Source organism: Euleptes europaea, chromosome 18 (assembly GCF_029931775.1).
Source record: "Euleptes europaea isolate rEulEur1 chromosome 18, rEulEur1.hap1, whole genome shotgun sequence".
NCBI classification, from domain to species: domain Eukaryota; kingdom Metazoa; phylum Chordata; class Lepidosauria; order Squamata; family Sphaerodactylidae; genus Euleptes; species Euleptes europaea.
Window position 1 is genome coordinate 35778139 of NC_079329.1, and position 143261 is coordinate 35921399.

Here is a 143261-nt window from a genome sequence, read left to right on the forward strand (position 1 = left end):
ATCCCATTGATCTGTGATATTATTAAAAGTACCAAGTAGCTTACCCTCACATTTCCCCTTTTTTTTCTTTGCTGATCTATCCAACTTTGGTTCTATTACCCCATTAAAATCCCTTATCCATATCATTTTGTCTGTAACATATTCAGCTAATATTGACACCAGATTATTATAAAACATTTTTTGATTCAAATTTGGAGCATAAATACCCACCAACAATATTTTTTGGTACTCACTTGTGATTTCTATCAACAGAATTCTACCCTCTTTATCTTTATATATAATCTTTGGCTCCATTACCAAAGGAACATACATAGCTACCCCATTAATTTTTTTTTCTCATTACATGATGTAAAGAGTTTTCCTAGTTTTGGCTGCTCTAATCGTGAGATGTCTTTTGGTAAGATATGTGTTTCCTGTAAACAAAAAATATTAGCTTTAGCTTTTTGTAAATGATAAAATACCTTTCTCCTCATATTGGGAGAATTTAACCCGTTAAAATTCCATGACAGTACTTGCAACATATTAATTTTCAATTTTCTCCATTATTATTTCCCCCCATTTTTTAATCAAATCACTTTTAAACCCACCCTCCCCCTTTTATTCCTTTAATTCTAGTTGAAACAGTTCAACAGTTCGCTCTAGTAGAGACTCCTCTTCTAATGTTTCTTTTGGTTGTACCCCTCCACTTGCTTCATCTGCTTTGGCCTCTTCTGGTAGATTCTTTGATGGTAGTTGTCTTGATGGTTTAAGAAGATCCTTATTGTATCTTCTTAAAAATTGTTCAGCCTTAAGAGTGTCTGTAAATTTGTATCTTTTGGCCCTGAAGAAAAACAAAATGCCTTGTGGGTACTCCCATCTATGTTGAATGCCATTGAACTTCAGCCTTTCCACAATCTCTGAGAAGTCTTTCCTTTTTCTGAGTAGACTGACAGGAATCTCCTTCATTAATCTCAAAGGAATGCCTTCTATTGTAAGTTGATTTTTGTAATGTTGGTTCAGAATAAGATCTCGATTACTTCTAGAAAAAAGTTGAATCAAACAATCTCTTGGTACATTGTTTTTACTGGCAAAAACTGAATTAACCCTATAGGCTGTCCGATGACTTCTTCCTCCTCCTGCAAAAACTCTGCCAGATGTACCTTTAAAAAACTTTTTAGATCTCTTCCTTCAGCTTTCTCTTTAAGGCCACGTATATGAATGAAGTTCTCTTTAACTTTAAGCTCCAACATAGCAATATGATCTCCTCTTTTTTCTTCTTTCTTGGATTGATTCCAGTGAAAGCACCAGAGAGTCTACTTTCTTTTTAGTTTCTTTGTTGTCCTGTGAGCATTTTTGCAGTTTACTTTCAACCTTGTCTTGTCTTACAGTTAAAGAGGTAATTGAGTCTTTTAAGGCAGAGATGGCAACTGTATTTTGACTCAATTCCCCTTTAATAGCTGTTACCTCTTGAAGGGTTTTTGTCATCATCTCATGAAGAGAGTTGAGAGTGTCCTCCATTTTTGGCTTAGGTCCCATCTTGGTTGTAACAGGAGTAGTTGTGAGTGCTGGAGTCACTGGTGTTAAATTTATATTGGAAACTGATGCTCTCCTTAGTTGTTGAGTAGTCTGCTGCGCTTGCAATTGTTTGGAGTCCTTAAGAAACTCTTTAGGATGCTTTTCTTTCTTTTCTTTATCCCCTATTAGACCTGAATTGGCTACAATTTGTAATCCACAAAGAGAGGGGTGGTGGTGGTTATAACAGTTCAGTATATCAACATGGGATTCTGCTTGAAAACCTGGAATTTATTACTTGTTTTGTAATCCAGACCTTAGAGAATAGATCAGAATAGTTGCCTTCTTTTAAGTCTATATCATGCCAACATTATTCCACCCTACGGATCTGTTTATGAATAGTTTCAGTGGTTAGCTCTGCTGGATTTTAAACTGCGCAACAGCTGGCAAAAAGCCAAGTTTCACTTCAGCTCTCGTTAGTAGAGTTATAGTAAAAAAGGAATAGTTTTTTCCCAGAAAATAACTGCTAGACACCTCAGTTGTGCAGTTTTGTAAGTTTCATTAAAGATTGTACTTGCTTCGTTTCAAATGGTGGAAGTCTCCGCCGCTCATCCTGGCTGCCAAAAGGGAAGACAATAGCGCCCGCTTCACAGCTGTGACCCGTCCGAGCTCTCTTCTCCGATTCCTCGGCAAAGAGAGCTTCTAGGACGGCGTGCTCGCCTGCGCCGATTCTGAACCCCCTCTTTCACTGAGGGGTGCCACTCGCTTTGAGGGGGGCAGTTCTTTTCGCCCCCCCAGCAGCCCTAGCCGGCGCGCGGTTTGTCACACATCCCGTGGCGATTCTCCTCCGACCTGGAAGTCAGGAAAGTTTTTCTAACAGAGCGGTTCCTTCGTGGAACAGGCTTCCTCTGGAGGTATTGAGTTCTCCTTCCCTGGAGGTTTTTAAGCAGAGGCTAGATGGCCACCTGTCAGCAATGCTGATTCTATGACCTTAGGCAGATCATGAGAGGCAGATCATAAGAGAGATATTGGCCATCTTCTGGGCACAGAGTAGGAGGTCACGGTGTGTGTGTGGGGGAGGTAGTTGCGAATTTCCTGAATTGTGCAGGAGGTTGGACTAGATGACCCTGGTGGTACCTTCCAACTCTATGATTCTATTCTATGATTCTATGGTACAAGTCCACAATGGCAGCTGGGATGCCAGCCTCCAGGATCCCCCAGAATTGCAGCTCATCTCCAGACTACAGAGATGAGTTCCCCCGGAGAAAATGGAAGCTTTGGAGGCATTATACCACTCTGAGGTTTCTGTTCTCCCCATGCTTCCCCCCCTCCAATCTCCAGGAGTTTACCAACCTGGAGCTGGCAAGACTACCCCCAACTCCCCACCGGTGGCCAAGGGGGACCTGGCAACCCTAGTGGTGACAGTCCCAAGAGCCCCAAAATATAATCAGTCCCCCCTGAACCCAGGAAACCAAACCAGTATCATCCACAGATGTTTTGGTGCTTGAAACACAATTCAAAAGACCCTCCTCCTTGGGTTGCCAACTCCAGCTTGGGAAATTCTTGGAGATTTGGGGGCAGATACTAGCAAGGGTGGAGTTTGGGGAGGGGAGCAAATGCAGCAGGGATGTGAGTTCAACCTTTGAAACTGCTATTTCCTCCAGGAGAACTGATCTCTGTAGTGTGGAGATGAGTGGTAATTGTGGGAGAACGCTGAGTTCCATCTGGAGTGTGGTAACACCGCCTCCTCCCTTGCACCTAGGGTTGCCAACCTCCAGGTGAGGGCTGGAAATCTCCTAGAATTACAACTGAACTCCAGTCTACATAAATCACCTATTTATTTATTGCTTATTGATTTAAAACATTTATTCCATTTCTCCTGGAGGAAACCGCTGCTTTGGAAAGTGGACTGCATGGCATTATACCCTACCAAGTTCCCTCCCCTCTAGGGTTGCCAGGTCTGGGTTGGGAAATACCTGGAGATTTTGGGGGTAGAGTCTGAGGAGGGCAAAGTTTAAGGAGGGGAGGACCTCATCAGGGTATAGTGCCATAGAGTCCAAAGCAGGTATTTTCTCCAGGGTTAACTGATCTTGGTCATGAGGAGATCAATTGTAATAGCAGGAGATCTCCAGGTGCCACCTGGAGGTTGGCAACCCTCCCCCCTCCCTAAACCCCACTCTCCCAGGCTCCACCCTCAAATCCCCAGGTATTTCTGAACCTGGAGTTGGCAACCCTACTTTCACCTGGTGGCCAGGCACACTGTTATTGTGACTGAATGGAAAGCTGTCACTTCAACAGTCATTTTAGATCAGGGGTGGGGAACCTTTTTCCTGCCCAGGGCCATTTGCGCATTTATAACATTATTTGGGGGCCATAACCAGGTGTAGATCTCCCGGGGGGGAGACTATGGTTTCCAGGTCTCCAGCCACCACCTGGAGGTTGGCAACCCCAGGGGAGACCACTCAGAGAAGGCCAGGAGGGCGCCCCTGCTCCCTCGTCCCCCCCTCCCAGGCAGGAGTGCAGCCAGCTGTAGGCCTGAGCAAACGCGCCAGGAGGCAGCCGATCCACAGGGAAGGAAGGTAGGAAGGAAAGAAAACAGAGAAAGAGGAAAAGGGAGGAAGGGGAAAAGAGAGAAAGGGAGAAAGAAATGGAGGGAGGGGGAGAAAGAAAGAAAAGGACGAAGGGAGACAGACAAAGAGACAGAAAAAGAGGGAGAGAGGGAGAGAAAGGAGAGTGACAGAAAAAGAAGAAGAAAAGAAAGAAAAGCCTTCCCCCCCACACACACACCTGTGCACGCCGGCCCCACGCGACCAGGCCCCAACCTCCATGCCTCCCCCCCACACCCCCGGCCCCGGAGCTCCCAAGGGCAGCAGAAAATGTCCTCGGGGGCCGCATATGGCCCCCGGGCCTGAGGTTCCCCATCCCTGTTTTAGATGATTGAACAGAAGGACTGCAGGTCAGGGCAAATGTTTTGCATCAGTCCCAGGTTCACTTTTGCATCAGTCCCAGGTTCAGTTTTTGGCATATCCAGTAAAGATCGCAGGCAGCAGGGCTAGGAAAGACCAGTTCTCAGACCAGATACTATGTTCCTGATATTATAGATATTATATTATAGACAGACCAAGAATTGAACTTACTTAGTACATTATTTTTTTTTTGGCAGTTCTGTTTTATTGTTTTACTAACAGGTAGTGTTGTGTTCACATGAACACATGAAGCTGCCTTCTACTGAATCAGACCCTTGGTCCATCAAAGTCAGCATTGTCTACTCAGACCAGCAGCAGCTCTCCAGGGTCTCAGGCAGAGGTCTTCCACACCACCTACTGCCCGGTCCCTTGAACTGGAGATGCCAGAGATTGAACCTGGGTCCTTCTGCATGCCAAGCAGAGGCTCTACCACTGAGCCACAGCCCCTCTGTTTTTCTACCCTTGTCCCAATCACATTCTGGTGTATGCGCTGGAGCAGAGAGGGGAAGGAAGAAAAAGGGTGGAAAAGCCTAGTCAAGGACTTGGTGACTGCTGCAAAACTGGGGTGTTTCATGTTCTCCCCTTTCATATCTGCAGGAGAACCGAATTCAGGAGTGGATCTATGGGGGCTCACAGTGCTTCGGAGCCCAGAATGCAGGTAAAGGTAAGAGATGTTTCATCGCTCCTTTTTCAGCCTCAAAGGTCCCTGATCGACAGACTCAGCTCTTGCCATACCTCTCCATCCTTAGGCTCCACCCGCAGTTGTGAACTTCAAACATATACACACACACAGCCACCAAACCTTTACATTGTAAAGAATGATATAGTTACATTGCTTATATATATTTGGGCCTTCAAGTCACAGCTGACTTTCACTTTTATTTATTTTTCAAATTTATAGCCCACCCTTGTCCCCAGTGAGCCAGGCTCAGGGTGGGTAACAATGATTAAAAAACATAAAATCGTCAACTTCATTAAAACAATAATCTCAATAAAACAGTTATATGCAGATGACCATAAATTTACCAGGGTGCCACCGTGTAATAGGATATCAGCAGTTCAGCCCCCCCCCCCCCAGATTTCAAGAGTGAGGGGTGGGTGGGATGGGGAGGTCAGTAATGATGGATCCTCTCGGAGCTGTCCTCAGTTATAGGCCTGGCGGAATAGCTCCTTGTGGAACTCCTTAAGATCCAGCAGGGCCCTGATGACTCCAGGCCGGGGCGACCCTGTAGGGTTTCCAAGGCAGGGGACATTTGGAGGTGTTTTGCCATTGCCTGCCTCCATGTCACAACTCTGGTGTTCCTTGGAGGTTGCCGTCCAAATACTACCCAGGGCCAACCCTGCTTACCTTCTGTGATCTGATGAGATCAGGCTAGCCTGGGGCTGTCCAGGTCAGGGTTTACATTCCTCAAACCAACGATTTAGAGCAGGGGTGCTGGATATGACATAAATGTCACTTGGTTGGGCCGGGCCATGCCTCGCCAGCCCAGATCGAGAGTGGAGGGGTGGCTGCCTCAGCTGGCTCGCAGGCCAGATAAGAACTCTCAAGGGGCCGGATCCGGCCCACGGGCCTTATGTTTGACCCCTGATTTAGGCAAGAGATATTCAGAGGTAGTTTGCCATTGCCTGCCTCTGCATAGTGACCCTGGACTTTCTTGATAGTCTCTCATCCAAATATTAGCCAGGACATACCCTGTTTAGCTTCTGAGATCTGATGCAATCAGGTGAGCCTGTTCCATCCAGGTCAGGGCAAAAGACATACAGAGGTGGTTTGCCGTTGCCTGTCTCTGCACAGAGACCCTGGACTTCCTTGGTGATCTCCAAGTACTAACCAGGGCCAATGCTGCTTAGCTTCACCAGATCTGATGAGATCAGGCTAGCCTGGGCCATCTGGGTCAGGGTGCTTCAAGTGTGCTGTGGCTGAGATCTTTCAAAAAAGATTGTCCTGAAGTAGGTTTAGGAAAGATCAAAGCAACGCATGGGGAAAGCTCCAAGATGCATAAATGCATAGTGATGTCATGAAAATGCTAGGGAAAAGACCTGTCTGGGAGCCACGGTGAATCAAAACAACCACAAGGAAGCAGTATGCCACTGCGGGCACATAGGTCATCTGAACTGATCACTTGTGAGCACAAACTACAATTTTACCTGCTTCTTTGAATAGCCTGGAAATATACCATATCACACTTAGGCCATCCGCGCAAATGGTTTACAACGTTTCATGCTGTCAAAAGCTACATTTTATTTATTTTTATTTCTGCATGTTTTTTCCTTCGTTTGGTGTCAGAAACGTTTTCCAATCATTTTTCCTCTGGTGTCTTCCTGAACACTTTTACCACAATGTTCCCCCCCTCCGTTTCCGAGACAGCTTCCCTTGAGCATGCAGACATCTTCAAATGTTCTTTATTTCTCCACCCCACCAAACACCCTTCCCTTGTCCATGCCCACTGTTTTGCTCGCCTCCCATCCCTTCCCCTTCCTCCACCCATTTCACCCCCTGATTTTTTTTTTGGACAGGAGATTAGCAATAAAAAGATGGATCACTGGTTAGAATGAATGCCTTTGTCAATTTCTCTGCCCTGGCTCTTCGAGCCCTGTCCATTTCAGTCCTGCTGGATCTAACTCTCCCCATTTCTGCATTCCCCTAGGCTATAATTTTGCTACTCTGAGCTTTTTGTTACATGCTGGGAGAGCCAGACTATTAATTCTGGGAAGTTCATAATGTTGCTCAGTGAAACCCTTTGAGCAGGGAAAAAATTGAATACATTGGAGTGTGTTGTAAACTTTGCAATAGTTCGACAGTACAATAGTTCGATAGTGCCTGAGTACAAAGCAAATTAGACAAATGCACCGGGCTTCTTGTTGCTTTTTGCTTGGGGGAAACGGTCTTATGGTGGATTAAATCTCGGTTTGGGGAACCCATTTTTAGTGCAAACTTTTCCAACTCCATAATAGCAGATGAGACAAATGTGTGCCAATTCCCTGGTTGCAACAGTGTTTCCCGTCTAATGGTAGGTTGCGTCTGTGCTAGAGCGCATGTGCAGAAACACACCAAACACACATTGCTAAATGTGTCTTGAAAAAATTAGTCCACCATATCGTCTGTATCTGTGTCTCACGGAGTAGGGAAGCCCCGGTCGGAATTCATCCATCGCTTTCTATGCCAATATATGAGAAAGGGCTGTGACCTGGATGGCCCAGGCTAGCCATCTCTTTAGATCTCGGAAGCTAAGCAAGGTAGGCCCTGGTTGGTGTATAGATGGGAGAAGACCTAGGAAGTCCAGGGTTGCTATGCAGAGGCAGGCAATGGCAAACCACCTCTGAACGTCTCTTTGCCTTGAAAACCTTACAGGGCCATAGGGTTGCCAACCTCCAGGTACTAGCTGGAGATCTCCTGCTATTACAACTGATCTTCAGCCGACAGAGATCAGTTCACCTGGAGAAAACGGCTGCTTTGGCAATTGGACTCTATGGCATTGAAGTCCCTCCCCTCCCCAAACCCTGTCCTCCTCAGTCTGCGCCCCAAAAACCTCCCGCCAGTGGTGAAGAGGGACTTGGCAACCCTACAAGGGCTGCCATAAGCTAGCTGCAACTTGACGGCACTTTACACACACACACTCACGAGCAAGGACATCAGTGCTTCAAGGAGGCAGTAAAAATATACCGTATTGTTCTGGGATCTGCTCAAGGAAACACAGATATATGGTTCGGTATGCAGATTTTGGAGGTGGAGCCTGAGGAGGGTGGGGTTTGGTGGAGGGGAGGGACCTCAGTGGGGGCACAATGCCATAGAGTCCACCCTCCAGAGCAGCCATTTGGTCCAGGTATACTATGGTCGTTTATGCATGGGAGTTTTGCCTGAGGTTCGTTGCTGGCTGGACCCACACTTTCCTGTTGGGAATCTATGCACCAGCAGTCTCCAAGCTCAGATCAAGTTCTGCCCCTTTAAATGCTGCTTTGTAATTGGCTTACTTGTAGTGCTCACTATCAGAGAAAATCCCCCCCCCCAAAAAAAACCAATTGGCACATTAAAAAGCATTTTAAGAACAACAACTAAAATGGAGCAATCTGAAAGGAGAAGGCAGGGGGAGAAATCCAACCCTCGGTTTTAAAAAGATTTCCTTCTGCTCACAAAGAGCTCCAAGGAAGCAGGAAGTATTTCAATCCCCACCTTTGAATATGCTACTTTGTAATTGGCTGTGAGAGAAACCAAGCTTGCATGCCCCACACTTTGTCTTCTACATGGGGATTTCACCCGGGCTTTTCAGGGAAGATGGAAGAGTTGGGCTAACAGAGGAATGGGAAGATCTGGACATTGTGAGGGCTGGGCATGAGGTCATCTCTAATGGACGGAAAACTCATGCATAACTCCATGGAACAGACCGGGGGTGAATGTGAGTGAAAGTACCCATGCATAAATGACCTGTCTCCTGAAGATCAGTTGTAATCCAAGGTCTCGCAAAATGCAGTCAAAACACAGGGAAACGCAGGGGGAAAGCGAGGCAATCCCTGATGGTCGGAAACGATGGTGCCGGCGAGTGAAACAGCCATGCATAAAAGACCAAAATGTCAGGGAGTGAGGTTATGCATAACTCTGATTGTCGCTCTTCAGCATTTAAGGTAGAAGCTCTGCTTAAAAGGATGCTTTTTAAAATTAACATCTTGTTTAAAATATTTTCTTGCATGCATGCAAGTATACATACTGGGGCAGCTAAGGAACACTCATCTGGCAGTATCTGTAAGATTTCCACTGGCCCATCAGAAGCTCTGTTGGCCCCACCCACTTTATAGAGTCATAGAATTGACTTGGGACAGGCCATCTAGAACAACTTCTTCTTGCTGCATTTTCCCTGATAGAAATTTCCCCCTGAAGCGAGGGATACCAGCCTGCAGGTGGGACCTGGGGATCCCCTGGAATTACAGCTCACCTCCAGACTAGATATCAGTTCCTTAGGAGAAAAATTGATGCTTTGGAGGGTGGACTCTGTGGCCATTTATGCAGGGTCGATTCTGCTCCTCGCTCAATGCTGATTTTTTTAATTCGACCTTTAAAATGGCTATTCATGGTCCCGAGGCAAGAGGAGAAAGTCAAACAAATTCCACCCCCCACTCACCTGCTGCTTCGTTCTTTCGTTTGCATAGCCATTAGCAATAGTCGTTTGCATAGCTAAGCCACGGCTGGGATTCTGCATGCTTCTTTCAGTGAATGCTTCAATGTGGGGGCGGAGCAAATACAAAAGGTCACATTAAAGGGGCTCTTAAGAAATGCGAAGCAGGTATGTGCAGGCTTCGCAGTGACTGGAATGACTGTTCAGTGTGAAGAAATAAAAAAAAATGCGGGGCATTTCAGCCTGGAATGCGCTGCTAATTACCAAGCATAAACGGCCTGTGGCATTGTGCCCCACTGAGGTCCCTGTCCTCCCCAGGCTCCATCCCCCAAACTCCAGGAGTTTCCCAACCTGGCAACCCTCCCCAACCACCTTGCCGGTAGCCAGGAGTTACCTGGTGACCCTACTTGAAGCTGTTTATCTTCTTAGGGAATAAAATCAGGATTGATGGAGAACTCCTGGAGAATCAGCGCAGTATGTGTGCGTGCGTTGTATATACACACGTACACAGATACCAAGTAATGCTAGCAGCTATCACTAGAGGGCGCAGGTTGCAGCACAGGATATTTGTTTAGGGCAGGGGTTCCCAAACCTTTTGAGTCATGGAGCACTTTTCAGGAGAGAAATTCGTCACGGAGCACTAGTTTTCACCTGGCACCTATATGCGAAACTGAACGACAGTAGTATTTTTCTTTGCAATCTCTTCACGGAGCACTAGGAGATGTTTCGCAGAGCACCAAGTGCTCCGTGGAGCACAGTTTGGGAACCTCTGGTTTAGGGAATGGGTAGCTTGCATGCTAAAGGGCGTCTTGGGGTGGGTCTGTGATACCAGTACTATGCAAGAACCTCACAGCTGAAGGCAGCATTGCTTTTGAGGAAACTTCCACACGGTGGTCTTCACATTTAATCAGGAAAAAGCCTCATATCCTAGAAAAGAGCAAGAGTCCAGTAGCACTTTAAAAAGAGAAAGGTAGTCCCCTGGGCAAGCACCAGGTGACATCACATCTCGACGTTTACTAGGCAGATTTTGTTTGCAGGGGGGTTTGCCCCAGTCATCTTCGCTTTACTCCCAGCAAGCTGGGTACTCAGAAGGATGGAAGGCTGAGTCGGCCTTGAGCCGGCTACCCGAAACCGACTTCTGTTGAAGCTGGAGATCTCCTGCTATTACAACTGATCTCCAGCCGGTAGAGATCAGTTCACCTGGAGAAAATGGCCACTTTGGCAATTGGGCTCTACAACGCGCAATTGCTGTATGGTATTCCGGTCTGGATTAGTGCACTAGGTTATCCACTGGAACGCACCCAAGCCAAATTCCTCAGAAAAATAATGGGTATGCCCTGTTGTGTCCGCATGCCGCATTGTGCTTGGAAACTGGCCAGATGCTACTGGAAACAAGAGCATGGCTCATGACTGTAAAATTCTGGTTACGCCTCCACTTTAAGGCAGATTCCTCTTCCCTTATCTATTATATGCTCATGGAGTCATATGCTGCTAAGTGGGTTCAACATATTGAGAGCAAAATTATTTGATGTAACTGTCTTTTAACTATGCCATGAAGGGCACTTTTTAATATCACCATTCCTTTTGTACCCCTTGTGTACCATGTTTTTCTGCCAATAAAGGGATGATGCTGATGCTGGTGAATTGGGATCTATGGCAGTGAAGTCCCTCCACTCCCTAAACCCCACCCTCCTCAGGCGTTGCCCCAGCCACCTCCCGCTGGTTGCGAAGAGGGACCTGGCAACCCTGTTGAGGCGGAAAAATGATCATTCACTCTTCCCCCTCCAATCTCCACTCTTCCAAAGCTGTGAAGTCTGGTTTTATCCGGCTGGCACGCAGCACCAAGTACCCTTTCCTTCCTAGCTGGCAGAATGTGAGTACTCAAGAATGTTATCATGACCTGATTTTTAAAAAAACAACCAGAAAAGTATTTTAAAGAGACAGGAAGCTTTGAGGAAAGTTAAGACATCAAACTGTGTGGGGTAGGGGGACACAAGAGAAGGGAGCTGGCTGGTGTAATGGTTAAGAGTGGTGGACTCTCATCTGGAGAACCGGGTTCGATAACCCAGCCCTCCACATGAAGCCAGCTGGGTGACTTTGGACTAGTCACAGCGCTCTTTGAGCTCTCTCAGCCTTGCCTACCTCACAGGGTGTCTGTTGTGGGGAGAGGGAAGAAGACTGTAAGCCAGTTTGACTCTCCTTAAAAAGTAGAGAAAATCGGCATATAAAAACCAGCACTACTACTACTACTACTACTTCTTCTTCCTCTTCCTCTTCTTCCTCCTCCTCTTCTTCTTCTTCTTCCTCTTCTTCTTCTTCCTCCTCTTCTTCTTCTTCCTCTTCTTCTTCTTCTTCTTCCTCATCTTCCTCTTCTTCTTCCTCCTCTTCCTCTTCTTCTTCCTCTTCTTCTTCTTCTTCCTCCTCCTCCTCTTCTTCTTCCTCCTCCTCCTGCTCACACCTGCCGGAGCACCTTTGGCTGATCCTGCTCTGTGAGTGTGTGTGTTTTGCTCAGTGTGATGTCAGGAGGAGAAGGCGTGGCTGCTTTACAGGCAGGTAGATAAAGGATTCAAACTAAACAGGATCCCCCAGTTCTGGGAGTCAGGGCAGCAGCGGAAGGCCGGATCACCAGGGCCAGGTAAGTCAACTCGCTCCGGCTTTGCTTCTCTCCTTCCTCTGCAGACAGAGGAGCCGGGAAGACTGGGGCTGGGAGGCTTTTCGGGGAGATCTGCAACCCAAGCCTCTCTGGGTTTACCTGGACGGAAGTCCTGCTGGGTTCGGTGGCGCTTTGCCGCCCCAATGTTGCCAGGGCAGGAATTCAGATGTTCCCAAATCTTCATAGGCTCATTTGTCTGTCTTGCAACCTGTTGGCTCTGGAATCCCCACCTCCTTCTCTGCATTTTCTCTTTGGTGTGTTTCAAAATTGGATTATCTTTTTCTTTCTTTCTGTTTTTCTGGTAACTTCTCGCATTGTAGTTTGGGCCTGCCTTTGTTTGATTTACCTGTTTTGAGTTCCTGAACGACCTTTCTTTCTCTGTTCTTGGCTGTTTGTGTGCCCTCTCCTTTCTTTGTCTTTTAAACTGCTCTTCTCTTTTGCTTCCTTCGCAAGAGTTGGATTCCCCCCCCCTCTTCCTCCCCCCACTATGTCCAGCTTTCTTTTTCCTGTCCTTACAGCAAAAGTAGAAAGGGGACGCTTTTGAAAAACCTCACTGAATAAAAACCCTTAATGAATGAAACAACTGGGGATAACTGAGGTCCAGGATACCCCATTTCTAGTGTGTTGACTTTAAAATATATATATCTGGGGGGCAGGAGGGGGGTTAGGTAACATCAGAAGAGGAAGCATCGTATTGTTATTAAAACATTGGCATAACTTCCTGATTTTACTAGAGGGCCACTTTGGAAAGGGGATGGTTGGTGCAAAATCTATAGGATAGTTTAATCAAAGTAAAGTATATCCCTAAAGTGTGATTGGGGCTTTTCTATGTCAATCTGCGTGTCAATAGACATGGGCCTGCCCCATGCAAAGGCATAAATGATACTGACTTTCCTTTGTCTTGCTGGTGAGTACCCTGCATCTTAATTGTGGGCTATTTCACCCCAGCTCTGTTGTTTAGCTAAATAAAAAACCAATTGTAACCTCCTCCTAATTGTCTTTATTGGACTCTATGAGACAATTAGGCATTTCAGTACCAGGGACTCGATCGCACTTCAGTCCCCCCCCCCCTTCAAGGGACATCTGGCCATTTCCATGCTGCTCCTGATGTACCCATGTGCCTGGGTCAACTGCCAGCGACCAGATTTGGCCTCAAGGCCGCCAGTCTCTCCTTCTGAACTCAACGGAGACATTTTTTTTCCCTTTGTGCGTGCACATGTTTTTGTATCTTCTGGGCTACGGGGTGTGTCTCAGTTGGACACATCCTCAAGAATGCATAAAGCTGAAAAAAAATCACTTTTGAAAACTCTGCACAGCACTCGCACCTGAAATAGATAACAGAGTGTGCTTATAGATAAATAGATAATGGCGTGCTTATGGGTGAAACTGGGACTTCAGTCGCCTGAATGACTGGGAGCTCGGGTTTGGGAATAGGGTGGCCAACCTTCAAGGAGCACCTGGAGATCTATCGCTATTACAACTGATCTCCAGATGACCAAGATCAGTTCCCCTGGAGAAAACGGCTGCTTTGGAGGGTGGACTCTGTGGCATTGTACCCTGCTGAGGTCCCTCCCTTCTCTAAACCCCACCCTCTCCAGGCTCCACCCTCAAAATCTCCAGGTATTTCCCAACTCAGAGTTGGCAACCCTCTTCACCACCAGTGGGAAGTTTTTGGGGTGGGGTTTGGGGAGGGACTTCAACGCCATAGAGTCCAATTGCCAAAGCAGCCATTTTCTCCAGGCGAACTCATCTCTATTGGCTGGAGATCAGTTGTAATAGCAGGAGATCTCCAGCTAGTACCTGGAGGCTGGCAACCCTACCTATTTGGAAATTCCTGGAGATTTTGGGGTAGAGCCCAGGGAGCAAGATTTGGGAAAGGGAGGGACCTCAGCAGGGTATAATGTCGTAGAGTCCACCCTCCAAATCTGCTGTTTTCTCCAGGGGAACAGATCTCTGTAGTCTGGAGATCAGTTGTTATTCTGGGTGACCTCCAGGCCTCTCCTGGAGGTTAGCAACCCTACTGGGAGCATGGACCCCAAGGGGATAGCTGAGATCTGGGTTTTTCTCTACCCAGATACATGGCGCAATTCAGAAACAAGACGTGGGAAAGGGGAATAGGCTGCTGGAGCTGGGCTTTCCTTGTTTATCGCAGTGGGTGGTAGGGCACGGGACCAGCTGGCAAGGAGTCGTAGAGGGTGTGATTTGTTTCAGAGTTGGCATAACAAATTTGTTGTGGCTCGGGGTTGACTGCAGATTGTACCTCGTGATCCGGGAATCCTGCTGCTCCCAGCCTGAAGATAGGCGTGCCAACTTCCAGGTACTAGCTAGCTGGAGATCTCCTGCTATTACAACTGATCTCCAGCCAATAGAGATCAGTTCACCTAGAGAAAATGGCCGCTTTGGCCATTGGACTCTATGGCATTGAAGTCCTTCCCCTCCCCAAACCTTGCCCTTCTCAGGCTCCGCCAAAACAACCTCCTGCTGGTGGCGAAGAGGGACTTGGCGACCCTACCTGAAGACTAAAGCCAGTGTGAGAGCCAGGGTGGCGTAGTAGTTAGTACTGGGAAGACCCAGATTCGAATTCCCACTCATGGCATGGAAGCTCACTGGGTGATCTTGGGCCAGTCCCAACCTCTCAGCCTTGCCTACCTCACCGGGTTGTTGCGAGGATAAAATGGAGGAGAGGAGAACGATGTAAGCCGCTTTGGGTCCCCATTGGGGAGAAAGGCGGGTTATCAACGAAGCAAATGAATAAGTAATTAAATAAATAAAACAAAGCATCCATGACAGGATGGATCTCCCATAATTAAAATTAAAAAAACCCCAAACTTTAAAGCTGCCACATAATGTTGCCTTGCCTACCTCACAGGGTTGTTGCAAGGATAAAATGGAGGAGAGGAGAACGATGTAAGCCGCTTTGGGTCCCCATTGGGGAGAAAGGCGGTTATCAACGAAGCAAATGAATAAGTAATTAAATAAATAAAACAAAGCATCCATGACAGGATGGATCTCCCATAATTAAAATTAAAAAAACCCAAACTTTAAAGCTGCCACATAATGTTGCCTTGCCTACCTCACAGGGTTGTTGCAAGGATAAAATGGAGGAGAGGAGAACGATGCAAGCCGCTTTGGGTCCCCATTGGGGAGAAAGGCGGGTTATCAACGAAGCAAATGAATAAGTAATTAAATAAATAAAACAAAGCATCCATGACAGGATGGATCTCCCATAATTAAAATTAAGAAAAAACACACACTTTAAAGCTGCCACGTAATGTTGCTAATTGGCAGGGAAGAGATCCGAGGAAGGGGGTATTGCTGTTCCTCTGATATAAATCTATCCCCCCAAAATCTGTTAGCTGTGGGGTGAGACAGAGAAGGATAAGATGGGAAAAGGCAAAGTGCCAGCGACCGTGGACCTCTTTGATACAGATCATGGGGCAGGTGGGAGATTTAGGCCCAGACTGGCAGTGGCAAAGGGGAGCTTGTGAAGGGGTCTCCTTGAAACACAGGTGAGCAGCGTCCCTGGGGAAAGGCCTCGCTTGATCTGGAGTCACAACAAGGGGCCGGGCGTGTGTGTTGCCCCCAGGCAACCACTGTATTGTTATAGCGTTGTAACATTATAACAATCTGTCCGTTAGAACCTTTGAATCACATCCTTTTTACTTTCCCCTTATATCCACAAGGGAAGGAGTTGGGAGACTTACTTCAAGACAAGAAAGCTGGGGATTTAGAGGACCTGATAAAAAGATAGGGTTGCCAACCTCCAGGTACTCCAGCGTCCTCCTTGAACGTTACACCCACCTATTTTGGAATTGCTTCTTGCGATCTTCTTGATCTCACGGACATTGCCACAGTGAAGAGACTTTTTTGTACATTTGTACATGTGGACTTTCAATGCTTCTCCTGCCATTACAACTGATCTCCAGCTGATAGAGATCAGTGCACCTGGAGAAAATGGCCTCTTGGGCAATTGGACTCTACGGCATTGAAGTCCCGCTCCAAACCCTCCCCTCTTCAGGCTCCGCCCTCCTCAGGAGATCAATTGTAACAGCAGGAGATCTCCAGCTAGTACCTGGCAGTTGGCAACCCTACATATCCCTCACATGCCTGGACAAAATGCATGTTTGGAGGGTGGTCTCTGTGGCATGGTACCCCACCGAGGTCCCTGCCCTCCTCCCCAGGCGCCAGCCCCAAATCTCCAGGGGTTTCCCCACTTGGAACTGGCATCCGTAGATTCATGGGATCGGTTGCTTTAGCTCAGCGGTGTGGGAAGTGCATCCTCCGAGAGGCATTCCCATCTAGTGAAAGTTTGCTGGCAGGGTCCCAGCCTGCAGGGTGCCAGTTGGCCCCAGGCCAGTTCTGGAGGGACACGACTTGGTGGTTCAGGAGAGGGACAGAGTGTTCAGTTAATAAAAAACCAGGTGGGACTCAACTCCCCGCCGCCAAGTGTAATTAGTTCGGGCCGAGGAGGGGGCAGACAGCTCTCATGTCACCCAGGGCTGCCTGATAAAAGAGGCCGTTCTCTCAGCAGCCTTCCTGAGTGGCCCGCTCTCTGCTGCGGCCTCCGTCATCTCCGGAGCCATGGCCAGGTAGGGTTAAACTTTAAGCACATTAACCAGACCAATGAGTTGGAGGTGCATCTGGGTTCTTCTCTGCAGGCAGCCAAATGCACACCCTGTGGAAGGGCGTTCGGAGGGGTTTGTCATCAACCCTGTGGATTTTTTTTCTGTGCTGGGTTTGGACCCTCTTGTGGAACAGACCAAAGCCGATACGAAACTTACTCCACCCGCTTAGAGACTGGGTGTTTAAAGCCGATGGATCAATTATTAATTTTAAAACTACAAATTAATTAAAAATGACCCCTTTAGAACTCCCCATTTAGCCAACATCGCAAAATCTAATCTTAAAGCGTTCTTTACATCATTATGCTTTCAAACTGTGCCAATGGCTTTATTGGTGGGGCGTTACTCTCAAACCCCAAGGGATCAATGTGTCTGTATCTGTGGATCCTCAACTCTGGAGGACTTGCCTCACTCCATCCTGTTTTGCCCATTGTATGCTGGCCCCAAGGATAAATCTTTGGCAGAAATATTATCCGGTATTAATATACACTCGGATGCGGAGAAAATTACATTTCTGTTATCTGATATTAATTCAGCTGTTAGGATCCGTAAAGAACTCAAGAAGGAAGAAGATTAATGGGTTCTAGGTTTTCTGGGTCTGTTTTTATGTATTCTGCCATATAGGGGTGTTTTTTAGGTATATAGTGCAAAGTATTTTTTTGTATTGACGGCTGTGTATTTTGCGTGTGGGGCTATAATGGTCTCACTTGACTTATGCTGGTTATGTACCGCAATAAAGCTTGACTGACTGACTGATATTAGTGCATATGCATCATCTAAAGTCTCTTTGTTTGCTCTTGCAGCAAAGAAAATAATGCGGTATTGGAAGGAGTAGCTACCTAACTTTTAAATTGAAATGTTTTAATATATTCCATTATCTATTTTAATATTTTATTTGCTAATCCACTGTTTCTGTGTTATTATTTATTTGCTTTAGTAAATTGTGATGGCCATTGGATAAATACAATAACATTTTCACATGTACAAAACTTACGAGTCTTAATACATGCAAGGTTCAAGCCCCGGGCCCTTCAATTAGAGGGTTTACGACAGGAGTGCTGGGAAAGGCCTTGGAGCAGGATTAGGCAATGCAGGGGTCGATGAACGTGTGGTCCAAGGCTACATAAGGCAGTTTCCTGGATTCATAAGGAGAAGGGTTACTGCCTAGAGAAGGTGGAGTTTTTATTTTAGGTCCGACTCTGCACAGACAGATAGGGGGGAAAGCCAAAGGAATCAAAACTCTGTACCTAGAAACATTGAATTCTGCAACCTGTATACATCAAGGCTGCTAGCTCTCCAGTCCTTGTACCTGTCAGATCAGCCTGTAGGCGGGAGCCTGGTGGTACCTGGTGAGTGCAGAAAGTAGCTCCTTGCTAGGCCCGGTGGCTCTAGGGTTGTCAGGTCTCCCCAGCCACCGGCAGGGGATGGGGTGGGGTGGGTAGGGTTGCCAGCTCCAGGTTAGGTAACTCCTGGAGATTTGGGGGTGGAGCCTGGGGGAGGACAGGTCACAGTTACTCTGTCCCACAAGGGATTGTTGTAAGGATATCATGGGAAGAAGGGGGGTATTAGCATACATGTAAAATCTGTGTACCTTTCCCTGAGTTCTTGGGAAGATGGTTGGGATTCAATAAAAACAAATAGTAAACAGTTAGGAATGTTGCTAGGCTTAAAAGAGGCTAGAGAATGAAGGAATGGATTTTGCAATGCAGAATTTTTGTTAATTTCTGGGAATTAAGGTTTGGACAAGGTTAAATCCAGATGCCTTCTGTATGTTTTAATTCAGTGGGCAATGTAGATATTTGGATGGCTTTGCCCCCCCCCCTCTCCGACATCATACATGACCCTTATTCAGTTTATGAATGAGTGAGTCCAGGCAGTCTGCACGTTTTTCTGGACTGCATCCAGATTAACCCAGGTTTATATTACGCTCTCTGGTATAAGGAGGGTGTGACTTTCTAATAACAGGCTTTGAAGATCTGGTGGCATACTACAAATCTGGTGGGTTAGACATTGGTCTTTTATGCATGGCTGTTTCACTTGCTGTCTCCCCTCCGATGACTTTGGGTCTTTGCTTTGTTTAATATGCTTGTTGTTTCTGACCGTCAGAAGTCGCCTCGCTCTCCCACTGCTTTTCCCTGCATTTTGTCCATGTTTTCAAATTAGAGATAAAACAGGTTTCTCAAAACGCAGGCAAAACACAAAGTTGTCAGAGGGGTGACGGTGAGTGGAACAGCTGTGCATAAAAGACCATTGAGAGCAATCCTAAGCAGCTCTTCTCAGAATCCTACTCCGATCTATTCAATTGGGCTTACTCCCGAGGAAGTGTCTTTAGGATTGCACTGTTCTGTGCTCATCCGCTTTTACACTTATTGTAAAAAAATTCTTCGACTCCGGCAGCACATGCGAACTTTCTGCCTGGGTTATTAGCTAAGCCTTCGAACTTTAGCATGGGGCAGACTGTTGGGGAGGCAGCTGCCCAGAGATTGACCCAAAATGTGCTGGAAAATAAAATGTGCCCGCATGCATCCATACACTGAGAAAAGATCACTAGTAATGGTTGAAAACAGCAAGCATCCAGCAGCACCTTAAAGACTAAGGCCTTTCATGCAGGGACGTTTCCCCGCAGTCACCCCCGCCGACTGTTTCCGGGCTTCCTTTTGATTATGTCTGCCTTTCCCAGCTGTTAGGGGTCACCTTGCTCTCCCCGTGTGTTTTGCCCATGTTTTCCAGATGGTGTATTAACCCGATTTTCCAGATTAGAGTCCGCCGCTCACGTGCAGGAGTAGGGTATTGAACCCAATTCTTCAGATTAGAGCCTGTTGTTCATGTGGAGGAGTGGGGAATTAAACCCGGTTCACCAGATTAGCCTCTACCACTCCTAACCACTATACGGCTCTGGTTACCCAAAGAGAGAGGAAGGGCTGGGAAGATTGTGTTGGAGCCTCGGGGCTCCATAATCTACATAGTGAGCTAAGAAGCCATTTTTGCCTTATTTCATTCCTAGGTGTGCTACCCGGGCAGGATTTCCAAGTGGGTGGCAGTTCCCAGTGATAATTATGTGGTAAAGCAGATGGAAATGTGCTGCTTGGTCCTAAACATTTGTAGTGGCAAATTCCACTGATTTCAGTGATATGAAGCATGCCAGGGTTGTAATGTTTGACTTGGGCCTTTTATGCATGGTTGTTTCCCTCGCCGTCACCCTTCCAATGACTTTGGGTCTTTGTGTTGATTATGCATGCCGTTTCTGACTGTCAGAGGTCGCCTTGCTCTCCCCCTGCATTTCCCCGTGTTTTGTCCGTGTTTTCAAATTTGAGATAAAACAGGTCTCACAAAAAAGTGGAGAAAGGCAGGAGGAGAGCGAGGAGACCTCTGACAGTTGGAAACAGCATGCATAATCAAAACAAAGACCAGAAGTCGACGGACGGCGAGGGAAATGGCCATGCACAAAAGACCTTGGGCTGCTTCCGCACAGGGACGATTCCCCCATTGTGTTCTCATTGCGGCGGCATTCGCATTGGAGGCACCACATGATGGTCGTCTCCACGGTATCCTCTCCTGCTTGCCATTTCCCCCTCTACTGGAGTGCTTTTTGTCACTTTTTTAAAAACCTAGCAAAAAGCCTGCCAGGGAAGGGAAATAGTGGGTGCAAAAGGAAATAGTGCTGGACATTACACGGATCCCAGAACTGCTTTGAGTACCATCTTTCTCGATTTCTAGAAAGATGGTCCCACAGCAGGTTTGGGAAAACATATGCAAAGGCAGGGGAGACTCAGAAGATGAGTGACTATGCTATGGTGAAGTGCAGAAGCAAAAAAGAAAACAATTCTCTGTTGGAGAATGTGGAGCAGATCTCCATTCAGGAGCAACTTGCGCCTTGGACCAAAGTTCATCCTGTAATAAATTAATTAGTGTTTGATGTGCCCAAGGACCCTACCCTTTGGGTATTATGCACACATAACAAATTCCTTGTATGCCAGCTGCTCCCAAAGGAGGCTGGGTGTTTTAGTTTGGTGACAGTACTGAATATCAGAGGTCCCTGGCATGCACACCTCGATTATAGTTACTGTTTAAGTCTGTAGTGTAAGCTTAAGTGGTCAGAGCAAATCAACTAGGTTTGCCAACCTCCAGGTGGGACCTGAAGATCTCCTGCTATAACAGTTGATCTCCAGGCAATAGAGATCAATTTTGGGGAGGGACTTCAGCATAGCTATACAGTCCACCTTCCAAAGCAGAAGTCCCTCCCCAAAATCTGCCCTACCCAGGCTCTACCCCCTGCCCTGCAAATCTCCAGGTATTTCCCCACCCAGTGCTGGCAACCCTAAAATCACTACCGGCGGAAGGTTTTTGGGGCGGAGCCTGAGTATGGAGAGGTTTGGGGAGGGGTGGGACTTCAATGCCATAGAACCCAATGGCCAAAGCAGCCATTTTCTCCAGGTGGACTGATCTCTGTCAGCTGGAGATCATTTGTAATAGCGAGAGATCTCCAGCTAGTACCTGGTGGTTGGCAACCCTATTTGTGCCGCTAGTTTGTTGTTTATCTAGCAACATCAATTGCCTTTCAGACAAAGAAATCGGAAGTGGTCTTAATTAGATTACTGGTGGTTAGATGAGTGCTGATAGGAGTCAAGTGACAGAAGTTCCTCTGGGAACGAAGCTGGCCTTGAGAAATGCATGATACCTTCGGAAATATTAATTACTCGGAACAAGGCATAACTGCAGCCTAGATACTGCATCACTGGAAAGAAGGAGTTCATCTAAGAAGCCAGCATTTTCTTGGAGTCTCTGCAACTTCGTGAGACTGAATCTAGAGACTCACCTACATTCGAAGGTGACTTCCACACCAAGTGTTTCATTCAGCACCAATCCTAATAGGAAGGCCACCCCACCTTGTTTCACATCATCATAGTGTTTTCATGCACCTTCTAGATTTTTCCTGGCTGTTCTTCAATCTTTCCAAAAACCTGTTTTATTACGCTGTTTTGGGGGAAATTGCAGGAAAGCCAGAACGGCTGCTGTGTGGATGTGACAGTTCAGATTGGTGCCATTTTTCCTGCCTCACTAGAACACGACAGTGATTTGTCAATTACCGATTTACAAAATACCCCCCCCACCACCACCAAGTCCTGCATTGGTAGAGCAGTGGTGTTGCCAGCTCTGGGTTGGGAAATACCTGGAGATTTTGGGGGTGGATCCTGGGGAGAGTGAGGTTTGGAGAGGGGAGGGAGCTCAGCAGGGTACAATGGCATAGAGTCCACCCTCCAAAGCAGCCATTTTCTCCAGAGGAACTGATCTTGGTTGTCTGGTGGGCAGTTGTATCAGTGGGAGATGTCCAGATGCCACCAGGTGGTTGGCAACCCTATGATGGACTCAGATTTCAGTCCTCACAGTTCTTCCCTTTTTTTTGCTTCTTTTCATATCTTGTGGACTTCATGGCAGTGGAGCAACCTGCTTTTGTTTAAAGTTCCAAGTTGTTTCTGTCTTCGACGATATTTCAATGCATGTATTGTGTAAAGGCAAGGGCCTTTTTATTGGATAATGGGCTTCTTTCCTCTTCAGACGGCAAATATAGTGGCTGTTTAGTAGGGTTGCCAACCTCCAGGTGAAGGCTGGAGATCTCCCGGAATTACAATTAATCTCTAGACTACAGAGATTGCTAGTTTATTATTTATGTAAAACATTTATTCCACTTTCCCTGGAGAAAACAGCTGCTTTGGAAGGTGGATGGCATGGCCTTGTACCCCACCAAGTCCCATCCCAGCCCTAAACCCCACCCTCCCAGCCTCCACTTTCAAATCTCCACATATTTCCAAACTCGGATGTAGCAACCCTACTTTTTGGACAAACGTCCTTGACAATTCAACAGCCAGTTGTGATATTTGGAACAAAAAGCTGAATGAACATAGATTTTAAAGTACCTGCTGTGGATATCCTGGCACATTTAGTGAGGTCTGGGGAAGGAGGTAGTTCTCAAGGCTGTGCAGAGGAGTCTGGCGAAACGAGAGTTCCTGTCCTGGGGATTTTGCAGCCTAACTTTCGGCAGAGGGGAAAGCAATAGCGGGAGAGGAGGGAAGTTGGACATGAGGGTAACAGAGGGATCCAAGTGAACAGGGTTACTTTATATATATGTTGCACCACATTATCAGAAAACTCAGGCCTTTTATGCACAGGTTGTTTCAGTTGCTTCGGGGCTTCGTTTTCATTATGCATGTATTTCCCAACCTTTAGAAGTCGCCTCACTCTCTTTTCCCTGCGTTTTGTGGATGCTCTTTTACCCCGGGTTTACTGTCTGCCTCGGTCTCAAATCGAAAGCTGGTCCTGTGCATACTTGTCAATTCGTGGTTTTCTCCCCACGCCCATTCTTGCTTCTCCCTCCCACTGGTCTTTCCCCCTCATCCAATCCATCCTCTCCGAGCTGGAATACAAGGAGGCTGCTTATTTGGTCAGTTTCACAGGGAGTGTAGGTCAGTTTCAGACCTCAGCCTGATAGAACAGGTTGTTTTGTTTGCAACTAGTGAGAACTCTGAAACAATCACAAACGACCTCTGAGGCTGCGTATTTGGTCAGTTTCACAGCCCGTGTTGGTCAGTTTCAAACCCCTGTGCACAGGGATTTGAGAATTTGACTGAAAATACCGTGCGTTGAGAGAGCAGCGTATCCAACGGAAACAACCTGGGCATAAAAGGCCTCAGAAAAACGATCAGCCGTTGGCAAAAATCCAGATGGTAACAAGCGCTGCTCTGTTTCACCTGACATGCCAGTTATGCTGTGTTTGCAGCCTTTGTCTAATCACAGAACTTTGACCTCCTATTACTTGCTCTCTGCAGGCCTGGCCACAGTCCCCAGGGATGTTTCTCCTTTGGCAAAAGGGGGGGGGGGCGATGCAAAGGCAGCTGGTGCACAAGTTCAGCTTAGTTGCCAGGCTTGGAGCCAGCACCAGAGTCCGGGTGCAGATCGGACGGGGTGACTCCTTCCTTCGTGTCAGTGCTCTGCCCGAGGTGCTGACTGCAGCACTGCCCTACTGCCACTGGCCACATTCAAGCAGAGTTCTGTTAGCAATAGTGTTGCCAGGTCCCCCCTAGGCCACCAGCAGGGAATGGGGGGTAGGCTCGCCAGATCCAGCCTGGGAAACCCCTGGAGATTTGGGGGTGGCTCCTGGGGAGGACAGGATCCTCAGTGGGGTACAGTGCTTTGGAGGGAGGGCCCTATGGCATCAATTTTCTCCAGGCGAATGACGAAGAAGTTGGTTTTTATATGCTGACTTTCTCTGCCACTTAAGTGAGACTCAAACTGGCTTACTGTGCCAGCGTGGTTGTAGTGGTTAAGAGCAGTGGTTTGGAGCAGTGTAGTCTGATCTGGAGAACCGGGTTTGATTCCCCCACTCCTCCTTCACATGAGCGGTGGAGGCTAATCTGGTGAACTGGATTTGTTTCCCCACTCCTACACACGAAGCCAGCTGGGTGACCTTGGGCAAGTCACTCTCTCTCAGCCCCACCTACCTCACAGGGTGCCTGTTGTGGGGAGGGGAAGGGAAGGTGATTGTAAGACGGTTTGAGTCTCCCTTAAGTGGTAGAGAAAGTTGGCATATAAAAACCAACTCTACTTCTTCTTCTTACCTTCCCCTCCCCACAACAGACACCATTTTGTGGCAACCATTTTGCCCACCATGCCGTGTCAGAATTCCAAATGTGCCCACATGCTCAAAAAGGTGGAGGACCCCTGGACTATACAGCCCTTCCAACACTATGACAAGTGCTATTGAGATTTCTCTGAGCTATTTTCCTTTTAAATATCCCTTTTATCTTCCCTCTGATCTCTTGCAGCTGGCTCTCTTGCTGTAAATAATCAGTTTTCATTGTGGGGTGGGGAGGAGGGAGATGACTAACTACTTTTTTTTGTTGGTTCTTGTAGGTTATCCGGGCTGTGTAACCTTGGTCATGGTATTTTCTTTCCTGACGTTTCGCCAGCAGCTATGGCAGGCATCTTCAGAGGAGTCACACTGAAGGACAGTGAAGGACACTGAAGGACAGAAGAGACACTGTCCTTCAGTGTGACTCCTCTGAAGATGCCGGCCACAGCTGCTGGCGAAACGGTCAGGAAAGAAAACACCAAGACCACGGTCACACAGCCCGGATAACCTACAAGGACCAATGAACTCTGACCGTGAAAGCCTTCGACAATATATACGGTTCTTTTTACTTTGCAGCCATCCAAAGCTGCTGCTGCTCTTTATTGTTATTTGTTATTGCTGGTTTGTAATCATGAAATTAAGATTATAAACAGTAAATCTTTTAAAAAAAAACACGAGCAGTGGCTTTGGTTGACTGTGAAACAAGAAGCAATACTTGACGTCACCTTCACATGCAAGAAGTGATAATTTGCAGTTGATCCGTGAATGCCGGGAGAGGACAGGCTGGCCCCAAGAAAACAGGAAGTGATTAATTAATTGTGAAGCAAAGGAAACTTACCGGAAGAAATGGACTCGTCGTCTGCCTGGGGCGTACTTACAAGTAGGCATACAGTAATAGCTTGCTCATAAGGGCAGATTTTTTCATGGTGAACATATTGTCATGAGAAAACACAGTTTCAATTCAGCTTTCAGCTGACCGTAGTAGAGGATGGGTATAGGGTTGCCAGCTGGGTTGGGAAATACCTAGAGATTTTGGGGGTGGGGAGTGAGGAGGGCATGGTTTGGGGAGGGGAGGGACTGCAGCATGGTACAATGCTATCACAACTCCTCGTCTCTGTAGAGCTTTTTGCTTGGCTAGATTGAATGCAAGCCCTTCTATGGTAATGCAGGGCAGAATTCTGAATATACCATACTCAGACAGGATCTGCCCTTGCTCTTCTGGCTCTATCGACTCATTAGCCCATGCCCTTTGGGAATGCCGCTTTTACGAGGAACTTCGATCGCACTATATTTCCCCCCTTTTAACATACAAATCCAATGCCTCTGTGACTGACATAATGCCTTTTTTACTAAGCGACAGGGACCCCAAGGCTACATTGTCAGTGGCAAGATTTGTTTCAGTCCTTATATCCCTCCAACACTAGATATATGCTGCTCAAGATCAATTGATCAAGGAGCTTCTAAGGGATAAAAGGAAAGGAAAGGTACAATGCTATCGAGCCCACCCTCCAAAGCAGCCCTATTGTCCAGGGAAACTGTTGACTGAAGATTAACTATAATATTGGAAGATCTCCAGGCCCCACCTGGAGGTTGAAAATCCTAGGTTACAAAGGCCTTGTTTGTTGTTATATCTATTACCTTATGTAGAAAACAAATTTTAAAAATTCTTGATGGGAAACAAAACATTGCAAAACATCACTTATGTGCACAGTCCTGTAGTTCAAATCCTGATCAAGAAATCACATCGGGTGGATTTAAGCAAGCTGCAGTCTCTCGCTGTAGCATCAAGATGGGTCATTATTCTTCGCAAAGGCCAGAGGGCCATATTATTTCTTTGTCAAAGATGTCTTCTGAAATAGGTGTTTACTGTGGGGTAATTAGGGTTGCCAACTTCCAGGTGGTGGCTGGGGATCTCCTGCTATTACAACTGATATCCAGGCAACAATCAGTTCCCCTGGAGAAAATGGCCACTGTGGCAATTGGGCTCTATGGCATTGAAGTCCCTTCCCTGTCCAAACCCTGCCCTCCTCAGGCTCCTCCCCTGCAGCTGGCAACCTTATGAGTAATGCTAATGAAGGGGGTAGGGCTTGCAATGTGGATAGGTGTTCTGAATGTTTCTCTGCCCACAGTTATGGCTCTTCTCCATAGGCTGGTGTGATGGTGGCAGGGTTGCCAGCTCTGGATTGGGAAATTCCTGGAGACTTGGGGGGGGGGGCTGAGGTTGGGGAAGCTGGGGTTTGGGGAGGGGAGGGACCTAAGCAGGGTATAATGCCATAGAATCAACCATCCAACGCAACCATTTTCTCCAGGGGAACTAATCTTGGTCATCCGGAGACCAGCAGTAATTCCAGGAGATCTCCAGCCATCACCTGAGTAGGGCTGCCATGTCCCCCCTCCCAATCGGCAGGAGGTTTTAGGGGATGGGGATGGGGTGGTTGGGCATGTGCACGGGTGCATGCATGTGATGATGTCACTTCCGGTTTTACTTCCGGAAGTGCCGCATCACTGCGGCCGATTTAACTCTTGAGTGTTTAATTGGCCGCGGCACAATCCTCTAATTTGCATTATATTTTTTATTTCTCCATTTCAACCAGCAACTGCTTATGGATTCCTCTTCTGAACCCTGATCTCTGTGGATCTTTGGAAGGGAATTGCTGGAAGAGTAGCATTGCCAGTCTTGAGGTGGTGGCTGGAGATCTCCCGGGATTACAACTGGCCTCCAGTTTATAGAGATCAGTTCCCCTGGAGAAAATGGCTGCTTTGGAGGGTGGAATCTATGGCATTGTACCCTGCTGAGGTCCCCTCCCCAGGCTCCCCCCCCAAAAAATCTCCAGGAATTTTCCAACCCAGAGCTTCAAACCCTATGGAAGAGTCTCTCCTTCTTGCAGGGAAACGTAAGGCCTTTTCACACAGAGGATGTTGAACTTGGGTGCCAAACTGCGTTTTCCGCCCCCACCCCACTTCCTCATGACATCGTTGTCCATTTGCTGTCTTTCTGCGGTTTCCTCGTTGTGCTTTCCCCAAATTGAATCAAAGTGGGTTTGAGAAACCAGAGAAAGGCAGACATGATGGGTGACAAATGTACAACGATGGTGCGAGGAAGCCAAAAGAACACCTGCTGCAGGCAAACTCTGTGTGAAGAAGCCTAGAGGCCATTCACTTGACTGTGGTTGACTTGAATATTGGGCTGTAGAAACCCATACACGTTACAAAACGTTGGGAGTCATCTGAAAGGTCATACGGTATGTTGACTGTTTGCTTTTAGTTTAGGAAGTCTGTTGATATTAGCTCACTTGCCTTTGGGCTCACGCCAAGAGAGTGTTGTGTGTTCTACCAACACATATGCAGCTTGGGAAATTGTCCGAGTGTATCGTAGGAGCAGAATGAGGAAATAAGAAGTGAAAATAGGAATAAGTTGGCTTGGCAGTAAAGCAAGTGCTGGGGGGGAAATGCTAAGATTGGAGACAGTATTATTCTAAACAGAGGTCTTTTATGCCTGGCTGTTTCACTCGCCGTCACCCCTCCGACGACTTTGGGTCTTTGCTTTGATTATGCATCCAGTTTCTGACTGTCAGAGGTTGCCTCGCTCTCCCCTTGCATTTCCCCACGTTTTGCCCGCGTTTTCAAATTCAAGATAAAGCAGGTCTCTCAAAACGCGGGCAAATCGTGGGGAAAGGCAGGGGGAGAGCGAGGCGACCTCAGACGGTCGGAAATGGCCTGCATAATCCAAACAAAGACCCGAAGTCATCGGAGCCGGGAAACAGCCATGCATAAAAGGCTGGCGTTACATGCTTCTGAGCTCATTGACTTCGATGGACCAAGAAGGATGGAACTGTTCTAAGGATGACACAGAAGACAGAGAACAACCTCTTACTAAGTTTATACCATTCCCTTATAATACTAGAAGGTGGGGTCATCTTCTGAAGCTGGAGGGTGTGAGATTCAAAACTGATAAAATGAAGTGTTTCTTCTCACAACGCAGTTAAATTGTGGAACTCCCTGCCCCAAAATGTGGTGATGGCTGCCACTTTGGAAAGCTTTAAGAGGGGAGTGGACATGTTCATGGAGGAGAGGGCTATTCATGGCTACTAGTATAAAATGGATACTAGTCATAATGCATACCTGTTCTCTCTAGGATCAGATGAGCATGCCTGTTATATTAGGTGCTGTGGAACACAAGGTAGGACAATGCTGCTGCAGCCGTCTTGTTTGTGGGCTTCCTAGAGGCACCCAGTTGGCCACTGTGTGAACAGACTGCTGCATTTTCTCCAGGATCAGAGCATGCCGAATATATTAGGTGCAGTGAAACACAGGCAGGATAATGCTGCCGCAGTTGTCTTGTTTGTGGGTGACACCACGGCCGACCCAGTGTGGTTCTGTTTATCAGAGATGGATAGAATGTCTTAAATAAAGAAATAACAATCCTGGCTCATCTAACCCAGAATGGGCTATTCAGACTAGCAGCAGCTCTCCAAAGTATCAGACAGAGGTTTTTCTGGGGACTGAGCCAGGGATTTTCTGCAGGCAATGAAGACTCCCTCCCTCTGCTCTTCCATATAAATCCTGCTCCACGAACACAGAGCAGGTGCATTGAGGAAAGTGCTTCAGGTGGCACGAGAGTGGGGCCATGCCTCGAGGTGTGGGTAGGGTTGCCAGTGCCCTCCTGGCCACCGGCAGCGGATGGGGGAGAAGGGTTGCCAGATCCAGGTTGGGAAACTCCTTGAGATTTGGGGATGGAGCCTGAGGAGGACAGACACCTCATTGGGGTGCAATGCCACAGAGTCCACCCTCCAAAGCATCCCTTTTCTCCAGGGGAATTGATCTCTGTAGTCTGGAGATGAGTTGTGATTCCAGGGGATCCCTAGGTCCCACCTGGAGACTGGCATCCGTAGATGTAGGGGAGGACACACACACACACAACACCAGTAAACAGCACAAAATCACAAACCAATCTGACGGGGGACATTCTCAATGAATTGGAAGGGTTCTTCCAGGTAGCCAAGACATTTGAGGGACCCCTAACTGGAGAGGGAGGAAGCAATGAAGAAGAAGAAGAGTTGGTTTGTATATGCCGACTTTCTCTGCCACTTAAGGGAGACTCAAACTGTCTTACAATCACCTTCCCTTCCCCTCCCCACAACAGACACCCTGAGAGGTAGGTGGGGCTGAGAGAGCTGTGACTAGCCCAAGGTCACCCAGCAGTCTTTGTGTGGAGGAGTGGGGAATCAAAACCCGGTTCTCCAGATCAAAGTCCACCGTTCCAAACCACCACTCTTAACCACTACACCACGCTGGCTCTCTTTCATGGGACGAGTCTGTGGTCAAGTCTGGCTTTTTCTTTCTTTCTTTCTTTCTTTCTTTCTTTCTTTCTTTCTTTCTTTCTTTCTTTCTTTCTTTCTTTCTTTCTTTCTTTCTTTCTTTCTTTCTTTCTTTCTTTCTTTCTTTCTTTCTTTCTTTCTTTCTTTCTTAAAAAAACTCTTCCCTTGCAGTTTATAATTAGCTGTGCTTCCTTCGATCTATTTGATATGAAACCTTCTTTGAGGCATCAGCTTTCTGGTCTGGATTATGGAAGAGGATTTGTGGAGAGCTGGTTGTGGGCAAGACTGTGGGCAAGATCCCCCGAGATCACAGCTCAAATCCAGACTACAGTTCCCCTGGAGAAAATGGATGCTTTGGATGCTAGGAGGCTGGCACCCCTAGAAGAGGAGGAAGCTGCCTGACCAGTGATTTGGGGGAAGGAAGGAAGGGGTGCCCCCTCTCCCCAAGTGCTTTCTTCAGGCTGCAACGCCTTAACTGATTCTCATTTGTAATGTTCTGCATTTTGCCAAAAACGGGCCAGTTTGGATCCGATCCTGGTGAAAAGGGGTGGGAGGCGTGACTGGATGGCGCAAACTTTCCTCAAGTCTGTCCCTCTCACATATGTACCCCCCCGCACCCCCACTGCATGACCTTGAGACTATTGGGAAATAGCTGGGCCGAGGCGCCGAGCCAAAAAGCCGAGCCAGCTCAATGTGTTTGTGTTGCTCCCGCTCCAAGGCCAGGGGGGCTGGCTGCTCGTCCAAGCGCCTCGTCTCTTGATGCTCTGGGAGCGTTTCCTGTGTGGTGCTCAGCTCGCGCGTGCATGCCCCATGCAGCAGCGCATGACCTGAAAAAGACACCTGGGAGCCCGTTTGGCTTGGGGCTCCATCCCACGAGCTGCAAGTAGTTTGCTAGGGTGGGCCGGGGAGGCCTTTGGGAGAGGAGTCGCTGGGTAGCATTCATTGGACTGTTGCCACTCGGCTTCGTTTTGCGTCCGCTCGCCTTCCCGACTCGCCCTCCAGGCCAGGCGAAACCACCACCACCACCAAGCAAGCCACCTGGCGTCACTAAGGGCTGTCCCGCACGCCCAAATGACTCCTGCTTTTCCTGGCAGTCGCTCTGCAAGCATTGCAACCCGCTTGGGAAAACCGTTCTGCAGGAGCGCCCTTTCCTCGCAACCCCTTCTGCTGTGGAGTCGGTGGGTGGTGTGGTGGTTAAGAGCATGGACTCTAAGCTGGAGAGCCGGCTTTGATTCCCCACTGCAACACATGAACAGCGGACTCTAACCTGGTGAACCGGGTTGGTTTCCCCGCTCCTCCACACGAAGCCCACTGGGTGCCCCTGGGCTAGTCGCAGCTCTCTCTGAACTCTCTCAGCCTCACCTGCCTCACAAGGTGTCTGTTGCAGGGAGGGGAAGGGAAGTCGACTGTAAGCCGGTTTGAGTCTCCCTTAAGTGGTAGAGAAAGTCGGCATGTCAAAACCAGCTCTTCTTCTTTCGCACATGGCCAAATAAACAGGGATGTCCAGCAAGGGTGCTGGACGTAGCCGGGGGCATCAATTTGGGGGGTTTAGCGCTACTGGGCAGAAACGCTGCAGACATTTCCTCCTCCACCAAAACTGTTGTCACTGGCGATTCTCTGTTTACTGACTGGACGATCAGCACCCATGGGGAAGAAGGGTCAGAGAAGGTGCAACTGGAGCCTTTTTAAATAATATGCTAGGCAAAACTCCTTCAACAAGTACTAGCAGTTAACTGAAGCAGCCGGTGCACCTAGCTCCCCCCCCCCCATTTTCTTTTTTTGTAAAGGAACTCTGCAGGGAAGGCGCAAACACATGTGGAAGAGTTGGGGAACAGAACTTGAAAGAAAATAGCTACTGAGCCAGCATTTATAGCAGTGGTTCCCAACCTTTTTTTGACCAGGGACCACTAGGACTTTTTTGTTCGGTGCAGGGACCCCCAAGGTTCAAAATAAAAATTCAGAGAATTTGAAAATAAACTTTAATCATAACTGTTAGTTAAACATTAAACTTAGAATAATATTTGAATATATATATTTTTATAATAGAGAACTTTTAATTGAAAATATTAATTTATTATGGGTTTAGAACTTTGTTTTGCGGACCTTAATTTAGTTCTCGCGGACCCCTGGGGGTCCGTGGACCCCCAGTTGGGAACCAGTGATTTATAGGGTTGCTAACCTCCAAGTGGTGGCTGGAGATCTCCTGCTATTACAAGTAATCTCCAGCCTATAGAGATCAGTTCTCCTGGAGAAAATGGCCGCTTTGGCAATTGGACTCTATGGCATTGAAGCCCCTCCCCAAACCCCGCCCTCCTCAGGCTCCGCCCCAAAAACCTCCCACCGATGGCAAAGAGGGACCCGGCAACCCTAAGCATTAACTGGTACCATTTTAAATAGAACTTGAAGGATCGGTCTCTTCCACCCTTCCCACTGAAGACGAGTGTTTTCATTTAAAAAGGCAATAAAATATTTATTGATCACTGGAGCACTGAAGCAATAGCCTTAGCAGGTTCTCTGAAATCCCAGCTTTTTTTTTTTTTAAGGAAGTCTCTAGCCTTTCTCTTGTGGAGATATGCCTTTTCCCTTATAGCTCGTGGAGAGAAGGGGTTGGAGACTTACTCTCTTTTTTTTAATGAAAGCTGGGCATCCAGAGGACGTGCTAAAACTCTTGCTTTAACGCTCCAGTGATCTAGTGATATTTTATTGCTGTTTAAAAATAACCCTGAAACAGAAAGCCATGCAGCCATGAAACTGATCAGATCTCAGGGGAGATAGTGGCAAAATACAGTGCTATGCGCTTCTGGTCAGTTTCATGATTGCATGGCTTTCTGGTCAGTTTCCTAGCAGCCAGGCATCCCAGAAGAGCCGCACTGCTTGCAGGCAGATTGCTAATCTTGCACATTTAAATTTTTTTTTTATAAAATTTTTTTTTATAAAAGGAGTGAAGAAGCCTTGGGTTGAGGAGAGGGGGCAGGAGAGGGGTGTGGAATCAATTGGGGAGGTTGGATATGGGTGTAGGTGGTCATCAGTGGATGGTGGGGGGAAAAACCCGAACAGAGCATTTCCGCATATGGAGTGAAGCTGACTCAGAATCGGCTTGAGAAAAAATCTTGCAGTAAAAGTGCTCGTAAAAAAGCCGGAGAAAAGCTAAGGAGAAATTGAAGCTACATCTTTAGGGGGCAAAAAACACGTGCAGAAAAACTCAAAGTAGTTTGGGCCAAGCGTGACAAAAAAACCACACGTGTGGCCCCAGGTTTAATTCCTGCATCACTTGAGATACAATGCTGTACGGAATCACATTGTCCTGGAAGGGGATGCGGTTGCTAATACTGTAGGTAGGGTTGACAGCTCAGTTTTGGAAAATTCCTGGAGAATTTGGGGTGGAGCCTGGTTTGGGGAGGGGAGGGTATGATCCCATAGAGTCCATCTTCCAAAACAGCCATTTTCTCCAGAACTGATCTCTGTAGTCTGGGAGTCGGTTGTAATTCCAGATCTCCAGCTACCACCTGGAGGTTGGCAAACCTAAATAGGGAAGGCAGAAAGAACAGTCAAGATGAATTCATCTCTGCGTTGGGGGAGGGGGCAGTGGAGATGCCAGTTTCGTTGGGGTTGGATTTGTGCTATATTGATGCAGGTGGCATATTGCAGAACAGCCTGGATCAGAGTGGCCAGGCTGGGCCCTATGGCATGGAACGGTAGAGTCAGCAGATCCCAGAGTGCTTTGGCAGTGAGAGATAGTTGTCTTATGGATCAGTGTGAGAGATCAACACATGAGGTTGCCTTATACTGAGTCAGACCCTTGGTGTATCACTGTCAGTATTGCCTGCTCAGACTGGCAGAGGCTTTCCAGGGTCTCAGGCAGAGGTCTTTCACATCACCTACTGCCAGATCATTTAGCTGGAGATGACAGGGATTGAACCTGGGACCTTCTGCATGCAAAACAGAGGCTGTACCACTAAGCCAAGGTGTGTGTGTGTGTGTGTGTGTGTAAGTATATGTTAGGAAGGAAAGTGTGGGTCATCATGGACAGCCCTCTCCCCATGCAAGCTGAGGCATAGAAAATGGCACTGATGAAGGTGGAACTTGGGGGGAAAAATGCACCTTCCTGTCTGCATGTGCTTTGTCTGCAGTGTTCTCAGAAACATTGTACTGAACAAGTTTGGGAACAATCGCAGAAGAGCAGGGGTGGGGGTAGAACTAGGCTTGTCAATTGCCTGGTATTGGCGGGCAAATGCCCTCCAATCCACCAGGCTGCTTGCCGGGTGTCAGCTGGTCGGCGGTGAAAGAGGGCCAGCTGAAGGGGTGGAGCGATCGTCACTTCCAGGTAAACCTGGAAGTAGCATGGATGCTCTAGCACTCCCCCCCCCAAAAAAAAACTCTGGTTTCTCAAAACCATAGGGGTTTTGCGGAAGAATTTGGGTTTTCAGATCTTGAAGAAGAACTTCAGTCGCTACTACAATGAACTACGGGATGAACTCTTACAGGTAGAGAAAATCTACAGAATAAATTCTGCAGTTGCACATAGGAAGAACATCCCGAGAGATATACTTGTGAAGTTCACACATCAAAGAACCAGAGATGAAATTCTCCATTTGCAAAGGGACACTCCTTTAACATACAAGGGAACAAAAATACAAGTGTTTCCAAAACTATGGTTTCTATAGAGCTTTCAGATGAGATTGCTAGAGCATCCCCATCACAGGGTTTACCCAGAAGTGATGCAGATGCTCTAGCACCCCCCAAAAAATTCTATGAAAACCAGAGTTTTCAGAGGCGATTGCTAAAGTGCCCACATCCCTTCCGGGCCACGTCACCCCAGCCCCAGAAAGTTCCCGCTGGTTGCTAGGTGAGACAAGCAAGATAAGACTGCAAACGACAACCTTTGAGTGCATTTTCCTCCTCCATTTGTGATGTGGTCTGAATTGTTGAAATGTGAACCATAGACCCCAGGTTTATCTGGGCTATCGGGCTGAAGGGGCTCTGACCATGGAAAGAGAGCTTCCAGGCTGGGTGAGCGCTTCCCTTTGCCTGGATCATGGAAGCTTGAGCTAAACGGGCCTCGGTGCAGACCTCCTGGGATTACAACTGACTGGAGATCTCTTGGGATTACAACTGATCTCCAGGTGAAAGAAATCAGTTCCCCCGGAGAAAATGGCCACTTTGGAAGGTGGACTCTATGTAGGGTTGCCATAGGGTTGCCAGCTCCAAGTTGGGAAATACTTGGAGATTTTGGGGGCAGATCCTGGGGAGGGCGGGGTTTGGGGAGGGGAGGGATTTCCATGCCATAGAGTCCAATTGCCGAAGCGGACATTTTCTCCAGGGGAACTGATCTCTGCAGCCTGGAGATCAGTTGTAATAGCAGGGGATCTCCAGCTAGTATCTGGAGGTTGGCAATCCTATTTCCAGGTGACAGAGCTCAGTTGGCCTGGAGAAAAATGTCTGTTTCACAGGGTAAACTCTATGGCATTATTCCTCTCCGAGGTCCCTCCCTTCCCCTCCCCAGAGTCTACCCTCCATATCTCCAGGTACTTCCTAACCTGGATCTGGCAACCACACATGCAGGGGTGGGGGCACTTCTAATCTGATGGAAAATGAACATCACAATCCACAGCCAGGCTCAGTCGGCTCATCTGTCTTCAGCCAGGTGTGTGTGTTTTTTTCTTAATTCCTCTGTGTTGTGGTGGAGCAGGCCAGCCAACTGGCTTCATGGAGCCATCTCCTCCCCATCTCCTTGCCCGGGCCAGCGCCTCCTCTGTCTCTCTTCCTTCTCCCCAGCCACCCACCCACCCTGCCAATGTTGGCAGATCTGCAGATCGTTCCTTGTGGCATCCAAAACAAACCCTCCCTCCTTCCAGCGTGGTGTGCCAGATACCAAGGCAATGAGGTATGCACAAGGGAGAGGCCGTCTGTGCATCCTGCTTGCAGATCTGGATGCCCAAACTGGTTGAACCAGAAGCAAAGAGGAATCAGGCCTGCGAGGCGAGGGTTGACCGGGTGAGTGGTGAGGAGGGGGGGCATGAGTAGGGTTGCCAGGTCCCTCTTTGCAACCGGTGGGAGGTTTTTTGGGGGGAACCCCGAGGAGGGCGGGGTTTGGGGAGGGGAGGGACTTCAATGCCGTAGAGTCCAATTGCCAAAGTGGCCATTTCCTCCAGCCGAACTGATCTCTGTCGGCTGGAGAGCAGTTGTAATAGCAGGAGATCTCCAGCCACCACCTGGAGGTTGGGAGAACGAAATAGACACCACTGTACAAGTATCAAGGAATCTGGAAATCAGTACAGGAGCGAAGACAATTTAATCAAAGTGCAAAAATTCTTTATAAGCTACTACATGTAATTCAAGACAACACAAAACAAAATGTACATCAAAGACCTACAAAAGACCATATATACAAATGCATATGTACAAAATTATTGTTCAAAGTTGTCTCAATTATGTGTGTGTGTGTGTGTGTGAGAGAGAGGCCTGTCACAACTAGGTTTGCCAGCTAGGGCTGCCAACCTCCAGGTGGTGGCTGGAGATCTCCCGCTATTACAACTGATCTCCAGCCGATGGAGATCAGTTCCCTGGAGAAAATGGCCACTTTGGCAATTGGACTCTGTGGCAGTGAAGTCCCTCCTCTCCCCAAACCCTGCCCTCCTCAGGCTCTGCCTCAAAAACCTGGCAACTCTAGCTATTACAGTTGTTGTCCAGATGTCAGAGATTTGTTGCCCTGGAGAAAACAGCTGCTTTGGAGGGTGGACTTTATGGCATTATACCCTGCTGAGTTCACTCCCCTCCCCAAACCCCGCCCTCCTCAGGGTCCACCCCCAAAATCACCAGGTATTTCCCCACCCAGAGCTGGCAACCCTGGTCACAACCATCTCCAGCTTTTCAGAGACCTACTTATAAAATTTATTTTAAGTGTTCAATTAGCAATAATCGCGCCTCGGATTAACCTCATTGGCTACAATACTGCCTCTCCTCTTCTTCAAATCATCCTTCCAGAATCATCAACTTTTATTATTTTATTTTATTATTTTAACCTAACTTTGATTTTTACCTAGAGCTGATATTGTATCGAAATAAAACTTGACTTGACTTGAAATTTATTTTATTACACTTTACTTTATGGCTCTTATTGAGTCTCATTGTTCGGTTTACTTTTTTTTTTTACCCCCGCCCCATTCTTTCTCACCATTATTTCCCTCCTTCACTTAAGACCCCCCCCCTCACCCGAGAGGAAAAAAATTGATGATGATGATGCTCCTGATAGGACCCATCTGAGGTGATGGTTTGGGTTGCCAACCTCCAGGTACTTTGGCAAACAAAAAACAGCAACGATATGCGAAAGATACAAGTGGTATTAATTTATCATATCCACTGTTGCATAAGAAAATAGTTAATTCTGTAGAAAGGAAAACTTGCCCATTACAAAAATAATGCAAAAATTAATATAATTATGATTATTCAAGGAATACACTGTGCATAGTAGCATGTGTAGCTCATCACTTTGTCCAACGCGCAAGCAAGTTACTAACAGCAAGCGTTGGTCCCTGAGGAAGGCTTTGATATAAGCCGAAACAGATGATTACCGGACACCTGTCGAAAGAACCTGCAACACTCCTCTTGGACAAAGTGATGAGCTACACATGCTACTATGCACAGTGTATTCCTTGAATAATCATAATTGTATTAATTTTTGCATTATTTTTGTAATGGGAAGTTTGCCTTTCTACAGAATTAACTATTTTCTTATGCAACAGTGGATATGATAAATTAATACCACTTGTATCTTTCGCATATCGTTGCTGTTTTTTGTTTGCCAAATTATTGTCAGCACGCTAACTTTAGTTTGCTAAACCTCCAGGTACTAGCTGGACATCTCCTACCATTACAACTGATCTCCAGGTTACAGAGATCAGTTCCCCTGGGAAAAAAACGGCCGCTTTGGCAATTGGACTCTATAGCATTGAACTCCCTCCCCTCCCCAAACCCCGCCCTCCCCAGGCTCCACCTCAAAAATCTCCAGGTATTTCCCAACCTGGAGCTGGCAACCCTAGTGATGGTGCACCCCAGTGGTGGATTGTGACCCACCAGATAAGGACCACTTACTGGCTCAGAGCATGAGAAATTGTGTGCAGCGAATATACTTTGATCCAGTCACACACTTTCGGCCTAACTTTAATGTAGGGTTGCCAGTGCTGGGTGGGAAAATACTTGGAGATTTTGGGGGTAGAGCCTGGGAAGGGAGGGATTTGGGGAGGGACCTCAGCAGGGTACAATGCCATAATGTCCACCCTTCAAAGCAGCTGTTTTCTCCAGGGGAACTGATCTTGGTTGACTGGAGATGAATTGTAATAGCGGGGGATCTCCAGGTACCACCTGGAGGTTGAACATGTCTTGATCTGATGTTCATTCTCCCCAAAAGTCCGCACAAGGGTTCTTTCCCCTTTGCTTAACACTTTCCCTGACCAACCAGATGAGTTTCTGGCTAAGAAGCTCCTAACGGATGAAAAGTCACAGTTTACACTCTTGACTGCTAAATTCTACACTGCAGCCATCAAAATATGTCGTACCCTGACAGGATAAGAGTAACAGAAATACTTTATTACTCAAAATATTAAGGGGGTCGCACCAAGTTATACAATGTTTATGTAAATGTTATTCAGACATGTAATATGTAATTTTTAGGCTTAGATTATTTGTAGACCGTATTAATACATTTGATAAATTTGAGACGTTCACAAGCAGGGCTCTGGCTCAGCCTCTGCTTTCGTGCAGAAATCTCAAATTCAGTCCTCAGCATCTCCATCTGAAAGGATCAGGTAGTCTGTGACCTCTGCCTGGGACCCTGGATGAGCCTCTGCCAGTCAGAGTAGACCATACTGGTCTGCCTAGACCACTGGTTCCCAACCGGGGGTCCGTGGACCCCCAGGGGTCCGCGAGAACCAAATTAAGGTCCGCGAAACAAAGTTATAAACCCATAATAAATTAATATTTTCAATTAAAAGTTCTCTATTATAAAAATATATATTCAAATATTATTCTAAGTTTAATGTTTAACTAACAGTTATGATTAAAGTTTATTTTCAAATTCTCAGAATTTTTATTTTGAACCTTGGGGTCCCTGCACCGAACAAAAAAGTCCTAGTGGTCCCTGGTCAAAAAAAAAGGTTGGGAACCACTGGCCTAGACCAATAGTTTGGCTTGGTATAAGGCAGCATCACGTGTCCTTGTGCTTGTTCAATGGGCCTCACAACCATCAGCTGAATTTGAAGTGTGATACCTATGTACTGTCTGCCATGTTTTTAAGGGCCTGGGAGTTGGGATGCCAACCTCCAGGTGAGACCTGAGGATCCCCTGGAATTACAGCTCATATCCAGACTACAGAGATCAGTTCCCCTGGAGAAAAGAGTACTCTATGGCATTGTACCCCACTGAGATTCCTGGCCTTCCCAGGCTTCACTTTCAAATCTCCAGGAGTTTCCCAACCTGGAGCTTGCAACCCTATCCCCCACTGGTGGCAAGGAGGGCCTTGGCAACCCTACCTGGGAGAGAAATTGAGACCTGGGGATTTTATCTGCAGGGCTGGGCTGAACAGTAGAAAACAACATGCCGCTGCTAACTCGTTGAAGCCATTGAAAGTGGGGAGAAGGGGCTACCTGAACCCCCCAATGCTCTTCCTCCAGTTTGCTCCTTAAAGATCTGAATGGCCAACAAGATCTGTAGATCAGCCCTCAGGGGTCCCTATGGAATCTGTAGCCTATTCTGACTGGTTGTGCCAGTCCAGGTTTTTGCTTACCCCCACGGCCTGAGATCCTCATAACTAGAGACACTGGGCATTGAAAATGGGACCTTTGCCATGCAAAACATATACTGTACTATAGAGCAATAGTAGATTTTGAATGACTGTGACACAAAATCAGGAACAATTAGACTGGGCGGGCTTGAACCTGGCCACACATGTATTCCTCAGACGCCACTCACGGAAACAGATGTTTGCAAAACCAGGGTTAGGGAAATTGCTGAGAAGGAAACCAGCAAAAGGCAACCCTCCGGGTTGTTAGACTGATATCCCCAGTGTGTTTATCTCTTGGGATGTGGCACCGTGCTTCTGCAAGATACATCTGTCTTCATTATGCCATCTGTCTCTTTCCCTCCAAGGCTTGAGAGCCGCCATCCTTAATCACACCTTCTCTGTTTTACAAAAGCACTTCCCGATTGTGACGTCTTAATTATTTCACACCCATCTCCAGGGCAGTAGGTAGGTCAGTGGGCTCCTCATTGCCGGAGATCTGCCAGTGGAGAATTAGGTCGCCAGTAAAAGGAAGCCGACTTATGGCAACCCCTTTTTGGGGTTTTCATGGCAAGAGACTAACAGAGGTGGTTTGCCAGTGCCTTCCTCTGCACAGCAACCCTGGTATTCCTTGATGGTCTCCCATCCAAATACTAACCAGGGCTGACCCTGCTTAGCTTCCGAGATCTGACGAAATCAGGTTAGCCTGGGCCATCCAGGTCAGGGCCCACCAAGTATATAGAAGATCCTAAATAACGACTCTGTAATGCAATCCCAAAATATCAACACAACTCTATACAATTACTACTAAGAATAACATTGCCGACACCATTCAGAATTCAAGTCCAATGTGCATGAAGCTGCTAATTTACGCTGTGAATTCCAGGGAAGATGTTTCATGCATACACATCTCCTTTCTAGCGGATACAGGAAGCTATGCGAAACGACTGAATACCGGGGTGTCGTCGTCAGCTTGCCTTCAGCCTGTGACCTTCATCTACAATTCTATCTCCAATTTTCAATCATGCACATTGGACTTGAATTGTGAAGTCCAGGGTTGCTGTGCAGAGGAAGGTACTGGCAAACCACCTCTGTTAGTCTTTTGCCATGAAACCCCCCCAAAAGGGGGTCACCATAAGTCAGCTGCGACTTGACGGCACTTTACACACACACAAAAGGAAGCGAGTCATATCCCTTTTTGATTTTATATGCCGAGGATCTGGCAGATGATTGAGGATTATATGGCAAGGTCTGCTGTGGAGTGGGCAGTCTAATAGGATATGTTCCAAAGAGTCGGGGACTCCTGTGTCACAGTCGCATAGTCGGGCATTGTGAGGTGTACAAAGAAACCTGCCATGAGTCACTGCCGATGGAAAGGCGTTTAATCCTGCCAACATGAAAGCTCTTCTCTGGAATGGTAGAGCTAGATTATATAGGTAGTTGGCGCATGATCCATAGGTTGTAGTAATGCCTAAGTGCCTGGAGAACAAATTCTTGGGGAGTGTGGAAGAAGGAGCTGTCTTTCATGGTCATATAATCGCCATTGGATAGTTTGAAAGATGTAGCGTTCATCACTTAATAGAAGATCTTCTAAGTCGATGCCCAAGCTGCGGATTTTCCCTTGGATTGCTCTAGACCAGCTAGGTTGCTTACTATCCTCCGGCATATAAGCAAGATATGAGTCAGACCTTGCTCTGAAGTTGACTTTTTGCCAGACCTTGATGGTAGCTAGCCAAGCTTTGGTTTCCACTAGACGTTGACCAGTTTCAGCACATAGGGTTAGGTAACTTATGCATTTTGGTGCGCCAAGGATCTTACGAAGGAAGGTAGCTTGAATTTGCTCAACTTCTTTGCTGAATGCTTGTATCGAAATTAGTATACCATATAAAAGTTGGGAGAGAACTTTGGCATTGAAAATGCGGATCGCAGCTGGTACCATCTGATTGCCTTTGTGATAAAAAAATTGGATTAAGGAGGTACATTTTGCTAAGGTAATAGTTCTGCGTCTATGAACTGACCAATTGCAGTTCGATTGGAAGTATATCCAGAGGCAGTTAATCTCAGAATATTAGAGTTAGAAGTCAACATTAGAGGAATGCCTTGGGCTTCGGTGCCTTATTTGTTGGCCCTCCAGGACAGCTGTTTGGGCACTGTGTAAAACAGGATGCTGGACTAGAGGGACCACTGGTAGGACTGCCAGCTGTAGGTTGGGAACTACCTAGAGATTTTGGGGGTTGAGCAAAGGGAGGGTGGAGTTTGGGGATGGGAGAGACATCAAGTGGGTGTAATTCCATAGAGTAAACCTTCCAAAGCAGCCGTTTTCTCCAGGAGAACTGTCGCCTAGAGATCAGTTGTAGTCCCAGGAGATCCGCAGCCACCACCTGGAGGATGGCAAGGCTAAGCACTAGTCTCATCGAGTGGGGCATATTCTCATGAAGAAGCATGTGAGAATAGGCACCTTTGCTCCCTTTCTCTATTCACAGTCATTGAGCCGCAACGCTAAATGTTCCCTCAACCATGGTTGGTTTCATCTCCCAGCACCTTTCAGGCCGCCCTTTGCAGATGAGATTGCCCTTCATAATAATTACACAGTTGTCACTCTTTTGTTGGGAGGGGGTGAGAGAGCAGAACGTTGTCCCTCGAAACAATTATTTTGTTGTGAAAATACTACACTTGCCCAGCAGTCAAACGGCAGTGTTTGGGGCAACTGCAATGGGTATGTTTAGCCTGAATAGGAGAAGACTGAGAGGGGATATGATAACCATCTTCAAGTACTTGAAGGGCTGTCATATAGAGGATAGTGCTGAGTTGTTTTCTGTTGCCCCAGAAGGTCGGACCAGAACCGACGGGTTGACATCAAAAGAGTTTCCATCTAGACATCAGGAAGAATTTTCTAACAGTTAGAGCAGTTCCTCAGTGGAACAGGCTTCCTTGGAAGGTGGTATGTGCTCCTTCCCTGGAGGTTTTTAAGCAGAGGCTAGATGGCCATCCGTCAGCAATGCTGATTCTGTGACCTTAGGCAGATCGTGAGAGGGAGGACATCTTCTGGGCATGGAGTAGGGGTCACTGGGGGTGTGCGGAGGGGGGTAGTTGTGAATTTCCTGTGTTGTGCAGGGGGTTGGACTAGATGACCCTGGTGGTCCCTTCCAACTCTATGATTCTATGAATTCCTTCCCACGGCAGCTAGCGCTTCTGGTTGTGATTGTGAATGCCGTGCCAAATGTCATTGCTCGAGCATCACAGCGTCTGTTGGATGGAGCATATGGCTTCCTAAAGGGGCAAGACACTCCATGGCTGCACCATTTCCAAAAAGGATTCTTTCCCCTCTTGAGGCTGAGTGCTTCCTTAGATACCATCCCAGGATATTCCTTAAGTCCCCAAAGCAGGGGACGATTGCTCATTCCTGTATCCTAACCCAGCCCTCCAACATTTTGTGGAATGTTTGCTTTTTGTTTCCTATTCTAATTCAGGTGTTCGACAACTCTTCAACACACAAGGAACAAAGTGGGAGATGGTTTTCTTCTGTCCCTCCCTATTACCTTGTGGCTGTCCCCTCCTTTGTCTGTGTGGCGGAGGGAAGGCACTGTGTACAAGCATAGCAATGGCAAAAAAGGTTTTAAAAGTTGCCTCAAAAATCTTTCAGTGGCTTCACACAGTTCATGGAAGTTTTTTAAAAAAGCATGATTAGGGTTCATTTTGTGCTATATGGACCTAATGTATAAGAAAGGCAATCTTATTACAATCCAAAAAACGAGAGCAAAATCCATGCCATGCTTTTTATTTTAAAAAGGAAAAGGTAGTCCCCTGTGCAAGCACTGGGTCATTACTGACCCATGGGGTGACATCACATCCCAACGTTTACCAGGCAAACTATGTTTACGGGGTGGTTTGCCAGTGCCTTCCCCAGTTATCTACTCTTTACCCCCAGCAAGCTGGGTGCTCTTTTTACCAACCTCGGAAGGATGGAAGGCTGAGTCAACCTTGAGCCGGCTACCTGAAACCAACCTCCGGCGGGATCGAACTCAGGTTGTGAGCAGAGCTTTTGACTGCAGTACTGCAGCTTATCACTCTGCGCCATGGGGCTCTCTGCTTTTTATTAAGACCAACCAAACTGTCACAAAATGCGCAATGCTTTGTGTCCATTTGCTTGGTTCTAATGGAAGGTATTACATGGGTTTTGCTCTCTTTTTTGGATTTCACAGGGACAAATGGGGCTGTGCTTCCTGACATGGAGATCCCCAGGCTAGCCTGATCTCATCAGACCTCAGAAGCTAAGCAGGGTCAGCCCTAGCTAGTATTTGGATGGGAGACCTCCAAGGAATACCAGAGGCAGGCAACGGCAAACCACCTCTGAACGTCTCTTGCCTTGAAAAGCCTGCCAAGTCGCCACAAGTCAGCTGTGATTTGACACCAAAAAACCCACAATGAAAGAGCTGTGCACAGCTTTCCCAGTCTCGTTCAAAGCCTCCAATCTGAAGGCAGTCCCTTTCCTCCAGTCTCCAAATGCATCCGCTGCATTGACGCAGAGGCAGGCAATGGCAAACCATCTCCAAGCCTTGAAAACCCTACAGGGTCGCCATAAGACAGCTGTGACTTGACGGCACACACACAATGTACATACATATATATAAGAGTTCCTGTTGGGGACATGCATGGTATAGAGAGAGTGGACAGGGAGAAGCTTTACTTCCTCTCTCATAATACTAGAATTCGGGGTCATCTGCTGAAGCCGGAGGGTGAGGGATTCAAAACAGATAAAAGGAAGTGTTTGTTCACACAACGCACAGTTAAATTGTGGAACTCCCTGCCCCAGGATGTGGTGATGGCTGCCAACTTGGAAGGCTTCAAGAGGGGAGTGGACATGTTCATGGAGGATCAGGCTATCCATGGCTACTAGTAAAAATGGATACTAGTCATGATGCATATCTATTCTCTCTAGTATCAGAGGAGCATGCCTATTATATTGGGTGCTGAGAAACACAGGCAGGATAATGCTGCTGCAGTCATCTTGTTCGTGGGCTTCCTAGAGGCACCTGGTTGGCCACTGGGTGAACAGACTGCTGGACTTGATGGATCTTGGTCTGATCCAGCATGTCCTTTCTTATGTTCTTACATTTCAGCGGCTGGTTAAGCTGTTTGGTAGGTGGAGCAGGTGTCTCCTGAGACAGGTGAATCATGCCAGTGTCTCTTGCTTTGGCCGGTCAGAGGCACCAGGTCTGGGCATACTGGCAGCCTCTGCCCCAGAGGCAAGGCAAGCGAGTCAAACTTGCCCTGCTTTCCCCACAGCCCTCTGAGCAGGAAGGGGGAAAGAGCCGTAGGAGTTTGCGGAGACAGAAGGGTGAAGGCATGCAAGACTCAGAACGTGCTTGGGCCAGTAGGAAGGGTGGAGCGTCGGAGCCGAGTCACCAGCCCATGCTGTGACTCATGGCTTTGTTTGGATCGAGCGAGGAAGTGTGCAGGAGAGTAAGTCAGGACCGGCTTCTGTTTCCTCCAGGCAAGGGACCGGCTGATGCCAGGAGATCAGTGCGGCAGAAAGGGGCTGTTTTGGTGTCAGGTGCATGTTTGTTCGTTTGCCATTCATCCGACCCATTTGTTCACTGTTGACAAGGGAGTTGACATCTCCTATAAAAGAGGCAGGCGGGTGATTTTTCTGATAAGCTGGCTGAAACCGGTCCAGTGGATTGGGGAGTCATGCCTGGCTGGTTGTAATAATTGTCTGCAAAGGCCATCTTGGCATCTATAAAATGGGGAGGAGGATTAAGAGAACAACAATAACAACAATAATAAAAAAATATCAGCCGCTTTCTGGTGGTTGGGAAAGGGTGGGATAAAAATCTAATAAATAAATAAATAGAAAACTAGCCCTAGATGGGCTGGAGAAAGGCTAGGGTTGCCAACCTCCAGGTAGTAGCTGGGGATCTCCTGCTATTACAACTGATCTCCAGCTGATAGAGATCAGTTCCCCTGGAGAAAATAGCCAACTTGACAATGTCTAGACGGAAACTCTTTTAATTTTAACCCGTTGGTTCTGGTCCGACCTTCTGGGGCAACAGAAAACAACCCGGCACCCTCCTCTATATGACAGCCCTTCAAGTACTTGAAGATGGTTATCATATCACCTCTCAGTCTTCTCCTCTTCAGGCTAAACATACCCAGCTCCTTCAACCTTTCCTCATAGGACTTGATCTCCAGACCCCTCACCATCTTTGTTTCCCTCCTCTGGACACATTCCAGCTTGTCTACATTCTCCAGGACAAGATATCAGGATGTCCTCTCTGCACATGATCTTCCCTGGATGGCATCCTGGTGAAGGGCATGCGCGCTCCTGTATAGAGGGGATCTCACATGACGTTGTCTCAGCCAGCCCCCAAGGAATTAACTGGAAGCTGTCCCTGCAGAGATAAGGGAAAGAGGAGTCCACTAGGGTTGCCAAATCCAGGTTGGGAAATGCCTGGAGATTTGGGTGGGGGGGAGAGGACAAGGACCTCCGTGGGATACAATGCAATAGAGTCCACCCTCCAAAACATTTATATTCTCCAAGGGAGCTGATGTCTGTATTCTGGGGATGAGCTGTAATTCCAGGGGATCCCCAGGTCCCACCTGGAGGCTGGCATCCCTACAATCTCCTCAGGTAATCTGTGCCCTTGTTTGGGCCAGGGGGGCTATTTATGTCAAGCTTGTAAACAGCCATTCATATATTCACCTCTGGTGAGTAAGAATTGCCTCCAGGTGACCAAGAAAGAAAATGTTCATAAATCAAAAGAGATGAGTGTTTGTTTTCTCTTTGTTTCAGGCTGTGAATGGTGTCACAAATGCCTCGTGCCACCTAGTAGGACCTGTTACTTTTGTTAGCTTACTTGCAAGGCTCTGGGTATTCCTTGATTCTGCAAGGGCTGAATTTGGGATTGAATCTAGCCAACTAAGTTTCTAGTCTTTATGGTTGAGGAAAGTAGTATGAATTAAGTGAGCGTTGTTGGATTTTGATATTATAGTTTGCATAATTCCTTGGCTCATAATTTTGATTTTCTTCAAATAGCACAGAATATATATGATCCTTTGACTCACTTTCACAAAGATAGTCGAGCAGGGCAGGCAGACACTGTGGTTACCTTGTGCCCTCTGGGGCATATTTGAAGGGTGACTTTCTGATAGTTCCTTTTCACAAACCACTGAAACTGCTTGGTGACCTGTGGCTTCGTGGTAGCTGTGACCCAGAGAGAAATCATGAGTCACCTCCCCTAGTTCTTGTAACAAAAACAACAGGCAGCTCAATGAATGCAGAAGGGCAGGCGGAGGGGTGTATGTGTACAAGAAACCCTACTGACAGTTTTTTTAATCGCTGAACATTGGAAAGCCCAAGCCTGAGTCACACTTAGGGTTGCCAACCTCCAGGTACTAGTTGGAGATCTCCTGCTACCACAACAGATCTCCAGCCGATAGAGTTCAGTTCACCTGGAGAAAATGGCTGAACATTGGAAAGCCCAAGCCTGAGTCACACTTAGGGTTGCCAACCTCCAGGTACTAGCTGGAGATCTCCTGCCACTACAACAGATCTCCAGCCGATAGAGTTCAGTTCACCTGGAGAAAATGGCTGCTTTGGCCATTGGAGTCCCTCCCCTCCCAAACCGCGCCCTCGTCAGGCTCCACCCCAAAAACCTCCCACTGGTGGCGAAGAGGGACCTGGCAACCCTAGACTCACACTGGAAGCTGGTGACAGGGTGGAAATGGGACAATGAGCCACCCGTTTGCCCACTGGATTACGATCTGAATGGAAAAAGCAAGGCCTGGCTCCAGCACACGCATGGCACAACCCTCCCTCCCTCCCCTCCTGCCCTGGATGCTCCTTCCCCCAGCTCCCTTCCTGCTCAGTGGAAGAGCATCTAGGGATGCCAGCCTCCAAGTGGGCGTACTACAAAAAAACAGCACTTTGGTTGGTTTCCCTAACTGAGCATGTGATCATACAATAGTCAATATGAAGTTTATATAATAATATTGTGCAATATTGCTATTATCATATTCACCAATAATTTTCAATGAATAAATACAAGGCTTTTTCTGTTACAAACAGTACACCAATAAAACATAGGATGCCATGATGACAGCACAATGGCAGCAAAAAAAAACCCAAAAGAGGACTAGTAGGTCAAGATTGGCCAATTGATTACATGTTCGGTTAGTAGTGCTGTTCTTTGTAGTACGTCTATTTTGTTCAGCACTAGCCATAACTTTGATTACTAGCCTCCAGGTGGGACCCGGGGACCCCCCCAGCATTACATCCCTGGAGAAAATGGGAGGGCTCTATGGCATTGAACCCCACTGAGGTCCCTCTCCTCCCCAGGCTCCACCCTCAAATCTCCAGGAGTTTCCCAACCTGGATCTGGCAACCCTACTCCCCGCCCCCCATACCCTGCCGGTGGCCGGGGGGGGGGGGGGACGACACACCTGGCATCTGTTCTGCATTCAGAAAGTCCCAGGTTCAGTTCCCAGTATCTCCCATTAAAAGGTCAGGTAGTTGGTGATGTGAAAGTCCTTTGCCCTGGAGAATTGCTGCCAGTCAGAATAGACAAGAGTGCTGCTGATAGACCAAAAGTCTGACTCCTTCAGAGAAGGCAGCTTCATGCAACTGAACTGCATGGTTAAATTGTGGAACTCCCTGCCCCAGGATGTGGTGATAGCTGCCAACTTGGAAGGCTTGAAGAGGGGAGTGGACATGTTCATGGAGGAGAGGGGTATTCATGGCTATTAGTAAAAATGGATACTTGTCATAATGCATACCTGTTCTCTCCAGGATGAGCATGTCTATTATATTAGATGCTTTGGAACACAAGGTAGGACAATGCTGCTGCAGTCGTCTTGTTTGTGGGCTTCCTAGAGGCACCTGGTTGGCCACTGTGTGAAGAGACTGCTGGACTTGATGGACCTTGATCTGATCCAGCATGGCCTTTCTTACATTCTTATGCATTTATTTCAGTTGACCAGCTCCTGTAGGGTATCTGTTTTCAGTTACTGTTTCAAATCCCCTTTTGCAAAATAATCCCCAGAGCTATTTAGTGGTCTGATCGGTGACATTCCTTGAATAAGATCGCTTGATTGATGCAGCAGACTTTTGAAATTATGTTTCGTGCAAAATGCGTGGCAGGCTCTTCCTTAAGAGGTATAGTATCCCTCCTCCCCTCTCACACAATAGGAACAGCCTCTGCTAGGGTGGGACCGCCAATAACATCATCATCTCAAAACAAAGGAAGGATACTTTTCTTCAAATTTTGCCCCTGTAATAACATGATTCATTAAATCTGATTTCTTTAATGAGCTGAGAGTCTTAGCATGGACACATTCTTGCCTAAGAAAGTTGATTGCTGCAATTAATCTGATAATCTTTAAGAGGCTGGAAGAGCCTTTAGTCCTTTTCAGAACATTAAATTTTGGCACTCCAACCATGCATGGTGGGAGCGCTCATCACATGTGATCCTCCTGATATGTGTGGTCACTAGGGTTGCCAGATCCCTCCTGGCCACTGGGGGAGGGGAGGGTTGCCAGATCCAGGTTGGGAAACTCCTGGAGATTTGGGGTTGGAGCTTGGGGAGGACAGGGACCTCAGTGGGGTACAATGCATTGGGCAGGGATGTCAAACTCATTTGTTACAAGGGCCGGATATGACATAAATGTCACATGGTGGGGCCGGGCCATGCCTCGCCAGCCCAAGTCAAGAGTGGGATGGGGGGTGGCTGCCTCAGCTGGCTCATGGGCCGGATAAGAGCTCTCAAGGGGCCGTATATTTGACACCCCTGCCATAGAGTCCACCCTCCAAAGCAGCCCTTTTCTCCAGGGGAACAGATCTCTGTAGTCTGGAGATGAGCTGTAATTCCGGGGAATCCCCAGGCCCCACCTGGAGGCTGGCATCCCTACAATCTCCTCAGGTAATCTCTGCCCTACACCACATACATACTATGTAACACATTACACATAACATATTACAAAATGTACCTTACTTGGTCCTAAACAGACAATTTTTTTGTACCATGTAATCAACATTCTATCTTGTTTCTCTGTTAGACGCTTAAAGTTACTCATTATTTGTCTGTTTGAATTTCTATTAAAATATAAAATATCTTCTTACTATAATGTGCCTAACTTCCTTTAACATCTATATTAAACTTTTAATATTACTTCTCCAAGAAATTATTATCTGTGTATTCTTACCTATTATACTAGCTGTCTGATATTTGGCTTATTGATTAGCATACTAAGTATATATTTTCAAATTCATACACTTAGTTGTTATAAAAAAAACCAAGATAACTACATATTCACATAATCGTAATAAGATTTCCATTTTCTTTCCAGCTCTCCCATTGGTCTTTGACTCAGTAAATGTGTCAGCTTTGCCATCACCGCATATTCTGCCATTTTCTCCTCCCTCTTTCTATTTCCATTACTTCTTCTTGTTTCTGTTTTGTTGCTATTGCCACTCTAGCTGCAGTTATCATATAGTTGAATAGTTCTTCTTTACTTTTTTTCTATGTCTGGGGGTAGAATTTCCAGTAACATAATTTTTGGGTCTAGAAGGAAATTAGTTTTCAAAACTTTTTGCATCTCTCTATGAACTTCAAAACTTTTTGATCTTTTTACATTACCACCAAGAGTGAAAGTATGTCGCCTCTATTTCTTTGCTTTTCCAGCAATGGCTATCCACTTTCTTGTTCATTTTTTTTTAGCATCCATCGGTGTTATGTACCATCTATAGAACTGTTTGTACCAATTCTCTCTCAGACTTTGGCTGGCAGTCAATTTTATTGTTCTTGTCCATAATTGCCCCCACTGTTGCATAGATATCTCTTTTACACACGCAGGAGAATTACCACGCAGAATTACCATTACCACGCAGGAGAATCAACTCTTCTAAGATTCTCGTTGGAAGATACCCGCTGAACTGGTCGTCCCGAGTGGTGATTTAAGATTAAAAAGAAAATAGCCCAATTAGGTATTGACCTGGATTCTATATCTCTATCCAGTGAGAGCTATATCTTAAATCTAATAAAACAAAGATTAATCAATCATGAGCTCCAGAGCAAATTCCCCTCCATTCCGCCAATCTGCTCACCCCAACATTTTGGAATTCCATCAAACGTCAGCCTAAATTATTTGGAATATTTTGACAATCCCAAGCTCAGGAAAGCTTTTACGCAAGCCAGGACTAACACACTACCCTCGGCAACCCTATGTGGCAGATTCCTGAAAATACCTCACGCTGAAAGGGTCTGCAGATGTGGCATAGGATGCCCTGACTCCTTGTCCCACATTCTCCTGGACTGTCACCTATAGGGCACTGCAAGAGAAAAACCCATAAAACCCTCAGTCTCGAACTTTGCCCCAAACTTTGCCCCAAACAAAAAGAAAATGCTTCATAATCTACTAGCAGATCAGGATCCTGAGATCACCGGAAACGTGGCTAGATTCCTGCTGATAGCTGCTACTCAATGGGAACTCAGTCAGAAGACAGACTATAACACAAAGGAATGAACTACATCCCAATTTTTAACCCGATTTCACTTTTTATATTTTAAAATTGTATTTTAAAACTATATTATGCCATTAAAGGTATTTGTATTGTGTTGTATTGTATTGTAAGATATCTCTTTTCCTATTTATGTCAAACTTGTAAACAGCCACTCATATATTCACCTGTGGTGAATAAGAATTGCCTCCAGGGGACCAAGTAGGGAAATATTCATAAATCAAAAGAGTTGAGTGTTTGTTTTCTCTCACTTGGAGGCTGGCATCCCTAGTGGTCACCATTTTTTAAAAATGTGGTACCACATATATTTTCCATGTGCGTATAGTTTCAGTACACATGAGCAGAACACCAGATTTGTTCATGCATTCCAGAGCTGTATGCACATAGCAAAGACAAAATTCTTACAATACGGTGACTGTGGCGATCAGTAGGGTCCTTGTTATGGGTGGCTAAAATGCCAACGCTGAATGTCTTGGGTTCGCCAAATATTGTCTGTGTTGCTAAGCCATGCAGGAGGCAGTTCCTTACGAGTGGAGAATGTGGCTCGCACAGACTGAGCATTCCCAAGTCCCTCAGCCTTTCCTCGTGGGGCTTGGTCCCATGAGGTTAATTATTCCAGACAATCTAAAATATTGGCCTTGATCAAGAAATGGGAGTTGTTACAAACCACATGGTTATTGATTTTGTTGAATTGTGCTTTTAGTATCTGAACTGGATGACGGACTTAATCCGTTAAAGTCTGCACACGCCAGCGCCAGCCGAACTTTGGCCCAGGGGGTGGGAACGCCTGAGAGTCTCCTCTGCAGCGGTTCTTTTTTAAAATGTTGGTTTTATTTTGGATTATCCTTTAAGGCAGGAGTCCCCAATCTCTTTGAGCCTGCAATTGCCTTTGGAATTCTTACAGAAGTTGTTGGGGCGCCTCATATTGGGATAATTTGGCAAAAATGGATTTTACACCATTAATTAACGAGAAATAGAAATCAGTTTTAATAATACTGTACTTTTTGTGTAACAAGTATGATAAATACTGTTCAGACCCTTCTTCGGAAGTCGGGTGAAGGGGTCACTTTTTTCTTTGGTGGGTGGAGGGGGTAGGGGTATCTTTTTGAATATTGATTAACGGTTGTGATAATGAAAAATCAAGATATATAGATACTCTTTTGTATTTTGTATTGTTTGTTTGTTTGTTTTTATGTTATGTTATAAAAACCAATAAAAATTTATATATATATAAAAAGAAGTTGTTGGGGCAAAACCAAAATGGCTGCCACAGGAGGCGGCGCCAACTGCCAAAGGTTAGGGAGTGACATCATGCATAAATCTCCTAATAATTCTTCAGCATTTCAGGCAGGAGCTCTGTTTAACAATATAATTGAACATATTGTTTAAAAAATTTTTTTGCATGCACGCAGCTTACCTCCGTCATGCAGTGTAGATCCTTGTGCTGCTACCGCCAAAGCAATGTTTTTAAATAATTCCAGGGAATGCCCAGGTCCCACCTAGAGGCTGGCATCCCTAGACACAGACTCTGATTTTGCACCGTTCCTACTGGAGGGAAATGAATGGGCCATTGGGTACGTGAAAGGGAGGGAAGCATCGGTTGGGGGAAAATAACCTTCCCCGTTCTCTCCTTCTTCGTCACAGATAATGACATGGACCTGGGCACTCTCCAAAACAACGTCCACAGCGCCTTGGACAACGTTTACGAGGAGGGCCCGGAATCCGATCGTCTCAGGACCCTTTCCAATGGCAGCCCCGTCTCCATCGGCGAGCAGGCCAGCCTTCTGACAGGGGCCGATACCGTCAAGCGTTCTCAGCCCCTGCTCATCCAAAGCAACAGGTATGGGGAGATGGGGCCAAGCCGGACGGACCCTGCCAGCCATGGCCTCCGGGGACGAGGAGGCCTCTTCTGCTTCAGAAGAAGACATGGGAAACAGTTCTTTTTTAAAATTTTTTTATTGTTTTTTCATATATTCGATACAATCAATTAACACTGCCTTTCAATCTTTCCTAATTCTCAATTAAAACTAACATATATATAACAAACATCTTCTCTTACTTTAACTTCACCCCTCCCTTCTTCTGTCTCTGACTTATCTTCGTAATCCTCTTAGCAATTATTTTCTAATTCTTTATAATAAAATCTTCTGGAGTTAATAAAAAAGAAAAGAAAAATAGAAACACGAAAATTAACTTAGTCTAAGTTATAACCTTTAACATTTTGCACATTAAATTCATTTTTGCAATAAACAATCCACGCCTCCCACTCCTTAAGAAATTCATCATTATCTTTTTGATTTACTAATTCAGTCAATTTTGCCATTTCTGCTAGTTCAAACATTTTATGGATCCAATCTGTTTTGTCCGGTAAGGACATGGGAAACAGTTCTGACATTGGGGCTTCGTTTGTATCAGGTTTCAGCCCTGATACATGGGTTCAGTTCCCAGGCAGAGCCGGGACATGATTAAAGGTTGTATCTGTCCAAAGTGCTTAACATGAGACAGTGCTAGGGATGCCAGCCTCCAGGGGGGACCTGGGGCTCTCCCAGGATTACAGCTCATCTCCAGACCACAGAACTCAGTTCCCCTGGAGACAGTGGGGGCTATGGAGTGGGCATTATATCCCACTGAGGTCCTTGTCCTCCCCAGGCTCCATCCCCAAATCTCCAGGAGCTCTCCAACCTGGAGTTGGCAACCCTAGCCCCTCAACCCCTGCCAGGGGCCGGGGGTACCCGGCAACCCTAGCCAGTGCTCATGTCATGCAGAAGTGAGTTTTCTCAGCATGAATATATTTATTTTTGAGAAAACACCCTCCCCCCCCCCACACAAAGACTCTTGAATATCTATCTAGGACAGTGGTTCCCAACCTTTTTTTGACCAGGGACCACTAGGACTTTTTTGTTCGGTGCAGGGACCCCAAGGTTCAAAATAAAAATTCAGAGAATTTGAAAATAAACTTTAATCATAACTGTTAGTTAAACATTAAACTTAGAATAATATTTGAATATATATTTTTATAATAGAGAACTTTTAATTGAAAATATTAATTTATTATGGGTTTATAACTTTGTTTCACGGACCTTAATTTAGTTCTCGCGGACCCCTGGGGGTCCACGGACCCCTGGTTGGGAACCAGTGATCTAGGAGTACCAGGCAGAAATCCCTGGAGGCCTTGAATACTGGCAGCTCTTTTAAAAACAAAATAAAATTGCAGGGCAAACAAGTTTTTGGACTCTATGATTGCTAAGATATGCTTTTCAGTCTGTGGGCCATGCCTGCTGGAATCTCAGAGAGTCAGCTGAATGAGATTTCTGATGGCTGGGGACGAGGTCTTTCATGCATGGCTGTTTCCCTCACCGTCACCCTTCCGACAACTTCGGGTCTCGGTTTGGATTATGCATGCCGTTTCCGACAGAGATCGCCTGCATTTCCCCACATTTTGCCTGCGTTTTCAAATTCAAGATAAAACAGATCCCTGAAAATGTGGGTAAAAGGGGAAAGGCAGGGGGAGAGCGGGGCGACCTCTGACGGTCGGAAACGGCATGCATAATCCAAACCGAGACCCGAAGTTGCCAGAGGGGTGACCGCGAGGGAAACGGCCATGCATAAAAGGCCTGAGGCTTTGGTGCTCTTCACTTAGGTCTTTGTCCCCCTCCCCCCACGACTAGCAGAACCAGAATAAGTCATGCAAAATAAGAGAAATGAAGCAAAATTATGTGATTTATTCAAATCGTAGGATTTCTTTTTTTTGGGGGGGGGGAGATGCAGAATTGGGATTGCCTGGCCACAGAATATTGACTGTTTTTAGTGTGGAGGATGCACAACCCTAAATCTCTAGCATAAATGTCCTGTCTGCTGACCCTAGAATTTCCACCCCAACCCCTTCCAGGCTGGCAGCGCCCGCTTCCTCCATGATGACTTTCCCAATGTGCTTCTTTTCTCCTAGAAAACCAAAGGAGGAGGAGGAAGAGGAGCCGCGGGCCTTGTCTCTGCCCTCCATACCGAACCCCTTCCCAGAGCTCTGCAGCCCCTCCAATTCGCCCATCCTTAGCAACTCCTCCCTGGGGTCCGGGTCACAGCGAGAAGGCGGCTCTCATGTAAGTGCGTTCATTTGTATTTGGGTTGGACAGAGATTGGGTCGGGGTGTCCTTTGAATTCGGGTTCAGCAGGGCTTAGCCTTGGAACCCATTTCGTTTTCATGGCCGGGGGCTGGAACATATGATATGGAACACATGACCAATCCAAGGGCCTTTTTAGAAGGGTAATGCCTTTCCTTGACTTTGCAGATCTTTTAGATCAAGGGAGGGGGTTTGATGGGTTGGATCCGTTGGGTTGCCAGCTCTGGGTTGGAAAATGCCTGGAGATTTTGGGGGTGTCGCCTGAGGAGGGCAGGATTTGGGGAAGGGAGGGGAGGCACCTCAATGGGGTATAGATAGGGTTGCCAGGTCACTCTTCACCACTGGTGGGAGGTTTTTGGGGCAGAGCCTGAGGAGGGCAGGGTTTGGGGAGGGGAGGGACTTCAATGCCATAGGGTCCTATTGACAAGGCGGCCATTTTCTCCAGGTGAACTGATCTCTGTTGGCTGGAGATCAGTTATAATAGTACCTGGAGGTTGGCAACCCTAGGTATAGAGTCTACATTCCAAAGTGCCCATTTTCTCCAGGTGACCTGATCTCTGTCACCTGGAGATCAGTTGTCATCCTAGGAGATCTGCAGCCACCTCCTGGAGGTTGGCAACCCTATGGATCCCCACCTTCACCCCAGCCAGCTATCCCTGCCATATATCCGCCAGGTACAAGATTTGGGAACTGGACCTTGCTCAAAGAAGACTGGTGGGACAGGGCTGGATGAACTGAGCCATCTGTCGCCTTATTCAAACTCTTAGGCAAGGGCTGACTCAGCACAATCAGTCCTGGAGGCAGGTTATGGGGCAGTCAGACTTCTAGAGGCACCAGGCTACACTAGAAAACCTGGAAGGGGGCACAGTTATACTCTTCCCATCCCAGAGCTCTGGGGCCACAGGGTCTGAGCGAGGAGGAAGCTGAGTCCCACCCTCCCAGTTTTTCCATTTCATCTCCTTCCTCGTACCCTTACTTAGTAGGGTTGCCAGCTCCGGGGTGGGAAATACCTGGAGATTTAAGGGTGTGTGTGTGGAGCCTGAGGAGGGCGGGGTTTGGGAGGGGAGCCTCCAGGTGGGACCTGGGTAGGGTTGCCAACCTCCAGGTACTAAGTACAGGAAAGGCTGATGATATTCAATCAATCAATCACAAGTTTACAAAAAACAAGGTGTATTAAGTGCAGTGAATGACATACAACACACAAAACTATATACAATCCTATGTTAACAGTCCTAAAGGGTACAAGTCTCAAAAGTTCCACTATGAGTAATCTTCATAGAAGAACGGCGAGGGAATTTGGTATAAACAGTCCCATACAGGTACAAGAATCCAACAATGAACTGCAACAAATCTTCATAGAAGAGTAGCAAGGGGGCTAGTCATTCACTGCACTTAATACACCTTGTTTTTGTAAACTTGTGATTGATTGATTGAATATCATCAGCCTTTCCTGTACTTAGTTCCTTACCTGTGGTAGTAGTACAGAGGTGTTTATTTTGGTTGCTTTACCTCCAGGTACTAGCTGGAGATCTCCTACTATTACAACTGATCTCCAGCCGACAGAGATCAGTTCATCTGGAGAAAATGTCCGCTTTGGCAATTGGACTCTATGGCATTGAAGTCCCTCCCCTCCCCAAAACCTGCTCAGGCTCCGCCCCCAAAACCTCCCACCGGTGGCGAAGAGGAAGCTGGCAACCCTAGAGGGGAGGGACTTCAAAGGTGTATAATGCCATAGAGTCCAATTGCCAAAGCGGCCATTTTCTCCAGTTGAACTGATCTCTGTTGGCTGGAGATCAGTTGTAATCCCAGGAGATCTCCAGCCACCACCTGGAGGATGTCAACCCTATTACTTTGGGAGCAGAGGAAAGGGGTTACAATCGAAAAGATCTTTACAGGGGGAACGACTATGGAGGAAGCAAAGTGAATCTTGCCCAGGGCAGCAAGAGAGCTCAAGAAACTGTGCCTCAGTTTCTCTTCAGAGCTGAGAACTGCACCAAGGTGTTCTGGCTTCTTAGGGTACCCTCAGGCTCTAACCCACCTTCCTCCCCACCCCTCCAGCAAGGTACAGAGAATCTCAGAATTACAGTTGAAGGACCTGAGCTTGCTGGGCATGGGAGGGTGAGGCCGGTCGCCACGGGACTGTTGCCAAGGCTTCCTGGTTTTGTTTGGCCAGCCTCTGGTCCTCCACCGGAGAGCCTGTAATTATGGGACGGGAGGCTTCCAGCAGCCTTGGAAGGGTTTCAACCCACCTGTGGCCTCTCGGGACCCAATGCAGAAGCCTCGCCCACACCTTCCCCTCTCTGACGGAGGAAAACAAGAGATGCTCCCTTTGCATGCGGAGTAAGCAAAAAGAATGGCCTCGATTAGCCGGCTAAGACCCGAAGGAGCCTCCACGCTGCCCATTTAGGCCCAGGAAAATTACATTCGAAGCAGGTGTTTCTCATTTCATTTTTCATTTCATTTCATTAACCTTTATTGGCATACCAAAAGACAGAGATAGAAAACAACAACAATATACCTCCAAAGGGCAATACATATAAGTTACAAGTTGGGTTAATAAAACTTTTCTTGTTCTTTAAGAACTCCTGTAAGAAATTCAGCCACGGTAGCTGTAATTTTAGGATCATGGTCACTCAAAAGAAATTTGCATTTCACTTCATTACTCCTGTATGTCTTGTACTGGAGCAAAGTAGATAGCAGTTTATCCCGCAGAGTCACATAGAAGGGGCAATCTAAAAGGATGTGGTCAATTGTATCTAACAAGTTTAAACCACATGTGCATAGGCGTTCATGTCTAGGGATCTGGAGGTATCGGCCTAAGAGCATCCTAGATGGGAATGCATTAACCCTAGCTAATAGAAAAGCGCCGCGTTGAGAGCAGGTGTTTCTCAACCGGCCGGAAAGCATATTCTCTCATTGCGCAGGCCTCCCTTTCTCCAACAGTCAAACTTGACCTGACGGGGGAAGGACCCATTTGTATACTGCTGCACCTGCCCAGATAGGATTGCCAACCTCCAGGTACCAGCAGAAGATCTCCTGCTATTACAACTGATCTCCAGCCGACAGAGATCAGTTCACCTGGAGAAAATAGCCGCTTTGCCAATTGGACTTTATGGCATCGAAGTCCCTCCCCTCCCCAAACCATGCCCTCCTCAGGCTCTGCCCCAAAAAATTCCCGCCAGTGGTGAAGAGGGACCTAGCAACCCTGACAACAGATGATGCAGGCAGGTGAGGGGAGCCAAACCCCCTTCCCCATACCTTATCACATGGGTCCCCAATGTGGTGCACCAACACTTTTCCTGGCACCCACGAAGTGTTTTTAGAAAGTGGGCGAGGCCAGGTAGGGGTTTCGCTCAGCAGGGTTTCTGAGTGAGCACTGAAGACTTGATCGGCTGGGCAGATCTTTAAATATGTTGCTTTGGCAACAGCTGCCACCACAACACAAGGATCTTCGCTGTGTGACTGTAGTTATGCTGCGGCAACCAACTTTGTGGCAGCCAGTCTGCTGCTGTGCCCGTCACACGGTATCAGGATTCCAAAGGTGCCAACAGGCTGAAAAAGGTTGGGTCCCCCTGCCTTGTTGCTTCAAGTACTTTCATGCCCCACCCTAATTCCCATCTGGTGTTGGCTTGACCTAATTTGGAGCAGGACTGCAGCCCGTGGGGAGACAGAGCTAAAACGTCCCCCTTCCTGAAACATTTTCCCAACCTGAAATGGTCCAAGGGAGCTGCTAATTTCTTCCTTGGGGAAACTTACATATAGTCCATCAGTACATGCAAGTTTCCCCGGTGGGGCTAATAGCAGCTCCCTGGGTAGAAGAAGAAGAGTTGGTTTTTATACCCCACTTTTCTCTACCATAAGGAGTCTCAAAGAAGAAGAAGGGTTGGTTTTTATATGCTGACTTTCTCTACCACTTAAGGGAGACTCAAACCGGCTTACAATCACCTTCCCTTCCCCTCCCCACAACAGACACCCTGCGAGGTAGGTGGGGCTGAGAGAGCTCTTAGAGAGCTGTGACTAGCCCAAGGTCACCCAGCTGGCTTCATGCGGAGGAGTAGGGAAACAAATCCAGTTCACCAGATTAGCCTTCGCTGCTCATGTGGAAGAGTGGGAAATCAAACCCGGTTCTCCAGATCAGAGTCCATCGCTCCAAACCACCGCTCTTAACCACCACACCATTCTGGCTCTCAAAGTGGCTTACAATCGCCTTCCCTTGCCCTCCCCACAACAGACATCTTGTGAGTAGGGTTGCCAGCTCCAGGTTGGGAAATACCTGGAGATTTTTGGGGCGGAGCCTGAGGAGCTGGGGTTTGGGAGGGGAGGGACTTCAATGCCATAGAGTCCAATTATCATAGCAGCCATTTTCTCCAGGTGAACTGATCTCTATCGGCTGGAGATTAGGTGTAATAGCAGGAGATCTCCTGGAGTTCTAGTGCCTGGAGGTTGTGCAAGAGAATAGTAGCAGGTTCTGTGCTGAATGGAACAAAAATGTTCTCATGCAGTCAGTGTTGAACCCTGAGGAAGACTAACACCGAAACAGAGCGATTACCGGATCCCTGTCTATCATTATTGAGGGGTTCTTATTCTTCTTATATATGTGGCTTGAAGTCATCTGTGTGGACTATTAATATTACCACGGAAATTTTGGATTCCTTTCATGGACAGAATTTACTACATGATATACCCTGTGATGTAACAGGCATTGTTTTGGACTCACAAATTTTGCACCTCATTACTTGTTTATTTCATTGTTAGTATAGATTTGTGACTTTTGCGTCTATTATTGTTTTTTAAATTCTTATTGTAAAGCCAGTGCTGCTGGTTATTCTCTTGCACAATTCCTTATTACAGTAGGTTAATAGTTTCTAAGTGTTCTAGTACCTGGAGGTTGGCAACCCTACTTGTGAGGTAGGTGGGGCTGAGAGAGTTCAGAGAGAACTGTGACTGGCCCAAGGTCACCCAGCAAGCTGCACGTGGAGGACTGGGGGATTGAACCCAGTTCTCCAGTTTAGAGTCCACCACTCTTAACCACCACACCATGCTGGAAGATAGGACAAATGCTGCTGGTGTGAAGGCTGTCTCCCCACACACCGCAGTCCCAATCCAAACTGGGCCTCCGTGGGAACAAAGTTGTGCCTCTTTCTTCTGAGGGCTGCTTCCTTTATTTCAGGGTTCCTGCTAGATTTTTACAAAACAGCAGTATGGGAAACCATCATCTAGTCGCAGCCGTTAAGACAGACTGTGTTTTGCAAACCAGATAGTGACAATAATGATTGCAATAATAAAATAATTGAAATGATATAGCCTCCTCTGCCCCCATCTTCACCAGCGCCAGCTGGTGCCCCCTGAACATACTGAAAGACAACATAACAGTTGGTGTTTCATATCAGACAATAGGGAGACCTGCAAGGATTCTGGGGATGAGGGTAGGGAAATCTCATTTTCTCCCTCCTCCCCATTGCTGACTCAGGCTTGCACACACACCCTTCCTTTTTCTTGCTAGCCACCGCTAGTTTTTGCAAACTAAATAGGGTTGCCAATCTCCAGGTGGCACCTGAAGATCTCCCACTATTGCAATTGATCTTTCGATGACCAAGATCAGTTCCCCTGGAGGAAATGGCTTCTTTGGAGGGTGGGCTCTATGGCCTTGTACCCTGCTGAGATCACTTCCCTCCCCACACCTGCCCTCCCAAGGCTCCACCTCCCAAATCTCTAGGTATTTCCCAACCCAAAGCTGGCAAGCCTTATACTAAATGCCACCTGAACCCCAGTGCTTTGGTTTTTATGACATCTGTACATGTTCGGACATCACTACTAACTTAGGTGTTTAATACCCCAAATGAGATTTTATTTTTAAAATATGATTTTTCTCCAAACTTGGCGGTTCTCTTGGGTTTACAAACTCCTGAATGACCATCAGGGCATGGATGTGCCTATTTACATAGGAGCTAGCCCTTAATGATTAGACATAGCAATAGTAAAAAAAAAATTATAGGGATAGAAAGGAATGGGGAAATAGGTGGGGACTTAAAAAAAAAAAAAGCACCTGTTGAATGAAAATGTTTTGCGGAACTTTACTGATTCTCACAACAATATTCCGCTAAGGCAGGGGTGGGGAACCTTTTTCCTGCCAAGGGCCATTTGCACATTTATAACATCATTCGGGGGCCATTCTAGGTGTAGATCTCCTGGTGGGGGGAGAGAGGCTAGGGTTGCCAGGTCTCCGGCCACCACCTGGAGATTGGCAACCTCAGGGGAGGCCATGCAAAGAAGGCCTGGAGGGTGCCCCCGCTCCCCCCTCCCAGGCGGGAGGGCAGCCAGCGGTGGGCCCGAGCAAACGAGGCGCCAGGGGGGCACAGCCCGCAGTCGATCGGCAAGGGAGGAAGGAAGGAAAACAGAGAAAGAGGAAAAGGGAGAGAGGGAGAAAGAAATGGAAAGGGGGAGAAAGAAAAGGACGGAGGGAGACAGACAATGAAAGAGACAGAAAGAGAGGGAGAAAAGCCTTCCCTCCCCCCCCCCACACCTGCCGGCCCCACGCAACCTGGCCCCAGGCTCCATGCCCCCCCCCAGAGTCCACAATCGGCTCCTGCGCGCATGCTCTGCCGCCGGGAGCCACGGGCCTCTTTCCTCCCCTCCCTCTAGCTGTTCAATAGCCAACAGGCAGCAAGAGGGGCTTACAGTGTGCCCTGGCGTTCCTGCACACTGCGGCTATAGGGGAAAGCGTCCCTCCCCCTCCTCTCGCCGACCAACAGCCGTCAGTCGGCGAGAGGAGGTCCAAAGGGTGCCGCAGCGCCCCTGCAAGCCGTGGCCCCCGGAACACCCTCAGGGAGGGCTGCCCTGCACCGCGCCTTCGCGGCAGGGCTCCGGAGCTCCCGAGGGCCACAAAAAATGTCCTCGGGGGCCGCATACGGCCCCCTGGCCTGAGGTTCCCCATCCCTGCGCTAAGGAATGCAATGCCCTTCTTAACCCAGTAGGGGTCCTTGAAAGGTTATCTGCATACCTCAGTAATGAAATGTGTTTGTCCACTAATTTTGGAGGGTGAAAATCCATATTCCCAAGACAAGTTGTTATGTCATTAATATAAAAAATAAACAGTTGAGGTGCTAATAAACCCACTACTAGCAATGGCACTGATGATGAAGATTGGATTAATCCAAGAGAAAAAGGAACTTTTACTGTGCAGCAAATGGACTGGATAGAAGGGGAAATACAATTATCAATAGGGGAAGAGCATAGAGAGAGACTCTGCAGTCAAAAATGAGTGCATCTTTAATGATACAACAGGCCAATTGGACTTGATCTCAACGGAATGACTATCGCAGCTATCCCTGAAAATAAATAAATCTAATAGCCAAGAACTATTCCTGCTGTCATGGAACGTCATGGGATGGGCACATAGAGTAAAGGATGCAGATACTTGTACATTTATATCTAGATTCGACTTAATCATGATACAGGAAACCTGGATGTTAGATTTGCCTGCATATGATGGATATAAGTCTTTTGTTTTGAATGCAGAACCATCAGTACATGGGAGGGCTAAGGGGGGCGGGGGGGGGGAGGTTAGGCATTTTAATATCAACAGCCTTAATGGTCAAAGTAGTAACATTCCCTCCCCTCTCTCATTTGGCTCTAGCATTAATGTTGCATTTTCAAAAAGCTGTATACTTGGTTATAAATGTCTATATGCCACCAGCAAAAACAAAAGCCCATGTGGAGGAAGATTGGATAGGCCTTGAAAACATTATATGGCAATTGAGGAATAGTTATCCAACAGCATATATTATAGCAGGGGGTGATTTCAGTGCTAGATTAAGCCCTGATGACAATACATTATATGCTAAATATAAGACATGTCCACCAGATACTGGAAACCTAGATTTGCCTTATATGAGAAAATTTAAGGACTCTAAATGTAACTGTGCAGGTTACCTCTTAGCACAAATTACTTGTCAGCTTGATCTTTGTATTTTGAATGGTGCTGTCCCTGGGGATCATCCAGCGGAATATACATGCTGGATGGGGGATAGGATGAGCACTATTGATTATATCATGGTGTCAAAATTTTTTGCTCAATTCGTTGATTCATTTGAGGTTTCCTCGTATTATGACAGTGATCATTTACCTCTTAACTTAAAATTTCATTACCCATTGATTCAGCCACGTATGGCTGAGAGATATATAGATTTAACAGAAGACGTTACCAAGTATAGGCGTCCAATATGGAATGCCAAGATGATCAGGATCACGGAGGATCTGTATAATATGAATGTCATACAAGATACTCTAAGGAGTTTTTTGAATGCAGACAATCCGGATAGCTGTTACAATGGTTATGAGCAGATGACCACCCGAATATTTACTAGCATAAATATAAATAATAAAAGCCTGTTAAATAACCGGAATAATAATTCAAAACAATGGTTTGATAAAGAATGCAGAATAGCAAAGTGAGCACTTAGGGAGCAGTATGCCAAATACAGGAATGATCCAAGTATATCATCACTGAGAGATCTGAAGGTACAGAAACTCCAATACAAAACACTTACAGACATAAAAGGAAGGAAGACATAGCTAAAGCATGGGAACAGTTTAGGCAAGCTACTAAGACTAGCTACTAAGACAAAATCTCCAATTTTGGAGATTGGTGTCAGATTATCCTAAAAGAACTTACTCTTCCTTGACAAGCTTACCAGAAATATGTGAGACACATTTTAAGGAACTCTATGAATCCCTAGCCTTGGAGGATTCACATTTAGGAAATGCTGATAATATTGATAATATTCCAATATGGCCACCAATTGAACAATCAGAGATAAGAAACCTCATAGGATCCTTGAGGTTAGGGAAGGCACCAGGAATAGATTTAATGCCTCCAGATTTAATCAAGAGGAACATTGATTGGTGGGCCCCAGTTTTGACTACCTTATTTACAACAATAGATAAAACTGGATCCCAAAAGGGTGGGAGGTAGCAATAGTAGCTCCCATATATAAGAAGGTTAATAAAAATGATCCAGCTAACTATAGGCTGATAAGTTTATTAAGTGTAGTAAGTAAGCTGTATGCGAAACACCTGCAGTGGAAGCTTAAGGAATGGATAGAACAAGATAAATATTTAGCAGAAGAGCAAGGAGGGTTTAGAGAGGGGAGATCGACCATAGATCAGTGTGCAATGTTAGACCATCTAATAGCCAAATATTCTTCTAACCCCATTGTATCCTTGTATGCTGCCTTTAAAGATTTCAAATCTGCCTTTGACTCAATCTCAAGACCTATACTTTGAGAAAAACTAGGGAAGACATCTATAGATAAACGACTCCTTTTCCTAATCCGTGCTTTGTATCAAAATACAACCATTAGGGTAAAGTGTAACTCGCAGGGTCATTTTACAGACCCCATAAAAATAGAGAAGGGGGTCAAACAGGGCTTACAATCACCTTCCTTTCCCCTCCCCACCACAGACACCCTGTGAGGTAGGTGGGGCTGCGAGAACTGTGACTGGCCCAAGGTCACCCAGCTGGCTTCATGTGTAGGAATGGGGAAACCAACCCGGTTCTCCAGATTAACGTCCGCCGCTGTTGTGGAGGAGCGGGGACTCAAATCTGGTTCTCCAGACCGCTCCAAACCACCACTCTTAACCACTACACCACGCTGGCTCCCTGGAGAAAATGGGTGCTTTGGAGGGTGGATTCTGTGGCATTGTACCCCACTGAGGTCCCTGTCCTCCCCAGGCTCTACCCCCAAATCTCCAGGAGTTTCCCAACCAGGAGCTGGCAACCCTACCCCCCCACCCCGTCCCCTGCCAGTGGCCAGGGGAGACTTGGCAAACCAAGCAATGGATGAACCCTGCTTGGGGCAGCAGAATGCCGGTTGCGTGCCTGCAAAAGCAGAGGAGAGGGGAAGCCGCTCCTGGTTCCAACCGTGCACATCTGCACAAAGAACAGATCAGACAGGAGCGCCCGTGAGAAACAGTTGCCCCCAACACCGTTCCTTTCATCTCTTATGGGGAAGAGGTTACTAACCCCCCAGCCTCCTAATCTTGAGAAGGGGGATGATTATGGGCCTCTTCTAGGAAAAGTCCTTCTCCGTCAGCCTGTCTGGCACTTTGAAGCTGTTAGAACTCCCTGCCAGTTTCTAGCTTTGCTGGCAGCCCAGACTAGAGATTACCATGAAGGTGTTTACGTGAAGTATGACAGTGAGACCCCGTCTTTCCCTTTCATCTGGGGCAGGGTGGGAGGGCTGCTGAGAGGCTGACGGTCTAATCTGTCCCCTGGGATTTGAGCCAGGGTGGCGGCTGCTATTCTGGGAGCCGCTTTTTAAGAGGCCAATGACTTTCCCACACTTCCCCCACCGCCCCTCCAGCGTATCCGGTTTCCCTCCCAATGATGCACCAAGGATGGAAAGAGCTGACTCAAGTTTTGGCCCTGCGTACATGTGAACAGCCTTCCAATTAAGGTTGGCAACCTCCAGGAGGTGACTGGAGATCTCCTGGGATTACAACTGATCGCCAGGCAACAGAGATCAGTTCACCGGGGGAAAATGGCTGCTTTGGAGGGTGAACTCTGTGGCATTATATCAAGAAGGAGAAGGAGGAGGAGGAGGAGTTGGTTTTTATATGCTGACTTTGTCTACCACTTAAGGCAGAATCAAACCGGCTTACAATCACCTTCCCTTTCCCGCCCCACAAGAGACACTCTGGGAGGTAGGTGGGGCTGAGAGAGGTCACCCAGCTGGCTTCATGTGTAGGAATGGGGAAACCAACCTGGTTCACCAGATTAGCGTCTGCCGCTCATGTGGAGGAGTGGGGAATCGAACCCGGTTCTCCAGATCAGAGTCCACCGCTCCAAACTACCACTCTTAACCACTACACCACGCTGGCTCTCCCTTCTTTCCCCAAATCACACCCTGCTCAAGCTCCACTCCCAAAATCTCCAGGTATTTCCCAAGCCGGAGCTGGCAACCCTACCTCCAATGGCTGGGTTTCTCCAGAGCTGCTGGCACTGACAGCAGGGCTGTCTTAGTTTTGGGGATGCTACTGGGTTGGGGCACTACTGTCTAGGGTTGCCAGGTCCCTCTTGGCAACTGGTGGGAACTTTAGGAAGGTGGGTTCAAGGAAGGTGATCAGAGTCCCCTGCGCAATGACGTCACATCGGTTTGACGTGGAAACACCAGCATCGCACTGGGAGGGACGTTCTAGCACTTGCCCCAGACTCTAGGCTTTCCATAGAGTTTTTGGGGAGAGTGCTAGAGTACCCCCTCGGTGCGATGACGTCGTGTCAATCCAGAAGTGACGGCATTGCTCAGGGGATGCTGGTTGCTCCCCCTCTTCTGCCGGCCTGCTTCCTCCCACCGACCTGCTTAGTGTCGGTGGGCAGCGGCTCAAGTTGGAGAGCAATTGCCCACCATTAGCAGGCACTTGGGAACCCTAGCTCTGTCATACCCACAAACTGCTTTCCCCAGGAGAAGTGTGGTTGGCATTCGGCTTGCTGCCCACCCCACCTGAGGCAGCCCACCAGCTGTGGATGACAGCAGATCAGGGGCTCGGAAAACCTCTGTTTCCGTCACCTGCTTGGGGTGGTTGTTGAGCACCAGCGAGGCTGCGATAGATGGTTGACAGGCTGCCTTTGGCTTGGAGCATTGCATTGGTGTATATGACCGGCCTACCTTAGGGTTGCCAACCTCCAGGTGGCACCTGGAGATCTCCTGCTATTACAACTGATCTCCAGCTGATACAGATCAGTTCACCTGGACAAAACGGCTGCTTTCCGAGGGTGGACTGTATGGCATTATATCCTGCTGAAGTCCTTCCCCTCCCCAAACCCCGTCCTCCCCAGGATCTACCCTCAAATTTCCAGGTATTTCCCAATCCAGAGCTGGCAATCCCAGGCTCCTCTTCCTTCAAAACTCACCTAGTGGGGGAAACCTTTCCTCTGACACTCCCCCCTGCTTCCCCTGCTGAAACAAAGCACAAGTCTGCACACTGGGTTGCATTTCTCCCACCCTCTTCTGCATCTAGATGATCATCACAAGGAAGGAGCCCACTCCCCCCACCTCTGTTACTCTGTAAAGCACTCAGTATTCTGTTCAGCGTGAGCCAGTGTGGTGTAGTGGTTAAGAGCGGTGGTTTGGAGCGGTGGACTCTAATCTGGAGAACGGGGTTCAATTCCCCACTCCTCCACATGAGCGGCGGATGCTAACCTGGTGAACCACGTTGGTTTCCCCACTCCTGCACATGAAGCCAGCTGGGTGACCTTGGGCTAGTCACAGTTCTCTCCGAATTCTCTCAGCCCCATCTACCTCCCAGGGTGTCTGTTGCGGGGAGGGGAAGGAGACTGTAAGCCGGTTTTATTCTGCTTTAAGTGATAGAAAAAGTCAGCAAATAAAAACCAACTCTTCTTCTTCTTCTTCTTCTTCTTCTTCTTCTTCTTCTTCTTCTTCTTCTTCTTCTTCTAGTACAAATAAATAAACCGCTGGTTATGTGCATTAGAGATGGGGACGTGGTATGACACAGGCAACATGGGGGTGTTAAGCAGTGCAAATAGAAAGCAGAGAAGCAGGCTGTGAATTATCGGAGTATCTGACAGTGCATGCGTATGTGGGCATGGCGGTGTGTGTGTGTGGGGGGGGAGGCTAGTCCCAGGCTCTGTCCTGTCTTGTCTCTCAGCCTGCAGAGGTTCCTCCGGGACGTGGAGCTGGGCCGCTCGGGCCAGCAGAGTAAGTGAATCCAGCGCCGTCCAAAGTCCAGCTCTTCCCCTCTTCCCCCGCCAGCCCCTGCCCTTGATGGAAGCGGGCCAGTTCTAGGTAGCACCAGCTGCAGTTTGTGCCCCTCTTGGCCAGCCAGGTCAACCAAACCTTCCGTGACCTCCTTTTCTGGGAAGAGGTCCCTGGCTGCCTCTGGGATGCCTTTTCCCTGCCAGGTTGGGGTGTGGGTATGTGATCCTGTCGTTCTGCTCCTGGGTTGCAGAGTCAGGCATCTCATTCGAGTGTGGCCCCCAGCACAGCAGCATGCAGTGTCAGCATGCCATGGGACCGATTCACTCATTACAAAGTATGTTAGTTGGTGCTAGGGTCCTGTCCAGTGTCAGACAGGAGTTGTCTCTTCTCCTCACTTCCTACACAAGCAGTGCCCAATTCAGATCACACCTGTGGCGCATAGAAAGGTGTCTTTATCTTGCTTCCACCTTCCCCAATAGGAAAAATAATGTCCACCCCCCCAGCCCTTTCAAATGGACAGTGTTGTGAAGGAGAAGGCGAATAACACCTCTTGTTCACATGCATCACAGTCCAGATCCGAACTTCGTACTCTGCATGCAGGATAGGGTTGCCAGCTCTGGGTTGGGAAATACCTGGAGATTTTGGGGGTGGAACCTGAGGAGGGTGGGGTTTGGAGAGGGGAGGGACTTCAATTCCATAGAGTCCAATTGCTAAAGCGGCCATTTTCTGCAGGGGAACTGATCTCTGTCACTTGGAGATCAGTTGTAATAGTGGGAGATCTCCTGCCACCAGCTGGATGTTGGCTACCCTACTGCAGGAACTGAGGAGAACTCACAACACACATCTAACTGTAGCACAGGGTGGGGACCCCACATGTGTATTCCATAAGTTGTGCCTCAATGTATGCAGCGTGGTACCCACATAGGGTGCCAATCTCTGGCATGTCTGTGGTTCTGTTGTAAGCAAGCAAACTTGGTTTAGAGAAGTTGCTGCTGGCTCACTAGAGGGGAAAGTTTCTCTCTATAGGCTCCCAGGGGAGGGGCCGTGGCTCAGTGGTAGAGCATCTGCTTGGCATGCAGAAGGTCCCAGGTTCAATCCCCGGCATCTCCAGTTAAAGGGACTAGGCCAGTAGGTGATGTGAAAGACCTCTGCCTGAGACCCTGGGGAGCTGCTGCTGGTCTGAGTAGACAATACTGACTTTGATGGACCGAGGGTCTGATTCAGTGTAAGGCAGCTTCATGTGTTCATGTGTCTCAGATTTACTTCAGTTGAAATCCTGATTTCATAGGGCTGCCAGGGAACAGGAACAGGACGCTCAGTCTCCATCTAGGAGGCTTCACCCAGCCCCGTGCTCAACAGTAGGGTTACCAACAGCCTGGAGTAGAAAAGAAATATCTTCCCCTTTCAGAGAGGCTTAATGGGATGTTCTTTGCCAGGTGATGTTGTTTACCTCCATGCCATGAAAAGCGTCCATTGCCTCTTTCCACACGTGAACATGGAAGGACATTTTTTTCTTCAGGCCTGTTGGCAACCCTACGGAGATCAGAAGAAGAAGAGTTGTGTTTTATATGCCCACTTTCTCTTCCACTTAAGGGAAACCGGCTTGCAACCACCTTCCTTCCCCTCCCCTCTCCTGTGAGGTGGGTGGGGCTGAGGGAGCTCTAATAGAGCTGTAACTTGCCTGAAGTCACCCAGCTGGCTTTGTATGTAGGAGTGGGGAACCAAATCCAGTTCACCAGATTAGACTCCACCGCTCATGTGGAGGAGTGGGGAATCAAATCCGGTTCTCCAGATCTGAGTCTCCGCTCCAAACCACCGCTCTTAACCACTACACCATGCTGGCTGTTGCAGCTGGCATAACAATCTGGGAGGAAGGGGCACCGGAGAAGATGGACCACTTGAGAGCCCAAGCTGGTAACCTGCCCAGGTGTTGAAAAACCACTCAAGTCAACCATTCGATTGACCGAACTGGAGGCAGAAAAGGAATTCCGTTTCTTTATTCCTGCCTTGCCCTGATCTTGATACCCCCAGGCTAACCTAATCTTGTGAGATCTCAGAAGCTAAGCAGGGTTGCCCCAGCGAGTATTTGGATGGGAAACCTCCAAGGAATACCAGGGTCGAATAATAGAATCATAGAGTTGGAAGAGACCGCCAGGGTCATCTAGTCCAACCCCTGCACAATGCAGGAAAATCACAACTACCTTCCCCCCTACACCCCCAGTGACCCCTACTCCATGCCAAGAAAATGCCCAAGATGCCCTCCCCTCTCATCATCTGCTTAAGGTCATAGAATCAGTATTGCTGACAGATGGCTTGTATGCAGGCAATGGCAGAACCACCTCCAAACGTCTCTTGCCTTGAAAACCCCACTAGGGGTTGCCCATAAGTCAGATGTGACTTGACAGCAATGATGATGATGATAATGATGATGATAATCCTGCCTTGGTTCTAGACGGAGGGGGGACTTCGGTATCACCCTGATAATTTTTCATGCAGCCTGGTGGGTGGAGGGAGAAGAAAAATATGGTCTGGGAACCTAACCAAAATAATTCCAGTGCCTCAAATGAACTGGTGTGTGTATGTTGTGGCTGAGTGGAGGACAGTCAGGCCCTCTCCCCCCACCCCCCTTTGAAGGACCCACAACCTCTGTCAGGGCTTAATGTGAACCAGGGCCTAGCACCTAGGGTTGCCAACTTCCAGGTGGGGCCTGGAGATCTCTCGCTATTACAGGTTATCTCCAGGCAATAGAGATCTGTTCCCCTGGAGAAAATGGCTGCTTTGGAGGGTTGACTGTATAGCATTTTATCCTGATGAAGTGTCTCCCCTCCCCAAACACCCCACCCCCAGGGCTCCAACCCCAACATCTCCAAGTATTTCCCCACCTAGAACGAGCAACCCTACCAGCACCAAAGCCTGTTTCCAATGCCAGGCTAATGTGGAAATGATGGTGGCATCTGTGCATGTGCAGAGTACATTTTCCCCATACCATCAGGCAACCACAGGTAGAGCGGGCCTTAGCTGGCACCATCTCATTTAGGATATTTGGCACTGTCCCTCCGTCCCCTCGGTTGTCAGGCATTATCACACCAGCTTGGCTTGAATGGCCGGTTGGTTCCCTCTTGTGGACCTGTTGGGTCATAGCAGCATCCATATCGCAGGTGATGACGGAAACTTTGCAGGGTTTGCTGGGAGAGAGCTCTTCCGCAAATACAAAGCCATCGCTCGGTTTTGCAGATAGAGGGACTTGAGTGAGCAAAGAGGTCCTCAGGCTTCTTTGACCAAGCTGGGGAGAGTTTTCTTTGTGGAGATGCCCATCAAAAATGCCTATTCTGCAGAACCCAATCTTTTCTTTTTTGAGAAAGTTACTACCTTGCTGGATCAGGGGAATGCTGTACACATAGTTTATCTATATTTCAGTAAGGCTTTTGATAAGGTTCCCCATAATATTCTTGTTGACAAGTTGGGAAAATGTGGTTTAGATCCTATTTCTGTTAGGTGGGTCTGTAACTGGTTGACAGATCTCACCCAAAGAGTGCTTGTTAATGGTTCCTCATCTACTTGGAGAGGAGTGACTAGTGGAGTGCCTCAGGGATCTGTCCTGGGCCCTGTGTTGTTCAACATCTTTATAAATTATTTGGATGAAGGCATAGAGGGGATGCTTATTAAATTTGCAGATGATTCTAAATTGGGAGGGGTAGCAAATATGGTAGAAGACAGAGCCAGGATACAGGATGATCTTGACAGGTCGGAGAATTGGGCTAAAACTAATAAAATGCACTTCAACAAAGATAAATGTAAAGTTTTGCATTTAGGTAGGAAAAATCAAATGCATAATTATAGGATGGGGGAGACTCGTCTTAGCAGTTGTGTGTGCGAAAATGATCTCTGGGTCTTAGTAGACCAAACACTGAACATGAGTCAGCAGTGTAATGCAGAAGCTAAAAAGGCAAAAGCAATCTTGGGATGTACCACAGAAGTATAGTGTCCAGATCACGCAAAATGGTCTGCTTTGCTTTGGTTAGAACTCACCTAGAGTATTGTGTTCAGTTTGGGGCACTGCAATTTAAGAAGGATGTAGACAAGCTGGAACATGTCCAGAGGAGGGCAACAAAGATGGTGAGGGGACTGGAAACCAAGCCCTATGAGGAAAGGTTGAAGGAGCTGGGTATGTTTAGCCTGCAGAGGAGAAGACTGAGAGGGGATATGATAACCATCTTCAAGTGCTTGAAGGGCTGTCATACAGAGGAGGGTGCCAAGTTGTTTTCTGTTGTCCTGGAAGGTTGGACCAGAACCAACGGGTTGAAATTAAATCAAGAGAGTTTCCGTCTAGACATTAGAAAGAATTTTCTAACAGAGCGGTTCCTCGGTGGAACAGGCTTCCTAAGGAGGTGGTAAGCTCTCCTTCCCTGGAGGTTTTTAAGCAGAGGCTAGATGGCTGTCAGCAATGTTGATTCTATTACCTTAGGCAGATCATGAAAGGGAGGGCATCTTTGCCATCTTCTGGGCATGGAGTAGGGGTCCCTGTGTGTGTGTGTGTCGGGGGGAGGTAGTTCTGAATTTCCTGCATTGTGCCGGGGTTTGGACTGGATGACCCTGGTGGTCCGTTCCAACTCTATGATTCTAAGCGAGCTGTGACTCATGAAACTCAAACCTTGCCAGAAATTTTGTTAGTCTTTAAGTTGCTACTGGACTCTTGCTCTTTTCTAAAAACACCCATTGTTTGTAGTCTGGACTTGGAGGCCATCAAGAGATATCTGTGATTGACTGGATTAAGCCATACATTTAGAGTTTGAAACATTTTAAGAAACAATGTTTGGGCAGGGGGTTTAAGACAGATGAAGGGAAGGGAGTTACACAATGCATGATTATTATACAGAGTTTGCTACCCTAAGCTATGAACACATCAAGCTGCCTTATACTGAATGAGACCCTTGGTCCATCAAAGTCAGTATTGTCTACTCAGACCCCTCCAGGGTCTCAGGCAGAGAGGTCTTTCACATCACCTACTTGCCTAGTCCCTTTTAGGGCTGTGCATTCGGTAAAACCCGAACCGAAAAAATACTGAAAAAGAGCCATTTCAGTAAATTTCGGGTTCGGGTTTACTGAGTCCCTAAAGCTGGGGAGGATGGCAAAGCCGAATTTGCCATCCCCGAAAAAGCCAGATAAAAATCGGGATTGGCTTTCCTCGGCTCCTGGGGGGGCATTTTTGCAGGTAGAGCCCCCAAATTTGCAGAGTGGCTGCAAGGGACTCTCCTTGCAAGAACCCCCAAGTTCTTGCTCTGGTGCCCATGGGGAACCCTGCCTCAGATGGTTTGACCTGGCCAGGGCTCTTCTCAGTGGGTCTTCCATCACTTCGTTCTCAGAGGACCGAACCAGGCTTCAGCTCAGCCGATGCTTCAGCATCCTTCCGCTGTTCACCTCTCCCCGTCTTTTCTCCCTTCAGGTGGTGAAGGTCTACAGTGAAGATGGTACGTGCCGCTCACTGGAGGTCACAGCTGGTACCACGGCTCGCCATGTCTGTGAGATGCTGGTACAGAAGACCCATGCTTTGCATGACGACTGCTGGTCCCTAGTCGAGGTCTATCAGCACCTAGCTCTAGGTGAGGAGGGGAGAGAGGCCTCCGAATGGGGCTGGGGGGAGTGGGGGAGGGAATGATGTAAGTGTGTTGGAGGACAGAATCACAGAGTTTGTTTTTGCAGTGATTTAAATTTTTGTCTGCCCGCCTTTATCCCGAGCATCCCAGAGTTGCACAGGATCCTGTGGTTCATCTAACTCAACCCATTTTCAGCTAGTTGAGGCAGAATAACTTAAAAGACAGAGTCATTTAAAACAGACAGGGCAAAAGAGATATCAAAACAAATAAATAAATCAACTCCTCCATAGGGTTGCCAATAGGCTGGGGCGGGGGGAAATGCCCTGTCCCTTTAATAGAGGCTTAATGTAGAGGCCCCTGGGGAGGGGCTGTGGCTCTGTTGGACATGACAAGTGTCCCAGGTCCGGTCCCAGCATCTCCAGTTAAAAGGATCAGGTAGTGGGTGATGTGAAAGATCCCTGCCTGAGACCCTGGAGAGCCACTGACGGTCAGAGTAAACAATACTGACTTTGATGGACTGAGGGTCTGGTTCAGTATAAGGCATGTGTTCATATGTATGAAAATGCTCAGTGGAAGCTTTTCATGGCATGGAGGTAAATAAGATCCCATTCAACCTCTAGTAAAGAGGACAAGCATGGTGTAGAGGTTAAGGTGTCATACTAGAACCTGGGTAACCCAGGTTCAAATCCCCACTTGCACCATGGAAGCTGGCTGGGGGACCTTGGGCCAGTCACATACTCTCAGCCCTGACCCTGGCAAGTATTTGGATGGGATACCTCCAAGGAATACCAGGGTCAACCTTATAGAAGGACAAGCCCTGCTGAGCAAAAGCCAACATGGCTTCTGCAAAGGTAGGTCCTATCCCACTAACCTTTTAGAGTTTTTCTTTTTGAAAGCGTCAGTAAGCATGTGGACAGGAATGAGCCTGTGGACACTGTATATTTGGATTTCCAAAAGGCTTCTGACAAAGCCCCCCACCAAAGACTGCTAAGCAAACTTCATAGTCATGGGTAAGAGAACAAGTCCTATTATAGATTGAGAGCTGGCTAAAAAATAGAAAGCAGAGAGTAGGAATTAATGGTCAGTTCTCACAATGGAAGGATGTGAGCAGTGGGGTCTCTCAGGGATCTGTGTTGGGACAGGTGCTTTTCAACCTCTTCATCAGTGACCTGAAGCTGGGGGTGATCAGTGAGGTGGCCAAGTTTGCAGATGGCACCAAATTATTTAGGGTGCTTAAAACAGAAACAGATTATGAAGAGCACCAAAAGGATCTCTCCAAACTGGAGGAATGGGCATTAAATGGCAAATGAGACTCAATGTGAGCAAATGTAAAGTGATACATATTGGGACAAAATATCCCAACTTCACATATACACTGATGGGATCTGTGCTGGCAGCAACAGACCAAGAAAGGGATCTTGGGGTGGTAGTGGATAGCTTGATGAAAATGTCCACCCAGTGTGCAGCTGATGTGAAAAAGCAAATTGCATGCTGGCCATAATTAGACAAGGAATAGAGAATAAAACTGCTGCTGTCATACTGCCCTTATTCAAATCTATGGTGAGACCACACTTGGAATATTGTGTACAGTTCTGGTCACCACACCTGAAAAGGGATACTGCAGAGCTTGAGAAGGTGCAGAAAAGAGCAACCGAAATGATCGGGGCTGGAGCAACTGCCCTATGAGGAACGGTTAAAACGCTTAGGGCTGTTTAGCTTAGAAAAAAGGTGGTTAGCTTAGAACAAAGGTGGTTAGCATAGAAAAAAGGAGACATGATAGAGGTCTATAAAATTATGCACGCTGGGGAGAGAGTGGACAGGGAGAAGCTTTTCTCCCTCTCTCATAATACTAGAGTGCGGGGTCATCTGCTGAAGCTGAAGGGTGAGAGATTCAAAACAAGAAAAAGGAAGTATTTCTTCACACAACACATAGTTAAATTGTGGGACTCCCAACCCCAGGATGTGGTGATGGCTGCCAACTTGGCAGGCTTTAAGAGGGGAGTGGACATGTTCATGGAGGAGAGGGGTCAAAATGGATACTAGTCATGATGCATACCTATTCTCCCCAGGATCAGAAGAGCATGCCTATTATATTAGGTGCTTTGGAACACAGGCAGGACGGTGCTGCTGCAGTTGTCTTGTTTGTGGCTTCCTAGAGGCGCCTGGTTGGCCTCTGTGTGAACAGACTGCTCCACTTGATGGGCCTTGGTCTGATCCAGCATGGCTTTTCTTATGTTCAGGGCCGTGACACAGAGGCAGGCAATGGCAACCACCTCTGAACATCTCTTTTCTTGAAAACCCTACGGGGTCGCCTTAAGTCAGCTGTGACTTGATGGCAAAATATAAGAAAGAGGTCAGGATATTACCTCCCCTCCAGGCAGTTGGCAACTCGAATTCCTCTATCAGTATTCTGATTGCTGTCACTGTGACCCATACTTTTGTATCTGTCTATCCCATAGATACAGTTCTTTGTCATTCTTACAAAGCCATATTTGGATCTGGGTGGTTTAACCTTACAGCCCCACACAGTTTCACTAATCTAGACCAGTCCCTCTCCCCACACTGTGATTAGCTCTTTTTAAGGGGGGAAATTCCATTTTTCCTTAAAGGGTTCTAGCAGTGTGTGAGTGTATGTATGCACATGTATAAATAGTCTGGGCCCAGTCAGCTTTTCTGGCTGGGAAATAGACTACAGGGGTCCCTTTTGACCACCCATAAGAAGAAGAAGAGTTGGTTTTTATATGCCGACTTTCTCTACCACTTAAGGGAGACTCAAACAGGCTTACAATCACCTTCCCCTCCCATCCCCACAACAGACACCCTGCGAGGTAGGTGAGGCTGAGAGAACTCTATCAGAGCTGTGACTAGCCCAAGGTTACCCAGCTGGCTTTGTGTGTAGGAGTGGGGAAACAAATCCAGTTCCCCACAATGGCCTCCACTGCTCATGTGGAGGAGTGGGGAATCAAACCCGGTCCTACAGATCGGACTCCACTGCTCCAAACCACCGCTCTTAACCACTACACCACGCTAGCTCATAAAGGATGGAATCCAAAATTGTGGCAAGCAGAACTGTCATTTGCCATTGAAAGCCACTGGGGAGATCCACTCACAGGTCTCCCTGAGGCACATCTGTTTTTTAAATCCCTGCTGCCATGTTTAATGCCCGCCGGCTCCCCCCCGTCCCCTTTGTCTGTGCCAGGTAGAGTAAGGGAAGGGCTGCGAGGGAGATTCGGAGGCTCTGCAACCTGTTCTCTCCACTCTGCTTCCTCAGAGCGGTGCCTGGAAGACCATGAGTCTGTGGTGGAGGTCCAGGCCACATGGCCTGTTGGGGGTGACAGCAGGTTCGTCTTCCGGAAGAACTACGCCAAGTATGAGCTGTTCAAGAGCTCACCGGTAAGTGGGATGGATGGGCCAGAAGGCCAGAAGGGGAGATCATTCCTTTCCCCCGGTTGGACGTGGAAGCTGTCTGATTCTTGTCTCCTAAATAGTTCTTCAAGAAGAAGATTTCCCTTCTGTTAGTTTAGTAGGGTTGCCAGACTCCAAGGGGTGGCTAAGGATCTCCCTCTGTTACATCTGATCCCCTGGCAACAGAGATCAGTTCACCTGGGTCTTTTATGCATGGCTGTTTCACTTGCTGTCACTCCTCTGACAACTTCAGGTTGCTGGTTTTTATTTTTAATTATGCATGCATTTCCCCGCGTTTTGCCCGCGTTTTGAGGGACCTGTTTTATCTTGAATTTGAAAACGCGGGCAAACTGTGGGGAAACACAGGGGAGAGCGAGGTGACCTCTGATGGTCGGAAACGGCATGCATAATTAACACAAAGACCCGAAGTCTTTGGAGGGGTGACCGTGAGGGAAACAGCCATGCATAAAAGGCCAAGGAGAAAATGGCCACTTTGGAAGGTTGAATCTATGGCATTATACCCCATTGAAGCCCCTCCCCTCCCCAAACCCCAACCTCCTCAGGCTCCACCCCAAAAATCTCCAGGTATTTCCCCACCTAGATCTGGCAACCCTGTTTATCTACAATGAAGTCTAATTCTTTACCAGCTTGGTTTCGGTGCTATATTAAGCCCTGGACCCAGTTTCTGTGAACTTTTTGGACCTCCTACACTTCTGTGTTAGTGAAGTTTTATCTCCAGAGGTTTACAACAAGTTTTTTTTTTTTTTACTTCCTACAATTTGTGGGGTTTCATTTTATTCATTTATAGTCCATCTGTCTCACCAAGGTGGACAACACATTTTTAAAAACAGCTTAGCAAGAAGGGTATAATACATACAATGAACAATGCAGTAAAACAGCAATGCAGTAAAAAAATGTGCCACCCTACCGACTGACTTCAGTGAACTGAGAAGGGCGTAGCTCTGCTTATTCCCCTTATAAAAATGCCGTCCTGAAAATTCGGTTTTACATCTTCTGCGGAACGAGGAAAGTCGGGCAGCCTCCCTGGCTTCGTGGGGCAGGCCCTTCGTGGGGCAAGCCGTTCCGCCATTCCACCTCAACAGAAAATGCTCAGGGCAGCTGTTTGTTTGTTTGTTTGTTTATTTATTTATTTGGTTTCTATCTCTCCCCGAACAGGTAGGGTTTGGGGCGGTTTACAACATATCCCAACAAATAAAAGCATAGCAAGTTACAGTTAAACATTCTCCAACATCTATTAACATTCTGATGACGCCCTTAAACCATCTCAATAGCAGGGGGGTGGGCTAACCAGAGGAGAAGGGATAGAAGGAAAAAGGAAGGAAGGAAAAGAGGAGAAGGAAAAAGGAAGGAGAAGGGAAAAACAGACAATCTCAGTAAAGAAAGGAATGGGGATTGGGAATAGGCACATGGAAATAATAATAATTTTAGAAACAGGGAAGGAGGCCAGCTAGATGGAATTGCACTCTTACCTGCATGGGACTTATAGAAGAATGCAGCACCTTGCTAAAGACCTTGCATTTTTGTGAATTTTGTTATTGTCTGTGTCACCATCCATGTGGACTTGTTTGGTTGTGCTTGTTATTTTTGTATGCTTGTACATAACACTGTATGTTTAAATGTATAGTTGTATTTAGACACCATAAGATAAACATTGGTTGCACTTAACAGTAATTGTATTGTACATTTTTGTCCTCAGCCATAGGCCTGGCGGAACATCTCGGTTGATCTTATCCCTCAGCCGCTTTAAGAGTTTGGGATAGGGCTGCCAGGATCGCTTGGCTTGGCGGGCAATTGCATCATTTCCGGTTTACCCCCGGAAGCGCCACATTGCAACGGGCCACTTAAACGTTCAAACCCCCAAAACTCTAGCGATCCCTGCTCCTGAGCCAGCCGGTGGATTGGCAGCCCACCAGTCCACCGGCCAGCTCAGGAGCAAGAATCACTAGCGTTTTGGGTGTTAGAGTGGTAAAGCAGCCCATTGCCATGCGGCGCTTCCGGGTATAAACTGGAAGTGATGTCATGGCGTCAGCATGGCCGTGCGCGACCCCCGCCCCAGTTCCCCCAAAACCTCCTGCCGGAGGAGGGGGGGGGGACCTTGCAACCCTAGTTTGGGGTTGGTCCCTGTTTTATATTGAGTAGTTTGAGCATTATTAGCTGTATGGAATGGGATCAAATTTTATACCAGGGGAAGACAAGCGTCCAGCCCTGCTCTCGTGTGTCTTGGTTGGGGCTGAAGGTTCACCTCTTTCCTACTTCCACCACCGCAGCAATCCCTGTTCCCGGAAGTCATGGTCTCCAGCTGCCTGGACACGGCCGACAAGGGCATGTCCCATTCAGAACTCATCCAGGTAGGCACCTCCTGTTCTTGTTGCCCCCAAACCTTTTCTAGGTGTCCTTTTGCCTCCACTGCGCATGCACAGGATTTTTTTTAGTAAAGAGGAAAGGAAGTGGGTCTGTTTTGCTTAGAAATCAAGACAATAAAAGGGGAGATTTAATAGAGGGCTCTTCCATGTGGCCCTGTTCTGGATGGGCCAGGCTAGCCTGACCTCCTCAGATCTCAAAAGCTAAGCAAGGTCGGCCGTGGTCAGTACTTGGATGGGAGACCACCCAGGAAGTCCAGGGTCACTATGCAAAGGCAGGTAACGGCAAATCACTTTGATTGTCCCGTTCCTTGAAAACCCTACTGGGTTGCCATCAGTCAGCCGTGACTTGATGGTGCTTTACACACTGTAGCTCGATGTTCAGCTCTGCCCTCTGCAGTATTAGAAGGAAAATTCAAAAAGACTCCCTTCTCACAAGGGATCTGTCCCTGCAACAGCAGTGAACCAGAAACGCTGGGACATGTCCGTCTTAGGTGCGGTTACTATAGGGAGGACAGGGAGAAGATTCTTGGCCCTCTTTTAAGAAAGAGCACTGGTTATCCTGAATTCGTTAGAGTTAACATCCTTCTTAAGGATGGATGTTCTCAGGTAACAAAGTTAGTGGCCAAGTTTTGTAGAATGTATTTAATAATAGGAAATATAAATAGAAATGAAAAGTTGTAGAGTGGATTGATTGTTTAATTTTATATGGCTGACCAGTTTTTAAAGAGAGTAATGTTTTGTATAGTGTTTTAACCAAAAGGTATTGTTTTATACTGCTGGTTTGGATAATGTACCTGCAAACATTTTACGTCTGGTGTAAGGACTGTAAAATTGAATAAACTAACACTTTACACACACACACTGCTTCCATACAGGGATTTTGTCCTGTTGTGGGAGAGCAGGAAGCTTCTGCATTTAACGGGAACGTCCACATGACATCAGGCATCACTACTGGAATTCCTAGGTCTTCCGCTTTTAAATTAGATCCACTGAAGACCTCATGCGCAGCCTTCAATGGGGCAACAAGCACCTCCTCAGTGCTAAAAAAAAACCCACAACTTTTTTGAGCCTGAGATAGGGTTGCCAACCTCCAGGTGGTGGCTGGAGATCTCCCACTATTACAACTGATCTCCAGGCAACAGAGACCAGTTCCCCTGGAGAAAATGGCTGCTTTGGCATTGGAGTCCCTCCCCTCTCCAGACCCCACCCTCCTCAGGCTCCACCTCCAAAATCTCCAGGTATTTCCCAACCCGGAGCTGACAACCCTACCCTTAGTCTAGGGCTACTTGGGTTGGCTTGCTCCTGAATCATTTTGATGGCCCAATCCGCCATCTGCAGTTAGTTCTTCTAGCCAGTGTGGTGTAGTGGTGAAGAGCAGTGGTTTGGAGTGGTGAGTCTTATCTGGAAAACCAGGTTTGATTCCCCACTCCTCCACATGAGCGGCGGACGATAATCTGGTGAACTGGATTTGTTTCCCCACTCCTCCACATGAAGCCAGATGGGTGACCTTGGGCAAGTTACAGCTCTGTTAGAGCTCTCCCAGCCCCACCTACCTCACAGGATGTCTGTTGTGGCGAGGGGAAGAGAAGGTGGTTGTAAGCTGGTTTGATTCTGCCGTAAGTGGTAGAGAAAGTCCGCATATAAAAACCAACTCTTCTTCTTCTTCTTCTTGTTCTTCTTCTTCTCCTCCTCCTCCTCCTCCTCCTCCTCCTTTCTTCTTCTTCTTCTTCTTCTTCTTCTTCTCCTTTCTTCTTCTTCTCCTCCTCCTCCTCCTTCTTCTTCTTCTTTTCTGATGTTTTGATTTTATGCAAATCAGGCACAGTGCAGTCCCTGGAGTCAGTGAGCTTAGAAGGGTGTCACTCTACAAAGGATTGCACCATTCTTTGTTTTGATTTCATTGTGCTCTGTTTGCAAGCATTGGCCTTGGTTGCTCCTTGCGGAGCGGAAAGATGAAAGAGAAATGCTTTCAGTAACTGAGATGGAGCTGCTGATGGAAATGTTAATGCTGTTTCTCTTTCCCTGGCTTCCTCGCTCAGAATGTACTAAATTCGGGAAGCTGCCCTGAAATCCAAGGGTTCCTGCACATGAAGGAAGTTGGGCGCAAAGTGTGGAAAAGGTTTTACTTCTCCCTGCGGCGCTCCGGGCTGTATTACTCAACCAAAGGCACCTCGAAAGTAAGGGGGTTTACTCGGGAGGTGTCTTTCTCTCTATGTGCAGGCTGGGTTTATATTTCCTTCTTCTGGCCACAATTCTCTCTGCTGTCTTAGAATCATAGAATCGTAGAGTTGGAAGGGGCCATACAGGCCATCTAGTACAACCCCCTGCTCGGTGCGGGATCAGCCTAGACTAGAGCATCCCTGAGAGTTCGTCCAGCCTCTGCTTAAAGACTGCCAGTGAGGGGGAGCTCACCACCTCCCTAGGCAGCTGATTCCACTGCTGAACTACTGACACTGTAAAAAATTTTTCCTAATGTCCAGCCAGTACTTTTCCGCCCGTCTTACCATCATTTTACCACAGATTCATTTCCATGGCTGCTTCAACCCTGATTATTTTTATCTGCCTTTATTTTATTTTATTTTATTTTATTTTATTTAAAACATTTATTAGCCACCTTTCTACTTTATGAAACACAAGGCAGCTTACAATGTAAACAGGCAGTGACCATAAAAATACATTAAAAAAACCACACCTTAAAACAGAGAAACTAAATTAATCAAATGCCATCCTAAATAAAAACTGTCTTTCAACTGTCTCCTTAAGATTGAGTAAGGGGGCTTAGGCGCATCTCCCTGGGGTTATTGGTCGGTTATGCATGGCTGGTTTGTCTTGCGATTCTCTCGCAAATGTCCCAATTATGCATGACGTTCCCCTCCCTTGGGGCTCAGCTCACTTCCATTCTGTGATTTCCCTGGGTTTTCCAATCCCTGTTTTATCCCGAAAATAAGTTTACTTCCGAGCTTATCTCGGATGTGAGTAGGTGCGTAGTTCAGCCGCAGGTTGATTTTTCCATGTCATGACATGTCCCCATTCTCCTACCCCTTCTCCAACTCCTCCTTCAGCCGGCCTTCAGCCATCTCCTTTGCAATGCCCCAGGAAGCCATATCGGAGATGGAGACGGAGGCAGCCATGGTCGGCTCCTTCTCTGTGCCCCCTCGTCACATTTTTAGTTTTTTCCCCCTGCTGCTGCGATGGAATAGCGATATATCATCATATCATCCAAAATACTATTAAAAATTGCAGAGAGAGCCAGTGGAGGCTAGGATTGTATGTTCGCTCTCTCCCCGCCCCTGCATTTGGGTGATGACTTACCCACGGGGGATGGGGGAGTGGACGATCCTAGGCTCCATTGGCTCTCTCTGTGATTTTTTATAGTATTTTGGATGATATGATATTGGTATTCCATTGGAGTGGCAGAATTTTTTTTTTTTAAATGTGGCAAGGGGGCACAGAGAAGGGGGCCTCTATTTTAGTGATTTTCAGCAGTGTGTTCCAACCACGGAGATTCCCCCCCACACTTTCCTGTTGCGCAATTCACAGGAACAAATGGTGAACTTGCCTGTCTACTCAAGTCACTGTGTGTTGAACTGTGATTTTAAATAGTATTTTGGATGATATGATAATATATCAGTATTCCATTGGAGTGGCAGAATATATATTTTTTTTAAAAAAAACATGGCAAGGAGGCACAGAGAAGGAGGCTTCTATTTTAGTGATTTTCAGCAGTGTGTGTCCAACCACGGAGATTTCCCCCCACTTTCCTTTTGCGCAATTCACAGGGATTCTACTCAGTTTCAGCAATGTGTGTACAAAAGAGAATCTCCCCCCTTTTACTCTTGTGGATGCAACTCTGTACTCCATTTTGGGGTGTGAAATGGCCACTCACGGGGCGGGGAGGGGGTGGGGTGACATTTTTGTCAGAGTCAGTATTACTGCCAATGACAATGCAGCGTTTAAAGGGACGGGGATTCAGGAACTTCCTGATTTCTCCTTGTGATTATTCTGTGCTCAAGAGACTGTCCAGGACTTTGTTAAATACAAGCAAAACCATGCATAAGGTTCTCCAATCTTGGGATATAAAAGTGTGAGACAAGAGAGGGACAAACCAGAGACATACTAACCATGCATAAATTACTATTGTTCCATAATCGTGGGGCTGCCACTGAAGAGGCCATGTCTCATGTAGGCACCAGACAAGCTTCTTTGATTGGTGGGATAGTCAGGAGGGCCTCTCCCTGCTGTTTTGGGCAGCATTCACATGATATCGTCCTCTGTTTGCTCTGCTTCTGTGCCTCCGCCCCCCTTGCTTCAGTCTTTTCCATACCTGGCTTGGTACAATCTTTTTGGAAAGCCTCTTTGGACACGATGTTGACTGGAGCATGCACATTTTTGCAGGTCCTGCCCACATTGGTTCATTTTTTTAAAACCTCAGTACCAACAGCTGCCATTCCCTCCATAACTGGAGGGCTTTCTTTGAACTTTTAAAGTAATTAGTAATAGCTAGTTCGCTATAGCATTATAATATTATAAAGATCAATTTCAACAAAGTATCAGTTCTCAGCTTTCTTCTTTTAAAAAAGGAAGGCTCTAGGACAAACTGTTATGGAGGTATAAGGGGAAAGGTACTTTCTGCACATTTCTCATAACTCCACAATGAAAATGGCTAGATACTTTTAAAAATGAAAGCTGTGAATTCGGAGGAGTTAGTAGAGAACTCATTATAACATCTCTATAGCAATGTGCTGATTTTTTTTAAAGCCCTCTGTTGGCAGGGGGAAATTGTGCTTGCAGTGGGGGAAAGGAAAATGGCTCCAACATTGGTGGGATCTGCCAAAATGCACAGCTTCCTGTCCACATGGCATGCAAAGGAATTTTGACTCTGATCTGTCCCAAAAGTTCATACCAAGGCAGAATTGAGAAAGATCACAGCATAAAAGATATGCTTTTCCCACTGTACAATGGCAGGGACTTTTAAATGAAAGTTGGGAATACAGTGTAGATAGTAGATACAGTGGGGGGGGGGGAAAGTATTTGATCCCCTGCTGAATTTGCCCGTTCGCCCTCTGACAAAGAAATGACCAGTCCATAATTTTAATGGTAGGTTTATTGTAGCTGTGAGAGACAGAATAACAACAGAAATCCCCCAGAAACCCAGAAGACAAAAGTCAGAGATTGATGTGCATTATAATGAGTGAAATAAGTATTTGATCCCTTTGCAAAAGATGACTTAGTACTTGGTGGCAAAACCCTTGCTGGCAATTACAGAGGTCAGACGTTTCTTGTATGTGGCCACCAGGTTTGCACACATCTCAGGAGGTATTTTGTCCCACTCCTCTTTGCAGATCCTCTCCAAGTCAGTAAGATTTCGAGGCTGATGTGTAGCTACTCGAACCTTCAGCTCCCTCCACATATTTTCGATGGGATTAAGGTCTGGAGACTGGCTAGGCCACTCCAGGACCTTAATGTGCTTCTTCTTCTTTGTTGCCTTGGCCGTGTGTTTTGGGTAATTGTCATGCTGGAATACCCATCCTCGACCCATTTTCAATGCCCTGGCTGAGGGAAGGAGGTGCTCACTCAAGATTTGACGATACATGGTCCCGTCCATCATCCCTTCGATGCAGTGAAGGTGTCCTGTCCCCTTAGCAGAAGAACACCCCCAAAGCATAATATGTCCCCCTCCATGTTTGTCGGTGGGGATGGTGTTCTTGGGGTCGTAGGCAGCAATCCTCCTCCTCCAAACACGGCGAGTTGAGTTGATGCCAAAGAGCTCGATTTTGGTCTCATCTGACCACAACATTTTCACCCAGTTCTCCTCTGGGTCATTCAGATGTGCATTGGCAAACTGCAGATGGGCCTGTACATGTGCTGTCTTGAGCAAGGGGACCTTACGGGCTCTGCAAGATCTCAGTCCTTCACGGCGTAGTGTGTTACCAACTGTTTTCATGGTGACTATGGTCCCAGCTGCCCTGAGATCATTGACAAGTTCCCCCCTTGTAGTTCTGGGCTGCTTCATCACCGTTCTCATGATCATTGCAACTCCACGAGATGAGATCTTGCTTGGAGCCCCAGACCGAGGGAGGTTGACAGTTAGGGTTAGGGTTGTCACAGTCTCACCAAGCTGCTTGGCGATAGTCTTGTAGCCCAGTCCAGCCTTGTGCAGGTCTACAATCTTGTCCCTTGGACAGCTCTTTGGTCTTGGTCATGGTGGCTAGTTTGGAATCTGATGGATTGATTGCTTCTGTCGACAGCAGAACCCTAACCCTAACCCTAATCTGGCTGGTTGACAGGGGATCAAATACTTATTTCACTCATTATAATGCACATCAATCTCTGACTTTTGTCTTCTGGGTTTCTGGGGTTTTTCCTGTTGTTACTCTGTCTCTCACAGCTACAATAAACCTACCATTAAAATTATGGACTGGTCATTTCTTCCTCAGAGGGCAAACGGGCAAATTTAGCAGGGGATCAAATACTTTTCCCCCTCACTGTAGATCGCTATAATGCTGTAACACTATAGGGATATGTCAGTTGCCATAGTTTTAAAATCTCTTGGAGGGGAGGGGGCAAGGTGAGCAGCAGCAGCAGAAGACAGAAAACCCATGGCTGTATGATTGCAGACCAGCTCCTCTGCTGGGATGATAGAGATGGGGGTAGGATCGCTTGCTGGGGGGCACAGCCTTACCTGTGGCCTCTTTTTGTCTTTCCCATGCTAGGACCCTCGACATCTGCAGTATTGCGTTGATGTGAATGAATCCAACATCTACTATATCACCCAGGGCAAAAAGCAGTACAGCCCACCCACTGAGTACGGCTTCTGCATCAAGGTAAGAAGAGGGGGGAGTGCTTCCCAGTATAATCCACCCTTAACTGTGCTTCAGATGTGTGTGTGTGTAAAGTGCCATCAAGTTGCAGCCAACTTAAGGCAACCCAGTAGGGTTTTCCTGGCGAGAGACTAAGAGGTGGTTTGCCACCGCCTGCCTCTGCATAGCAACCTGGGATTTCCTTGGTGGTCTCCAATCTAAGTACTGGCCAGGTCCAACCCTGCTTAGCTTCTGAGATCTGATGAGATCAGTCTAGCCTGGGTCATCCAGGTTAGAGCGTGATTCGGTTAAAGCAGGTGGTCAGAATGGATTAGACAGAAACTAAAATCAAACCTCATTGGTTATTTTAAGACCATTAAGGGGGTGGGTGGGGAGTCCTACATTTGGAATAGTATAACCCAAGGTGCCCTGACCTGGATGCCCCATGTTAGCCCAATTTCATCACATCTCAGCTGCTAAGCAGGGTCAGCTCTGGTTAGTATGGGAGACCACCAAGGAATACCAGGGTTGCTAGACAGAGGCAGGCAATGGCAACCCACCTCTGAACTTCTCTTGCCTTGAAAACCCTTTGAGGTTGCCATAAGTTGGCTGTGACTTGACGGCACTTTACACACACACCATAAGCCAAGGTGTGGGTATCTGAACCCCCGATTAATAATCTAGGCAGTGCACAAAATGCTAACCATGTTCTGGTGGGTGATAGCTGCTTTTAGCGCACCCCTAATTAAAATTGGAAGCAGGTTTCACTGTTATGCTTTCTTTCTGGAAAGGTTTCTGATCTGGTTGAATGAGGGAGGCTGTTCTGGGAGCTGGACCTCAGTCCTCAAACATGGGCAGCGATGGATTAAACACAGGGCCACTATACAAGTGCAAAGTGCTGGCATTTTTCAGAAACAAGAGGAAAGGCGACACTGTTCTATTGTGTGTGAGTCCTTGATTTTGTCTCTTTGTTCCACAGCCCTTCAAAGCACGCAGTGGGGTCAAAGGTCTGAAGCTCTTCTGCAGCGAAGATGAACAAAGCCGCACCTGTTGGATGGCTGCCTTCCGCCTCTTCAAGGTGCTGGTTCAATGAATCCCCACCCTTCTGCTGTTTAATTCTTGTCTCTCCTTGAGACAAATTTCTTTCGTCCCTACCTAACAGTGAAATCTTGTCTGGGGGTGGGTGGAAGGCGGTTCTCTTCCGTATGTGTTTTGCTCCTAATGGTTGATTTGATATTACACCTGTTTATGTCCAGCATAAAAACCTAAAGTTAAAGGCCTTTTATGCGTGGGTGTTTCCTTCGCGGTCACCCCTCTGATGACTTCGGGTCTTTGTTTTGATTATGCATGCCATTTTTGACCATCAGAGGTTACCTCGCTCTCCCCCTGCGTTTCCTCACGATTTGCCCACGTTTTCAAATTCGAGATAAAACAGGTCTCTGAAAACGCGGGCAAAACATGGGGGAAACGCAGGGGGAGAGCGAGAAGACCTCTGATGATCGGAAACGGCATGCATAATCCAAAGAAAGACCCGAAGTTGTCGGAGGGGTGACGGTGAGAGAAACAGCCATCCATAAAAGACCTAAATCTGCAGGGCAATATGCTGGACATGAACTGATGTAAAATCGAATCGACCACTAGAGGGAGCAATATATGTGCAGAACAGGGACCCCCCAAAAAGAAACAGGAAAAAGAGAATGTGGAAAAGCCCTTTTTCACAGAAGACCCACAATCTCCAGCATAGCCTTTTTGTGTGGTCATCAAGGACCCCTCCTCCCTTTTTCACCAGCAGAAAAGGTTGGATCTCACCCATTGCTTTACAGATTGCTTCTTCATATAAAAATGGGGGAGGGACACATATGTTCTCCTGAGCATCTTGAGGTAGGGTGGGATGGAAGATCAGTATATCAGTATATAGAATCCTTAGTTAGATCAGGAAGTAGAAACGGACAACTCACCGGGGAATAAAAATCCACATGGTCCACTCTGGACAGCTATAATGGTGCCACTTCTCTAGCTTTTTTTTCTCTTGATAATTCTTGTCTTCCTGGCAAAAAAGCCTGCAAGGCGTTTCGGGTGAAGTGTATGGCCCACTCCATGAGCTTTATGGTGAAGCTGGAATTTGTATCTCTGCTGTATCCATAGCCAAACCCAGTATTCTGATCACAACACTGGTGGTTCCCAAAACGGATTCCAGCAATTTCCAGAGGAGGCTGGGGGCTTCTCAGAAGCCTAACAGGGATTCCTCAGGTCAGATAAAATTCCCTGAAAGTCAGATTCCCGCTGCTATTAGTCTCTGCCCACAAAGCGTATCGCCTGTTTCCTATGCACCCATGATTCATATTTCTAGATCTGTGCACTTCAGGAGGTTTTTTAATGATCTTGAAAAAAAACCTGATTTTTTTACAGCTACACTGAGACAAAATTCTCACCTTTTGCAAATAACAAGAACCTAGGCCTCAGGATCACTATCAGGAATATCAAGCATTCCAGGCTGGACACTAACTAGGATTGTTCTTTCCACAGTATGGCATACAGCTCTACCGGAACTACCAGCAGTGCCAGGCACGGCAAAGGGAAACAGCCTGGATTGGCACCATGCCCCTGGTAAGCTTTCTGTATGATAACATTGCAGCGATTGTCATGACCTGACGGTGAAGACAAACATAATGAAGTGCAGGCGGTTTGGAAGCATCCTAAGTGCAGTCCATCCATATGTGACTTGGACAAGCTCTGAAGAAACCCATTATACCGTGGTTCGTTTTGAATGAGGAAAAGCACTCTGTGGATAGGACTGATAGGCTAGTGTCTGTAACGCCACCCTATGCCTTGCATCAGCCCTCACAATCCCTGGATGCATTTGCATCGGTTTTTTAAATGTTTGCTAGATGGTTTTTTTTTGTTTTAAAGAAAGGATGAATATATAAATGAATGATCATACCTCTGTAGCTTCTTTAAACAGGTAATGGATAGCTGTCATGAAATAGGGAGGGAAGGGGCATGAGTGAGAGCCAAACTAGTGATCAGACCACATTTGCCCAAGTGAAGAACCTTCCTGAACACATGAATAAGGTTGCTAACCTCCAGGTGGCACCTGGAGATTTCCTGCTATTAGAACTGATCTCCAGACAATAGAGATTAGTTCCCCTGGAGAAAATGACTGTTTTGGAGGGTGGACTCTATGGCATTATACCATGCTGAGGTCCCTCCCCTCCCTAAACCCCACCCTCTCTGGGTTCCACCCCAAAATCTCCAGGTATTTCCCAACCCAGAGCTGGCAACCCTACACATCTCTGTTCCCTAGAAATTTTAACATAGCCTTAGCCAGAAATACTTTAAAAGGATTTGCATTAGAAATAGACATTGGGTTTTTCTGTATTCTCATTTTTCTAGCTTACAAGTTCCTGTTTCCTCAGGATGGGGGTGATCTATTCTACACATGTTTTGCTCCATCTTGTAGTTGATTGACTATTACATCAGTTTATGTCTGGCGTATCTCCCTGCAGATTTAAACTGCACGTTTTTATTACGGACATAAACCAATCAACCAATCGAAGCAACCACTAGAAGTAGTAAAACATATGTGGAGCAGAACCCCCACACCCAAAAAAAAGAAACAGGAATTTACAAGCGAGGAAAATGAGAATGAGGAAAAGCCCATTGTAATTGGGTTTAAAGTTCCTGTGTTTTAGGTGTTTTAAAATTCAGTTTTACCTGGTTATCATAAATGCCTTTTAAGCTCTTATTATCTTCTGTTCCTCGGTTTTTGAAAAACCGATTTGGGTTTTACATACTGCTATTGGGGATGAGAATCTGTTATTATTGGAGAGATCTGTTGCCGAATCTGTTTTTGTTTTGTTTTTTAATCCTGCAGCGGAGCGTGTCCGATAACACTCTGGTGGCCATGGACTTCTCGGGTTGTACGGGTCGAGTGATCGAAAACCCCAACGAGGTCCTGACAGTCGCTCTGGAGGAGGCGCAGGCGTGGAGGGTGAGTCTGCTGTTCTGCACCTAGTTAGAGATTGTGGAGAGCAGGAGGTGGGGAATCGGGGATCATTTTTGATCTGTGTGTGTGTGTTAAGTGCCGTCAAGTCGCTTCCGACTCATGGCGACCCTATGAATGAAAGTCCTCCAAAATGTCCTATCTTTGACAGCCTTGCTCAGATCTTGCAAATTGAAGGCTGTGGCTTCCTTTATTGAGTCAATCCATCTCTTGTTGGGTCTTCCTCTTTTTCTGCTGCCCTCAACTTTTCCTAGCAATTTTTGATCTACCAGTGTCTGTTTTGACCCTTAAAGAAGCAGATCTGGACCCATGAGGGCATTTCTCAGCCAGAGAACTATCCATGACCTGGCCCATCAATGACAACCATCCGGGTGGAGACTTGGTGGAGCCTCAGTAGCATCTTGACTACTGAGCAACCATGGGACCACTTTTCTATGGCCTTTTATGCAGAGACGTTTCCCCACGGTCACCCCCGCCGACTGCTTTGGGGATTCCTTTGAATTTTGCATGCCTTTTCTGCCTGTCAGAGGTTTCCTTGCTCTCCCTACACGTTTTGCTCATGTCTTCCAGATGCCATTTTAGCCAGAATCTGGAAAACACATGCAAAATCTGCCGGGAGAGCAAGGTGACCTCTGACAGGCGGAAAAGGCATGCGTAATCAAAACGAAGCCCCGAAGCTTCCTCAAAGTTGTTGGCATTGGCAATCTTATACATTCCAGACAGCGAGGCTGCATCAAATTATTTTATTGTACATTTGCTGATTTTTGTTTGCATGATTTGTGCCATGGTGGGAAAATCTATATGTTCTGTTGTGTGGGTTTTTGATAGCGTTCGCATATATTGTTGGTACAAACTATGGACTAGACAAAGGTGTCTTGTGCACCAGAATGACAAAAGGATTGATTGTGGTTGAAGCTTTTGTGGATATGGAACCCAATTCTGCAGAGACACCTGACAACAGTGCTCCGGTCTACAAAAGCTTCTGCCGCACAACTGCTAGTCTTGGTCCTCTGCAAAAGTAAGCACAGCGAGCTCCTTGGAATTTCCCCAAGTAAACCCATTGCCACCCCCTCTGATATTTTTATTTCTGTACCGCAGAAGAAGACAAGCCACCGATACAGCTTGCCCACTCCCTTCCAGAGCTCCCCACTCAGTGCTGGTGAGTGTCAGTGATAGGAAACGGGTGTTATATATAATTATTTATTCATTTATTATTTATTTTTTCAAATTTATAGCCTGCCCTCATTCCTGACGAGCCAGGCTCAGGGTGGGAAATAACCTTGAATTAGAAGTTCCTTAACTTGAAAACAGGTCAGAATGTCCAATGACTTGGTGGTAGCAGGTCCTGAGATGGGGGAGACCTGTCTGCCCAAGGATGGGAGAGGAGGCGGGATACAAATAAAAAAAAAAGTAATTTAAAATAAAATAAATATGTCATTTTCGTGGGAGAAAAAAAGAAATATCAGGAAATAAAGGCCAAGGCTAATGGTGCAAAATAGGTAAAAAGATTTTTTTATTATTCAGTATAAAAATCCCCTATGCATTTTGCCCAAGGGACTTCTTATGGGGAATCTGTAGCCAATTCTGTATAGCATTTATGCTCATAAGGACTTCAATAACTGCAGATTCCCCTGAAGAAGCCCCTTTGGCAAAATATGTAGGGAATTTTCTGAGTAATAAAAAATCTTTTCACATATTTTGCACCATTGGCTTCAACCTTTTTTTAGTTCCATAGGAGGGCCAGCATGGTGTAGTGGTTAAGAGTGGTGGACTCTAATCTGGAGAGGTTAATTCCCCACTCCTCCATATGAGTGGTGGACTCTCATCTGGTGAACTGGGTTTGTTTCCTCACTCCTCCACATGAAGCCTGCTGAGTGACCTGGGGCCAGGCACAGTTCTCTCCAAACTCTCTCCGCGCCACCTACCTCCCAAGGTGCCTGTTGTAGGGAGAGGAAGGGATTGTGATTGGAAGCTGATTTGAGACTCCTTACGGTAGATAAAAGCAGGGTATAAAAACCAACTCTTCTTCTTCCTGTGAGGGGGTCCAAGTCCCTCTGGTTCCCACCACTCCATTAATTCCTGAAGCTGTTCTGAAGGACTTATTTGAAGTTCAGGTTGACACTTAGCCCTGGCACCCCTTGTGAAAGCCATTGTAAGAGCCAGCATGATGTAGTGGTTAAGAGTGGTGGTTTGGAGCGGTGGAGTCTGTTCTGGAGAACGGGGTTTGATTCCCCACTAGCTCCACATGAGCAACGGAGGCTAATCTGGTGAACTGGATTTGTTTCCCCACTCCTACACATGAAGCCAGCTGGGTGACCATGGGCAAGTCACAGCTCTGTTAGAGCTCTCTCAGCCCCACCTACCTCACAGGGTGTCTGTTGTGGGGAGGGGGAGGGGAGGTGATTGTAAGCCGGTTTGATTCTCCCTTAAGTGGCAGAGGAAGTTGGCATATAAAAACCAACTCTTCTTCTTCATTGTTGGAACATGGGAAGACGGTATCAGGTCAAAGGTGCCTGTGAACATATGCAGATTGAAGGGCTAAATTTGAGCCAGGGGGTTATCCTAGGCCCACCTAAAGGCACTCTGCAGCATGCAAAACAGAAAGGGGAAAGCAGGTCTTTGAGGCTGTGCAGACAGCCTTTCCAGGCTAATTTGCAACAAGGCCTGGGCAACAAGGGTCTCCCAGGCATCTCAAACCCCAGCATGTCTCATTGCTGTAAATATATGTTGCAGCTGTACATTCTAGTCCCTTGGCTCGAGATAGAAGTTTCTCAAAGTAAATCCCTGCCATTTATTTTCCAGCCATCCACAGAACTCAGCCATGGTTCCACGGACACATCTCTAGAGAAGACACCCAGCGCCTCATTATCCAGCAGGGATTGGTGGATGGGTAAGCATCTTGCAATATCTGTTCAGTTCTTGGGCACTTTATCCTTATGTGTGCCTAGTCAAAAGGAAGTCTTACAGTAAGGAAGTCTTACTGTGTTCAATGGGGCTCACTCCTAGGTAAGGATACATAGGACTGCAGTAGGATTGCCAGGTGGGTGGTTTCGGCGGGCAGTTGCTCGCCAGTCCACCGGGCTGCTGCACACAGCATGATCACGTTACTTCCAGGTTTACCCCCGGAAGTGCTGCATCACTGCTGCCACTTGGCTGCAGCGATGCAGCACTTCCGGGGGTAAGCCTGGAAGTAACGTGATCGTGCCGTTTGCAGCCGTGCACATGCGATTGCCCCAGCTCTGCCCCCCAAAACCTCTCACCAATGGAGAGGGGGACCTGGCTGCTTTAGTGGCCGTGGCGATGTGGTGCTTCCAGGGGTAAGCCTGGAAGTAACGTGATCACGTTGTGTGCAGCCGTGCGCACTCGATTGTCCCAGCTCCGTCCCCAAAAACCTCCCACCAATGGAGAGGGGGCACCTGACAACCCTAGACTGCAGCCTTGCAGTCATTCAGAGGAAGGGCTTATTCACCCATCAGCCGTCCAATTCCTACTGTCCATTTAACCCAGGCAATCCAGACCATAATGGGCCTAGCAAGGAGATTTGATTGGCTGTGCAACCAAACCCCACAGGCAGTTGACTGTCATTCTTGCTGCCGCTGAGGATCAAGAAGCCTTTGCAGTGGCAACAGAGCCGTTTTTCCTGCAGTTCCCAGGCATCGGCCTTCCCTGGACACCCCCAGAGGGCTTTTTCTAGCTTTAAAAAGAGATCGACAATTGCTGAATCGCTATGTCATTATAATGCCCCAGAGCCAGTATCAACCACCTTCTCTAAATTTCCAGCTTTCATTTATGTGTTAGTTCATTTTATTGCATTTGCTCAAAGTCATAGCAAAACAATAAAAACAACTTTCACTTTTTTTAAAAGTAAGGAAGGGCTATTTTTAAAAAAATGAAACCTGGGAATTTTTTAAAAGCTAATTGATTGCAGTAATAGATCATTGTAATGTTATAATACTATAGCGGTCTAGCAATTGCTGATTTTTAAAAATCCCTCCAGTAGCGTGAGGAAAGTGGTAGCTGCAGGTACTGAGGAAAAAAATAACGGTGCTGGTGTGGATGAGCCAAGCCTCAAATTGCAGGGGGAAACAATGAGCACGTTGCAGAGTCATGAACCAATCTGACTGAGGGTGAAATTCCGTCCTGATTTGAAAAGCGCTGACAATAACCAACTAGCGAGATTTCGCGGCCCGGAGTTCCTTACCACTCTCGTTGCGATTGCCCCCGACATCCCCAAGATCCACAGAAAATAAAACCCAATCCACAGAGGGCCACAGCTGAAGAGCTCCAGCAGAAGTGACTAGATCAAGGTCCCCCACCTTTTTGAGCCTGACGTGGCATGGTGGGCGCAGCAACAAAACGGCTGCCTCAGGAGGCACAGCCGGCCACTAAATGAGTTCCACAGGTTAACACATTGCAGATCCTTGTGTTGTGCGGGGAGCTCCTGCCAAAGCAACACCCCCAAAAATCTGCACAGCCAATCAAATCTCCAATAGTCAATCAGAAACCATGCTGGGCAAAAGCCCTGCCTGGCCTCGCCCATTTCCTAAAAGCATTTGGCAGGCACCAGAAAAGGTGTTGGAGAGCACCACATTGGGGGGGCCCTGGGCTAGATAATCTGTATGCATTTCTGAGACCTTAACTGAGTCCAGATTCCTTCCTTCAAGAAATATACCATCTGTCAGCCCTTGACCCATTGAACCAGAAATCACCACAGAGACAGTCAGGATCCAAGCAGATGGCTTTTACTGGTCAAATAGGTATTACAGTGCATATAGAATAAGATGACAGCTATGAGGGTCTTGCTCGTTAGTTGGCAGTATAAGGCTTGAAAAAGGCGGGTGATTACAGAACACACAAAGCATAAACAGAGAACACTTTCCCAGGAGTAGCGTTCCCAGGCTTTGGTATGTGAAGTTGTCCTTGAAGTCTGAATGGTTCAGCCAAGGAACAGAGGCAACAGAGAAACCGAGATAACAGCCTGACATCCTGCTCCCCTTAAGGCCCCCTCCCATCCTGCAAGGGGGCTGGTCTGTCTGGGTAGGCAACGTGAAAGGCGTTGACGAGCTTGGGGGCGGAGACATCTCGTGCACGAACCCACTCGTCATAGGCAGGGGGGAAGTGTTTCCAGCGAACTAGGTATTGTAAAATTCCATGGTGAATACGGGAGTCTAGGACCTTGGAGACCTCAAAATGTTCTTCCCCCCCCCCCACCATTATGGGCTGCTCGGGAGGCTGCTCTGGATGCCACTGCGGAGAAGCAATATGGGGTTTCAGGAGGCTGATGTGGAAAACGGGGTGCACACGTCTTAAGGTTTTGGGGAGAGACAGTTCCACTGTGACAGGATTTATGATGCGAGTGATAGGAAATGGGCCAATGAACTTAGCGTTGAGCTTATGGCACGGTCGGGTGGAACGCAAATTCTTGGTGGATAGGTAGACCAGGTCACCTACTTGTGGATCCCCACCGGGGGACCGATGTTTATCGGCTTGTGCTTTGTATAAGCGCTTGGCTCGGGCAAGATTGCTAATCAGCCAGGGCCACGTAGTGCGGAGGGTGTGTGCCCAAGAGGCAATGTCGGCATCCCCCTCCCCTTCCACATCCTCCACAGGGGGGATAGGACCGAAGTCCTGTCCATAGATCGCATAAAACGGGCTGAAACCAGTGGACTGATGTACAGCATTATTATAAGCATATTCTGCAAAAGGTAACAGTTCTACCCAGTTATCTTGGTGGTAATTGACATAACAGCGCAAATAACATTCAAGTACAGCATTAACACGTTCGGTCTGGCCATCCGTTTGGGGATGGTATGCACTAGACAATCCCTGCTCCACCCCCACCAATTTGAGAAAAGCTTTCCAAAACTTTGCAACAAAGCTACTGCCGCGGTCGCAGATTATTTTGCGCGGAAACGAATGTAGTCTAAAGACATGTGACACGAAGAGGCGGGCCAATTTCTGAGCGGAGGGGATCCCTGCGCATGGAACCAAATGTATTTGCTTGCAAAATAAGTCAGTGATAACCCATAGTACAGTTTTCCCCCCGCTGAGAGGGAGATCCGTCATAAAATCCATAGCAATCACTTCCCAGGGTTTGGAGGATATTTCAAGCGGTTGCAGTAGTCCTGGGGGCTTGCCTTGAGATCGCTTGACTGTGGCGCAAATAGGACAGCTGCGAATAAACGAGTCAATATCAGAACGCATTCCCCCCCACCAAAACTGTCTGCGCAACAAGTGAAGGGTTTTTAGAAACCCAAAGTGCCCTGCGGTTTTCATTCCATGGGCCAAGTGTAAGACGTCTTTTCGGAGCGCTTTGGGTACATACAATTTTGAGTCTTTGTACCAAGAGCCCCCTTGTTCAATAACACCAGGAGGCAGGGTTTGATTAGAATGTTCCATAAGGCAGTGGTCCCGCAGGGACTTTATGAAAGAATCAGAGATGGGAACCCCCCCCCTCGTTTAACGTAGTAGTCGGAGCAGGTAGGGGGGTTGGCGAGGGGGAAACGCTTACGTGTTGCTGTGCGTAGACTTCAGGCGGCCGGGCGGCCGGTCGAGTTGGAGGAGTTGGAGCCGGAGCCATCGTGGCGTCCCGTCGCGGAGGTAGGAGAGTAGCCGGTAGGGTTGGAGGAGTTTGCCCGCTGGTAACTGTGTGTTGTCGCTGGGGCAGCGTTTGAGATCGGGTTTGTACAGCCAATACGGGCAGGGCTTCTCTTTGTGCGGGCGTAAATAGAGAGTCTGTTGGCCGATCGAGTTTTGCTGGGTATTGAGGCAATCGGGAGAGAGCATCCGCGAGAACGTTTTGTTTTCCTGGGACATGCTTCAGGACAAAACGAAACTGAGCAAAGAATTCCGCCCAACGTTGTTGTTTTGCGGATAATTTATGGGTTCCTGTGAGAGCGGCCAGATTCTTGTGATCGGTCCAAACTTCGAAGGGGACTTTGGACCCTTCTAGGAACTGTCGCCAAAGGGTAAGAGCATGGTGAACAGCTGAGGCTTCTTTCTCCCAAATAGGCCAGTTCAATTGGGAGTGCGCAAACTTCTTAGAGAAATATGCTCAAGGGTGAAGGAGACCATTAGGTCCTCTTTGCAGCAGGCCCCCCCCCCATGGCTACGTCGGAGGCATCGACCTGCACAATGAACATTCGATTAGGGTCTGGGTGCCGTAGCACCGGTTCTGATGTGAAAAGCCGTTTGAGAGCCACAAAAGCGGCTTGGCATTGATCAGTCCACAGTATTTTAGCGGAGGGCAATGTGGCCGAGCTTTCTTTACCTTTGGTTTTTAGAAGGTCGGTGATGGGCAGTGCTATTTGGGCGAAGTTTGGGATGAATCCGCGGTAGAAATTAGCAAAGCCCAGGAATTGTTGTACTTGCTTGCGGTTGGAGGGAGGTGCCCATTCGAGGACGGAACGGACTTTGTCCGGGTCCATGCTAAGGCCATGGTGAGAGATTATGTATCCCAAGAAAGTTATTTTGCTTTGGTGAAATTCGCATTTAGCCAGCTTTGCAAAGAGTTGGTGGGTGCGTAGACGGCGTAGAACTTCTCGGACCAATGTGACATGCTCATCCATGGTTTTTGAATAAATGAGAATGTCGTCTAAATAAACCACCACCCCGCGGTACAGCAAATCATGAAGGATTTCATTGATGAGTTGCATGAAGACCCCCGGGGCCCCTTTTAACCCGAAGGGCATCACAAGGAATTCAAACATTCCAAAGCAGCTAGAGAAGGCAGTGAGGGGTTCGTCCCCCTCTCGGATGCGGACGCGGTAGTAGGCTTCTACCAGGTCCAATTTAGAAAAAATACGTCCTTCTTGTAGTTGTCCCAAGATATCTGAAATTAATGGTATAGGATAGGCGTTGGTTTGAGTAACTGCATTGAGTTTTCGGAAGTCAATGCAGAGGCGTAGGTCGCCCTCCTTCTTTCGAACAAAAAACGCGGGGGCTGAGTTGGGAGCATTCGATGGGCGAATGAACCCTCTAGCAAGGTTTTTGTCCAAAAAGTCCCGAAGCACAGTGCGCTCGGAAGTGCTCATTGGGTAGATTTTACTTTTGGTTAATGTGCAGTCTTTCACCACCTCAATTGCACAGTCGGTAGCCCGGTGAGGGGGTAAGGCATCACATTCTTTAATGTTAAAAACATCTGCGAAGTCTTGGTATGTTTCAGGGAGGGCTGGTGTTGATAGGATCTCGGAGAGTAATGCCGGAGCGGGTGGAGACAGCATTGCAACTTGTTGTCGGTGTTGATCGCATTTGGGATTGTTAAAGGAAATTGTGTTCGTGTCCCAATCGATACTGGGACAATGACCTTTAATCCAGTTAATTCCCAGGACCACCTCGAATCGAATAGGGGCTATGGTAAAGTCGATTTGTTCCCAGTGGGAGCCAATTCCCATTGCCACCCCTATAGTGCGATGGTCAACTGGACCCCCTTTGAAATGGCTCCCATCCATTTGGGCAAATTGGACGGGAGCTGGTAAAGCCTCGGACTCGACTTTGAGTGCTGCAAATGTGGCTGCACTTATGAGAGTGCGACTGCAACCAGAGTCAATAAGTGCTTTAACGGGTAGTTGGGGGCCACCTTCGTGATGTTGTAGAATGGCATCTACATAAACGGTGGTTTCTACTTCCTTTACTTTAGTGGGAGCTGTCGGTTTAGCAGGAGAATCTGCAGAGGTCTGTGGAGACGCTCCACTCACCACAGACTGGAGCCGTTTTTTGACAAGTCAAGGGGAGATTCTAGGTTTAAAGCCGGAGAGGTCCATGGGTTCTCTTCGTCCGAAGAGGGAAAGTTGTCCCCCAATGGGGCACTTGTAATCCGAGACCCGGCTGGGTCAGTTGATGCAGGCAGAACGGATGAGTCTCCAGCGTGAAGTGCAGAGGGTGTGGGTCTTCCCGGCGCTGCGCTGCGGGTGGCCGCGGTGCCTCTGCGTTGCGGTCGTCCCCTAGCTCGAGTTGCCGTGCTGGGACGAAAAGGTTCAGGGCGGTAAGGGCAGACCGCTGCAAAGTGGCCCTGTTCCCCACAAATGAGGCAGGCACCCCTTTGGAATCGGGTTTCGCGATCCTGGAGTGGACGCGTCGGCTTCCGTATAGCGGGGGGTGGTGCCTTGGGCTGGGGCTTTGGGGCGCTTTTCTCCTTGTGTTTTTGGTGGACAAGGGAAACGAAGCGCCGGCGGCTTTCTACTTCTTCGGCTAATAGAATCCAATCCTCGAGAGTATCGGGATCGCCCCGCATGTACGACCAGTTCAGGACGTCGGGGTGTAGGGCTTCCCTGAAATGGTGAATTAGGGTGGCTTCGGGCCAGCCCACAATTTTGCTCGCCAGTCTTTGAAATTCATCGGCAAACTCTCGGACTGGAGTAGAGCCCTGTCTTAGTTGTAGCAGTTCGGTTTTGGCCCGTTCCCCCAGAAAGGGGTCCTCAAACCTCCTACGTAGAGCAGTCATGAAATTGTTGAGGGAACGGATAGAGCGGGATCGGGTGTCGAATTGGAGCACCATCCAGTCGGCCGCTTTGCCTGTCAGAAGGGAAGCTACGTAGCGCACCCGGCTGTCCTCGGTAGGGAATAATTGTCCCTGTTCTCGCATATAACTGTCCACCTGGTGCAAGAAACAGGGGAGAGCTTCAAGAGATCCATCATACGTAGTTTTCAACTTGAGCTGTTTCCAAGGACCGGGTATGGGTTGACCCGGAGGCACAGGCTGACCCGGTTGCACAGGAGCTCCGGGTGCAGGTAGAACGGGAGCTCCGGGAGGTGGAGGTGGTGCAGGAGGTTGGACTGGTCCCCCCTGACCCGGGACGGGCTGTGCTTGGGCTATCAGGGCTTGCTGCAACTGCCTGTTGTCCTGCAGCATTTGTTCCATCAACTCTTGGAGTTGATCGACACGGTCGGATAACTCTCGATTCTGGGCTCGTAACAGGTGAACATCCTCTCCTGGGCCGCCGGTACGATGAGGTTTACTTGTCCGGAAACTCGTGGCCCATTGAGAACTGTCCCCATATAGGTCCTCGTCTGCAGACTCTCCGGAGTCTTGGCGTCGGTCTGCAAGGCGGCGTGCGCGTTGGGTCGTGCGTGACGGGGCAAACACCGGGGAGAAAGACAGACCTAACGGAGGGCCGCTCTTTACAGTGTCCTTAGGGCGACCGCCGGTTCGCGCACGATCCGCAGCCAACTGTAACTCCTTCTCCCTTGCGGCTTGGGCTTCGGCTGCTGCCTTAGCCGCTTCAGCAGCTTCTTTATCCTCGAGAACCTTTCGGGTTTCGAGTTTCAGAGCTTCAGTTGTGGTAACGTGCGGTAAAAATTCTGCTTCCAGGAGCGAGAGTATGGGGTCGGGTTCCCCGCCCAGTAATGGTTGTATCCGAACCGCGATAGCGGGTGCGTCGGCCCCAAATGTCGAAGCCAAACGTTGGGCCAAGGTGGCTACCGTAGTGTCCTTTGTACAATCCGCAAAGAGGAGGGCCGTATGGACAGCGACCCGCTTGGCTTCAGCTTGACAACTAGCGGCATCGGGTATCAGGGAAAGACCTGAGGCTCCTGCCATGGTACCTTTTCCCTGGGTAGTAGGGGCCGTGAATGGGAGAGACTCACGGGCAATAAGTTCGTCCAATAATCCGGTTAGTACCTGTAAGTCCTCAGTTGCCAGCCGGGCATCATCCAGCAACTGATCTAAATCCTGGAGATCTAAACGAGTATTAGTATCATCCGAGGTTAACATCCAGAGAACTTTCACTAGAGAATGCCACTGTGTCTGTACTAGTCCCTCCAAGCGGCAAGCCTCTAGAGTAGTCCTAAAAAGTTCAGCGACTATATCCTGTAGAAGGGTAGGATCCCCACATAAGGACTCCAGGGTTCCAGGAAGTAGCAGTCCCAGTTCACTCGGAGAGCGACCTCCTAGCTCCCATCCGAGTGGCAGGCAAACCCTCCAGGGCTCTAGCCTGACTAGGGGATCGTTGAAGAAGAGTTGTAGGATATAGCTGTCATAATGTCAGCCCTTGACCCATTGAACCAGAAATCACCACAGAGACAGTCAGGATCCAAGCAGATGGCTTTTACTGGTCAAATAGTTATTACAGTGCATATAGAATAAGATGACAGCTATGAGGGTCTTGCTCGTTAGTTGGCAATATAAGGCTTGAAAAAGGCGGGTGATTACAGAACACACAAAGCATAAACAGAGAACACTTTCCCAGGAGTAGCGTTCCCAGGCTTTGGTATGTGAAGTTGTCCTTGAAGTCTGAATGGTTCAGCCAAGGAACAGAGGCAACAGAGAAACCGAGATAACAGCCTGACACCATCATACCAAGAGGTATCACCTGAACAAGTAACTGTAAAAACTAATTGGGAAGAGGCTGGAATTGAGTGGTTGTGATAGTTGTGGGTTTTCTATGGGGAAGAAGCATCTGGGGAGGGGGAGTGTGGATGGAACTGGGGTGGGGGCAGAGGTTGCAGAAGAGGCCATGTGGGGTAGTGTGTCTCTAACACCCCTTTCCTACTTCTTGGCACCTGCAGGGTATTCCTAGTGCGGGAGAGCCAGCGGAACCCCAAAGGATTTGTTTTGTCACTCTGTCACCTGCAGAAAGTGAAGCACTATCTTATACTTCCGGTAAGCACCCCTACTTCCGTGCAGAAATACTGGAAGCACGGCATGTGCCTTTAGTTTGATCCAGGCCTGGCATTTCCTTTGTACATCAGTGTTCAACCCCTTAGAAGTGGGGTGCTGATGAAACATGTGCGGGGTACATTTCCCTGATCACAGTGAGCCCAGGTATATCTGGGTTTGGCAAGAGAGATTCTAAATAGAAATGTGGCTAGCAAACAGAGAGGCAGAAACCCCAGCCTCTTCCAAAAAGTGATAATAGTCACCCCGTACCCTGAAAAGGGAAGACTTCTCAGCAGTATTCCCATCTTGCCAGCAGAGGTCAGCCAGGGGAGAAGACTGCTGCCTTTGCAGAGGGTCAAGCTTGCTCATTAGCTTTTTCCTCTTCAGATTGTGCCGGGGTGGGGTTAGGAGGCTGCCCCTGATTAACACATGGGGTATCTACACTACAGGCTTCAGCTAGTTCATTGGACGCCATAATTCTAGGGGGCAGGCCAGCTATTTCTAATGCAGAATTATAATTTCACCTTCACAAAATACAACTCCCAGGTTTTTTTAGGAGCTGCTACAGCCATGGTTCTGGTATAAAACCCATATACCCTGGTAATGCAATTAGAAACACAGAGCTGGAAGGGACCTCAAGGGTCATCTAGTCCAGCCTTCTGTACAACGCAGGAAATTCACAACTACCTTCCCCCCACCCACCCCAATGACCCCTGCTTTATACCCAGAGGAAGCCAAAAAACCTCCAAGATCCCTGGCCAATCTGGCCTGGAGGAAGATTCCTTCCTGGCCCAGGGTTGCCAGGTGGGTAGTTTTGGTAGACAGTTGCCTGCCAATCCACTGGGCTGCTCTGGAGCAGAGGTCGCATTCGTGCATGGCTGCGCATGACATGATCATGTCACTTCCGGGTTTACCCCCAGAAATGTTGCATCACTGCGGCCGCTTTAGCACTCAAACCCCCAAAATGGTGGCGTTTGGGGGGCTTGAGCGCTAAAGCGGTTGCAGCGATGTGGCGCTTCTGGGGGTAAATCCTGAAGTGATGTGATCATATCACGCACAACTGTGTGCGTGTGCGGTCGCCCCAGCCCTGACCCCAAAACCTACTGCTGATGGAGAGGGAGGACCTGGCAACCCTATCCTGACCCCAAAGTTGTGATTGGCATGTCATTACCCTGGGCCTGATTGCTATTTGATTCTTTGGGATCCAGTCTCGGCCACAAAGTAGGGAGGAAATCTGACCAATAAAAAAAGTGTAGATGTGCATCCACAGCACATAGAGCATGCATTCCAAAGCCCTGGTCGAGATACAATCATTACTTGGGACCTTCTGGAGGCTAGACCCCGCCTCCACATCTTGTGGACAGGTAGACCACGAGAAAGGGTTTGCCAGGGATCACGAGAGCTGCATGGATAAAAGCCCCATGGGATGGGGGCTGTAGTAAGGAGGAGAACTGGGCGAGGTGGAGCCAATGACCGGCCGTCCTTTGTGGTTTTCAGAGTGAGGAGGAGGGGCGCCTCTACTACACCATGGACGACGGGCAGACCCGGTTTGCTGACCTGATCCAGCTGGTGGAGTTTCACCAAATCAACCGGGGCATCCTGCCTTGCAAGCTGAAGCACTACTGCACGTGTGTCGCCTTGTGATAGGTTGCCTTCCCGGCTGGGCCTCCCCATGCCTCGCCCCACAGCCGGCTGCGGCCCGCCAGAAGGGGAGGGGAGCAGGAGAGCGGGCACCTCCGAACGCCGTAGACCGGGGCCGACTCTGAACTTTCGATCACTCCTCGACCCTGCCTTCGGCTTTGCCTCCACCAAGCGACCCAGGAAGGACCAGATCTGAACACCCTCATTCCAACACCTTTCGGGAAGAGTTGCAGTTCTTAGCAGGCTCAAGAATGGATTTGGGGGTGGGAGTCACAGTGATGACAAATGGGGAAGTGGTCTGTTAGCTGCTTCTTTGGCCTGTGGCTCTCGCTGGACCCAGCGAGGGGGGAAATGCGCCCACAGCCTGCTGAGTGTTCGTCTCCACGTGAAGGCTCTCTGCGTCACCACTGCATCGGAGAGTTTTTGCTCTTTCAGTCCTTGCATCCCTAGAACTTGTTCCAAGGAAAGGGAGGTGTGAGGTAGTGGAGTATTCTGGTGCCCTTCCTGATGGGCAGATAACGTAGCAGATAACGCTCTTTGTCCCATGTTGGTGGTAAAGAAGTAAACAGGGTGAAGGCATCGCTGTTTTAATGCCCAGATTAAAACAGGGTTCGCTTAATATGATCCATGTCTCCCATCGAAATCTATACTGTGTCCGGTCTAGCAAATGGAAGACCAAGGCAAGAGAATAGATGGGGGGAGAGAGAGGGAGAGAGGAAGTGTTTGGTGGAGAAGCTCTTTTGGGGTCTATGCCTGCATCTGACTTTTGCCTCTGGCAAACAGACTACTCAGGTTCAGACAAAAGCCACGGTGTGACCAGTTGGGCGTTAACCATAGGAAGCAGTTCCTCTCTCCAGCAACACCCAACTCTCTTGCTGCCTCCTTTGTTTAAAAAGCTGATAAATCTTTTCTCAGTGGCCATTTATGCCTGGGAGGTTTTGCCTTGGATTTGCCACTCTCTAGATGCACATTTCCTCCATCCAGATTCTCAAAACTCAACAATAAGCCCCCATGCAGAGTTTTGAGAATTTGGATATGGAAAATGTGCAAATCCAAGGCAAAACCTCCCAGGCATAAATGGCCAGTGAGTCCAAGCGTCTGCCCCTGTCATTGATGCTGGGCTGTGGGTGACCAGTGAGGTGGTGGGTATGAGGGACTTGGGCCAGAGGCAGAGCAAATAGAGCTTGGGATGATGGAATCAGCCATTGACCTGGCCCGGAAGCTTCCTTGGTCCTCCTAACTCTGGGGAGACAGAGGGAGTCACTCTGGAGCCTGGGAGAGCATGATAACCCATAGAGCTTTTGACTCTGTAGTCCTGGGTAGCTCATGCCAAGAGGAAGCCAAGCTCTGATGCTGAGTGTTCGAGCCCTAGTAGCTCCCAATGCAGATATACTGCAGTGGTCCCTTCAACTCCATTTCACCACTGCACTGGGCATTTGGTAAATGGGGCTCTCAAATCACTGTGCCGTAACGTTCCCCCCGTTTCTCTCTCAAAGTTGTTGGGATGGATTGTGGGCCTGCTGGCATTCTTGCCCCAGAGCACCACAGATTAGGGGCCTGAGGTCAGAAGAACTGGTTTTCTCTCCTGCTTGAAGAGGTTAAAAAAATTAACCTAGAGGAGGGAGGGGTGGGAGCGGAAGCACGATCCCCGGGGGTGGTACAAATCCCCAAGGCCAGTCTTAACTGTGATGAGTTGTATATATAGAGGTGATGATGATAAATGTTATTTTTTTCATATTTTTGCTTTGGTTTTTGTACACAAATCAATTGTGAGAGGAAGAAGCAGCGGCGGGCTACCAGCAACTGTTGAAGTGAATAGCAAGTGTAACCATGCAAAGAATCAAAAGATTATTTATCTAAGACACAAAGCTTCTTACTGTTAAATAAAAGTTTATGTTTCATACGCTCCTTGTTTCCCTCGAATAAGAGTTTCAGTCAACCTCAGACTGCTTTTCTTGGGTCTTTAGAGGCATCAGCTTGGCTTTTGACCATTCGATGTCCCTCTTTGGGCTTTTCCGGATGCTGCAGTGCATCTTGGCGGTGGTGGCGGTGGCAGCGGCGGCACGGACAATCGCTGAGGAATCTTCATGTGGGAACACATGAAGCTGCCTTATACTGAATCAATCGGTCCATCAAAGTCAGTCTTGTCTACTCAGACCGGCAGCAGCTCTCCAGGGTCTCAGGCAGAGGTCTTTCCCATCACCTACTTGCCTGGTCCCTTTAAGAGGAGATGCCGGGGATTGAACCTGGGACCTTCTGCATGCTGAGCAGATCCTCTACCACTGAGCTATGGCTTTTTCATGGGGAAAGACAACATTGGACCAAAAACTCCTTGGTTTTTCTCAGCTGGCTCCATGGCAGCCGTTAGGTTTAGACATTTGGTGTGTGTGTGTGTTAAGTGCCATCAAGTCGCTCTGACTAATGTCAGTGACCTTCAAAACACCCTATATTACTTTAATGATACTGCTCATGGTGTATTGGTTAAGAGAGGTGGTTTGGAATGGTGGACTCTGACCTAGAGAACCAGGTTTGATTCCCCACTCCTCCAGAGGCTAATCTGGTGAACTGGATTTGTTTCCCCACTCCTACACATGAAGCCAGCTGGGTGACCTTGGGCAAGTCACTCTCTCTCAGCCTCACCTACCTCACAGGGTGTCTGTTGTGGGGAGGGGAAGGGAAGGTGATTTTAAGCCAGTTTGAGTCTCCCTTAAGTGGTAGAGAAAGTCAGCATATAAAAACCAACTCTTCTTCTTCATCATCATCGTACAGCCAATTCAGCTCTGAACAGTGTCACATTAAGATTAGAACTAAAAGAAAGGAAAAATATTTATTTATTCATATATTTATAAACAATAGAGAATTAAGAATTACGAATTTTTAATCTTAATTGACTGGGGGAAAAACTTTAAAACTGGCAATGTAATTTTAAAATCCAGCCCTGCTAAAAGAAACCTGAGATTATGCAATTCACCCGTAGGGTCCCGGATAAAAGGTTTAATCCATCCATTTCTTGCCTTAATGAGCAGGTCACAGCTGAATAGAGAATGTTGAAGGGTGTCTATTTGACCAGAACCACATTGACACACTCGTGGAGAGCCAGCATGGTGTAGTGGTTAAGAGCAGTGGTCTGGCGCGGTGGACTTTAATCTGGAGAACCGGGTTCGATTCCCCACTCCTACACATGAAGCCTGCTGGGTGACCATGGGCTAGTCACAGCTCTCTTATAGAGCTCTTTCAGCCCCACCTACCTCCCAGGGTGTCTGTGGTGGGGAGGGGGAGGGAAGGTGACTGAAAACCGGTTTGATTCTTCCTTAAGCGGTACCGAAAGTTGGCATATAAAAACCAACTCTTCTTCTTCTTCGTTATTTAAATGACCCAATAGCTCCCCTGAAAAAAACATTCTATTGTTAACAGCCTTGCTCAAGTCTTGCAGAGAGTCTCAGCTTCCTTGATTGAGTCCATCCATCTCATGTTGGGTCTTCCTCTTTTCCTGCTGCCTTCTACTTTTCCTCAGTCTTTTCCAGTGACACTTCTCATAATGTGACCAAAGTACGATAGCCTCAGTGTAGTCATTTTAGCTTCTAGGGAGAGTCCAGGCTTTGGTGTATGGCGATCCTAATTGTGCAATGCATGCTGGCCATTGCTTGCGAGGCATTCTGGGACGTATCAATTTCTGTTACCCGCACAAGTCTGCCAAGTCTTGTGGTCCTCTTAAGGCATCACGAGCAGCTGGGCCTGGAAGGGCTTAGGTGGGATTTACCACGCAGATCCGCTTGGGGTTTAGTGCCGGTGAGCAGATTAAAGCCTTTCTTATCTGCCCAAGCGGGCCTTTTATAGGATCTGTGGACCTTGTAGGGAAGATGGGAGGGTAAAGCTCTGATCTGCTAGAAGTTCAAACTGTCTTTCTCAACACTTGGCCACCATGGCTCCCAAAACTGTCCTGATCACGGGATGCTCATCCGGCATCGGGCTAGCTTTGGCTGTGAAACTAGCACAAGACAAGCAGAGGAGGTTCAAAGGTAAGGTTTCTGGTGTTGTTGTTTTGTTGTTGTTTTTTTGCAAATGAGATTTGCAATATGCAGAAATAGATGGGCAATGCATTGGTCAGGCCATGCCTGGAGTCCTGCATGCAGTTCTGGAGGCCTCACTTCAAGAAGGATGCGGACAGAATGGAGCGACGAGGATGATCAGGGGTCTGGAGACCAAGCCCTGTGTGGAAAGGCCGAGGGAGTTGGGAATGTTCAGCCTGGAGAAGAGCAGGTAGAGGGGGGGCATGATGGCTCTCTTGAAGCATTTGAAGGGCTGTCACTTAGAAGAGGACAGGGAGCTGTTCCTGTTGGCAGTAGAGGGTAGGACTTGCAATAATGGGTGTGAATTACAGGCGGAAAGGTAGTGGCTGGATATTAGGAAGAATTTTTTTACAGTAAGGGTAGTTCAGCACTGGAATCAGCTGCCTAGAGGTGGTCAGCTCCTCCTCACTGGCCGTCTTCAAGCAACGGCTGGACAAACACTTGTCAGGGATGCTTTAGGCTGTTCCTGCATTGAGCAGGGGGGTTGGACTAGATGGCCTGAATGGTCCCTTCCAACTCTATGATTCTATAACTGCACATTCCTAAACAGAGTTATATCATTCTAAGTCCACTGAAGTCAATGGGTTTAGAGGGGCATAACTGCTTATAAGTGCAGGGCAAATCATAAGTAACGAAATGATCATATAACGTCCCTCGAGGTCTAAGCCTGAAAAGCCTAGCTAACCAGTTCTCTGTGAATCGTTCTCTGCCTACCTTCCTTTAACCTGGCACAGTTCCTTAAATTAGGCATAATGGCATCATAATCTAATCCCCCCCCCAGATTTGTTTCCATCGGACACCTCTTTAGTTGTCCAACAGTTAGCATATATTATTCTGACCAGATATGCCATAAAGCGATACGTTTTAAGAGAAATTGCAGCCGTTTGGAAGAGGCCCGTCTTGCCATTCTGTTGCCTCTCATCAAATAGATGGTGCAGATTTTCAAAAAACCTACAAAAATCTAGCCAACCTGTTTCTCAGAGGGAAAGGGGGCATGATCTGGCACACCACGAATCACAGTCCTTTTTGAATTACCTACAACTCTTTAAAAAACAAAACCCTGTTCCTCTCCTGCCTTGGTGTAAGGCTAGTTTTTCTACCCTCCTGGAAGTGAATACTTCCTCTCCTCTCTTAGAAGTTTTAAGACGCACAGAGGCACCATTTCAGATTGTGCTGGCAAGGGAAAGAGACACAGTAAGGTAGAGGTGAGATTCAGCAAGGTCATCCTACAGATTGAATGCATGTTTATTTATTTTCCTTTCTAGTTTTAGCCTCTGTAGTTTTCAGATATTATCAAGCATTCTAATTTTACCCACATTTAGTATTTGTTCGGATATTAATTAGTTATGCATTTTAAATAATAAATAAATAAATAAATGTTTTATTAAGTTTTATGGGATACAAAAGAGAAAAAGAAAGGAAAATGAGGAAAAGCAAAAAAACATTGAACAATATTGGGCCAGTGTCCAGACCGACACAATTATGCATCTTGATAATCTTGCCATTTTTAATCATTTTAATAGCAAATCAATTTTGTATTTGTTTTTATCCTATACTATTTAACTATGCAAGGTCTTGATCGTGGTTTTTGCATCCATTTTTCATTGCTCCCCCCCAAAAAAAGAAACATGTATTTCATATTTCGTTGAAGAGTGGTGTATATTAAGAGCCACTAGGCTTACCAGGTCCCCCTGGCCACCAGCAGGGGAGGGGGTGGGGTTGCCAGATCCCACAGAACAAGGGCATCATGTCACATCACACGTGTTGTATGGCTACAGATTACCAGAGTGGTAAGGGAGATACATAAGGGATGATGTGGCTTTGTTAAACTGCAGCCAGGCTCTGCCTAGCTCACCCCTTCAATGTCTCTTGTGCAGATACACATTAACTAGGATTGCCAGGTCCCCCCTCGCCACTGGTGGTGGATGGGGGGGATAGGGTTGCCCTCTCTAGGTTGGGAAACTTCTGGAGATATGGGGATGGAGCCTGGGGAGGACAGGGACCTCAGTGGGGTACAATGCCATAGAGTCCATCCTCCAAAGCATCCCTTTTCTCCAGGGGAACTGATCTCTGTAGTCTGCAGATGAGCTGTTATTCTGGAGGTTGACATCCCAAAGAGCCACTGGTTATTTGTCGTATGCCTTCATGGGTCATAGTGCCTGTGTTGCAGTGATTGCCACTCTGAGGAACGTGGCCAAGAAAGAAAAGCTGGAATCAGCTGCCGGGGCTGCTCTCAACAGGACCCTGGAGATCAAGCAGCTGGACGTCTGTGACGAGAGATCGATCCGCAGCTGCATCAACAGCATCCCCAACAGGCATATAGACATCCTTGGTGAGCACCCAAAAGCCTTCATTTCACCAAATTGGAGCATGAAGGGGGCTGGGGTTTTTGGAGAGGAGCACCCACACAATGGCCTTTTATGCATGGGTGTTTTCCTCACGGTCACCCTTTGGATGACTTTGAGTCTTTGTTTTGATTATGCGTGCCATACCTGACCATCAGAGGTTGCCTCGCTTTCCCCCTGCATTTCCGCATGTTTTGCCTGTGTTTTCAAATTTGTAATAAAACAGGTCCCTGAAAACATGGACAAAACCCACAGAAATGCAGCGGGACAGCAAGGCGACCTCTGATGAGTGGATGATCAAATTCCATTTAGCCTCCAAACACTCTGAGCTGGAGTCAGCTCTTTCAGGCTAACAAAAGTAGGCGGAAGCTCCAGGAAATGCAAAAGTGTTTGATCCTCTGTAATTCAGATCACTTCCTAGCTTCTTGCACCAAGGTATATAAAAAAATAAACCAATAGACAAGAGCAGCCTTCATACTATGGTTATCTGGGAGACCTATTTAGGTCAGGAATGTGTGGAAGGCAGGAAAGGGAGAGGGGGATTTGTGGGATAATGGATGTGTGTGTTTGGAGGGGAGGGCTTTCCTCTTTAATTACCCAACAATAGAGCCCAGTGTGAAAAGGTCCCCCCCAACACACATACACTCCACCTCCTTTCATGGCTTCTGGATGTACTGAGCCAGTCTAGAGTCTACTGGATTGAGAGACTTTTAACGTCCTCCTTAACTGTCAGATTGTCTGGAAATCACTGGCTAGCTTGCTCACAAGTTTACTGCAAGGTGGTTCATATGAGCAGGTTTATCACTTGATGGTTTGCATGTGTGAACAGGCTTTTCAGAGGTCAAACGTTGCCAGAATTTCCATGCTTCCCCTTAAACATAGTGCTTTGTTATCTTTACTTATTTACAATCTGCTTTCTGCCTCCCCCGTGGGGACCCAAAATGGCTTACAAAGTTGTTCCCCTTTCCTTCATTTTATCTTCATAACAACCTTATGAAGTAGGTTATGGTGACTGAGAGTGAAAACTCTAAGGCCGCCCATCAAGCTTCCATGACACACATGGGGATTTGAACCTGGGTCTCCCAGATTGTAGCGTGACACTCTAATAGTACACCATCCTGGCTCTTTGGTGAGTCACAATTCGTGTTCGCCTAGCGGTATGATCTTCCCAGAAAGATTGTACTGAAGCAGGTTTGGGGAAATTTGCGGTGCAGTTGGGGAAAACCCAGGTTGGTGACCATGTTGTGCAGAAGCAAAATTTAAATCCGCTGTGATGGGGGAGGCAATTTGGAGCAAGACCTCCACGTATAACTAACCTTACTGTGGTTAATATACCAATTGAAATCCCTGGGTTCAAACCCTAGTTTGACAGACACTAAAACAGAGGCCATTTATGCAGAGTCATTTCTGCTCCTCACTCACTGATGATTTTTTAAAATCCAACCTTTAAAATGACTATTCACGATCCCGATGCAAGAGGAGAAAGTCAAACAAATTCCACCCTGCACTCGCCTGCTCCTTTGTTCCTTCGTTTGCATAGCCATTAGCAATAGTTGTTTGCATAGCTAAGCCACGGCTGGGATTCTGCATGCTTCCTTCAGTGAATACTTCGATGCAGGGGCAGAATACAAAAGGTCGCGTTAAAGGGGCTCTTAAGAAATGCGAAGCGGGTATGCGCAGGCTTCGCAGTGACGTCTGGAATGATGGTTCAGCATAAAGAAATCAAAAAATATGCGGGGCACTTTAGCCTGGAATGCACTGCTAATTACCAAGCATAAATGGCCTAACCTTACCCAGAGGAGTAACCTGTGTTCAGACAATCACCCTGTCAGTATAATCAAACCATGGCTTTGTAGGACACCTGAGCTTGCCACTCTGGGGCTCGTGCAGCCTTTTTCTCCAGGGGAACTGTTCTCTGTAGTCTGGAGATGAGCTGTTATTCCGGGGGATCCCCAGGTCCCACCTGGAGGCTGGCATCCCTAGTAGGGTTGCAGCTCTGGGTTGGGAAATACTTGGAGATTTCTGGGGTGGAGCCTGAGGAGTGTGGGGTTTGGGGAAGGGAGGGCCTTCAATGCCATAGAGTCCACTTGCCAAAGCGGCCATTTTCTCCAGGTGAACTGATCTCTATCAGCTGGAGATCTCCAGCTCGTACCTGGAGATTGGCAACCCTCCCAAAGCTTGAAAGAAATTTCTCAGGCTCCTGCACACGAGAGGACTCAAGCTTCCATTTAGGAAGAGGACTGTTCTGGTAATTGGGGATTCCCTACTAAGAGGGGTAGAGTCTAAAGTGTGCCGACCGGACTTGTCATCTCGAGAGGCATACTGTCTACCTGGTGCACGCATTCAGGATGGGACAGAAAGGGTAGGAAGACTCATTAAGCCCACAGATTATTACCCCTTCTTGCTCATTCATGTGGGAACAAATGATATTACCCGACACAGGCCAGAAGGTATTAAAAGGGACTATGCGTCTCTGGGTAAGAAGGTGAAGGACCTGGGGGCACATGTTGTTTTTTGTCAGTTCTTCCTGTTGAAGGTCATGGCTTAGGAAGGGAAAGAACAATAATACAAGTTAATGACTGGATGCGTAGAAGGTGTCGTCAAGAAAGGTTTGGATGTTTGGACCATGGCTTACGCTCACGAGGGTAGGGAAAAATGTGTTTGGTGAGAGCCTTGTAAACTTGATAAGGAGGGCTTTAAACTAAATCCTATAGGGCAGCGAGGCAAGAACTTAAAGCCTGGCATGATGACAGTAACTGGAGATGAGAACAATAAAGATTTGCAGGGAGTGTATGCGAGCAAACATAAACTCGCAGGTAAGTACAGAAATGAAAATCTCGGGGCACATAAACCACGGATTCTGATATCTGTACACTAATGCGCAGAGTTTGGTAAACAGGCAGGAAGAACTTGAAGCCCTAATACAGGAAGAGGATTTTGATCTGATAGGCATTACTGAAACTTGGTGGGATATCACTCACAATTGGAATATTAAGATTGAGGGGTACAACTTGTTTAAAAGGGATAGACAGATAAGAAAGTGGGGAGGAGTAGAATTATATGTCAACGATGTGTATACTTGTGAAGAAATACATGAATCTGAGCATGGAAGTTCAGTCAAGAGTCTATGGGTAAAAATAAAAGGAGTAAGAAATAATAGTGATATTCTGGTGGGGGTCTGCTATCGACCACCAAACCAGGCAGAGGAGTTGGATGAGACACTCCTAGACCAGATTACAAAGTTCTCAAAGAGAAGGGACATGGTGGTCGTGGGAGATTTTAATTACCCGGATATCTAGGGTTGCCAGGTCCCTCTTTGCAACTGGTGGGAGGTTTTTGGGGCAGAGCCTGAGGAGGGCAGGGTTTGGGTGGGGAGGAACTTCATTGCCATCGAGGCCAATGACCCAAAGCAGCCATTTCCTCCAGGGGAACTGATCTCTCTTGGCTGGAGATCAGTTGTAATAGCAGGAGATCTCCAGCTAGTACCTGGAGGTTAAAAAACCTGTGCTGAACGAGTAGTTGTGTAATAATATAATAAACAGCACGCTGCTCAAGAGAAAGACGTCACAATTTTACTGACTGAATTGTAGTATTACTAAGCACGAAGAAACTAATATCTCAATGGTACAGTAAACAAATTAATAATAAACAGAAATATCCCCACACGGGGTAACATCACCCAAGTCCGGAAAAAAGGTCATATAGGAGAAGATAAAATGTACTCCCTCAAAGGTCCAAAGAATTTGGTATGTCACCTCATAGTAATCCTAGTGACAAACGATCCAAAAGAAAAGCGGTTACGTCACCTCGCAGTGGTTCTTGTAGCAAAGGAATCTCACAGTAATCCTAGTAGCAAGAGATCCAACCAAACCGAAAGTAAAACGGTTGCGTCACCTCACGATGGTCCTTGTTGCAGTAAAGAATGTTCATTGGACCATCGTGAGGTGAGGCAACCGTTTTTCTTTTGGTTTGTTTGGATCTCTTGCTACTTTGATAAGGTTCCCCATAATATTTTTGTTGACAAATTGGGAAGATGTGGTTTAGATCCTATTACTTTTAGGTGGATCTGTAACTGGCTGACAGATGGCACCCAAAGAGTTAGGGTTGCCAACCTCCAGGTACTAGCTGAAGATCTGCTATCTCCAGCCAATAGAGATCAGTTCACCTGGACAAAATGGCCACTTTGGCAATTGGACTCTATGGCATTGAAGTCCCTCCCCTCCCCAAACCCCACCATCCTTATGCTCTGCCCCAAAAACCTCCTGCTGTTGGCAAATAGGGACTTGGCAACCCAACAAAGAGTGCTTGTTAAAGGTTCCTTATCCACTAGTGACTAGTGGAGTGCCTCAGGAATCTGTCCTGAGCCCTGTTTTGTTCAAAATCTTTATAAATGATTTGGATGAAGGCATAGTGGGGATGCTTATTAAATTTGCAGATGATACTAAATTGGGAGGGGTAGCAAATACCGTAGAAGACAGAGCCAGGATACAGGATGAGCTTGACAGGTTGGAGAATTGGGCTAAAACTAACAAAATGCACTTCAGCAAAGATAAATGTAAAGTTCTGCATTTAGGTAGGAAAAATCAAATGTATAATTATAGAATGGAGGAGGCTTGTCTTAGCAGTAGGGTGTGCGAAAAGGATCTATGGGTCTTAGTTGACCAAATACTGAGCATGAGTCAGCAGTGTGATGCGGTAGCTAAAAAAGCAAATGCGATCTTGGGCTGTGTCCAGATCACACAAAGTGATGGTATTGCTTTACTCTGCTCTGGTTAGACCTCACCTAGAGTACTGCGTTCAGTTTTGGGCACCACAATTTAAGAAGGATGTAGACAAGCTGGAATGTGTCCAGAGGAGGGCAACAAAGATGGTGAGGGGTCTGGAGACCAAGTCCTATGAGGAAAGGTTGAAGGAGCTGGGTATGTTGAGCCTGAAGAGGAGAAGACTGAGAGGGGATATGATAACCATCTTCAAGTACTTGATGGGCTGTCATATAGAGGATTGTGCCGAGATGTTTTCTGTTGCCTGAGAAGGTCGGACCAGAACCAACGGGTTGAAATTAAATCAAAAGAGTTTCCATCTAGACTTTAGGAAGAATTTTCTAACAGTTAGAGCGGTTCCTCATTGGAACAGGCTTCCACGGGAGGTGGTAAGCAATCCTTCCCTGGAGATTCTTAAGCAGAGGCTAGATGGCCATCTGTCAGTGTGATGGATAAGGGGTTAATCTGCAGCAAGAGCTGACAGACCAAGAGTGGGCAGAGCCAGAGAGCTGACACTCTGATCGACAGAAAAGCATTGGGACCCAGCCTGAGAGGAGGCTGTGAAAGTAGTCGAAGCTTGGGACCCAGCCTGAGAGGAGGCTGTGAAAGTAGTCGAAGCTTGGGACCCAGCCTGAAAGGAGGCTGTGATAGATTGGAAGCTTGGTAGTGAGACTAAGCTGAAGCCAGACTGTACTCTGTGAACCTGAGGGGTTCTGTTAAAGCCAAAGCTATTGAAACACACAACCTGTGGTAGTGACAGGAGTGAGAATTGGGTTAGAGAGGACCCATTCTTAGGTCACAAAGGGGAATTAGTCTCTGAGGTAGAGCTATTCCGGTAACAGGGAGGTGTGGAGGATTACAGCCACTGGTGTGGGGTAATCAGAGAGAGAACTGGAAGAGGGATTTTGAATATTTCCCCAAACTTCTGTGAGTTCTCTGAGGAGGGAAAGGAACTCAGACTTCCTTTGCTCCTGTGAGCTAAGCTGGGGACAGAGTCTGAGAGTCTGAATCTGAGTAACAGTTCTGAGGGACCAGAACTAAGCTTGAGGCTGAAGCTGTCGCGGGAGCTAGTGGATTAGTCAGACGTCCCAGGAAAAAACCACCAGAGTTCCTTGCTACTAAAAACAGAGTGGGAAACTGAAGTGGTTGAAATGGGGTGCGACATAGTCAGCAATGCTGATTCTATGACCTTAGGCAGCTCATGAGAGGGAGGGCATCTTGGCCATCTTCTGGGCATGGAGTAGGGGTCACTGGAGGTGTGGGGGGAGGTAGTTGTGAATTTCCTGCATTGTGCAGGGGGTTGGACTAGATGACCCTGGTGGTCCCTTCCAACTCTATGATTCTATGATTCTAACCCTAATCCCTACTTAAGTCAGATCGCTTGGCCTCCTCTTGCAGTCAACAATGCCGGGGTGGGCCTCATTGGGCCTATCGAATGCCAATCGATTGAGGAGATGAAGGCCATCATGGAGACCAACTTCTTTGGCGTGGTGCGGATGATTAAGGAGGTCCTCCCTGACATGAAAAAAAGAAGAAGCGGCCACATTGTGGTCATCAGCAGTGTTATGGGTTTGCAAGGTAAGCCGGTGAGGTGGCATTCACACGGCCACATTCATACGACCATGCTTTGCTACAGTCTTCTCCAGTGCCTTTGCTGTCCTGGAAGGTTTTGTGAGAACCTTAAAAAAACAGCCATTGAAATGGGACCAGACCAATGGTCCATTTATACCAGCACCTGAATGACAGTCAGCCTGGTACTAGGGTTGCCAGTTCTGGGTTGGGAAATTCCTGGAAAATTTGGTGGAGCCTGGGGAGGGCAGGGTTTAGGGAGGGGTGGGACCTCAGCAGGGCATAATGCCATAGAGTCCACCCATCAAAGCAGCCATTTTATCTAGGGGAACTGATCTTGGTTGTCTGGTGATCAATTATAATAGTGAGAGATCTCCACCTGGGGGTTGGCAGCCATACTTGGTACCTCTCTAGGAAGCTCAAGAGCAGAGCAAGATGCCCATTTGTTAATGCTTTTCTCCATTGCCTGGTATTGACTGGTACATGGAGGTTCCATCTAACTATCCTCAAAGAACCTTCCTTCCTTCCAGAATGAGGTGATAAAGATGATGGTACCACTTTCAACACCGTGTGTCAGATCCCAATTTTGAATGTACTCCAATGCTTTAAAAAACCCCTCAATGTAGGGTTGCCAACTTCCGGGTGAGAGATGGATTTCTCCTGGAATGACAACTGATCTCTAGACTACATCAATCACCTATTTATTCATTATTTATTTAAAATATGGGTTATTCCAGTTCTCCTGGAGACATTGTCTGGTTTGGAAGGTGATCTGTATGTAGGGTTGCCAGGTCCCCTCTTTCCATCAGCAGGAGGTTTTAGTGGGCGGAGCTGGGGTGATTGCGAGAGCAACTGTGCGCAACTCAATTACGTGAATTTACCCCCGAAAGTGCTGCATCGCCGTGACCTCTTTAACACTCAAACCCCCAAAACGGCTGCAGCTGTGGCAATGCAGCGCTTCTGGGGGACTGGCAGTGGGGTAAACCCGGAATTGATGTAATCACTCCGGTGCAGCCTGGTGGACTGGCAGGCAATTCCCTGCTGAAATCACCCACCTGGCAACCCTAACTGTATGGCAATATATCCTACCAAGGTCCCTCTCCTCCCTAAACCCTCACTCTCCCAGGCTCCACCTTCAAATCTCCAGGTATTTCAGAACCTGGAACTGGCAACCCTACCACCATGCCACTGAAAAAAATAAAACTAGAGGGATAAAATATTCTAGCCCAGCTCCCTGCTATTCTACTTTCTACATACAAGACTGCTTCTTAAAAAGTCATTTGGGAACATTAAATGATGTAATTCTGCCCTGCTGCTTCCACCTGCAGTGTTACAATCACCTTAGGACTGAAACTGCTGCATGTGGAAGCTAGAAATAAGAGCATAAGAAAAGTGGCCAACCACAATGCCTCTGGGAAGCCCACAAACAAGACGACTGCAGCAGCACCGTCCTGCCTGTGTTCCACAGCACCTAATATAATAGGCATGCTCCTCTGATCCTGGAGAGAATAGGTATGCATCAGGACTAGTATCCATCTTTACTAGTAGCCATGGAGAGCCCTATCCTCCATGAACATGTCCACTCCCCTCCTGAAGCCTTCCCAGTTGGCAGCCAGCACCACATCCTGGGGCAGGGAGTTCCACAACTGAACTATTTAACAATTACTCCCTCCTGTGTGAAACACTGTATAAAAAAGGACAGGCTTAAACCCTGATATAAAAACTAGTCTGTTCTGCCTCTGCTGGCTCAATTTCATCCCTGGCTTCTCCACTGCTTTTGTTGTCTCCCTCACTAGGACCATTTCCTTTGCAAGCTCCTTGGGGCAGGAACTTGTCTCTTTTTGCTTAGATCACCCACAAAATACCAAGTTCAGTAATGACAACTTGTGGATGGGACACCAAGAGATCCCTGGCTGGATGTCTGGATTCTTTTTTCTTGGTAATTTCCCCCCCTTAATGAATATGTCAGCTCTGGGCTCACCAGATAAATCCCACAAACGACCTCTAGGCACGGTCTCCATAGAAAGTTAGTTTAAAGCAGTGGCTCCCAACCTTTTTTTGGCCAGGGACCACTAGGACTTTTTTGTTCGGAGCAGGGACCCCAAGGTTCAAAATAAAAATTCCGGGAATTTGAAAATAAACTTTAATCATAACTGTTAGTTAAACATTAAACTTAGAATTATATTTGAATATATATATATTATAATAGAGAACTTTTAATTGAAAATATTAATTTATTATGGGTTTATAACTTTGTTTCGTGGACCTTAATTTAGTTCTCGCGGACCCCTGGGGGTCCACGGACCCCCGGTTGGGAACCAGTGGTTTAAAGGGAAAATTAAAGGGCAAGTTACAGAATCCAACGGGGAAGATGCAATGAGACTAATGGGGGGTAGGGATCAGAGTACAGTAGATATAAAGCTGAAATGAACTTTCTGGTTGGGAGTGGCGAGACAAAACATCACAGAGTTGAATAACAAGTCGACCTTGGAATATACCATCGGGTCTCCTGCTGAGTATCAGGCCGTGCCTGGCAGAATAGTAGCTTCAGACGTCCTCATGGAGTGGCTCTTTGTCCTGCTGGGAGAATCCTCAAATCCGCTGTGTTTGTGCTCTGAGTAGGGATGCCAACCTCCAGGTGGGACCTGGAGATCCCCTGGAATTATAGCTCCTTTCCAGACTACAGAGATCAGTTCCCCTGGAGAAAATGGCTGCTTTGTGAAGTGCCTATAAACTTCATTTATGGGAAAACATATATTCTTTCATATGTATAAACATTCATAGGTTCATGAGGTGCTATGCTCAAGAATAGAGCATAGCATCAGGCAGATATATTCTGCCCACACATGGAAACTTTGGGAACGTTGGCATCCATAACTATAAGAGGCCAACAGAACACATTGCCTGGTACAGGCTTTCTCCTGTAGAGAAAAACAGTGTCTTACCTTCACTGTTAGGAATGTGAATCACAAGACCCAAGTGCTTGCTTAGAGACAGCTTCTACCAATCTCTATATACTATGTTAATTAAAGAAAGGCAGAAAACCAATGTTTAGTAAGTCGACGTAATTGGAACATCCCTAACCAGAAGTTATAATTGGGGTAGCAATCCTTTGTTCGGTGTGAAGACTGTCCTGCGCATTAGGGCAGTTGCATCCGGTATGCATATTGGGCTCAATAAACAACTGCTTTGAACTATCAACCTCCCACTGTGTTATATTGATTCAAAATTAATATTATAACACAGGCATTTCATTTGGAGGGTGGACTCTATGGCATTGTATGCCACTGAGTGCCCTGTCCTCCTCCCCAGGCTCCATCCCCAAATTTCCAGGAGTTTCCCAACCTGGAGTTGGAAACTCTACCCCCCCATCCCCACTGGTGGCCAGGGGAGACCTGGCAACCCTTGCTCTGAGGATAGGAAGATTACATGGGGGGAAGAGCTAACCTCCTCCCTTGGTGCAGCTTCCCCAGCCTGACTTGAGGCCCTCAACAGCTGACATTTAATAATGGAACCCTCCAGCGTGGTGTAGTGGTTAAGAGCGGTGGTTTGGAGCGGTGGACTTTGATCTGGAGAACCGGGTTTGATTCCCCACTCCTCCACATGAGCGGCGGAGGCTAATCTGGTGAACTGGGTTGGTTTCCCCACCCCTCCACATGAAGCCAGCTGGAAGACTTTGGGCTAGTCACAGCTCTCTTAGAGCTCTCTCAGCCCCACCTACCCCACAAGGTGTCTGTTGTGGGGAGAGGAAGGGAAAGTGATTGTAAGCCGGTTTGATTCTCCTTTAATTGGCAGAGAAAGTCAGCATATAAAAACCAACTCTCCTCCTCCTCCTCTTGGGCCAGCCTTGCTGCGGAGGGTCCTCTCTGAAGTCCTCGCTGAAGGACTTCTGCTGGTGCTGTCCTGATACCCCTTAATCTCTTCTCTTCGGTGTCTTTTGTTCAGGCATCATGTTCAACGACATCTACGCAGCGTCCAAATTTGCCATTGAGGGGTTCTGCGAAAGCCTCATTGTTCAGACGCTCAAGTTCAACGTCTTGTGAGTTGACCGATACCCCAAACGCCCTTGAAGTCCCCCCCTCTCCAAACCCCGCTCTCCTCAGGCTCCGCCCCCAAATCTCCAGGTATTTCCCAACCCGGAGCTGGCAACCCTAATCCTTAGCCACCCCAGTACATGAAAGCAGCAGAATTATGTATCGTCTAAGGAAGCTGCATGCGGCAACTCTGTGTGCCTCTCTGCTCTGAGTTTTGCTCCTTTCTATCAGAATGTGTGCTTAGAATTACCCTTTTATAATTTTTCTGTATTCCTTTTTGTAATTTTTTTTATTTTTTCTTGTTGTATTTGTTTCTTTTTTATGTTTTTTTAAAGAAAATCTAATAAAAATATATAAAAAAAGAATTGTCACTGCCACACGTGTGATTGGCTCCACAGAGGATGAACTCCATGTATTTTTACAATATTTATTTTTAGAGTAATGCGGTGACTCCAATTTAAAACTGGGGAAAGAAAGTATGTCCGAACCACAGAAAATGCGAGAAGCAAGAGGAACTAGGCTTTGTCCTTTTATGCAGGGACGTTTCTCTGCGGTCACCCTGCTTCGGGACATACTTTTGATTATGCATGCCTTTTCCGATAGTCAGAGGTCGCCTCTCTTTCCCCACGTTTTCCGGGTGTTTTTCAGATTCCGGCTAAAACAGCATCTGGAAAATGTAGGCAAAACGCGCAGGGAGAGCAAGGCAACCTCTGACGGGCGGATAAGGCATGCATCATCAAAACGAAGCCCTGAAGCAGTCGGTGGGGTGATTGCGGGGAAACATCCCTGCATAAAAGGCCTTTGTGTTATTCATAGCAGTTCTGATGGGCAGAACATCCCCCAGCCCATCTCTCTTCCTAGCAAGAGGCCACGTGTCACCCAATGAGTCTCTGGCATCCCTCCACCAGCTGTGATTTATCCACCTGCTTGCTTTGAAGCATCAGCTTGATCGAGCCGGGCCCTGTGGTGACCGAGTTCGAGATGAAGATCTACGAAGATGCGGGAAAAGCCGACTTCTCCCAGACGGACCCAGAAACGGCGGAGATATTCACTAATATCTACCTGAAGAATTCCAAGGCCATCTTCTCCAGCTTGGGTCAGAGCCCCGAAGACATTGCCGAGGTAAAAACTCCAACGGCTTGTGTGCGCGCGCGTATGAGAAAGATGGCCATTTTGTAGGTTTTTCAACCATGCAAGAGGCCCAAGAGCAGGGCCCCCCAACCTTTTCGATCCTGCGGGCACATTGGGAATTCTGACATGGCATGGTGGGCTCGATAACAAAATGGCTGCCGTAGGAGGCAGAGCCTGCCACAAAAAGATTGACACGGTTTAACTTCAGTCACATAGTGCAGATCCTTCTGCTATGGTGGCAGGTGCTGCACAGCTAGGCTTGCCAACTGCCCGCTGACCCTCAACTGGTCGGCGGGTGGAAGAGGGCTGGTGGAGGGGGGGCATGATCTGCGTGCAATGCACGCAATGCACTGAGGTCACGTCCGGGTTTACCCGAAAAGGATGCGGATGCTCTAGCACTCTCCTCAAAAAACTATATGAAACTAGGGTTGCTAACCTCCAGGTACTAGCTGGAGATCTCCTGCTATTTCAACGGATCTCCAGTCGACAGAGATTAGTTCCCCTGGAGAAAATGATCGCCTTGGCAATTGGACTCTATGGCATTGAAGTCCCTCCCCTCCCCAAACCCTCACCCTCCTCAGGCTCTGCCCCCAAAACCTCCAGCCGGTTGCAAAGAGGGACCTGATAACCCTGTATGGAAACCATAGAGTTTTCGGAGGCAATTGCTAGAGCATCCGCGTCATTTCTGGGTAAACCCAGAAGTGACATCATCACACTGGTGTGTGGTGCATGCGCTGTGCACACGCCGATCCCCATGCCCCTGCAAAGTTCCTGCCGATGATGAGGGGCAACCCGGCAACCCTATGCACAGCCGATCAAATCTCCAGCCGTCAATCAGAAGCCTTGCTGGGCAAAAGCCTTATCTGGCCCCACCCATTTCTTAAAAACACTTGGCAGGCACCATCGGCAGGTGCCGCGAGACCCACAGGCACCACGTTAGGGACCCCTGTCCTAGAGACATAACTGCTGGGCCTGGAGTGTGCATTCATCAATATTGAATCACCCTTGACCTCTCACACCAATTGGCTGAGCAGGCATGATGTTCATAAACATTCCAGACTTTCAAAGCTGGGTCAACTGTCCAATATCTGTGAGGGAAAGGTAATGTCAGGATCAGGCGTCCATCCCTAGCATCCCACAAGTAAACTCATCCAGGCAGGTAGTCCTGAAGCAGTAATACTTTATTAGGAGCAAAAAGACCGATAAAAGAACTGACTGCTTGCACACAGGTAAGGCTGGTAATGGCGCAGGTTACATGTTTAAAAGCTACGATGGTAAACACGGCTAAGCATCCCTGAGATAAGCTGTTCCCAGGACAGGCAGACTAAACATCAGCGCAGCTGTGGGAGAAAGGAAGAGCGAAACTGTACACAGAGTTTACAGGCATGGGAACCAAGGACTTGGTGTGTAGCCAGAAGCTGGCCTGCTTATGTCAAGAGCCCTTACCCCTGCTAGCAGCAAAGGCCCGACAGGTAAATTGTTTGAATGAATGAGAGCCACCTATTGGGCCTCCAGACAAGGTTACCTTGGGGCCCATCTGGTGGTTGTGGAAAGTGCTGTCAAGTAGTCACTCCTGATTTATGGCGACCCATGTAGGGTTTTCAAGGCAAGAGACATTCAGAGGTGGTTTGCCATTGCCTGCTTCCGTGTGGGCTGAGAGTGTTCGGAGAGAACTGTGCCTGGCCCAAGGTCACCCAGCATGATTCATGTGGAGGAGTGAGGAATCGAACCTGGTTCCCCAGATTAGAGTCCACTGCTCTTAACCATTATACCACGCTGGCTCTCAGATGGCCATCTTGGCTCTGCTTAAAAACCTCCAAAGGAGGAGAGCCACACACTTCCTGATCCTCTCTCAAGATGGAGCATTGAAAATATACACAAGCTGGAGCACCTTACTTAGCTCGCCAATAGGGTTGCGGACTCTGGGTTGGGAAATACCTGGAGATTTCGGAGGTGGGGCCTGAGGAAGACAGGGTTTGGGGAGGGGAGGGACTTCAATGGGGTATAATACTATAGAGTCCACCTTCCAAAGTGGCCATGTTCTCCAGGGGAACTGATCTGTTGCCTGGAGATCAGTTGTAATAGCAGGAGATTGCCAGCCACCACCTGGAGGTTGGCAACCCTAGCCTCCACAATGACCTAGAGTTGCCAACTCCAGCTTGGGAAATTCCTGAAGATTTGGGGACAGTACATGGAGAGGGTGGAGTTTGGTGAGGGGAGGGAATTCAGCAAGGATGTGATGCCATGGAATTTGCTTCCTCAAGGTGCCATTTTCTCCCGGGGTTAGGGTTGCCAGGTCCCTCTTCGCCACCGGCAGGAGATTTTTGGGGCAGAGCCTGAGGAGGGATGGGTTTGGGGAGGGGAGGGACTTCAATGCCATAGAGTTCAATTGCCAAAGCAGCCATTTTTCTCCAGGTGATCTGATCTCTATCGGCTGGAGATCAGTTGAATTAGCAGGAGATCTCCTTCTACTACCTGGCAGTTGGCAACCCTACCAGGGGAACTGATTGCAATAGTCTGGAGACCAGCTGCAATTCCAGGATAACTCCAGCCACCACCTGGAAATTGGCAACCACCTCCCTCTCAGAAGCCCTGGAAAAAAAAAATCACAGTTAGGCCAAAGAGACCAGGGGACCTTTCTGGGAACAGAAGAGGCTGAGGAGTGGAAAGAGATCTCAGGAGACCGGGCTTCTCCATGCAAGCGACTGTCAAAAACTTGCAGAAACAAATGCAGCTCCTCCATGTCTTCGCTTGTTTTGGATGTAAACTCTCAATTCCTGCTTCTCAGTTCATACTCTTTGTTTGCAAATTAATTCGTTCCTGCTGTTAACACATAATCCTACTAATCCTGTTCCCAAGTGCTTTAAACCTCTGTGAGCTTTGTGATGCCCTCTGAGCTTTAGTCCCTTGCCTCCACCTCTCCGTAAACTGAGCTGGAGGGCCCTGGTGCCTTCGTTCTGAAGGAACAGTGAATGATCTGTAGCCTACTACAAAGTCCATCACTCTGCATGAGCGCGATCACAGCAGAGTTCTTTACAGACGGAAAAGGAAAGCTGTACAATACAGGATCTGCTAAAGCAGTCTGAATGACTAAGTATTCCTCACAAACAGAATTCTTATTTATTTACTTCATTTACACCCCACCTTTCTCCCCCATGGGGGCCCAAAGCAGCTTACAACATTCTCTTCTCCTCCGTTTTATCCTTACAACCACCACTACCTGAGGTATGGTAGGCTGAGGATGCATGGCTGGCCCAAGGTCACCCAGCAAGCTTCCTACAGGTGGGGCCTGGCAATCTGGAGTTACAACTGATCTCCAAACTACAGTTCTCCTGGAGAGTGGATGCTGTGGTAATGAGGTCCTTCCCCTCCCCAAAACCTGTTCCCTAGACTCCATCTCCAGATTTCTGGAAATTTCCAGCAAGGGAAGTGTTGGGTCTTAGATAGCGAGATTCGTTACATGTCAGACAGTCAAGGGTTAATTAGCCAAATGGTCAGGAAGAGCAGATCGCCATTGCTTTCATGTCATATGGTCACGTTGGCAAAGTAATCTACATTTTACTGCTTTGGTATATCCTTTGTTTGGAAGAGAAACTGTATCTCAGTTACTTGGAAGTTACCAACCTGCAAGCAAGGAGGAGCACATTCTCCCTGTGAGAATGGCTACTCATGAGCAAGCGTAGTAACTGCTAGAGGAGTCTAGCAAGTCTAGGAAATTTAGATATGTAGGATGTTTATTGTTTAATCCTTGTACCCTACCCTTGAGATTAGTTAGTAAAGAACTGATTTGATTAAGAAAACGACTCTGTGGTATTTTTGTGTGTAACTGACCTTTATTTTCAATAAGCCAAAATCAAGATCCGTCACTCTGAATAGTAGTAGATTAATTAAGTGAGTTTCAGATCCTAACAGGAAGGACCCTACTTCCATGGCAGAACAGGGATTAGAATCTGGGTCTCCCTAGTCCGACACGCTAACCACAATACGTTCTAACATAGCCCTGTCCTAAATTCTGTTTGTGGTAGAATTTGTTGGCAAAAAGACAATTGCAGGCTGGGAAAATGTGGGACCGGGGCAAGCAGCAGTGTATGGTATTGGATCAGCCAAATCCTTGGCTGCGGGTTTCTAGTTCCTGTGGAGTAGCCATAACTACAGCAGACACTGGGAAGGTCTGTGAAACTGTCCTTTTACAGCAGGAGATTGTTGGGTCTTAGATAGCGAGATTCGTTACATGTCAGACAGTCAAAGGGTTAATTAGCCAAATGGTCAGGAAGAGCAGATCGCCATTGCTTTCATGTCATATGGTCACGTAGGCAAAGTAATCTGCATTTTACTGCTTTGGTATATCTTTTGTTTGAAAGGGAAACTGTATCCCAGATACAACCTGCAAGCATGGACGAGCACATTCTCCCTGTGAGAATGGCTACCCGTGAGTAAGCGTAGTAACTGCTAAAGGAGTTTAGCAAGTCTAGGAAACTTAGATATGTAGGATGTTTATTGTTTAATCCATGTACCCTATCCTTGAGATTAGTTAGTAAAGAATTGATTTGATTAAGAAAACGACTCTGTGGTATTTTTATGTGTGACTAACCTTTATTTTCAATAAGCCATAAACCAAGATCCATCACCCTGAATGGTAGCAGATTAATTAAGTAAGTTTCAGATCCTAACAGAGATGCCAATGCAAAATGAATTCATGTTGTAGTATGTATTTTCCTGGAGGTAAGGTTGCCAACTCCAGGTTGGGAAATTCCTGGAGATTTGGGAGTGGAGCCTGGGGAGGGTGAGGTTGAGGGAGGGACATCATTGGGGTATAACACCATAGAATCCACCCTTCAAAGCAGCCATTCTTTCCAGGGGGGCTGATTTCTGTCGCTTGGAAATCGAAACTTCTATGGCATTGAAGGAGATCAGAAATCTGTTATTCTGGGAGAGCTCCAGTTGGCACCTGAAGGTTGGCAACTAGGGCTGCCAGGTCCCCCCTCTCCTCCGGCGGGAGACTTTTGGTTTTCCGGTTTACAACTGGAAGTGCCGCCTCGCGAGGGGCCGCTTGTGATGCGGCACGTACGGGTGTAAATGCATTGCAAGGGGCCTTTTACCACTCAAACTGCCTAAAAGAGAGATCCTAGAGCAAGCAACATTCCGTTCTCTCACGCCTAGAGTTGCCAACCTCCAGTTACTAGCTGGAGATCTCCTGCTATTACAACTGATCTACAGACGATACAGCTCAGTTCCCCTGGAGAAAATGGCCACTTTGGGAATTGGACTCTATGGTGCTGAAGTCCCTCCCCACACCCCGCCCTCCTCAGGCTCCGCCCCCAAAATCTCCAGGTATTTCCAAACCCGGAGCTGGCAACCCTACTCACACCGTCCCTTCTCTTTCCCTCCACAGCACACCCTAAAAGTCCTCAGCATGGCCAAGCCGCCCTTCCGCCACCAGACCAACGCCGTCTACACTCCCATGACCGCCCTGAAGCACGCTGACCCCACCGGAGCCCTGATGACCGACTCCTTCTACAAGCTGGTCTTCAAATATGACACCCTCTTGCACGTCAGCCTGAAGGCTATCCGCCTCCTCCGCTGGCAGGCCCAGAAAATGAGGCAAGGAGCCCGGTTGCTGGGCTTCCGGTGAGTAGGATTGCCAGGAGGGTGGTTTCGGCAGGCAATTGCCCGCCAGTCCACCCAGCTGCTCAAGAGCGGGGATTGCATGCGTGCGCAGTTGCACACGATACGATCATGTCACTTCTGGGTTCACCCCTGGAAGCGCCACATTGTTGCAGCCGTTTTAGCACTCAAACTCCCCAAATGCCAGCTTTTGGTGGGTTTGAGTGCTAAAGTGGCCATGGCGAAGTGGGACTTCCAGGTAGGATTGCCAGGTCCCTCTTTACAACCAGTGGAAGATGTTTGGGGCTGAACCTGAGGAGGGCAGGTTTGGGGAGGGGCGGGGAGGGGCTTCAATGCCATAGAGTCCAATTGCCAAAGCAGCCATTTTCTCCAGGTGAACTGATCTCTATTGGCTGGAGATCAGTTGTAATAGCAAGGGATCTCCAGTTAGTACCTGGAGGTTGGCAACTCTACTTCCGGGGGTAAACAGGGTTGCCAATAGGGTTTCCAACTGCCCAGTTATGGCGGGCAATCTACCGACCATTGCTGCTGTTGCCCACCGACTCTCAGCTAGTTGGCAGGCGGAAGTAGGTGGGGGAAGAGAGGGGGAGTGACCAGCGTCATCTACGCGATGACATCACTTACAGTTTAAGTGGAAATGCCGTTGTGAGGCTTTTCCTGCCCTTTCCTGCTCCTATCTCAGTCTCCAGGCAGCCGGTGTCACTCCCCAACCGCCCCACCGCTTCTCAGCTGTTTGGCGGTGGTGCGGGCTTTCTCTTTTGCTCTGCCACATGTCCGTGGCTTCCCTGGCCGCCCCAGCAGTGCAAGCCTCCTCTGCTGCACTGCCCAGCATCTCTGGTTTCCCAGGTAGCTTTCCTCCCTGGCGGCTTTCCCCTACGGTTTACCAAGCAGCTGAGCTGGAGGGATGCTCTAGCACTCGTGAGAAGAAAAATTCTATGGTTCCCATGGAGTTGTTTTTTTTTAGAGTGCTAGGGCGTCCTCCCAACTGCCTGGGAAACAGGGGGGAAAGCTGCTGGGGAGGAAAGCTGCCTGGGAAACCAGAGACGTCGGACAGAGCGGCAGAGAAGGCTCGCATCACTGGGGCAGCCAGAGAAGCCACTGTAAGTGACATCATTGCATCGATGACTCTGGTCGCCACCCCCCCAATCTCGCCTCCCTAAATCTCTCGTTGGTTGTGAGGTGGGACCTGGCAACCCTAGTTGCCAACCTCCAGGTACTCTATTTACACAGCAGAACAAAACCAAAAAGTGTTGCAAAACAGTGCTATATTGTATATAGAGCTGTTGAAAAAAAAAATCGGTATATTTCGGATTCGGCCGAATTCGGCCCGTCTGGATTCGGGATATGCCGAAGTCCGAACTCCCCTGCTTCGGGTCCATGCAATTCGGCGCATATTCAAAGTTCGGGAAAAAAATTCGGCCAAATAAAGCCATTACAAACACATTACAAACACAACCACGCCTTTCCGCGGCTCCAGGGGGGCATTTTTGGGGGTAGAGGTCCCAAACTTTCAGCGGAGCTTCAAAGGACCCTTCTTGCAAGACCCCCCAAGTTTTGTAAAGATTGGGTCGGGGGGGGGCTGAGATATGGGCCCCGAAAGGGGTCCCCCCACCCTTAATGTGCATCTCTCAGCAGAGCTTGCCGCCCATGCACAAAGCTCCCAGCCCCTGGGTTGAGATATTCCTGGAGATTTGGGCGGGGGGAGCCTGGAGAGAGTGGGGTTTGGGGAGGGTAGGGTAGGGAGCACATCGGGGTATAATATAGAGTTTCAAACCTCCAGGTGGTGTCTGGAGATCTCCTAGGATTACAACTGATCTCCAGGTGACAGAGATAAGTTCACCTGGAGAAAATGGGAGCTTTGGAAGGTGGACTCTGTGGCATTTAAGCCCATTGAGGTCTCTCCCCTCCCCAAACCCTGTCCTCCCCAGACTCCACCCCCAAAATGTCCCGGTATTTCCCAACCAAGGCCTGGCAATCCAAGTATAAGGCCATATGGTCGTCCACCCTCCAAAGCAGCAATTTTCTCCAGGTGAACTGATCTCTTTGGTCTGGAGATGAGCTGTAATTCTGGGGGATCCCCAGGCTTCACTGAGAGGCTGGCAACCTTACCAAGGGAGCTGTTCTGCTCCATTTCACCTTACCAGACTTTGTCATTTATTCATGAATTTTTATCTTTTGGGTTTTTTTTTTTTAACCCTTGGATATAAACAATTCTGACTCTTTATACCTGCTTGCTATTTGATTTTGCACCTTACATTTTCCATTGTTCTTTTTATTGCTCTGGGGTCTGATGGCAGGTGATCAGGGTCAATGGTGTGGTCACAGTGTCAATCTATGATCTGGGAGACCCAGGTTCGAATCACCACTCTGCCATAGAAGCTTGCTGGGTGTCCTTGGGCCCGTCGTTAGATCGGATCCAGCCAGCTTTTCCCTGCGTAGCACATCCTTCATCCCATATAGCATTGTCCATGCAGTTTCCAGGATCCCCAGCATATCCTTTTTGGATGTTCAAAGGATAGGGTTGCCAGCATGGTGTAGTGATTAACAGCCGTGGTTTGGAGTGGTGGACTCTGATCTGGAGAACCAGGTTTGATTCCCCACTCCTCCACATGAGCGGCGGATGCTAATCTGGGGAACTGGATTTGTTTCCCCACTCCTACACATGAAGCCTGCTGGGTGACCTTGGGCTAGGCACACTCTCTCAGCCTCACCTACCTCACAGGGTATCTGTTGTGGGGAGGGGAAGGGAAGATGATTGTAAGCTGGTCTGATTCTTCCTTAAGTGGCAGAGAAAGTCGGCATATAAAAACCAACTCTTCTTCCTCTTCCTCTTCTTCTGCCCCCCCATGGCCACTAGTGGGGGATGGGGTAGGGTTGCCAGATCCAGGCTGGGAAACTCCTGGAGATTTGGGGGTGGAGCCTGGTGAGGACAGGGACCTTAGTGGGGTGCAGTACCATAGAGCCCACCCTCCAAAGCATCCATTTTCTCCAGGGGAACTGAGCTCTGTGTTCTGGAGATGAGCTGTGACTCCGGGGGACCCCCTGGTTCCACCTGGAGGCTGGCAGCCCTTTCAAAGGAGGCCCTCCCCATTGCTTCACACACATCCTTTGGATCCAACTAACTCTCAGCCTAACATACCTGACAATGTCATTGTTCTGAGGATTAAATGGAGAGGAGAACTACGTCAGCTACATGGTAAATGTCTGAATAAATAAAACTGCAGGACTGGGGACAGGTGGGGTTGAGCTCTGCTTGCAAGCAGGGCCTGATGGAAGAAACCGGGGAACCATTCTTTCGACTGTTCTAGACCCTTGGGAGAAAGAGAGCTGGTTACGCAGCAAATGAAGAAATAAAACATGCCTTTGTAAGCCTCCTTTTTGTTCACACTTTTAAACCCCCTAGTTTGCATACAAGTATTTTTACCTCCTTTTAACCCACTTTTGCATTTGTAGTTCTTTCCCTTCCCTTTCTATTTTATCATGTGTATGACCCCCCTTTGATTCAGATTCTCATTCTAGGGTTGCCAACCTCTAGGTGGCACCTGAAGATCTCCCGTTATTACAACTGGTCTCTGGATGACCAAGTTCAGTTCTCCTGGAGGAAATGACTGCTTTGGAGGGTGGACTGTTTGGCATTATACCCTGCTGAAGTCCCTCCCCTCTAGGGTTGCTACCCTCCCTGGTAGAATCATCCCTCACAGGAGGGATGGTGAGAACCCATCTTTAATTATCTGTTGCTGGTTCACTTCAGATTATATGGCAGTGATGATGAATAAATTGTCAGATGTGGACTGGGGAGTTCCAGGTGCAAATGTTCGTTCAGCTCCGAAGCTCGCTGGGGGTGACCTTGCTAGGGTAGGGTTGCCAGTCCTGAGTTGGGAAATATCTGGATATTTTGGGGGCAGAGCCTGAGGAGGGTGGGGTTTGAGGAGGGGAGGGACTCCAATGCCATAGAGTCCAATGGCCAAAGCGGCCATTTTCTCCAGGTGAACTGATCTCTATCGGCTTGAGATCAGTTATAATAGCAGGAGATCTCCAACCACTACCTGGAGGTTAGCAACCCTATGCTAGGGTCTTTGTCTCAGCTGAACCTACCTCACAATGTTGTCGTAGGATAGCTAGCTTCAGGCTGGGAAGATGCTAGAGATTTGAGGTTGGAGCTTGGAAAGGCAGGCTTTGGGGAAGGCCGGGTATAATGTCATAGAGCTCACCGTCCCAAGCAGCCATTTTCTCCAGGGGAACTGATGATTGCTGTAGTCTGGGGATCAATTGTAATAGCGGGAAATCTCCAGGCCCCACCTGGAAGTTGGCAACCCTAGTTTGTTGTGAGGGTAACCTCAGTCACAGCATCTGGAGCTCCTCGGAGGAAAGAGGCGGCACACATGTGGTTCATCATCATTTTGAGAATGTTGTCATTAGAAGAGTCACGGAAATGTAGGAAAGGGAGTCAACCCCAAAGACGGCTTCTTTCTCCTATCCCTGAATTCCATGACCCTCTTTCCTAGCCTATCTTCAAAGTTTAGACTGGGGTCCCCAACCACTTTGAGCCTGTGGGCACCTTTGGAATTATGATATTGAATGGAGGGCACAGCCACAAAATGGGTGCCACAAGAGGCAGAACCAACTACCAAATCTCAGGGTGTGAGGTCATGAATTCTCACTTACACTGCTTTATCTTCAGTTCCGTAGTGAAGATCTTTGTGCTGTGGTGGCAGCTGCTACCAAAGCAACCTCTTAAAAATCTGAACAGCCAATCAGAAGCCTGGCTGGGTGAAAGCCCCATCTGGCCCTGCCCACTTTCAAAAAATGCTTGGTGGGCGCCAGGAAAGGTGTCAGTAGGCACTATAGTGCCCACAGGCACCATGTTGGGGAACCCTGGTTTAGAAAGACCACCACTATCCAAGGTCAACTTGCACCAACGTAAATCCATGGACTTTGCAAGGACTGAAATGATATTGCAAAATGCCTTGAACTAGCTCAGTGTGAGGTACAAATGGTCTTACAGGGAAACCTGAGGTTCCTCAGGAGCTTACTGGGGGACACCTTCCTGGGAAGACTTAACTCTCTTACTGGGGGCCACCTTCCTGGGAAGACTACAACTCTCTTCCCTTGCAATGTGGAGCCATAAAACAGTGCGTTCAAGGGCCCACTCTCAGCTTCTTCAGGGTGACAGTAAGGTCCACTAGACCTAACACAGCACATGGTGGAACATGTCCCAGAATCCTTTGCAATGCACAGGAGGTTCCACGGCAGACATCAGTGTCGAAATAGATCACGATGGGTTGCCGCGTTAGTCTGTCTGTAGCAGCGGAAAAGAGCAAGAGTCCAGTAGCACCTGAAAGACTAACTAAATTTCTGGCAGGGTAGGAGCTTTCATGCTAGAATGTGAGTCCATCTAACCTGAAGTAGAGAAGAGTGAATTCAGATGCCCAATGGCAATAGCATGGAAATGCCAATAACAAGTAAATGACATTAGCAGGCGTGATTGGATCAAATGTGATATGCAGAGGGGTAGTAGGTGTGGCGTAATCAGCATTGGTAATGAGACTTGAATCCCAGGTCTCTATTCAATCCAGGAGAATCTGGAAAGGGATCCCTGTAGGTCAGGGGTGGGGAACCTTTTTTCCGCCAAGGGCCATTTTGGATATTTATAACATCATTCGCAGGCCATACAAAATTATCAACTTAAAAATTAGTTTCTTGGGCGGTTCAAGCAGCTCCATAGCTAACGACTCTTGTGCAATGGGGGAAAATATTCCTTTTCTCAGCAAAACAAACTCACATCTGCCTTGAATAGAGGCTATTCCTGTCCGCAGGAGGGGGCGGATAACCAGTCTTAGATCCTTCTGAGCTAGAGATCTGCCAGGACCCACGAAGGGCCAGACCAAATGATTTCGCGGGCCTTAAATGGCCCCAGGGCCTGACGTTCCCCACCCCTGCTGTAGGTAAAGAGCTGGAAGCTGGCGCTCTAGTAAACTCAAATCTTGGAACAGCTATGAACTTCCCAAAAACGTCTCCCACCATGGCTCACAAATGGTTGAGAGAAAGGAGGACCTGTCAGTATTTGAAATACATAAATGCTAAACAAACAGTGCTACTGGACTCTTGCTCTTTTCTACTGCTAAACAAACAAACACACTAAAACTGGGTGGGAGTAAGACACAGACCCCTTGGCTCAGAAACAAATGATGCAATATGAGCAACACTATGTGCATTTGTCATTTGTGTGTGTGTGTGAAGTGCCGTCAAGTCGCTTCCGACTCATGGCGACCCTATGAATGAAAGTCCTCCAAAATGTCCTATCTTTGACAGCCTTGCTCAGATCTTGCAAATTGAAGGCTGTGGCTTCCTTTATTGAGTCAATCCTTGAGGATGCAGAATTCCGTTTCTTTAGGAACCAAATCAGAACTTGCTACAGACTTTGGATTCCTTTGGATTCCCCAGCAAGCTACTGGGTCACCGCAGGAGCTTTTCTTTCTTCTTATGAACCTGAAGCAAGAACTCCACTGACATAAACAGGGATGGCACCCTGCTGAGAATTCGGAGCCAGAGATGACTTCTCCCAGGAACCTGAAACTGATAACTTTCCCAATAAACTATGGTCTCTGCCGTTGGTGGATGAACCTGTGGGTATGATGACACCCAGTGGTACCTTTGGATAATACCTTGTCTTCATTCTTGAGGCGAGGGCAGGGCTTTTGACTACGAGGCTTGCCCAGAGGAAAAGGGAAAAAAAGATTTCCTGGGCCTTTGAGATGAATACATTTGACAAGAATAAATTTGCTCCAGTTCTGTCAGCAATGCTGATTCTGTGAACTCAGGCAGATCATGAGAGGGAGGGCAGGAAGGGATGACTCAGTGCTTGGCTCTCGTGGCCCTTTCTTACATGCCCAGGGTAATGCCAATCACCAATTTCCCTCCAGGTCAGACTGGCCAGGGATCTTGGAGGGTTTTTGTTGCCATCTTCCGGTCATGGAGTAGGGGTCACTGGGGGTGTTGGGGGGAAGGTAGTTGTGAATGTCCTGCATTGTGAAGGGGGTTGGACTAGATGACCCTGGTGGTCCCTTCCAACTCCATGATTCTATGACCTACATTGATATGGAATGGTTACCCCATCCCTGTGTCAGGAGCAGGCCATGAGGATGGTATGCGGTAGTGCTGGTGTGCTGCTTCCAGGTGCTGTTGTGCTATTCTGTCCAAAGCCAGTTTATGCCCCGTGTTTAGTCTTCATAGATTCCCATAGTGTGGGAATCGCCAAGTGCTCCTTCCTGCCTGTTGGAGGGGGTAACCGGTTATCTCCTTTTGCTCTCCCATATATGTGCCTTGCCTTGCCTTGGACCCTTACTGGTATCCTTTTGAATATGGCTTCTGTAACCTGTCGATTCTTCCCAATAAAACTGCTTTCGTGGATTTGCTGTCTGCTGAAGTCTGTTTATGGGTTTGCCGCAGGGCTAGAGCTTACACCCTGCTTTAAAACCAGGCAAAGGGAGGATGCTCCAGTGGGGTAGCCATCTTAGCGTATTGTAGAAAAACAAAACAGAATCCCAGTGACATCTTAAAGTCTCAAATCAAATCAAATTTATTTCGATGCAAGATCAGCTCTGAATTAATTTTTTTAAAAAGTTAGGTTAAACTAGTAAGACTATTAATGGTTCTGGGAAAGATGATTTGAATAGGAGGAAGAAAGATAATCTATGGCAGGGGTGTCGAACTCATTTGTTAGGAGGGCCGGATATGACATAAATATCACTTGGTCGTTTGTGTGCACTGGGATTCTGTTTTTTACAGGAAATTACAGAAAGTCCCCTTCCTCTGAGATATCCAGACATGCCACAATACTGGGTGGTGTAGAGTTTATTTGTGTGTGTTAAGTGCCATCAAGTCGCTTCTGACTCATGGCGACCCTATGAATCAATGTCCTCCAAATCGTCCTATAATTAACAACAGCCTTGTTCAAGTCTTGCAGACTGTGGGCTGTGGCTACCTTGGTTGAGTCAACCCATCTCATGTCGTATCTTCCTCTTTTCCTGTTGCCTTCCACTTTTCCTAGCATGATTGTCTTTTCCAGTGACTCTTGTCTTCTTCCAATGTGACCAAAGTACAAAAGCCTAAGTTTAGTCATTTTAGCTTCTAGAGTGAGTTCAGGCTTGATCTAGAACCCACTGAGTTTATTTACCTCCTCATTTTTCCTTCAGAAACTTTGCTGGGTGAGATTTTGCTCCACCTTATAAACTTGAATTATAACCAGATTTAGGGCCTCAAAGGAATTTTCCTCTTGTTCACATCAGCAAGGGCAGAGTTCCTTGGACTTCTCATTGCTGAAGCACACATTTTAAAATGAAAATTAGATGCACAACTTCCTTTTGAACACTTTAAAAGGTCTACTTGGTAGAGTGTGCAAGAGTAAGAATTACCCATCTTCTGGTATGTCTAAATGAGTCGCTGTTCTGATTATGCCCCCTGACTAGAAGGAAGCAGACCAAGAGCAGTGACTCATACAATTATGCTAGGCATTTTCCTTGGAAGGCAGAGGATCCTGCTGCTTCTCTGCATGAGGAATGAATAACTGGTCAGACATATAGTAGAATTTCCCACCTCCAGCAACAACTGATTAGTTGGAGGCAAGGACAGAGCAGTCAGTCATGCAGAGACACAGCCTCTTTCGAGAGTGAGCCCCAATGTGGAAAGTGTCGTCAAGTATGGCCGACCCATACTTAGGGTTTTCAAAGCAAGAGACATTTGGAGGTGGTTTGCCATTGCCTGCCTCCGCATGGGCTGAGAGAGTCCATAGAGAACTGTGACTGGCCCAGTATCACCCAGCAGGCTTCATGTGGAGGAGTGGGGAATCGAACCTGGTTCTCCAGATTAGAGTCCTCCACTCTTAACCACTACACCATGCTGGCTCATGGGTTACCTTTAATTATTTGATTAATGTACTCTTCGTGACACACCTTTGCAAGGTTTTCCCCACAATGGCAGATGATGGACATGCACCGGAAGGCAACCAGCTTGGGAAGGACTGAGGGTATGGTTTTGTTTTGCCTGAATCGATTGGCCTGAGTCATCTGGTCCTCTGTGCCCTGCAGACCCTTTTATCTGTAATGTAATCGACCTGTTTCCTGCTTTTGGGATGCTCTGGTATGAATTTTGTGGGCTGGAATGGGGAGAAGACATGTGGTGTGGCTAGGGAGCACAACTGGACATGCCTGCCTTGGGCTCTGTGATGGTGTGAATCTCTAAGACCTATTCTTTACAAAGAGCCCTGTTACCATTGGTATGAGATGGGAGCATTTGGAAGAATTGGGATTTTTTTGCTTTTTTACAATTATTAGTATGGCATCTGTCTAAATGGTTCTTTACAAAGGAACAAGCGAAAGAATGAACAGGCCCCTGTGCTGATGAACTTATAGTCTTTTTGGAGTAAATCAAACATTTTAATTTATTTACTTCACTTGTACCTCACTAGGGTTGCCAGGTCCCTCTTCTCCACCGGCAGGAGGTTTTTGGAGGGCGAGGTTTGGGGAGGGACTTCAATGCCATAGAGTCCAATTGCCAAAGCAACCATTTTCTCCAGGTGAATTGATCTCTATAGGCTGGAGATCAGTTGTAATTGCAAGCTATCCCCAGCTACTACCTGGAGGCTGGCAACCCTATACCTCACCTTATTCCTCAAAGCAGCTTACACCATCCTCCACTCCACTGTTGTATCCTCACAGCAACCCTGAGAGGTAAATTAGGCAGAGAGAATATGACTGTTCCAAGGTCACCAAGCAAGCTTCCATGGCACAAGTGGGGATTTAAACCCAGATCTCTAGGGTTGCCAACCTCCAGGTGGTGGGGAGATAACAAATATTAGCCTGCTGTAAAGTATGCTTAGACCAAATACCAGCATTCCTACCAATACAGGAGCATGCTACGTAGCAGCCATTGTTGGTCCCTGAGGAAGACTCTGGTAGAAACAGGGACCTATGGGCATAGTTTCAGGGTTCGTGAAGGTTACTGAACCTTTTGAGGATCCCCTTTGAGGATCGTGGAAAACTACATCGTCACAACACAGTAGTGGCCGATCCAGAAGAAATCCACAGCATTTTTTCTTCAGAAGAACCTTTTTGGCTTGGAAGTCAGGATACAAAAATATAAGTAGGGCTGTTGAATTAAAAAAAATTCGGTATAGTTCGGATTCGGCCGAATTCAGCCCGTTTAGATTCGGGATATGCCGAAGTCCGAACTCCCCCACTTCGGATCCGTTCAATTCGGCGGGAATTCAAAGTTCGGAAAAAAATTCGGCCGAATAAAGCCATTAAAAACACAACCGCGCCTTTCCGCGGCTCTGGGGGGGGCATTTTTGGGGTTAGAGGTCCCAAACTTTCGGCAGAGCTTCAAAGGACGTTTATTGAAAGACTCCCCAAGTTTTGTAAAGATTGGGTCAGGGGGGGCTGAGATATGGGCCCTGAAGGGGGTCCCCCCCACCCTTAATGTGCATCTCTCAGCAGAGCTTGCCGCCCACGCACAAAGCTCCCAGCCCCGACAACAGCCGAAAAATTTGCAAAGCAACTGCAAAACAACTGCAAAACAACACAACCTTGTTAAACAACACCTTTGCAACACACAACTGAAACCTCCCCCCTCAAACCAGGGAGCGAGAGACTCAAGGGGGAACACACACCCCAGGCAGAACCGACGAAAGCCCCCTTTGGCTTCCCCCCCACCCACAGAAACTGCTCCCTCCCCCCACACACACACACATACACAGGAGAAAAATTATAGATTAAAGCCCCCAAAGGGGTCTTACTGTGGCTGTCTTCTGTTCCATCAAGAGGGGCTGAAGAGGACTTGTAATCCAAGATGATTCCAATTAGGCACGGGAGGTTTTGCTCTGGAGAAGATGCACAGGATCGGCTGATCCATTCATCCCAATAGGGAAAAGGGGAAAGGGGAAAGGGGAAAGCCCATATCTCGGGACCCCCTGACCCAATGTTCACAAAACTTGGGGGGAATCTTAAGAACACTGGTCTGAAACTCCGCTCAAAGTTTGGGATCTGCACCCCCAAAAATGCGCCCCCTGCAGCCATGGAAAGAGAAAAGGGGGAGGCGATATTTCTGCCCCCACTAAACCCATCTTTACAAAACTTGGGTAGTATCTTAAGAATAATTGTCTGAAGCTATGCTAAAAGTATGGGGGCTATATCCCCAAAAAAGCGCCCCCTGCAGCCACATAAATGGAAAAAGGGGGGGAGGGAAAAGGGGGAGAGCCCATATCTCGAGACCCCCTGACCCAATGTTTACAAAACTTTGGCGGTATCTTAAGAAGCTTCATATGAAGCTCCAGTGAAAGTTTGGGGTCTGTACCCCCAAAAATGCGCCCCTGCAGCCATGGAAAGAAAAAGGGGGGAGCCCATATCTCAGGACCCCCTGACCCAATGTTTACAAAACTTGGGGGGTATCTTAAGAAGATTCATCTGAAGCTCCAGTGAAAGTTTGTGTCTGTACCTCCAAAAATACGCCCCCTGCAGCCACAGAAAGGAGCGAATGTGCACAAGCACCCCACACACACACACGAGGATTTCGCTCTCTCTCTCTCTCTCTCCCTGGCCGGGCCGCACATCAGCTGATTCCTCCAGTACTCAATCCTGACTGATTGGCCAGAAGAAGACCCAGCTTGGCCACCGATTGGCCGGGGGAGGAGAATGCTGCTTACTGACGGTTATGCTGCTTACTGATGGCCCCGAATTTGCCGAATTTATTCGCGAACTCCCGAACTCGCTGAATTCGGCCCCCCTGGTTGCCCGTCAGTTTTGAGTTCGGTTCCTCCTGAACTAAAAACCGCCGAATCAGGGGAAATTCGGCTGATTTTCAGTTCAGGCCGAACCGAATTGACAGCCCTAAATATAAGGACTTTGGCACAAAGTAGTTATTTAGAAAAAGTAGAAAAATTGATTGTGATTGGTATTGTTTGTATGTATGATTTAGAGAAGTGATGGCGAACCTTTTAGAGACCGAGTGCCCAAACTGCAACCAAAAACCCACTTATTTATCGCCGAGTGCCAATGCGGCAATTTAACCTGAATACCACCCCCAGAGGGAGCCCAGAGGGAGAGGCTAGGGTTGCCAAGTTCCTCTTCGCCATGAGTGGGAGGTTTTTGGGGTGGCGCCTGAGGAGGGCGGGGTTTGGGGAAGGACTTCAGTGCCATAGAGTCCAATTGCCAAAGTGGCAATTTTTTCCAGGGGAACTGATCTCTATTGGTTGGAGATCACCTGTAATACCAGATCTCCAGCTAGTACCTGGAGATTGGCAACTAGTTCCTTAGTGTTTTCTCTCTACATATCAAGACAAATGGAAAGGTGTTTGGAGGATTGCTTGTGGGCACTTCAAAGGTGGAACAGGACTGCACGCCCCTCCGCCCGCACAGACCCAGAGGGCTCCGGAGAAGCCACTGGAGGGAAAGAAGGAAGGAAGGAAGGAAGGAAGGAAAGAAGGGAAGGGAGGGGGAAAGGGAAGGAAGGGAGGGAGAGAAAGAAAGAAAAAGAGAGAGAAAGGGAGAAAGAAATGGAGCAAGGGAGAGAAAGAAAAGGACAGAGGGAGACAGAAAAAGAAAGAGGCCATTTATGCATGGGAGGTTTTGCCTTGGATTTGCCACTCGGTGGGGCGCGGCGACAGGCTTGTGAGAGGCGAGCAGGGTGGGGCAGAGGGCGCCTCCTTCGCACCCACCAACCAGCCACGCCCCTCCGCCCGCACAGGCCCAGAGGGCGCCGGAGAAGCCGCCGGCCATGCCGAGTGTGGGCTCTCGGCTTCTGTTCCCCGCTCTCCCATTCGCCTGGCTGACCGCGCAAGCTCCAGCTGCGGCAGTGGCGACAGCTTCTGTGGGAGAGTCTGGGGGCCACCACCAATGATGTTGAAGGTTTCCCACCCCTGGGCTAAATCCTCCCCCATCCGGGGCGGGGCAGAGCCAGAAAGGCCAGCGGCTTGGAGGAACCGCGCGTGCCGGCAGAAAGGGCTACCCGTGCTGGAAGTGGCACGCGTGCCATAGGTTCGCCAACACGGATTTAGAGTGTGTTGATAAGCAGTGACAATATAATTGCATTTCATAAACCTTTGGCATTTGCTGCTGGTATTTTGTCTAAACCTCCAGGTGGTGGCTGGAGATCTCCTGCTATCACAACGGATCTCCAGGCAATAGAAATCACACCCCCTGGAGAAAATGGCCGCTTTGGCAATTGGACTCTATGGCATTGAAGTCTACCCCCTCTCCAAACTGTCAGGTCGTCACTGAAGTCAGGCTCTTGACATGAGTTCAGGCCAAGTTCTGGCCACGAGTCAAGTCCTTGGTTCTCAGGGCTTTGAAGCTCCTGTGTATACTTTTGTTTGTACTGATTCTCACAGCTGCAGTGTGTTTTGTCTTCACTCATGGGAATCGCTTATCTCGCTGTTGCCTAGCAATATTTATCTTACTCTCTTGGACTAGCGTTTTTAAGCAAGTAACCTGTAAGGGGTCTCTATTGCTAACCTCGTCTGCCTGTGTGCAGTCAGTTCTTTTATTTGCCTTTTAGTTCCTAATAAAGTATTACAGCTTCAGATCTACCTTTCTGGATGAGTTTGCTTGAGGGATACTAGAGGCAGAAGCCTGAGACTGACACAAACCCTGTCATCCTCAGACTCCGCCAGCAAAATATCCAGGTATTTCCCAACCCGGAGCTGGCAACCCTACAGATCTTTCAGGTACTAGTCCAGCACTCTTAATCACTACACCACATTGAAAAGCCCTGCTAGATCAGACCAGTGGTCCATCTAGCCCAGCATACTGTTTCATACTGTGGAGAACCAGCCAACAGGGCAGAGAGGCAAAGGCCTTCCGCTGATGTTGCCTCCTAGTGCTGGTTTCTAGAGGTAGACTGCCTTTGGGTGTAGGAGCTCAATAAAATTAGAAGTCAGATATGGCAGCCTTTGCTATGGAGCTTGTGGATCACTCATTGGAAGGGGTGTTAAACATATGGGAGCCCAGCTACTTGGAAAGGTGACTTTGGTCATGCGTAGGGTTGCCAGCTCTGGGATGAGAAATACCTGTAGATTTTGGGAGTGTAGCCTGAGGAGGACGGGGCTTGGGGGAGCGGAGGGTATAATGCCATACAGTCCACCTTCCAAAGCGACCATTTTCTCCAGGTGAACAGATCTCTGTTGCCTGGAGATCATAAGAACATAAGAAAAGACATGCTGGATCAGACAACGGCCAACCAGGTGCCTCTACAAAGCCCACAAGCAGCAGCATTATCCTGCCTGTGTTCCACAGCACCTAATATAATGGGCATGTGCCTCTGATACTGGAGAGAATAGGAATGCACCACATTTTGACTAGTAGCCATGGATAGCCATCTCCTCCATGAACATGTCCACTCCCCTCTTAAAGCCTTCCAAGTCGGCAGTTGTAATCCCAAGAGATCTCCAGCCACCACCTGGAGGATGGCAACCCTCATCATGGGACAGGAAGGAGGGGGCACCGTTCCCCCCACTGTGTTGGTTCAGTCATAAGATCCTGAGGCACACAGCTCATGAGCAGCCCTCAGGAGTTTCAGTTCCCAAGTCCCAGCCAGAAATAACTCCAGTGAGAGCTGCTTATTAAACCCTGACCCGATATTTTTAACCAGTTTGGGGTTAAAGCGATAAAAAAAATCACTTAGCCAACTCTTTTTTTTTTTTTACGACCCTGGACTGAACAGGCAGGTGCGACATAGGTGGCGGAACCCAGGTTTGTGGTTTGCAAAGCAGAGGACTCTTCAGTCCAAAGCAGAATGGAGATGCCGCTTCCTCTTCTTCTTAAAAAATGATGGAGTCCTTTAAAAAAAAGCAACTCGGTTGAGTCGTTTGAAGTGATATTGTGAAGCAAACATGGTTGTCTGCCTTGTAGCTGGGGTTGCCAGTCTCCAGATGGGGCCTAGAGATCTCCCAGAATGGCAGCGGATCTCTCGACCACAGAGAACAGTTCCCTTGGAGCAAATGGCTGCTTCAAGCATAGGAGCATTATGAGCATATGGAACATAGGGCATTATGAGGACCCTCCCCATCCCAAACTCCACCCTCCCTCAGCCGCACTCCCAAATCTCCAGGAATTTCCCTTCTTAGGGCTGCCAACCCTATTTGCAGAGGACACTTTTGGCTGCTGCTTTTGCAAAATCGGGGAAATGGAAAGAGCCCAACGGGATCCTGCAACCTTACCCATAGTGTACAACAGGCCCTGTTTTCCAGAGACAATTTGTGGTTTGGTACCTGGCTAAGCACCAAAGGGTCTTTTGGAACATTAGTGCTGGAACCCCCTTAGGGTTGCCAGGCAGGGCTGTCAACCATGCCGGAGATGTCCCGGCTATTACAACTGATCTCCAGGTGACAGAGATCAGTTCACCTGGAGAACACGGCTGCTTTGGAAGGTGGACTCAATGGCATTATACCCCTTGAAGTCCCTTCCCTTCCCAAACCCTGCCCTCCTCAGGCTCCACACCCAAAATCTCCAGATATTTCCCAACCTGGAGCTGGCACACACACACACACCCGCCCCCCACACACTACAATTCACCTTTACAAAAGAAAACAGTTCTATTCTTGAATCTCTCCCTGTCCCCTCTTCAGTCTTTGAGCTGTATCAGCGGGGGCTGAGGGGAGGTGCAGGGGGAGGGCAAGGAGGGCAGGGTCTCTTATGGGGGGCTCTTTCCTGTTCAAGAGGAAAGATGGTGGGGCAGGAAAAGTGGTCCAATTTCTCACTGGGTCTTGCTGCTTGTTTTCAGCTATTGCAACTTTCACCACATTAAAAAAAAAAAAGAATGGTAAATATATATTGCAGACTGCCTGCAGCGTCTATGATTTTCTCCTTCGTTTCCCTTTTGTTTGTTGCATCTAGGGGCCATGGGGGTGTTCTTTCTTTTTGCAAACTATTATTGGGCCTTGCAGAACCCCCTTTTTTTTTTTAGAGCACCAAAGAGAGAGCCACGTGTTTCGCAGACGGCTGCCTCTTCTGTCACGGCAGCAACAGGAAGAACACCTGCCGGATCCACAGTTCACATGTGTTCCCATCAAAGCCCCTAGAAGAAGCAGCCACCCCTGAAGCTGTGGCTTCTCAGAATTTGCATAGGACTTTCCTCTGCTCAGAAAAGGCAGGGAGTGCGGGAGACGAGACGTGCGAGAAGAGCCTGGCAGGCAGAAAGAAAAGAGTGGGCAGGAATTCAGCGATTCGGCAGTTCACAAATGAAGCAAGAGGGCTAGCAACTTGAAGTGGTTGGGTTCCCCCCCCCCCCCCGTTCATGGCAGCCTCATTTAAATGCTCCTCAACTCTACTGTTGGAATCAGTAGAGGACTTTAAAAGTAGGGTTGCCAGATCCCTCTTTGCCACCGGCGGGAGGTTTTCGGGGTGGGGT

General features: G+C 47.7%; 2 protein-coding genes and 1 pseudogene across 2 annotated transcripts; 2 read left to right on the plus strand and 1 right to left on the minus strand.

The window, feature by feature from the left end:
* Positions 1-12102: 12102 nt before the first annotated feature.
* On the plus strand, positions 12103-103340 carry GRB7 (growth factor receptor bound protein 7). The gene is made up of 15 exons (XM_056863050.1): positions 12103-12200; positions 52720-52915; positions 55022-55172; positions 73353-73509; positions 76775-76896; positions 79197-79277; positions 81329-81466; positions 86003-86113; positions 87069-87167; positions 88616-88696; positions 89964-90080; positions 91191-91251; positions 92895-92982; positions 101598-101691; positions 103186-103340. Exons 2-15 carry the CDS (start codon positions 52728-52730, stop codon positions 103330-103332), a joined length of 1635 nt encoding a protein of 544 aa, XP_056719028.1. The 5' UTR covers positions 12103-12200; positions 52720-52727; the 3' UTR covers positions 103333-103340.
* LOC130491005 (U4 spliceosomal RNA) lies at positions 36633-36754 on the minus strand (annotated as a pseudogene).
* Positions 103341-107218: 3878 nt separating the features above from the next.
* On the plus strand, positions 107219-126870 carry LOC130490058 (retinol dehydrogenase 8-like). The gene is made up of 6 exons (XM_056863856.1): positions 107219-107348; positions 109570-109731; positions 115903-116082; positions 120019-120112; positions 121046-121229; positions 126631-126870. Exons 1-6 carry the CDS (start codon positions 107252-107254, stop codon positions 126868-126870), a joined length of 957 nt encoding a protein of 318 aa, XP_056719834.1. The 5' UTR covers positions 107219-107251.
* Positions 126871-143261: the final 16391 nt, after the last annotated feature.

Excerpts from the sequence above, each read along its gene's own strand:
- GRB7 (XM_056863050.1), top strand. The coding sequence starts at position 52,728 with ATGGACCTGGGCACTCTCCAAAACAACGTCCACAGCGCCTTGGACAAC. Across the intron at positions 81,467-86,002 it reads CAACCAAAGGCACCTCGAAA|GACCCTCGACATCTGCAGTA; the intron begins GTAAGGGGGTTT and ends TTCCCATGCTAG. Across the intron at positions 87,168-88,615 it reads CTGCCTTCCGCCTCTTCAAG|TATGGCATACAGCTCTACCG; the intron begins GTGCTGGTTCAA and ends TTCTTTCCACAG.
- LOC130490058 (XM_056863856.1), top strand. The coding sequence starts at position 107,252 with ATGGCTCCCAAAACTGTCCTGATCACGGGATGCTCATCCGGCATCGGG. Across the intron at positions 116,083-120,018 it reads CAGTGTTATGGGTTTGCAAG|GCATCATGTTCAACGACATC; the intron begins GTAAGCCGGTGA and ends TCTTTTGTTCAG. Across the intron at positions 120,113-121,045 it reads ACGCTCAAGTTCAACGTCTT|CATCAGCTTGATCGAGCCGG; the intron begins GTGAGTTGACCG and ends CTTGCTTTGAAG.